This window comes from Pipistrellus hanaki (genome assembly GCF_964339955.1).
Source record: "Pipistrellus hanaki genome assembly, chromosome: 1".
NCBI lineage: Eukaryota > Metazoa > Chordata > Mammalia > Chiroptera > Vespertilionidae > Pipistrellus > Pipistrellus hanaki.
In genome coordinates, this window is record NC_140503.1 from 33439092 (window position 1) to 33583270 (window position 144179).

The following is a 144179-nucleotide window of genomic DNA, read 5'->3' on the forward strand; positions in this document are numbered from 1 at the left end:
TATGTGGAGGGCATTCAGGCTAGAGAATGGCACAGGCTGGGAGATGGGTGATACAAGCTGCAGAAGTGAGTCAAGCCGGGAGCTCCATCCTGGGGAGATACAGGCTGGGAGATATCCTGGTGGAAGGAGGGGACACAAACCAGGGAGATGCAGGCTGGATGGGATTGTGTTCGTTTTCTATTGCTGTAACAAATGATCACAAATTTAGTGGCTCAAACAACACCCACTGATTAGCTCACAGTTCTGCAGGTCAGAGTCCAGGCATGATGCGGCCACGTTCTTTCTCCATTCAGGGTATCCAAGGCTAACATCGAGGTGTCTGCTGCTCTGTGTTCCTTTTTGGAGCTCAGGGACCCCCTTCAAGCCCACAGGGTTGTTGGGAGAATTCAGTTTCTTGTGGCAGCAGAACTGAGGCCCTGCGTTCCTGCTGGCTGTTGGCAGAGGCCACTCCCAGCAAATGGAGGTCACCTGCAGTTCCCAGCCATATGGCCCCCGCCATATGCCCTCTTCATGCTTCATCTCTCTCTGACTTCTCTGTCTGATCGCTAGGCCCAGATTTAAAGGGCTGTTGCGATTAGATCGGGTCTACCCAGATCATATCTGTTTTCAACTCACCGAATTTGGGAATCTCCATTACATTTGCAAAATCCCTTCACAGCAGCATCTAGATGAGAGCTTGATTGAGTAACTGGGAGATGGTGTTACACATCAGAGGCCAGGAATCTTTGTGACTGTCTTAGAATTTTCCTTTCACAGGGCTATACAGGCTGGAGGAATCCGGACTGGAAGACATAAGCAGAGGTGCATGTAGACAGGGGACACACAAATGAGATACAGGCTGGAGTGACTACTGGTTGGGAAAATAGAGGTTGATGAGGGAATATGTTGAGAGCATGTAGGTTGTGGGAGGATATAGGCTGAGAGGATAAAAACTGAGAGGGGCCGAAACCGGTTTGGCTCAGTGGATAGAGCGTCCCCCTGCAGACTGAAGGGTCCCAGGTTCGACTCCAGTCGGGGGCATGTACCTTGGTTGAGGGCTCGTCCCCAGTGGGGGGTGTGCAAGAGGCAGATGATCGATGATTCTCTCTCATTGATGTTTCTAGCTCTCTATCCCTCTCCCTTCCTCTCTGTAAAAATTCAATAAAATATATTTTAAAAAAACAAAACCCACTGATACAGGTTGGGGAGTGGAACAAACTGAGGAGGAATACAGGCAGATGCATGATGCAGGCTAAGCAGAGAATGCAAGCTAGAAAGTGACAGAAGCTGGAGTGAGATGCAGGAGACGGACTTAGCAGGGCGCCAACGTAGAGACCGGGTGCCTGAGATGTAGCTATTCTGAACCTCAGTGCTTCAACACAGGTATGCCAGGTGGGGTGGGGGCCTGAAGGGTGGCACTCAGCCCAGTCTAGGTAATCAGGGAGGGGATGGGCAAGTTGAGTCCTGAAGATAGGTAAGCATCCCTAGCTAGCCAAAAAAGAAAGGTGAAACGAGTGTTCAAGTCAGATGAAGGAACATGGGCCCAGGCACAGAGCTGTTAATGTAACTTATGATGCTTAGCTGTAAAGCCAGTGAATCTGTTTCACTCCTGTGAAATAAGGCAATGCCATTGAAGACAATGTAGGTGAAGAAGTGCTCTGGAGTACAAATCCAAAGGCATGGGCTTTGGCCTGGCATTGGGCAATCTTCAGTTGCAGCATCACATCTATATATATGAAAGCCTAAGCGACTATTATGATAGAATGACCAGAACTACCAGTTGCTATGATGTGCACTGACCACTAGGGGACAGACGCTCAATGCAGAAGCTGCCCCCTAGTGGTCAGTGCACTCCCACAGCCAATCTCCTGCAGCCTGCTGCCAGCCAACCTCCCGTGGTCCCTCTCCCTACCAGGCAGGCCCAGATTCCTTGATCAGGGCCTGCCGGCCAACCTCCCCTAGTTCCTCCCCACAGCCAGCCAACCTCCTGTGGCCTCTCCCCCCAGCTGGCCCACCAGGCTGGCCAGGCTGAGGGACCCCACCAGTGCACGAATTTGTGCACTGGTCCTCTAGTTTGGTAAATAAGGAAATGGAGCAGAAATATACATCCATAACTATAGGGTGTTGTGAGATCCTTCAATAAGATAAATATATTGAATGTCTGTAATAGGCTAGACCCTTTTACAGTTTGAACCTATTTTCAGCTATGTAAGTGATAGAATTGGTTCTATCTTCCCAATAATCCTAAAACATCAGAATTATGTTCTATTAATTGTAATTAATAGAACATAATTCTGATTATGCTTATTAACCGCCATCCTATTTTGAAGCTAAATGCACACTCCTGGTTCCTAGGCAGTACTTCTACTTAATTCTAGAATACTTGTTCACTCTCTTATCCTAAAGGGCCAACCTACTCAGTAGTTAAGTGGATTTTTATAAAATGCTAAATCACTTAAATAATAGCATAATCTCAGCAAATTTGAAAATGTTTTCTGCCTATTTAAGAATATTTCTGTTTGGGGGAAAATAGTGTTAATGAAGTCTCTGGTGGACATCATCCAAATTACTTAAATTCAAGAGCCTTATTGATTAAAGTTGTTTGGTGAAATTCCAAAAATTTTAGAATTATGTCCAAACTACTACTTTCTTAAATCCCCAGATTATTCTTTCCATTATAATTTGAAATTTAAATAGGGGAATATTAATAGATTCCATTCTGCTCTCAGAAGTTCCTCAAGGAAAAAGCATCCATTAGTCGTCAAATCAGGAAATACCTGCTTTTATACCTGGAAATCAAAATCTCATCAATTGGTTCTGCAATCTGTTTTAAGTAATAGTATTTACTGAACATGTAATGGGTATTATGCACACTGCTAAGTACTTTCTACATTATCTCATTTAATCCTCTCAACAACCTAGGATATCAGAACTATTGTTATCCCATTTTATTTTATTTTTGTTTAATCCTCACCCAAGGATATTTTTCCATTGATTTTTAGAGAATAGAAAGGAGGGAGGGAAGAAAAAGAAATATTGAGGCGAGAGAGATACCTTGATTGGTAGCTTCCAGCAAGCATCCCTTCTGGGGCTGAGCCTGCAACACAGGTATGTCCTTGACTGAAATCGAACCTGGGACCCTTCAGTGCACAGGTTGATACTCCATTAGGGCTGTCATACTATTTTGAAGCTAAATGCACACTCTTGGTTCCTGAGCAGTACTTCTACTTAAATTCTACTTGTTTGCTTTCTTGTCCTAGAAGGCCATAGGCATACGGATTGCCTTCCAGGCAAGGTATGCAGCAAGTTCTACTTCCTCTACAAGGCACAGACTCAAAGACATGGCCAGAGTCTACCATTATGGGGAGCCACTTTGTAAAAAAGGTCCCATCTGTGGACTCAGATCTGAAAATGGGCTTTTTATGGGGAGAGGGGAGGAGAAGGTCTCTCTCACACTTCCTCTCTAAATATGTCACAGTTCTGCTTTAACCAGGGAGACTATTAAAAATACTTGGATGCTCCAGCACTACACTAACAAATCAGAAGAGATTCCGGTCTGTGGCAGGCACCACTCACCTCCCCTTTACTTGGGGATGGTGGGAAGGTAGTGGAGGAATTGAGCCTGGGATGGGGAGGGAATTAGAGGAACAGCTTGGAAACATGACTTTTCATCAACTAATATGGAAGTGCTTAATTATACAGTACTAGAAACCGGTGCACAGGATTTGTGCACTGGTGGTAGCATGGCCTGTGAGAATCAGCCCACTGGTCAGCCAAGTGGCAGTGGACCCGCCCTCTGAGTGACTGTCCCCACAGCGGGAGCAGCCACTCATCCCAGTCAGCCACTGTGGGAGCGCAGACCACCAGGGGGCAGCTCCTGCATCGAGTGTCTGCCCCCTGGTGGTCAGTGTGCGTCACAACAACTGGTCGACCAGTCATTCTGGTCGTTCTGACATTTGGTGACTGGGCTTTTATTATGTAGGATCAGTAACCAGCGTGAGTGTGCCACTGTGTATAAAGTAAAACTCCATCCTGCCCTGACCCCACTGAGCTTTCTAGAAGGAAGGGCACCTCTCAGGCCTATCATCTCCTCAGAGTTTCTACCCTATGGCTGCTCCTGAAGAAGGCTAGGAATGGAAAGACGGAATCTAAGTGTCTCCTGTCTCTCAACTCAAGTGCCTTATTCTTTGCTTTCCCAGTCAGAAGTCCTCCTCTTGGGCCTGGAGGCAGAAATGGAAAAGGAGGAAACCATCTTTGCCTTGGCTTCTTGCTCTGTGACAGGGAAAATGTTTATATCTTCTAATATTTTTATTTCTTCCATTACATCTGCTTTAGATGCCCTTCACATCTGCCACATTTGCTCTGCCTAGGGAGAGGGAGAAAGAGAGGAAACGGAAAAGGAAAAAAGATGAGAAGAGAGGAAGGGAGAGGAGAGGAGAGGAGAAGGGAAATCAGTTGCTTATATTTAAGCTTTGGGCAAAAGAATGGGCCTGTAAAATTGTTCATGAATGAATAATGCATTGCACCACGTGGGGTTTGGTTATAGCTATCAAGGCTGTCTCAAACACAGTAGCACACTGGAGTTCAAGGCTCTAAAATCAAAATGGATCAGACCAAAATGCTCATGCTTGCATCTATGAAACGAAGAGCAGTGTACACACTAGAGAAGGCATGAGATTTCCAGAGCAGCAATAGAGAATCTAGGAAACACGGAGAAGTATAAAAAAAAAAGAAAACCAGAGAAATAGAATTTACAGAAGTGGAGTCTAACAAAGGGGGGGTGGGATTTTGACTTTTTTGATGAACCAAGCAGAATACGATCTGAGTGACAAGTGCTCATCCATGTAGGAGAACTGCCAAGAGCAATGTCATAAAGTGAACATTAGCGGGCAATGGAAAGTGCCTTAAAATGCCTTTTACAAAGAGGAAAATGGAAGGAAAACAAAACCTGTCACTACGCCACTATGTCACTAAAACCACTCATAGAAAGCTCCTAAAAGCCAAAAGAGAAAAGAAAGACCACCACGTGACCATCCTATTTATCTTCACTGGGAATCTTTCGGAGACAAATTCATTTTTCTTTTGTGGTGATGCCTGGAGCTTTAGAGGGTCCAAAAGTAAATAATTTCCTCTGTATGAGAGTCATTCAGATTCTGAAGGAAAAAAATTTTTTCCCCTCTGGCTATTTTTGTAAACAAGTTATGGGGGAATTGCTTTGAACTGATTCTGCCAAATGCACCTTTTATGTTTACTTTATATTGTAGGTCTTAACAAAAATAAATAAAACAAAACATATTGCTGAGGCTGTTTCTAAGGATTTGAACCCGGATGGAATGTAGATTTTGGATTCCACTTGGAACAGCTTTCCCCTGCCTTTTTTGAAATCTTACACACAAGGTATTTCTTGTTCATGTGCAACTTCTCTTTAAATGAATGTGAACTTTACCCTTACAAAGGTTGAAGATTTGTGTTTAGAAAGGGATTTGAAACATGAATATCAACTGGCCCAGTTCTCTGGTTTCAGACAGGCCATATACATGTAAATATTTTTACACCCCTTTTCATAAGATATACAAATATTTAAATTCCGAGTCTCAGAGCAACTTACATTGGAATATATTCTCTTAATTTGTGTGAGGGTAATATGTCTCATTCTGAAGCTGGTCCAATGTCCTTTCTAAGTGAGTAGCAATCAGTTTGTGCTTCATAGTAAAATGATGAGCATTACAGTGTTTATTTTGGTAATAAGCTTATGGCCATAATTAAATAGTCAACAAATTCTTTCTGAGCAGCTGCTAAGTCAGGCACTGCCGTAGGTGTAGTGGGAGATGTGAGACTACATAAAACACAGTCTTAATTCAGACAACTTGCAGTTTCTGCGGGGAAGGTGGTTACATAACCAACATGCCCTGACTATATTAAGACATGGAGTTCCCACATAGGCTCTAATAGATATTCCCTCTCTGTAGTAGTACTATGAAAAAAGATGATGACGTTCAGTACCACACTTATATCACTGAAGAAGTGTCTGAGGAAATTTTATATTAGGTACTGTCGGTAATGTGTATGTGTGTACAACCTTTTCCTCTCCACTACTTTTGAGATCTGGAAGAAAAGTTTGTTCAGTTAGGTATCTTCACCCATACCAATACTTTCCACAACACAAAAACACTTATTGATTGATTAATCATGCAGCTAAACTCAATGCCAAAAATAATAGCATTAAATAATGGACTGCTCATTGCTTAATGACTGTGAGTCACAAACTCAATTCTCCTGTCATCTAAGACAGTTTGGCCAGGAGAATTAGTCAAAATGTATAGGAATCAGGAATGTAACGGGAGGTTGAGTGTTACTCTGAAAGCAAAGTCTTTTTTTGGGGTACTGAGGTACTGATTTCCATGCCATATTTAAACCTTGGTAAGCCAGTGTTCAAGTTGTTGGTATTATTCTGATTATGAGCCCCAAGTATAGCTCATTACATGGTATTGATACTCTATTGATAATAATCTGTCCTCTGATTTTGCTGTCAATGTGCTGCAGATTGAATGTACACTATGTATCCTGAATATGATATTAATACCCAATCATATATTTATTTAAAAATTTTTTTTTAAATTAATTTTAGAAAGAGGGAGAGAGAAACATCAATGAAAGAGAGAAACATGGATCAGCTGCCTCCTACATACCTCCTACCTGGAAACCTGGGCATGTGCCCTGACCTGGAATCAAACCAGCGACCATCTGTGCATAGGACTATGTTCAACCAACTGATCCACACCCATCCCAGCCTGAATCATATTTTTAAAATATTTTTTTTATTGATTTCATAGAGGAAGGGAGAAGGAGAGAGAGATAGAAGCATCAATGATGAAAGAGAATCATTGATCAGCTGCCTCGAACACGCCCCCTCCTGAGGATAGAGCCTACAACCCCGGGCATGTACCTTGACTAGGAGTCAAACCATGACTTGGTTCATCAATCAACGCTGAACCACTGAGCCCTGCCAGTTGGGCTGAATCATATTTTAAAAAAGTAAAATAAAAAAAATTTTGTTGGAAGGCAGATAGTAAACAATAATACAGTTAGCCAGGTTAAATATATTTGCTAGTTTTCCCACATTTGCAACTATACTTATTATTTCCTTGTTAAGTGAACTAATGGTGTTTTATCAGAAACCCCAACCCAACCAGGATGAAATTTATCCTTTTTTATTTTATTTTATTATTTTAAAAAATCTTTATTGTTGAGATTATTGGCAATTTCAGTCAATGTATGCTTATATGCTTAATTTCTAACTAGTCCTTTTCCATTTTTTTGAGGTGTCTAGAAGATTCTTGAACTCTATATCCAGTAGTCTGCTCTTGTCTATTTCTTTAATTTTCGATATGCCTCCCTGACTCTGCATTTGGGCTGCTTCCCTGTGTTTGTTTCTATATACTGGGTAGAGCTGCTATGTGTCCTTGAGCTGGTAGAGTGGCCTTGTGTAGTAGGTGTCCTGTAGGGCCCAGTGACTAAGCCTCCCCAGTCACCTGAGTGGGAGCTCTAGGTGCACCCCTTTGTGGGCTCTGAGCACAGTCTTGTTGTAGTTGAGATTTGATTGCTGATGGTGTCACTGGGAGGAATTGACCTCCAAGCCAATTGGCTGTGAGGACCAGCTGAGACTACAGTGGGAAAGCTGCTGTGCAGGAGACACTCTTATGGAGCAAAACTTGCTTCAGGGGGGTTTTGGTACTCAGTGAGTCTGCCCCTGAGTGTGTCCCTTTTGGATGAGTAGAGTTGTAATCTGATATGGTCTGACACTGACCACTGGGTACACTGGCTCTTGGGTCTCCAAGGAAGTGCAAAGTCAGCCACTGCCTGGGGCTACCCAGCAGGAGCTACAGAGAGATCTGCAGATTCTTCCTCTTTGTATTGGGTTTGGAAATGCCCAAATGAGGCTCAGCTATAAAGCAAGGCAGGCTGGTGTTGGTGCCTGGTCTTGGGACTTATGATAGGTTTGGGGCTCCCTGACCCAGATGCAGCTTGTTTGAGCGATTTTACCCTAAGCAAGGAAAGGCCATTCATATGCAAAAGCCGCTGCCAGCAGCTTGGGTGGGGTTATCAATTGGCTGTGGCAGGGTCTTAGGGAATCACAAGGGTGGAACAAACAGAAATGGCTGCCAGTTAACCCTGTGAGTGGGAAGTCCCAGCTTAGGAACAATGATCTCTGCAAACTTCTCTGCTTGGGAGAAAGCTGCCCCTGAGTTCCTGCCCCAATGCCAGACAATCCTGTTCCTCCCCGTCTGTGTCTATGTCCCCCAGAGCCTTGCCCAGCACTGGAGCTCAGAGGAAATAGGACCTTGTAAGTTCAGTTCATGGTTCTGGCCTTTTAAGAGGAATAGTTGTGTCTCCAGTAGCTTTTGTGTCACTGAGTCCCAATCCGCATTGGTTTTTATAGCCCATAGTTCTTACTGCTTGTAGGGAATTCTTTTCCCAGCTCTGGGACCCTGGGCTAGGCCTCTGGTGTGGGGCTGGGACCCTGTGCTCCTCAGGGTGGCCTCTACAGAGATGATCTCCTTCCTGGTTAAAAAGCGGCACACGCGGGTGCTGGAGCAGCCAGTTCAGTGCCTCCACACCTCCTACCAGTGTCAATATGCTTTCTTCTTTTTCTTTTTAAAAAATATTTTTATTGATTTCAGAGAGGAAGGGAGGGAGAAAGAGATAGAATCAACAATAATGAGAGAGAATCATTGATTGGCTGCCTCCTGCATGCCCCACATTGGGGACTGAACCTGCAACCTGCGCATGTGCCCTGACCAGGAATTGAACTGTGACCTCCCAGGTCACAAGTTGACGCTCAATCACTGAGCACACTGGCCAGGCGGTGTGCTTTCTTCTTTACTTCTCTAGTTTAGGACTTCCATTCAAACAGCTTTCTAGTGATTCTGGATGATGGTTGTTCTGTATTTTAGTTGTAATATTGATGTGGCTGTGGGAGGTAGGGAGTACAGGCATTTACTTATGCTGCCATCTTCCAAAATTTATCCTTTTTTAAAAACTTAGAACAAAAGAGAATACAGTGGTGCCTCACACAACGAACTTAATTCGTTCCAGGAGCAAGCTTGTTATGTGAAAAGTTCGTTATGTGAAACGCGTTTTCCCATAACAATACATGTTAAAAAAAAAATAATTCGTTCTGTAGCATAAAATATGCTAAGATGACATAAAAAAATATGCTAAGATGACATATTTTTATTTAGATACATCTAAAAACATGATTTTTTTAAAAAAAACACACACTTTTTTTAATTTTAAGACAGACTAAGTAGAGTCTACCGAATCTTGCACATCTTCATCCATTTTCTGCTTTTTGGCCGATGGTTTCATGAAAAACCTGTCCAAAGTTCGCTGTGCAAGGCGTTCGTTATGCGAGGCGGTGCCTCACACAACGAACTTAATTCGTTCCAGGAGCAAGTTTGTTATGCGAAAAGTTTGTTATGTGAAACGCGTTTTCCCATAACAATACATGTTAAAAAAAATAATTCGTTCTGTAGCATAAAATATGCTAAGATGACATAAAAAAGATAAATTTTTTGTTATTATTTTTATTTAGATACATCTAAAAACATAATTTTTTTAAAAAAAAACCGCACATTTTTTAAATTTTAAGACAGACTAAGTAGAGTCTACCGAATCTTGCACATCTTCATCCATTTTCTGCTTTTTTGGCCGATGGTTTTATGAAAAACCTGTCCAAAGTCGTTTGTTTTTCTCTTTTCTCCAACATCTGCCGGAAATAACGGACAAGAGTATCGGAGTAAAGATCGTTGATCCTGTTTGCTTCAGCTGAATCCGGATAGTGGGCATTGGTAAACTCCTGAACTGCTTTCCATTTGACCAGGATGTTCTTGATGTCAGCAGTTGGGATTGGTTGATTGTTTGATTGTTGCTCCTCGTTATCAGATGACGCTTCCCTTTGAGCATTGTCCTGTTGCTGGACCAGAAGTGCTTGGAGCTCTTCAGTTGTCAGCTCTTCTTCGTGTTCCTCAATAAGCTCCTCTACATCCTCTTCCTCTACCTCTAATTCCAACCTTTGGGCCACTGTGATGATGTCCTTTGCTCGGGCAAAGTGGTCGTGGAAGCTCGGGCGACTTCGTTGTGTGAAACGAAGTTCGTTGTATGAATCATGAAATGAAGTTCGTTGTGTGCAGCGTTCGCAGTGCGAGGCTTTCTTTATGCGAGGCACCACTGTATATAATGTCATTCACTAATCTATTCCAGACTTCAAGAACTCTTTCTTATAAGAATGATTCCTTGAGCTTGAGCTCTGCTATTCCTTAGTAAAGTAATTTTCTTTAATTCTATCCTTGGTAAAGGCATATATTTCTTGTAAGAGTAAATATTTCTTGGCACCATAGGCAGAAAATATGCATACCATTATGTTAATAATAAATACTTCATGCCCATTATTTAGGATAAGAAATCCATTAAAGTCATCAATTTATTTACCATTAGGCATAGAGAAAAAGAGACATGGGTGGAGATAAGACTCTTGTCTGACATAGTAAAGAGCAATTCATATATTTTCTATAGCTATAGACACCATTTTGAATATAGTTACTCATGATGACCAAATCATTTAGGATTAAAGAGTCTAATTCATAGGAGACATTAAACCTTTAATGTTCAACTCTCTTTAAAAGAATTTTTACAAACAGTTTCACAAGGACTTTATTCATGACTGCCAAAAAAAGAAAAAGACAAGATTTCTTTTTTGTAAATGTTTTCACCCTTGGCTTTATATAAAAAGTATCTTTTCAAATAGATGTACTATTTAGAAAATTTGTTTGTGTATCTGCATTAGTTATTCCTTCCTCTCTTATCTTGCTTTGTTCAAGGCAACAGCATAAAAACTTTTGTTAGAACCGAATAAGAACATTTGGGGCTTAAAGAAATTTAACAGTTAATAAGGGAATATAGAAAGTAACAATTTTTTTAAAAATAAGGAAATGTAAAGCATGTAATATTCTGCTTTTACAATAATAATAGATTTCTTGGGGGAAGTAAGAGAATTCTGGGTATTTACATAATAAGAGTTGAATATTATAGGTTAATATAGTGAACTCATGTTGAGAGTTAAAAACAACTACCATGTATAAAAACTTGCTGTTCTAAGGCTTTGTTTAAGGAAAATAATTTGTTATTGGATTCCTCCTACCTACTTATCTTCCCAATAAATTGCATACTTAAGACAATTTAGTAGGAGGTAAAAATCTAAGCTCATTTTCACTGAAATAGTCACATCAAATGTTCTGAGGGTTTCAGATGCAATGAAAACATCTATCAGAATTACTGAAACGGATTCTAACAATATTACCATTATTTACATCATCATCACCATAACCATTGCCATTCAAATATTTATTGCATATCCAGAGTGAGTAGAGTATACTTAGCAATACTATTTTACACTAGACTTGGCTCCTGGGAATTTCAACTTAAAAAATTAAAAGCGATCAGGAAGTCTCCAAACAAGAATGAGAGTCAGGGAGCAGTTGGGCAGAGACCATTGGGAGATGCTGAAAAGCTCATGTTCATAAAAGTGAAGGCCAGAAAGGAAAGACAATTTTGTGGTGAAGAACATCCAATTTGTAGAAGACCCCTATTGTACCTAAGAAGCTGCCTGGACCTCCTTGTTGGGTGCCTTGGGAGCCTATAGGAACAATGGAAGCCAAGAAGGAGTTTTAGAGGCTCAAAAATAAAGGGAGGGGGAAATCACGGGATGACAGGAAAGGTTTTGAGGCTATTCTAGGTAAACTCAGCCTTCCAGGAAGATTTTTTCCTCATGGGTCTCTTTCATTTCATTTTGTTCTGTTGCCTCATGTATTTGTCTCTCATGTAATTTCAAATGAAAACAAAACTGAACAAACTAAAACAAAATACATGCCCAGGAAACAGTGGTGCCGAGTCTGGGGAGGTCCTGTAGGCTGCTTGTCAAGAGCTCTTGTGTGAGCTGTTAAGTGGCACTTACCTTGGTAATGTTAGCTCCACTCACGGTCTTGTTCTCACTTTTGTGAGACCAGAAACCCATTCTTTTGTGGGCATCAGAAGTAGGTTTGTTCCAAACACACACACACACACACACACACACACACACACACAATCCAGCTCACATATCTCATTTCAGCAGTGCCTTACGGGCATTATACATGGGAAATCAAAGTGTCAGTTACTTGGTATCTGTGAAGTAGAATAAAGAGAATTAGCTGATATCCTGTGAAGGATTTCTACTCAATTTAGTGATAGCTTTACCAAGGACACCCTAATGCTCAAGCCTGCATTGCCAAAACTCTCCCCTCTGGGTGGCATTTGAATGGGCATTGTCCACTCCTGGCTCTTGGGACTGATTGTCCTGTCCTTTGCTATATGTGACCAATTCTTTTCTGACATAAAGTGAACTTCTTCCAGCACCGTGGAGGTGAACCTGAGAAGAGGCGGTGAAGGATTAAAGAAGACAGACAAGAGAATACAGTTGGGACCAGGTGGATCACTGCCTGGATGAGGAAACAGTGACCCAGCCTATAAGCCAAAGCTTTATTTTATAGTCAGAGCACACAAAGCTCTGACTATAAAATAAAGGGGAGCAGTCAACATGTTTACAATGTTCTTGTGAATTTCAAGTCTATTTCCTTACTCAAGACTTGTTTTGGCAGCACTTGCTGTGCCTCATACAGCCCATTAGCTACCTAGGAACAAGGGAGGACTTGCTAGGAGGGCTCTGACCTCTAAGCTGGGACTTGTATGTGGCTCTGTCATGGCTCAGTCCGAGCATGACAGCTCCCTACTAAAGGTTTTTACCAACCAGAACAAAGAAATCACCTAATACTGCAAAGTAAACCAGATAAAATACAGAATGCCCCGTTAAATTTGAATTTCAGACACAAAATAAATAATTTTTTTTTTGCAAAAGTATGTCCCAAATACTGAATCAAAATTCTATATTTTTACTTACTAACTATGGCAACCCCAAAACTGCCTTCCTGAACTTCCTTGCTTACTTACCCTGATTGTAATTTTGAATGTTCCCAAACTCTTTGATGCACACATACAATTTCTTGCTTCACCTATAAAAGGTTAACAACATCCATTACCTGTGGATCTACTGATTTGACTTTTAGAGAACACGTCTCCTGATTTACAGTTTGTGTGTTGCTGGGCAGAAGAGCGGATCTTATTATCACTGCCATGTACCAGTGTTGTAAGGGGTGGGGAAGGGGTTAGGGAAAGGCATTGAATACACATAAAAAACATAGCTTATAGAGTCAATTCAATATTCCATTTAGCAACTTTGTTGACCACCTTTCTAGAAATACAAAGATAATATCTTCTAAAGAGGGGTGGAATAGATAAGATAACAGCACACAGATGTGCCTTGTGTTAGGTGTGGGGGTCAAAGGTGAAGGAGCTCTTACTCTGATTTCAAGGAGTTTACAAATAACTGAATCAGAACTAAGACAGCTATTTAAAAGAAGGTAGTCATAAGTACAAGAGAGAAGGCACGTGGAAGGTGCTTTGCAAATAGAAAGTATTGTGAGGATTGTTCTAGAATGGACCCCTCGTTCCTGACACCTTTTTTTTTTTTTTTTTTTTTTTTTTTTTTTTTTTTTTTTTTTTTACCTACAGCTAGGAGTAATAGAAAAATAAAACAGTCCCTGAGATACTAAGGAAGGAGGTAATGAATAACCCGCCATTAGCCATAAGACCTTGGGCAAGTTCTATAGCTTTCAGCCTCAACCTGCTCCCCTAACGAATGGGGATTACCCAAATCGCCCTTTCAGGGTTATTGGGCAGATCAAGCCGGTGATGAGGGAAGGAAACATACAGCATTGTGCCCGACAGGAGCAAAGGGCTCAACAAACCGAGACCCCTTAGTAGCACTTATTTTCAACTTCTCTGAATGACTGAGAAAAGGAACACTCTGTGTAGGGCTAGTTTACGGGGTCCTGTTTAGGGGCAGGGCTGCGCGGCACCATTTCCCTAAGGAACGTCCTCCAGCCCCCTCCTCGCGCCCTTTGCCCTAACCAAGGGCCGGAGAAATTCGAGCTCTTAGAGCGAAAAGACGGAGCCTGGTTTCTCCTCCCCGCACACACAGAGGGAAAGCTGCCGCAGAAGCCCAGGCTTCCAAGAAGGGCAGCCCGGTGGGGGGTCGCGGGAAAGGGGGGGACTCCGGCGCCCCGCCCCGAGCGGGACTCGCCCCCGCCGCTCCGTCCCCAGCGCCAAAGCAGAGGCGGGTGTGCGGGCTCCGAGGGGCGTGGGGCGACCGCATCGCATCGGGTGTCGGGGCAGCGGAGCCGGGGCGGGCACGTCGTCCGTCCAATCCCTAGCCGAAAGGGCGGCCTCATGAATAAGCAACAAAGCGGAGCGCCCTCCCCCTTGGCATCGCAGAGCGAGGAGCGGGCCGCCAGCGCTGCAGGGGCCGCCGCGGGGATGCCGAGCGCGGGCGCCGCTCTCCGCGCGCTGCTGGGCTGAAGGCGCACAGGTGAGGACAGCCCGGCGCCTGCCCCTCGGGCGGCCGTGGCTGCGGACCCAGGGCCGAGGAGAGACGGAGCCCCAGCCCCGGGCAGCGGGGGGTCGCCCGGGAGCTGCGCTGTCCGGGGAGCGCGGCCGTCCGGGGCGGTGCGCCCTGCGCCCCAGTCGGACCGCGGTGCGTGGCGCGGGGTGCGCGGGGGCCGCTCCGCCAGCGCTGGGCGCGGCGCAGGCCTCGGAGGACCCGCCGCCCGCTTCGCCCCAGCGCAGCCCAGCCCAGCCTCCCCGCTCCGCACCGGCAGGCAAGCGGGCCTTTGTGCTGGCGGAGCTTGCAGGACTAGCTGCTTTTGTGTGGGCTTCTCTTTCCTCCCTTCCTCCCATCCCGATCTCGCAGCGGTGATAGAGAAGTTCCCGAAGGCTGCGATCTGCTCTTTTCAAAGCATCGATCGCAGGGTCCCCGCTGCCAAGCGGTGCCCAGCGGCCGGGGAGCCAATGAGGGCTGGCCGCGGTGGCCCCCGAAATGTGTTGTTTGTTACTTTGCAGAAAACAAACAGTTGAGTGCTTAGCGCGGAGGTGTCACTGAACCTCCTAGCTCAGACACTGGCCGGTCCCCTGGCTGGAGGATGCTCCTTAGAAAAAAGGGCACTGAATTGGAGGGAGGGCCTGCGGATTAGACGCGGAGGTCAGGCTCTGCCTGAGATTCCAGGAGGGCTGTTGGGGGTGCCGCCTGGAGGTGCCCAGATGTCTCGGGTACGTCCTGGGCACTGACAGAACCCGACCTGTGCAGATTCTGAACATGGGGAGCCCTGGCTGCTGAGGAAGCAGCCGAGGACTTTTAAGTGCTGGAGTTCTTAAAAGATGAGAATCCTGCCGTCCCAAGCTGATCCCAAGGGTCTGCCAGGATCCTGGCACCTCGTTTCAGGGCAGAGCTGCGGTGGAGGAGAGGAGAGAGGCTGCTTTCAAGTGTCTGCCTTCCTCGTTTGGAAGTTTTAGTTTGAAACTTAAAGGGGAGAGGGAGTGGTTCACAAATCCACCCATAGACCTCTGAAGGATTTCTTTTATAGGGAGCAAAACGTGTGGCCAGAATGTGCCTGCCTCCCTCCCCCCCCCCCTTTTTGTGTATTTTCCTGGTCACAAGGGATGCTGCTGGGCTCCAAGGCATCTCATGTAAGCCAAGAGCCTACAGAGTCACACACCGACTTGCTCCCTGGCCCGCAGAACCTCACTAGCATCTATTGAAAGAAACTCAAAGCTGGGGTAAGGTCTCACAGCATCAGAACATTGGTACTTATTTTTTACACACAGTAGAGATTTTAGGGTAGGCTTACTTTTATGAACAAGGCAGAGTCGTTACATTTGTCCTAAGGATGAGCCAGACACTTATGCGGCAGACTTGATAGGGATTGTGTTTATTCACAAAACTCCCAAGGCTGAGGGAGTCTAGTGTAGCTACAGCAACAGCTAACCAGGGTGATGCGGATTTGTCTTTGTTTTCATAGGAAGTTTCTTATCATTATGTTCTGGCATTTTGTGCTACATTTTTCAAGGTCATAATTTGGTTCTACTGATACGGTTTGATGCTAAATCCAAGTATGGCATCCATAGGAGGAAGCTGGGCTTACCCAGTTCCACGCTTTGACTAACGGTGTCTGCACTGTGTATTCAGCAGTTTGTCTGAAAAATTTGTGTATGGAATTGTATTTTTGTTCACCGAATGTTGTTGATTCTCACAATAGGGAAGCTGGTGTTCTAAGAGAACCTGGGTTTAATCTCCGTAAAATGAAACCCATTTCCTACCAAGATGCGTGGTCATTCCTGTTTTTTTTCTTGTTGGGTATACTTGGTGATTATAAGGAGAGTGTCTGAATCAAATTTCTGTTTGAAATGTTGCCTACGATGTTTATTCCTTGAAATGTCTACCTGGGGATTTGAATTACCTTCTCCTTAATTGCAGCTACTACTTAGAGACCTTGTAGAGCCAGTGAGGTTTGTGAAGCACAAAGAGCAGAAATGAAGTGTCAGATTGGGTCATTGAAAATAATTGTATGATGGATGGACAGGAGCTTGCTGATCAAGATTGATTAGGGCGGGATTCTGCAAACATGAGATGATTCCCTGGCCACTTTGTATGAGAAGCTGAAAGGCGAGGTTCCAGGGACATAGCGAGGAGGAAAAAGAATGTTAAGGATGCTTCAAATTGCTTACATTTCTGTAGTTGGAGGGCAGTGCATGTCAGGACCAAGCTGATATGACTACATTCTTCAAACCATTTTCATATCTATTTTCACTTTCTTGGGTTTTCTTTCGCTTTTTGAAGAAAACAGAAGAAACATTCTTGTCTCCATTTTGCAACGAGGAAACCGAGTTTCAGTGATTTTGTTGCCTAAGGTAGAGCTGGAACTTCAAGCCAGTGTTTAAGTCTTCAAATCTAGCTTCTTTTAACTCGGAATAAGACGATGTGGGCGGGGTGAAAAGCACAGACATCTTCCCTTGTCTCCAGTGCTACAGTGCAGAGGATGGAGCTGTGGGCTCAGCGTGTGGAACTTAGTGGAGACCTGCAGGAACGGGAAGCCCTGAGCAGGGAGTTGCCAGAGTAACCGTCTTGCCCAGCCCACTTACCCTGCTCCTGGGGGACCATGCTTTTCCTTGTGGTTACTCTATTCTCCCTCCTTCCTCTGTGGTCAGACATGCTGCTGAAAGGATCATCAGTCATTCCAGCTACTTAATTTATAGTGAAAAATGACTGGGGACTGATGATCTTAAAGCCACAGTATCAGGCCACTGATGGTTGTCAAAAACACAATGAATTGGAAGGTACCTTAATGCCGTGTGCCACCGTTGGGATAATGGGGTCAGAGTCTTGATAGCTTTGCTCTAGTCTAGACAAAGGAAAAAGCTTTGGCAGTGAGGACCTTCAGGATTACAAGAAAAGGTAAGGCAATGACACATTCATCATTGAGTCAGGAAAAACACACAAAAGAAAGATGATCAAGACACAGACAAGGAAGGGAAAGGGTTTCCTGTTCCCTCATCAATCACAGAATCAGTAATTGGGTTTTTAAAGGTGAGATGGTAACTGGGAAGAAAGTTGACCTGAAGCTCTGACACTTGTCACTTGTTACTGTTGATCTAGTATTTAAAATGAAATAAACACTGAAAACCTAAAATATAACAGAGATGATAACACGGAAGTTATTACTATTATTAAAATAATATGTTGTCAACGTAGCCAAAATTGACTACGTGAAGAACATGACATACAGTTATATATGGACTAGAGGCCTGGTGCACAAAATTTGTGCACTTAGGGTTTGGGGTCCCTCAGCCTGGATTGCAAGAAGGCACAGGCCAGGCTGAGGGACTCCACTGGTGCATGATCAGGACAGGAAGGGACCTGAGAGGTTGGCCAGTTGGAAAGGGACTGCTGGAGGGCTCCAGGGCATGTCTGGCCCATCTCACTCAGTCCCGATCAGCCGGACCCCAGCAGCAAGCTAACCTACCGGTTGGAGTGTCTGCCCCCTGGTGGTTGGTGCACATCATAGTGACTGGTCAACTGTCTGCCCCCCGCTGGTCAGTGTGCATCATAGCAATTGGTTGATCAGTCAACTGTTTGCCCCCTGGTAGTCAGTGCAGGTCATAGCGAGTGGTTGGGTAGCCTTAGCATATCATTAGCATATCATGCTTTGATTGGTTGAACAGCTGGACGAACGGACACTTAACATATTAGGCTTTTATTATTGTTGTGGGGTCGAACCCTGGAGTCAAAATAAGACCACTGGAGGCTGCTAATTGATTAAAAAAAGCAGGCAAGGATTTATTGAACTGGCCAGGATGGCTGCGAGAGCACCACACGCAGGTGGAGTCCACCCTCACTATCCTGCCGTTCCAGATGTAGGCAGTCCTTTTAAAGGTCTAAACCACAAAAATGTTCCTTTGTTCTAAATTCTAAATTCTAAATGCTGGGAACAGCCCACAGGGTCGTTCCCAGCCACATCCTGCTGGACATTGGAATGTGGCCTTATCTTGCGAAAGCAGATAGTATAGAAGCAAAACTGAGCAAAGTTAATCTCTAAAGGTTATCTGCAGTTTCAACTTCTGGAACTACCGAGTCAATGGGAATCGATCTCCTGTGGTCCTGGTCCACAGGCACAGGAAAATTGCCTTAGCTTCCAGGTCTCAATCTGGAAGCTGAGGTAACTACCCTATTGTTTAAGCAAGTGAGTGAGTGCAGAAGCCAGAATAGCAGGGTTAAAATTCAGACAGCAGTTTTCACCTAAGTATGGTTGCTACCATACTTCAGTTATATAGAATAGACCATGAAATGTCATTGAAAATTTTACAATATAAAATGGAGACTCTGGTCACATTCATTTTCACATTCTTGAGTGGTTATTTATATTCACTTCATGCCAGCAAATGTTTATTGAACACCTCCTCTATGTGCCTAGCAATTATATGGCAAGCAGAGGAAGCTAAAAGATCAGTGTTTGTATGGAAGGAACATTACCTTATTTGAGGTGATCAGATTACAGACATAATTATTTGTGCTAGAGAAGGTGGGAGAAGGGTGGGAAGAGAATGGGTGAGGCAATTTTGTGACAAAAGTTAGTACACAGGATGTGACCTGGGGGTGGGTGGGTTGTGGGGGGGGGAGGGTGTGGTGATCTAGGGTCGGGGAGAAGGAAGGAACGCCGACTAGTGTGGTGCTGTGAGCAAAACTTAGGAACCTGAAAGGAGTATGGCACAGAAGAGGGCAATATACCCACTTGGCGATGGTGTCTGCACTGGGCACTAGTGCTGTGGGGTTGCATTACAGATATGGAGTTTGGCAGTTGTATGATTGGGGACCTTATGTACTTTGGGAAGGCAGAGAGTTGTAGTGGCAAAGGCAGGGAACTGGAAGTCTGAAAGAATTCACAAGTTTAGAAACAGACATGATCACATAGGCAAGTTAATTCTCCTTGACCAGCCTGCAGTTTTCTCATCCAACAAAGAATGGAGATGGATGGTGGTACCTATCGCATTAGGTTATTGTTAGGATTAAATAAGATAATTTATACAAGGCACTTACAACACTTGATTTATAGCATCGCCAAATGCTAGTCATTTTTTATTGGCTATTGTCATTTTTATCCTTAAGAATAAACCACTGGATTGTATGAAATGGATTGGAGAGGAGAGTCTGAAAAACGGTAATTAGGAGGCAATTAAAATAATAACACTTCAGTGATGTGACAGAAGGGGCAATTCCAAGAGATACTGTGAGGAAGGATCCATAGGAGTTGTGAATCTAAAATATAAAGGAGAGAAGAGTTCAAGATGACACCGAGGATTTTTGATTGAGTTTATTTTAAGATAATTGAGACACACAATCCTATGAAGCAATGAAATGTCTCCCCTCTTCTCCCCCCAGCAAAGCATCGTGTAGGTGAAGTGTAGGTGAAGAAGATGGTGTGTTTTAGGTGACCTCCAAGTAACTTCCAGTAGAGGAGGAGAATCTGAGGTTAGGCAGCTTTCTTCCTGAAACCCCAAACCAGCTATTTATGGTATTCATCCCCAGAAAATAAAAATATCAAGCAGATTGTCGCCATTTTCCCTCCCCCCCCCCAAAACTCCGCAGCCCTCTTATGTCTTGAGTACTCTTAGGGTAACACTCATGTTCCTTATGAATTACACCTGCAGTGCACTTACCTTTGAAAAAAGTAGCATTGTCACTGCTGCGGATGTTTCTCATGCTGGTCCCCTTTGTGTGTGTTTGGGTAATACACCAAACAACGCAAGTATAAATTCTAATTGGAAAAATAGTGGCGGAGTGTTTTAGAAAACTGGTGATTAAGTCTAACAAGATGGCTAAGGCCTTATTTTTTTATGTTGTCTTTCATGTGTCTTTGAAACTCGAGTATGCCTAGACCTGACACAGATCGGGATTCTGGACAGTATCCATTTAAGATCGGCAGAGATAATGCTTGACAGGACAGCTTATCTGCCCGCAGGACCGCTGGGCCATTAGCATACCTTGATAGCGAGTGATGGACAAGGTGCTCCTGACTTGCTTTGGCAGGGATGCTTTTTAAGCTGTTAGAAGCTAATATCCACCATCAGTTAGCAGTTGGGTTAGAGCCATGGTGGACAAACTGCGGCTCTCGAGCCACATGCGGCTCTTTGGCTCCTGGAGTGTGGCTCTTTCACAAAAGACCACGGCCTGGGTGAGTCTATTGTGAAGAAGTGGCATTAGAAGAAGTTTAAGTTTAAAAAATTTGGCTCTCAAAAGAAATTTCAATCGTTGTACTGTTGATATTTGGCTCTGTTGACTAATGAGTTTGACGACCACTGGGTTAGAGTTTCTTTATGTGAATTCATTTGCCCTGATGGATACAATGAAGAGAAAGCAGCATCCAAAGTTACAGTGTGAAGGAAACGTTAGAGAAATCTTTTGTTTGTTTACTAAATATTCGTATCACTGAGACAAATGATTCTAATAGGCAATGAAGTCCCCCTTCCCTTTTTCTCCCCCAGCGCAGCGAGCCATAGACATTCATCTGTTTGTTCAGCCAGTGTTTACTGAGCATTTCCTCTGTGCCCGGGAGAGGATACCATGCCGAGGACAAAAGACAAGGCCTTCAAAATATGGTAGCAGGTGGTTATGTAGGTTTAGAAATATTGTCATTGAATTGACAATGGTCAGTCTTTTTAAATTTATTCTCTAATGTCCTGCAACTCCCAGTGGGGGACACCAGGCTCATGGGAGTGACTGCGTGAAGCTGTTCCGTGTTTGAAAGATGGAGGAAGGCCTGAAACTTGAAGGTCATCTACCAATTTATCTGAGTCACAGCGTGTTCCCTGCTGCCATTTCTGCAGGCTGTCTTTCCTGCTTCTTTGAGAGTTCAGGCGGCCTTGTGAATAGCGGAGAGAAGGAGCATATGGCCACAATACACAGGCATAGAGTAGGCTAGCAGTGCACCCCACTTTCCCGCTGTAATTGGATTTAGAAAGCAGGTGGCCAACACTTAATTACAGAAGTAAAGTCTTTTAGGGCAATGGCAGAATTCCTTCCACACAAATACTCTAAAGCTCAAGAGCTAGGCGAAAATAAAACCTTGAAGGAAGTCTTGGTTTCGGGAAGGCAGTTGAGGTTATACTAAATCTTAATTCTTTGCCTCTCCCCTGCCCAGGCTGATTTGATCACAAAATTCTCCTCTGGGTCCACATGACTCCAGAACATATTAAATAAAATTCGTTCAATCATTTGGGTGCCTTTGCCCGCTCAGTGGCAAAATTGTGGGGATATAAAGATATTGTGTTTTTTATTTTATGTCATATAGATAAAATGTGAAAATGAGAGGTAGAAGGAATTTCAAAGATTATTTTAACTCCTTGTTTTGTCAAAGGAGAAACTGAAGCCATTTGGCCAATAGCACATAGCAAGTTTTTTAAAACTTATTTTTCTTTTTGTATTGATTTCAGAGAGGAAGGGAGAGGGAAGAGAGAGAGAGAGAGAGAGAGAGAGAGAGAGAGAGAGAGAGAGAGAGAGAGAGAGAGACATCAATGATGAGAGAGAATAATTGGTCCGCTGCCTCCTGTAAGCCCCCTACTAGGGGTTGAGCCCAAACCCAGGCATGTGCCCTTGACTTGGAATCAAACCCAGGACTTTTCAGTCTGCAGGCCAACACTCTATCCACTGAGCCAAACCAGTCAGGGCTCACATAGCAAGTTTTAACAACAGTGAAGCTAGGAGTCAGGAATAATTTTTCTGATGCTATTCCATGACCCTCTAAACCTGACTGCTACCATTATGTCCCCCCACCTCCCAACCCAGGTTTAAAAAAAAAATTCAGATTTATTTATTTAGTATTTTTTAAATTCTCACCAGAGGATATTTTCCCATTAATTTTTTTAGAGAGAGTGGAAGAGAGAGGAAAAGACAGAGAGAAATATCGATGTGAGAGAAACAGATTGATTGTGCCAAGAGCAGGGCCTGGCCTGGAGAGGAGCCTGCAACCAAGGTATACGCCCTTGATCAGAATCCAACCCGGGCCCTTTGGCCCACAGTCCGGGGCTCTATCCACTAAGCCAAACCGTCTAGGGCTCCTCTGCCACCCCCACTCCCAGGTTTTTATCCAGAAGCATGGGAGCTTGTAGACTAAGCTTTTAGGCCACACCTTTCCTCTTTTGGGACGTTTAGTAAGATTTCATGGAATGGGAAAAATATTTGTTTAGAAAAGGGCAGCTCTCTGAACAGATCAGAAATGAACCAGAGTCTTGTAGCTTTTTCATGTCTTCCACTATATAGGGTTTCATAGTTCAACTTGTTTGCACAGAAATATGAAGGTGTGATGTCATCAACTATGAGCACTCATGCTTTACAGCTCTCATGTATTTTTGTTTTAAGGAAGGAAAATAGAGGCGGCAGGCCAAGTACTGTTACCAAATCTGTTACCTGGGTACGAACTGGGATTTTTTTGGCTCATCTAAAGTGATAACTAATAGCCCATGCCATTCCCTCTCTGTTAAATATCTTTTCCATATTCTCTCCTTTTAAAACAATGCTAACTATATGACATTGCAATTCAATATTTAAATAAAATTGGTTCAAGCCTTGATCCTACCTACAGGGAAATTTAACATTTCACTATCTCTGAGGATTCTTGGCAGGGGCTGGGCAGTGGCTTATATTTCTCCTAGTCACCTCTGGCTTTGATGTTTTACTGCTGCTAAATTTATGTTCCCTGACATGCTGTTGTGTTTCTGCACTTGGCACCAGGACGCCTCATGACATCAGCCCATTCCTGTATTCTCCCACAGTACTGTGGATTCAAGCTTTTTGTGTAACAGATTAGCTCCAAACTTGGTGGCAATAAATGTTTATTTATTATCCCATCCCATTTCTGTGCAGAAGGAATTTGGGAATAGCTTAACTCTGTGGTTCTTGCTCAAGGTCTCTTAAGAAGTTGTAGTTGAGATGTCAGATGGGGCTGTAGTCATCTGAAGGCTTGACTGGGGCCAGAGGATCCGCTTCCAAGATGACTCATTGATGTGGTGCTGGGAGTTCGGCAAGATGCCTCAGCTCTGCATCCAGGGGTTCCTCTTTCCTCATCTAGAAAAGTTCAGCCAAAGTGAGCACTCATTTATGTTTTTTTAAAAACTCATGAATGTAACTGGTATTCTGTATTTTGTGAAGACATCTATCTACACAAATAAAAGAGAAAGATGCAAATTGACAGTACCTTTGTGACGCCCACCAGACAATCAGGAGTGAATATGCAAATTAACCCAACAAAGATGGAAGGTTAATTTGCATACACTGGTGCAGAGTGGCTGGGGGAAGGATGCTTGTGTCATCGTCATGGCGACGACACAGGCGTTCTGTACCATCACAGCCACTCTGAGCCTCTGGGCAGCGTGGGAAGGCGGAAAGATGGCTCCAGGCAGAGTGAAGGCAGAAAGGCAGCTCCAGGCCAGAGCAAAGGCAGTGCCAGCAGCCAGGGGAAGGAAGGCCCATTCTTGCACGAATTTTTGTGCACTGAGTCTCTAGTATATATAAAAGCCTAAGTGACTGGTTGGTTGGTTGACTGGTCACTATGATGCGCACTGACCACCAGGGGGCAGACGCTCAATGCAGGAGCTGCTCCCTGGTGGTCAGTGCACTCCCACAGCCAACCTCCTGCAGCCAGCTAAACTCTGGCTGTCCCTCCCCTAGGCCGGCTGGCCAACCTCTCACAGTCCCTCTGGCCCCAGTCTGCCCTGATCACCAGCCAGGCTGAGCGACCCCCACCTGTGTGCTAATTCGTGCACCAGGCCTCTAAGTTTTAAAATATACTTAAAACATTCTTCGAATGTAATGTAAGTAAATGTAAGATTTACTTTTTATATCCTGGACATTTCTACAGTCACTTGACTACATGATTAATAGAGGAGTTTGCAGAGAATAATGTGACTCCAAAGGTAGTTTATTTCAAGTAGGTATTTAGGAAACAATGAACTGAGTATTTGAACTATGTGTACCTTTTTCCAGAGAGCATCACATTAAATCAGCTGCAGAATTCAGAAGGGAAAAATGAACTGGGTTATCCACGTCTCAAAGGTACAAAGAAATAGAACAGTCCTCTCTTACACACCATCTCTGAGCATAAAGTCAAGGGGGTTATTTAACTCATCGTTTCAAAGGGGCTTGTTTACAAAATATATTTGTGTGACAGTTGGATATGCTTTGTTTTTCTGCAGGACTCAATCACTGCAGTTGTCAACTCTGCCGCTTTATGTGCACATTTCTCTTCCACTATGAGAAGACCAAGAATATTGTACATCTGCCTGGCTTTCTGTAGCCATCTGCTCCTCAACAGTGCCACACAATGTTTGGCCTTCCCCACAATGGAAAGAGGGGAGATAGCACATGCTCATGAAAAAAGAGGGCAGCCTGAGAGGATAAACACGGATGACCTAGAAAATAGCTCCATTGCTTCCAAGGGCATTCCCCAACCCGTGGTCTCCGAAGATCCAATGATAGCATTAGCCGGACCATCAGCAATGCCATTAAATAAAGTTCCCCCACTTAGCAAAGAGGCCCCTCCTACAGGAGCTGGGCTCATGCAGCCTAACAGCCCTGGTGTCCACACTGCTACTGAGCCAGGGGTCCCACCAGGGGAAGAAGTGGTTGGTTCCAGCCGGCCAGAGAGAACGTCTCCCGAAAGCCTGCTTCCCAAGGCCATGGTGAACAGCCCTGTCGTGGCAACTGGTTCTTGGGATGTGGATGAGAAAGAGGAACTCTTTAGTAGTACCAACACTGAGCCCATTGTAGAAGGGACTGCCGGAGCAACAACACAAGGTTTTCTGAATTCTGTGGACAATCAGTTGTTTACAACTGAAAGTCAGGGAGACGCTAGTCTGGGACATTCACCTTCATCCTATGTGAATACCAGCAAAATACTAACCACCAGTCCAAGGACTGACAAATCTGAAGCAGACACAGATCAAAGGATAACTTCTCTTCCTGGTGCAGAGCCCATAGCGGGCACTGAGCCCGGAAGCCTCATGTCTGATAGGGAGAAGCCCTCACAGATGACAGCTGGTAATACCGAGGCGACTGCCACCACGCACGGGCTTGCAACCCCCGAGTACAGCCCGAGTGTTGAGGCAGAAACTGACAGCCTGCTGGGAGCCCCAGAAGTCCCAGTGAGTGTCAGCACAGCTGTTCCAGCCACCTCTGTCACAGGCGATGAGTGGGATGACACCAAATTAGAGAGTGTGAGCCAGATAAAGACCCCAAGGCTTGGAGACAACACAAAGACTCCGATGAGAATGGAAACGTCCCCGACAGCCCAAGTAAGCCCTAATGGGGTGGAAGGCGTGGAAGGGGACGAAGCTCGGACAGAGGCTGCACAGATGGGTCTGGGGCTGCCTGAAGGGGAGCCACACTCGGAGCCGGCCCTGCTAATGGCACACGGGGAGGGGAGATCATCTGCCGTCACGGATCGGATTGCCTTCACTCCCACAAGCCCGATGGAAGACACAGAAGTCTCTGTTGTGAACCTGTTTCCAAACACTGCAGACTCCGTGGAGCCCACCATGGAAGACGATGCCATGTTTTTCTCAGAGACCACTGTTCCCATCTCAGACTATGAGTCTGAGGCTTATCAACCACAGAGAAATGCATTTGAAGGTAAAAGAAACAAAAAACAAGCTTTGTTTAGTTTGGTGTGCTTCAGTTTGGTTTTATCATTTTAAAAAATGTATATACTTTATTGATTTTTCACAGAGAGGAAGGAAGAGGGATAGAGAGCCAGAAACATTGATGAGAGAGAATCATCGACTAGTTGCCTCCCGCACAACCCCCACCAGGGATGTGCCCACAACCAATGCACATGCCCCTGACCAGAATCGAACCTGGAACCCTTCAGTCCACAGGCTGATGCTCTATCCACTGAGCCAAACCGGTTTCGGCTGGTTTTATAATTTTTTAAAATGGAAATATAATTGTCATTTAGGATTGTACTAGTTTTAGGTGTTTTATTTTTTAAAAAGTGATGATTTAGAAGTAACTTCTCTATGCCACCTCCTACCTCCATGGGAAACTCATTAGGCGGGAGTGAGGGTCACACCCTGGGTGTGCAGGATGCTCTATGAGCCTCTGGAGTGCCCCTAGCTTTCTACCCGGGTGGATTGCCTATAGCTTCCTGGTGGCCACAGTGTAAACAAACCACCCTCAGAACCAGAAATCTGGGAAGCCTAGTTTCCAAGCAATGCATGAAGTTTCTTTCCTAAAATTTCAAGGATTCGCGAGAATCTGAAAAGACCCCATGGATTTTCCTGGCTGGATGCTACAGCTGTGTAGCATTCATTGCCCACATCCGTCTGTTATGCAAGGTTTTGTGCAACTTGAGAGCCGTCCCCTCCCTCCCCCACCTCTCTGAGGGGTAATATTCACTGGGGAGGTGAGAAAGAGGTGATGGTATGAGATAAAATATCTAATCTTTTTACCTGTAGGCAGAATCAGCCCTCACTTGGTGCTTATTATTAGTTATCCAAGGACACCCAACGACAAAGAAAATTAGCTGAGACACCCATGAAGCAAATATTAGAACTGGCAGCAACTGAATTTAAAGGAACTGTATTTTGTGCATTTTAGGATATTTAAGTACTGTAATTCTTTCACTGAGGGGTTATAGATGGAGACAGACGAACTCATTTTGTTATTTGCCTTAAAATGACTTCGAATCTCTGTTAAAAAGAAAAAGTAAGTTATTGCCCTAATTGGTTTGGCTCAGTGGATAGAGTGTCAGTCTGTGAACTCAAGGGTCCCAGGTTCGATTCCAGTCAAGGGCATGTACCCTTCATTTTCAGTATTTGTTTAACAAATATTTATTGAGTGTCCACTATGGGCCACACTCTGACACCCTACATATATTAATAAAAAACCAAAACAAGAAAAAAAAAAAAAAAAAAGCATGTACCTTGGTTGTGGGCACATCCCCAGTAGGGGGTGTGCAGGAGGCAGCTGATTGATGTTTCTAATTCTCTATCCCTCTCTTTTCCTCTCTGTAAAAAATATTTTTTAAAATATTTATTTAAAAAAGTTATCTCAGCCCTAACTGGTTTGGCTCAGTGGATAGAGCGTATGCCTGCAGACTGAAGGGTCACAGGTTTGATTCTGGTGAATGGCATGTACCTTGGTTGCAGGCACATCCCCAGTAGGGGAAGTGCAGGAGGCAGCTGATTGATGTTTCTCATCTATCAATATGTTTCAACTCTCTATCACTCAACCTTCCTCTCTGTAAAAAATCAGTAAAATATATTTAAAAAAGTAATCTAAGTTTTAATAAAAAACAAAAGTATACAAAAATACATAAAAATTACGCCTAAATAGGTATATATAGACCAGTGGTATTTAAATGGGGACAGTTTGTCTCTCTCCACCCTATCATTTGGCAATGTTTGGAGACATTTTTGGTTGTCCCAGCAGAGAGGTTCTGCTGACCACTGGCACTAGTGGGTAGAGGCCACGGATGTTGCTACATACCCTACAGAGCACAGGACAGCTCCCCAACAACACAGATTTAACTGAGCCAAAATGTCAACGGTCCTGGGAAGCCCTGATACAGACTTAATATTCTTCCAACACTTCATTTCAAAAATGTATAAATATATAGGAAAATGTGAAGGAATTAGGTATATGTTTAAGTGGTATAATAAACAATGTAAGATACTAATTTATAGATGGATGTAAAAATACTCCTATCCTTGATATATATTTATTTTATTTTTTATTTTTTGCCAAAAAGCTTTAGGTAAATATTTATCTCTTAGTATTAACCATATAGTTTTTTATTTTTTTTATTTTTTTTATTCTCCAAAAGAAGTTCTTCTAGAAATAAGGGGAAGAAAAAACCAATACAGATAAGTCTTCTCTGCTGCCTCTGTTCTGCACTGCCTATGGCTCTTGGCCTTTACATGCGAGAGTGTTACCATCTGACAAGCCTTAACATTTGTTGCTGATGGATAATATTTTTCTTTTATTATGTGTGGTTGGTTAGATAACAGCATGGACAAGGAAAGACAGTGTAACTTGCATATGCTCCTTCCGATTTGTTTTGGAATATGTACAGCTTGTTACTTCTGCTAAGTAGACTAATTAGTGGAAAGTATCAAATTAGTAACATGTTTTATAAAGTGTTATTTGGATTGAATTAAAATGATAGAAGATTGAATTTTACATGTCCAATTCATTTTTTTTTAAAAGGCTGAAAGATTTCCCTAGCCAGTTTGGCTCAGTGGATAGAGCGTCGGACTGCGACTGGAAGGTCCCGGGTTTGAGTCTGGCCAAGGGCACATGCTCAGGTTGTGGGCTCAATCCCCAGGAGGAGGCATGCAGGGGGCAACGGGTCAATGATACTCTCTTATCATTGATGTTTCTATTTCTCTCTCCCTCTCCCTTCCTCTCTGAAATCAACAAAAACATATTAAAAAAATAAAATATATAAAAGACTGAAAGACCCAGTATAATGGAAGTTTTCATAGAAGCTTCCAGAAAATGTTTTGTAAGTTGGTTTTTAAGTTCATGAAGAGAGTTGAGTTCACATGACCAGGATGATATTAGATATGACAGAACAAGAAGTTTACTTAAATTCTCTGTAACACTTGAAGGTATTCCTAGAGCATTGAGTCATATAGTTCCAGATTATTCATTGCACAATTTAATCCATGATTCTTATGTACTAGACTTGCATTAGTTTCTAATAATGCAGCCTAAAAAGTAAAATGAGTTTGGTAATTGTCTGATTATTATTTTGAGTATTGAGTGTAGTCCTTACTTAGTTGTGACTACCTCACTTTTAATGGGCAACTTCTTTTTATTTCTAAAACGAACACAGTGCCTGGTGCCTAGTAGGTGCTCAATAAATACAGGGCCAGTGAATGAGTAAATGAGAAATAAGAACTTTTCAGACTGAAGTTATCCAATTTGACTGTCTGCATTGTCCAAATTAATCTATCAACTTCTCAATGGTCTTCATAGAGAAGCAATCAAATAATTCCATTTGCTTACATTTTTTTTTTTTTTGTCCCATAGAGTTAAAAAGAATGTCTGAAAAATTGAGATTGTTGGCAACAGTAGTTAAGGAATAGCCAAAAAGCATTCTACCCATTTTCTGGTGATTATAAGAATTTTTCAAAATTAAGCCATTCAATCGCCAATCATTTTGGTTCTTGGGACTACTTAGGACATTATCTTTTCAGGATATGCAATGATTTCTTGGTGTTTGGGCATTATGAATGGATGAGTACCCTGAGATTATCAGTCTTCAGATTCAGCCTGTTCTTCAGCCGGTTCTGTTGAAGATCAGGTTTTAAAAGTAATTATGATAATTACTATATTTTATTTCTATAGGAAGTAGAAAGAATGAGAAATGTGGAGAATTTTTTTCAATTTTTATTTAGAAAATTTTATATTTTTTCAACACCATTTATCTCCCCTATACTCTCTTCCACTTCCACCTCTCCCCCTCCCCTATCCACACAATCCCCACACTGTTGTCAATGTCCATGCCTTCTTTCTCTTTTTAAATATTTTTGCTCACTCCCTTCCAGTTGTCAGCCTGCTCTCTATCTATGCATTTGTCTCTATTTTGCTTGGTAGAGAAACTTTGGATGTTATTTTTAAATTTAAAAATTTAATTTGAAAAAATATTTCTATTTTTATTGATTTCAGAGAGGAAGAGAGAGGGAAAGAGTGATAGAAAAATCAATGATGAAAGGGAATCATTGATGGGCTGCCTCCTGCAAGCTCCCCACTGGGGATCGAACCTGTAACTGGGGTATGTGCCCTGACTGGGAATCGAACGATGATCTCTTGGTTCACAGGTTGATACGCAACCACTGAGCCACACCAGCCTGGCTGGATTTTATTTTTAAAATTCTCATTACTATTTGTAGTTCTCACTCTTTTTTCTCTAACAGTAGTCATGTATTCCAAAGTACTATGTCATTTTGATTTCTTGCTATTTCATGAAACTATAACAATAGACTGTAAATTTATTTTTATATATTTGTTTTCAAAAGTGTTCATTATGCTTTCAAAAATGAGGGCAACATAAAGAATGCTTACTGCTTAAAATGATAAAACTATACATTATCATCTTTTTATGGTGGAACATTGTCTTAGGCGCTAGAAGTACAAAAAGGGCAATGAATCCTGGCTCTCAAGAGATTTACAGTCTCATTGGAGAAAGGAAGAGGGAAGCAAAACTTAAACAATGGTACAAAGTGCACATATGAAGTCTGTGTAAGAACCTTACTGTATCTCACGTTACCCTTTCACAGGTATGTCAGTACATCAAATATAAACATCTCTTCACTTCAAAGGAAAAAATAGTCTAAACTGGATGGGGAAAAGAAAAGGAATTGTGTTTGTATTGAAAAACCTACAAACCCTATTTTAAAACACATAAATTGTTTCCAAAGAAAAGTATTTTAGCCCTGGCTGGTTGGGCTCAGTGGATAGAGTGTCAGCCTGTGGACTCAAGGGTCCCAGGTTTGATTCCGGTCAAGGGCGTGTACCTTGGTTCCAGGCGCATCCTCAGTGGCAAGTGTGCAGGAGTCAGCTGATCGATGTTTCTAGCTCTCTATCCCTCTCCCTTCTTCTCTGTAAAGAAATCAATAAAATATATCTAAGAAGAAAAGTATTTTAAGTAATAGGAAGTACCATGATCTCATTAATAAATATTAGAGGAAATCTTTTCAGCTGTTCCTAGAATGCTATATATTTTTTAATTTATCACTTATTGGACTTGCTAATATGCTATATATCTAGAATTAGTATTTAAAAAAGAGATGGTCTTCTAGAAATTAAATTTTAATAGTGGCTCAGTATTGGAAATTTACAGCACAGTTCCTCCCTATGAAGGGGGCAAATATTGACCCTTATAAATAATCTGTAATAATTTATTTTAGGGGATTAGAACATAAAGGGGTGTTGGACAGATACATATATCCCACAGGTCTGTTTCATTCTCTTTTATGATCTAAAAGCAAAGGCAGATCTACAGATTGTTACTCAGACAGCAGCAGGATGTCCATGCTCATGGCTGAAGAATGTCCCATTGTGTATATACACTGAGTGGCCAATTATTATGATCTCTGAACACATAATAATTTGGCCACTTAATGTATATCCTATATAATAAAAGGCTAACATGCAAATTGTCCCCTCGACCAGGAATTCGACCAGCAGGTAGGCCGGCCAACTGTCCATGTCCCCTCCCCTTGGCCAGGCTGGCCGGACCCCCCCATGCACGAATTCATGCACCAGTCCTCTACTACATACACACACACACACACACACACACACACATTCTGAGTGGCTAGATTATTTTGTGTTCAGAGATCATAATAATCTGGCTGCTCAGTGTATGTACTACAACTTCTTTATTCATTCATCCGTTGACAGGCATAGTTAGCACAGTGGTTAAGAGCACTGCCTATGTAATCTTAGGCAAGTTCCTTAGCTTCTTTAAACCTAAGCTGTTTATAAAACAAGTAATAATAGCTGATATTTATTAAATACTAATCAAGTACTGGGCATGCTCCAGAGGTTTTACATGTGTCATGTAATCTTTATAACAATTCTATGAAATGGATACTATTCTTTCCATTTTCTAGCTAAGGAAACTCAAGTCCCAGAAATGTTAAGTAATTGGTTCAAGGTCATACAGCTGGTAAGTGGCCGAGTCAGAATTCATACCCAGGTGAATTGGCTCTTGAACCTGCTTTCTTGATCACTATGATAAATGGCTTCAATGGAATGATATTACTACCGTGTTTCCCCAAAAATAAGACATCCTCCGAAAATAAGACCTAGTGCATGGAAAGAGAAGACATCCCCTGAAAATTAGACCTAGCGCATGGAAAGATAATACATCCCCTGAAAATAAGACCTAGCGCAACTTTGGGAGAAAAAATATAAGACACTGACTTACTTTCAGGGAAACAGGGTACTTTCCTCCCCTTAATACATGTGGGAAGATGAAATAAGATAATGTCTACCATGCACTTAGCTTTTTGTGTGTTTGGCCTTAATAGAAAGTCAGGAAACATGAATTGTTGGAATTACTATCCCTTTAATAATAATGCTAACTTTCAAAATTGCTAACTTCCAAAATTGTCAGTGTGAAAATTAATTTAAACAAATGCTTCTGAGGATTTTTTTTGCGAATAACTTAGTTCTTAAGAAATTGATTATGTTGAAAATCATAAAAGAGAGCTCAGTGGATCTTCTTATTTTGTTTTAGATTTTATGTCTTTTTAAAAAAATATATTTTTTTTGATTTTTTACAGAGAGGAAGAGAGAGGGATAGTTAGAAACATTGATGAGAGAGAAACATTAATCAGCTGCCTCTTGCACACCCCCTACTGGGTATGTGCCTGCAACCAAGGTACATGCCCTTGACTGGAATCCAACCTGAGACCTTTCAGTCCGCAGGCCGACTCTCTATCCACTGAGCCAAACCGGTTTCAGCCTATGTCTTTTTTTTTGACATGAACTTCTCTATCTCTGTCTTAGATTGACTCACTACTCCTGACAGCAGCAACACCAAGAGCATATATATTTACTAACATTTTATTCCTGAGCGATCCCTTTGCCTTCCCATCTCCTGAAATAGCTACCCGACTGTTTTTTCAATGTGTCAATTATATAGTGAGTTGTATAGAAGCTCGATCTATTTTAAAATGTCGTTTTCCCTCTTTTAAGACACCCTCAGTCCAGAGCCGCCGACGGCTGTTGCAGAGGCGGCAGCCACTTTCTCCTGGGTGACACAGGAGCCGCAGGTGTCTCCCCTCCAAGTGGGCAGAGGAGATGGTGAGACCGAGGAAGGAAAAGAGGTCCCCTCTGCGGCGTCTGATGTCCCCGGCGTTACCCAGCTGTCGAGAAGATGGGAGCCTCTGGCCACTGCAGTTTCAACTACAGCTGCGCCTCTGTCTGTGGAAGTCACTCCTGTGGCGGAAGGTCTGTAAGGGAGGGAGGGGGGACTCAGGGTTAAGGGGGTGGATCTTCCCTGTGGGTGGATGAGCAGTAGAATGAGCGAGGCAGATGGTGGCCCTGTCACCAGGGTGTGCGCACACCCCTGGAGAGGGAACAGGAAGGTGGGTGAACGCTAATTTGGAGAGATGTCACACAGACTCAAAGAATGAGGTGCTAGTTCCCAAGAAAAACCTTCTGGCGGCATATCTTAGGGACTGAAGGAAGGCCTCACTTTCCGAGACCGCGCTCCTAGTCGGACAACTCCGGCTGCTTGGAGTTGTTAAGAGGGAGAGAGAAGAGAGCCAGCATGTGGGTTTGAATCCCAGCTGTGGCCCTCATTAGTCCTGTGGCCTCAAGTAAGTTTCTTCATGTCTTCAAGCCTCGGTTTATTCCTCTTTAAAGAATGCCTATCTATCTTAAAGGTTATTTTAAGGGTTTGAAATAATGTCTACACACTGCTTTCTACATAGGAGGGCCTCACATGCTCTGATATCTTAAAGACAGTGAAGTTTTCAAGTTTGGGTGATTATCAGGATGACAAAAATTATTGTCAATAATTCTACATTTGTAATTTTTAACAATTACAAAATTATTATTATTTAATTATTTTTTTGGGGGGCCTCATATGTTTGTCTCATCATTGGTTCAAGGAAAGCCCTCTTTTATTTATTAACTGAGTTATTATTGTTTTTGAAAATATATTTTATTGATTTTTCACAGAGAGTAAGAGAGAGGGATAGAGAGTTAGAAACATCGATGAGAATCACCAATCAGCCGCCTCTTGCACAATCCCTACTGGGGATGTGCCCCCAACCAAGGTACATGCCCTTGACCAGAATCGAACTCGGGACCTTTCAGTCCACAGGCTGATGCTCTATCCACTGAGCCAAACTGGTTTCAGCAACTGAGTTATTTTTAACAATGTAATAAATGCCTTCTAATCCTATTATTCTCCCCTCTCCCCCAGAAATCCCCCAGGGCCTTGTCAGTAATCTACATGTAACTCCATGACCCTTCCCCCTCTGACGGTTACCATCATCCTGAATCTGGTGTTCATCATTTCCTTGACTTCCTCTTCTTTCTTTTTTAATTATGTTTTTATTGACTTCAGAGAGGAAGGGAGAAGGAGAAAGAGATAGAAACATCAATGATGAGAATCACTAATGGGCTGACTCCTGCACAACCCTCACAGGGGATGGAGCACACAACCGGGGCATGTGCCCTGACCAGGAATGGGACCTTGACCTCTCCTGGTTCATGACTCAACCACTGCGTCATGCTGGCTGGGCTTGACTTCCTTTTCTTTTAGTTTTATTGCATATATATTTATTCCTAAAATTATACATTTAAAAATTTAAGTTTTTTTTTTTTAACTTTATAAAATCAGTATTGTCCTGTAGGTAGTTTTTTTGGACTTTTTCCTCCCTTAATGTGGCAAAGATTTAATTACTCTAGCTCTTTTGTTTTGACTGCTTTTAATAAACTCCATTATGAAAATATATCACAGTTTATTTATTCAGTCTTCCTCCAGACTCTCCTAGTGATTTACATTTGAGTTATTTCCAGGTTTAGCTATAGCGAGCCTTGCTGCCATGAGTATTCTTTTTCATATTCACTATTGTGCATGTGTAGGAGTTTCTCTTGGGCATATACTTATGAACGGAATTGCTGCGCCATAAGGTATATGACTGTCTGGCTTTTGGAGGAATAGCTCACTGTTTTCCAAAGTGATTGCACCAATTTATACCCCCAACAACAATATATGTGAGACTGTCTTGGGAGCCTTGAAGAATATTTTCTCAGGCTTTACCACTAAGGAGATTCTAATTCAGTAAGTTGGAATATGTGGAAAGCATGAAATTGACATTAAAAAAATTATCTCAATAGATTCTGGTGTCCAATCAGGCTTGCAAAATACTACTATCATAGGATTTCTAGATTTGGGAAGACCTGGAGCTAAATTTGGCTGCTTTGAACTTGAGCAGATTCCAGACACAGATCTAGGCTCTTACTCTTGATTATTTTTTTTTCCCTTTGACTTGATTTTTAAAATAGTCTTTGGTATACCATTTAATACATTTTTGTTAAAATTTTCTATCTTTGGTAATACATTAAATCCATAACATTGTCAATAGAATAAATGGGAGACTGAAATTTAAAAACAAAGCTCTGGTTTGAGACAGTATATTTTCCTGCAAGATGACCTTTTTGTCTTGGAAAGGGGGAGCTGGTTTAAGTGTCATTAATTACTGGTCGCGCATTAAGTAAAAACACATGTGTACATTTCCCAACATGATCATCTTTGGGTCAAGTGCTATCTCTTGTGTTTGGCAGACCTAGTGGACACAGTCACGGGGCCAAAAGAGGAGCTGTTCACACCCGTTTTGGGCTCTCCAGTGACACCCCCCGGAATCATGGAGGAGGCCCCCAGTGTCTCCCCAGCACTTTCTGATTCTGAGGCATCCTCTGAGAGAAGAACTGGCGTTCCACCCGTTAGCGATGTTAATACAGCTGCCCCATACGGCCTGGACCAACTTGAATCTGAAGGTACCATGCTTTGAAGGGAATCTTTCCTGGGACAGATTGAATGAGTCACTGAGCAATGGTGCTTTCAGAAAAGAGTAAGACGTGGATTCAACCTGCAGTGTAGATCAGGGGTCAGTAAACTATGGCCCAGCCAAATGTGGCCTGCCATCTGTTTTTTTTTTTTGTTTTTTTTTTGTGTGGCCTACAAGCTGAGAATGGTCTTTGCATTTTAATATTTATTTATTTAAAACATTGATCTTTATTGTTGAATTTATTACAGATGTCCCCTGTTGTCCCCCATTAACCCCCTCCTTCTCATCACCCCCTTCTTAGGCCTTGGCTGCACTATTATCTGTGTCCATGGTTTATGCATACATGCATGTAAGTTCTTTGGTTAATCTCTTCCCCACCCACCTTCCCTCTGAGAATCACCAGTCCGTTGCATGCTTCCATGTCTCTGGAGCTATTTCATTTGCCAGTTTATTTTGTTCAATAGGTTCTACATATGAACCAGATCATGTGATACTTACCTTTCACTTACTGGCTCATTTGGCTTATCATATACTCTTCAGGTCCCTTCATGGTATCTCAAAGGGTAAGAGATTCCTCCTCCTCTTCTTCTTCTCCTTCTTCTTTCCCTCCTCCTCCTCCTCCTCCTCCTCCTCCTCCTCCTCCTCCTCCTCCTCCTTTTCCTCCTCCTCCTTCCTTCTTCCTTCTTCCTTCTTCATCCTCCCCCCCCCTCCTCCTCTTCCTCCTCCTCCTCCTTCTTCTTCTTCTCTACTGTTACATAGTATTCCATTGTGTATATCAACTCATCTACTGATAGGAACTTGGACTGTTTCCAGATCTTTGCTATTGTAAATACAAACAAAAGAAGAATAGTATTTTGTGACATGGAAAAGTTATATGAAATTTACATTTCAGTGTTCCTAAAGAGAGTTGCATTGGAACACAGCCACACGTGTTCATTTATGTAGTGTCTGTGGCTACTTTGGTGCCATAGCAGCAGAGGGTAGTTGGGACAGAGTGAATGCCCACATATAGCCTAAAGTATTTACCATAGGCCCTTTTCTGAAAAGCTTGCTGACCCCTGGTCTAGATCAGTAATTCTCCACTCCATTTGAACATTAGCATCACCTTGGGGAACTTTTAAAAAACCCCAATGCCTGAGTCCTTCTCCCAGTGATTCTGATTTGGTGGTGTGAATGGGATGGGGCATCCCCATTTTATTATTATTTTTCTTTTAAAGAAATTAAAAAAAAATTTATTTCAGAGAGGAAGGGAGAAGGAGAGAGAGATAGAAACATCAATAATAGGAGAGAATCATTGATTGGCTGCCTCCTATATACCCCACAATGGGGACTGAGGCTGCAACCTGGGCTCTGACTGGGAATTGAACCATGACCTTTTGGTTCATAGATTGACACTCAACCACTGAGCCACGCCAGACATTTTAAAAGAGTGCTTGAGGTGAGTTAAACATGCAGTTGTATCGAGAATACTGGTTTGCATGGAAAACTTGAGTTTTCCCACCTGATTTTCTTGGATAGAAGTTTTAATGTGGATTGTATTTTCATTACACTGCTCTGGTTGTTCATGTTGGGCTATTCTGTTTTATTCATAACATCTCCTGGTTAAGACTGTTTGGAAAGAGACAGTCTTCCCCCCTGTTAAGACTGAGAAATTCATGCCAGATTATACTTTCCAAGACACTGGCGTTGAGCATGAAATAGATGCTTGGAGCACAGCTGCCCAAACAGGAAGCCTGGGAATATGATGAAAGGCTGTTTCATTCATCAGCATTTTGGCAGGTAAACAGCTCCTGGCTGGAGGTGCAGAATATCCAGAGATTTGCAGTGCTGAGTTTCTTTCTTTTTTAAAAAGAGTATATTTTTATTGATTTTAGAGAAGAAGGGAGAGAGAGAGAAAGATAGAAATATCAATGATGAGAGAGAATCATTGATTGGCTGCCTCTTGCACACCCCTCACTGGGGATAGAGTCTACAACCTGGGCATGTGCCCTGACCAGGAATCGAACCATGACCTTCTGGTTCTTAGGTTGATGCTCAACCACTGAGCCACATTGGCTGGACCCGAGTTTGTCTTATTTATTTATTTATTTATTTATTTATTTATATTTATATATTTTTATTAATTTTTTACAGAGAGGAAGGGAGAGGGATAGAGAGTTAGAAACATTGATGAGAGAGAAACATCGATCAGCTGCCTCCTGCACACCTCCTACTGGGGATGTGCCTGCAACCAAGGTACATGCCCTTGACCGGAATTGAACCTGGGACCTTTCAGTCCACAGGCCGATGCTCTATCCACTGCACCAAACCCGTTAGGGCTGGACCCAAGTTTCTTAAACTAATCGGGAAGGCAGGTAACCTTTAGGCACTAAGTTAGCCATGTGGTTGATGCGGTGAAGACAGGCTGTGCTGATATCTTGTATTTTGTCTGCTCTACAGCAGAGAAGGCGGTTCAGCCAGGTTGCAGCAGACTCTGCTGCAGACGTTCAGGGTTACACAGTAGTTTTCTGACAGCGAGACGTGACATTTTAGGAGTGATGTGGAGAATTCCACAGTAGAGTGCTGCTTTAAGAAATGGATCAAAGCGAGCTCAGAGGCTAGCAGCTCTTGCACTTCCCATTAAGATAAAAATCGTGTGACTTTGAGTTCAGTCTTCTGCTAGCTCTCTGCTCACAATGCCATCTGGAAACAGCCATTTCCCCCAAATTAACCTGAATTAGAGATGACAGCTTTACCCAGCAGGGCTCATTAAATCAGAGAAGAAAATTTATATTTGTGAATAATCTATACTTGCAAAACTGCAATAATTTTCTAAATTTAGTAGATGTTGGCAGTTGTATTGAAGTGTGTGAGAATTTTCTTAATTTGTGGAAGGTGTCCTGGAGTTTTAGGTTTTCTACACAACTCAATTCCAACTTCTTTTTGAGAATATATCTTGTCAGCTTTTTATCTAAATTATGATCCTTGTCAAGGCTTAAAAATGACATTTTTGGTTTGAAATTTCAGGAGAAATTATTGTTTGAAAAACATACCTTCATTCAAATGACTGCATAATATCTTTGGCTGTGGGGTGCCTCATAGTTGGTATTGAAGTCAAGGTGTTTTGTCTCTTTCTCTTATTGGTCAATTAGAAATGAATTGGGAAATGCATTTTTTAAACTGAATTATGGAGAAGCTTCAGAGATGTTTTTCTTATTAATAGCTCCACTGAGGATACTTAACTCATGTAATTTTTATGAGAGAAATGGTTGCTTTTCACCTGCTCTTTAATTCAAAATATCAATTTTTGGGATCTTCCCAGTATTCATTTTCAGAGAGCATTTATATCGTATTTCTCAGTTCTCATGTAACTTCTCAATTCAGAAGGCAGCTGAAAGGATGAATGAAAAGGAACATTCAAAATCTCATCTTGAGGTCACGTTTATGTGATTTACCTCTGGGTGCTGCTATGTAGAATATGATATTAAAAATCAAGCAGAGTGTGGTGAATTTGAACTGTCACTACTACTACTATGAAGTTAAGGATGTTCACTCTAATTATATTAAGAATGGGCACAAGTTTGGCCTTTGCTCTTGGAAATGCTTTGGATTAAATTTTGTCTCAATATCTGAGCCACTAAAATGACATACGAATGAGGAAGATGTGGAAAAGAGTACTCAGTTCAATCTTTGCCTTATTTTCAAGTGTATTATGTGACAGACTATGAAACCCAGAATTGCTGGTGATTTCAGTTATTGATTGCCTTTATTGTCTTGTCCTGAATTCATCATACTTTCTCTGTCATTTATGATAGATCTGTTCTTAACTTCCCCCATCCTCTGTAAGGATAATTTCGTAGCACTCAGCATGGTCATCACATGTTTGCTCACATAGCCCGTGGTATTGTAAAAGTTTTTAGATAATACAAAGAAGAAATGGGGGTAGATCTTGCTTTTAGGGAGAGTAAATTTTAGTAGAAGTAAGTCAGATACATAAATAACAGAAATGCAAGGTAGGAAGTAGGAAAATAATCTGCTTATAGAAATAAGGAATTGATATTTATGCTTGTGAGTCTTTTGTATTGTGTTTATGTGTATAGACTTGTGTGTGTGCATATATATATATATATATATATATATATATATATATAAATATATATTTAAATATATATTTCTATTGATAATAAAAAGAAAATAAATGATGATGAATCCAAAACTATGGAAAGCATTCTGGACACTAGCAATCAATTATTTTATACATGTAATCGAGTAGCTTTTTCTGATTTAGCTTATTGGGTAGATAAGTTACTTCTTAAGAATAGTTTTTAGTAACAGAAGTGGCTGTTTTTCAATATAGCAGAGTCAACCAGGTACCTAGCCTTGGATTCATAAATACTTCATTTATAGGAAACCGCCACATCTGTCTTGAGGGAAATGCTCAGAATCCCAGGCCAAAGATCGGTTCTGAGGGGTCCAGCTGGCTCAGACCCAGAGTCGAGAATCCTTGTGAGCCCTGGTCCAAGCGGGGTTCCCCTTGTGGGAGCTTTTATGCAGCTGTCGAGGCAAACATGTAGCTTGCAGCTGCATCCTGGGCTGTGGAGATTTAAAGACATTTTAGATGTTTGCATAAAATTAAGGCTTTTCTTAAAGACCTGATTTGTTTCAATATAATGATAGACATAACTCTCCTTTTACTAGTGTAAAACTAGTGAGAATTGTATTGCCTTGGAGTATAAACAATTAGAAATCTTAACCATGCATGAAATAATGTGGGAATCATCAACTGCACTTTCCCAGGCTGTATTCATAACATGAGGTTATTTTGGCATTAGAAGACACCTCACCATGGAAATGCATACACATTCCCAAAGGAAAACATTGGAAGGAAAATGTAACGTATTAATGTGAATGGCCATATGAGATTTTCACATGTTCACACTCGGAGACATCCAGTTTGTCCTGAAAGATTTACATTGGTTCTGTCTGCATTTATCCCCAGTGCCATTCCTTCTTCAGCCATTCTACCTCCACTCTACATGGTTTGATGCCTGAAAACAAAATATTCTACGTAAATTTCTTTTATAAAAACAGTATAAAGAGCTTCCACGGTTTTAGTGTGAGAAGGAGGTTCCCCAGGTACGCAGAGGGCCTGACCCTGCTCCCTCTGGATTTTCTCAAGGTATCTGCTGCTCACGCCCTCTGAGAACCCTTTCCTCATAAAACTCTAACGCAGGTGAAAACTCATTTTTTTTCCAACTGAAATTTGTAGGAAATTTAAAACTATTTGGCTCCAACCAAAGTAATAAAATCAGAAAAAGAAAAGAAACATAAAATGAATTAGGCTCAAAAGGTACACAGCCCCCTCTGATCTTACCTTAGCTCCCAGGGCTCATTCCGTGCCCCCGTCCCACGCTCTGCCTGAGGGAGTCTTGTATGTTCTATACCCAGAGCACTGGAACAGCTTTTTCAGGCACTTCGTCGGGCTTTCTCGGTGCCTCATTGTTTCCTCCTCCCCATCCCTGCCTCCACATAGAAGAGCCAAGATCAAGATGTAAATTCCATCCCGGGTCCATCACTGAGTAGGGACCCTCCAACCCCATATACGTATATTTGGAAAATATATGGAAACTGTGGAAAGCAGTCTATAAACACTAGCAATCACTTATTACGCATATTGTCTGTCCCGACTTCCCTGCTTGAAGGACGCACCTTCAGTGCCTGGGCAGTTGACAGCCGGACCACTTCATGATTGACGCCATGTCCCTTCCAGCTTTCAGAGGAAATCCCATTCCGGTTAAAAGCAGGGCAGGATTCACGTCCAGGCAATAGCACAGTGTTCCCACCAGACAAGAGATACGCCTGTATGCTAATAGGGTCCTTTGGTTACAGTCTATGGCAAATAATACTTACAGCTATGTTGGTACTACTCCATAAACAGAGGGCTGGGAAGTTCAAGTTCAAACGATGGAAACAGTTCAGCTCAAACTTCTCCTCTGTTATGAAGCCTCTCAGACCCGCCCGCAGCGATGAGCAGAGTGGTGGCACTAGCTCTGGTGCTGGTCGCAAATGGGCATAAGCAGGTTTGTCCTGGCATCATTGTGCATAAGCACCACGGTCTTGATCCCGTTATGTGCTTTCCTTAGACTTCAGTTTTTCCTTGTGAGTAAAGCAGGGATATTGGTGTGAGAATAACGTGAAATCTTGCATGTGTAGTAAGTCCATGCATGATCTGGGCAAATACATTTTAAATACTAAATACATAATAAATATTGCATCATTTACCAATTATAACTATAACTATAACTATAAGTATAAGTATAACTATAACTGTGTGTGTGTGTATATATATATATATATATATAACTTATTATGTACTACTATGTATTAATTTTTTTAAAAAAAATTACCACTTACCAACCTTTCCTTTCTGGGCAAAAGCAAAAGGGAAAGAAATGGTTGGATTTTTCGTTTTCCCGAGAGAAAGGAATAAAACAATAGTTGTCTGCTGAGGGCTTGTTCTTTTCCAAACAGCGATAGAGTTTAATTCTCACTTTCCACGCCTCCAGCCTCTGCTGGCTCCACTGGAGTTTTTCATCCTCTAACTTCTTCTTCTTCTCTGCTTTTTTGTTCTACATTAAACTGAACGATCTCTTCATTTTTCTCTGTGATGTATTTAAGCAGCAAATTACTGCTCTTGGCTCAGAGCTTCCCACCTTCCGTGTTCAATGTGTTCATAAGAGAATCGCTGCTGCTCCTTGGCCCCCTCCTCCTACCCCTCTCCAACTTCCCCCTTCCCTTCCTTTTCCTCTTCCTCTCCTCCTTCACAGCGATCCAGGCAGGGGTGCAGCGCCTAGAGAGGGCCACCAGGGTTAATTGTTATAATGAAATATTCACATTCTCTCCTTGCAACCCTGGGTCCGGGGCCAGGTAGATGATGTACGTGAGCAAAAAGGAAGGCGCCTCAGACAGCAGGGAGCGGTGGGTGTGGTGCAGTAGGGAGCACACCCTCCCTCCCATCCAGGCAGCTGCTCCTGCATGGTTACCAGGAGGAGAGTATGAGCCCAGGGATGCCAGATCTCAGAATTTTTCCAAGATAAGCTGACTTTTATGTGAAATATTCTGATTTTTAAAAAACGTGTTGGAGATGAATCCAAGCGTCTGCCTATCGTTTCTTTTTATGAATGCACACACACCCAAAGTGGATGTCTTCAGCCATTGACCAGCAGTTGTGCTCTCAGCTGGATTTTCCAAAACCTCCTCAAGGGCAGAGTCAGATCTTTCTGCCTTGTGTCCTCCGTGGCCTGGGGGCACCTGATTAGTAAAGGATGATCAGTGGGTGGTGTTAGGAGCATTACTCTGTTTACTTGATGTGCTTCCTATTTGACTTGCCCTCTATGTTGTTGTTACTATGCTAAATCCAGTGCTTTCTAAGGGCCTCAACTTGAGCCCTTTTAATGTGAATGAAGCAGTAGTTCCTAGTCACATTTTGCTAGAAAGTTTTTAGGAATTCGCTTAGATTGTTTGCATCCCGTGATGGGGTTGAACATTACTTTATTTCTTTCTTGTTGGAATCCAGGCCAACCTCTGCACTCAGGCAGGTAAATAAACAAGTGAGTCAACCCACTTCGGAAAGCCAGAGTGGAAGGAGGGAAAGAAAGGAAAGGTGAGAAGAGAGAGATCTTTTACTGAAAACATTATTGGAGCTCATCTGTACAAAGGTCATTTTTTCCCGGTAGGGCCAGCCCTCCACCCTAGTGTGACTAAAACATGTAGATGGATTCTCCTTAAAAAGTTGATATCTACTCATTGGAAGCATATGCAGAATATATATTAAAAAAATTATATCAGAGTCCTTAAAAGAACTATTACCTATTTTGAAGATGAAGATTATTAAAGTACTGCTCATTTTATTTCTGTTCAATCAACTTACATTGAGGACTTGTTTTGTGCTAGGCACAGTGCTTGATCCTGGGAGGTGGGGCACAAAAAGAGAAGACAAGATCTTTGGTTTCCAGGAGCTAAATGCACCGAGCTATGATAAAACACACGTTTCCACAGATTAATATGTAAATCTCATTTTAGATTAGTTGAGTCAGGTTTTGAAGTTTGAAGGGGAAATTACTTTCATAAACAGTTTTGAAAAATTGACAGTCAACCCAACCAACCTATAATTTATCTTTTGAGTATATGTGGATTTGAGTATATAAGTTCTGTATATGTTTGCTTTAAGCAAACATTCCTTTAAGACTACTAAATTACTGAAGAGAAAGGTTTATTCTGTATGGTTCAGAATTTATAGATATAATATTAGTATAGCTTTTATGTTTCTCTCTATAGCTCCCTTGAGAACTAGAGTAGTATTGCTGTAGTCTTACTTTCTGAAGGCGAATAGATGAAAGGCTGTCATCTGAATCCAAAGTGAGTTGTTTAATGAACAGGAGTTAGACCCTAAAACTTACAATTATTGCTCTAGGGCTGAATCCATTAAGAACTGAATTTGATTTGGGGTAGGATTTATAGAAGATATTGGAGAACACCAATTATATGGCATCAAAGGCTGACAAGGGATTCTGTCATGACCAGTAAATGTGAGGGTCGTTATGCACACCGCTCTTGTTCACTTGCTAACCAGATATAGGAGATGATGTTATCAAGAGCAGAGCCCTCTAATTTAAAGGAAGTTATATTAAAATAAGGAAAGATTTAAACATCTATCTGAAATGTGGGTTGAATCTAAAATATTTTGCAACTGGTGTTTAAAGTGAACAGATTATCTTGTCTGAAGTTTTTCTATTTTCTCATGCATGTACCTTTTAAATATTGTAAAGGTTAGAATGAAGGAAGTTTTTAGTTATTATGTGTAGTATAGAGCTCATAGGAAGTTTAAACTTTAATAAGAAGTTTTCACGAAATTTGTATATATTATTATAGGAAGTTTTAAAAAATCATTGTGGGGAGGCATTTGAAAAAGAGAACTGAATAAATTAACAGAAATGTCTAAAGCAGGATGTGTAGTGAACAGTAACACTTGAGATGCTATCTAATTTTAAAATGTACCCCAGATTACAGATGCTCTCATGAGTGTTTGAAGTTGGAGAATTTGAAAGTAGAGTTTGAAAAGCCAATAAGGGTTCTTACTCAGTTTGTTGGCTGCACTTCAAATGCAGAAGACACGAGTGCTTTGGAAAGCACATTATTTGGCCCAGTGGGTATAGCTCCATGGTTGAAACCAGGAGGTCACTGTTCGATTCTATAGTTCAGGCACATGACGGGACCTACCATAGCAAAATGAATAGATCTTGGGTAAAACATATGCTTTAATGAATGAGATTGCACTTTTCAGCTCTACCCATCTCAAAGGTGAGCTGAAACCCCAAAAATGAACTATAAGGAGTAAGCAAACTGGAAATGTAAAGGGATTCCAGGAGAAATGGAAATATCAGGAGTCTACCCTTGGGCGAGTAGCAGCAAGAGGGACCTGGATTGAAATTCCCACATTATGCCTGTGTCTCTAAAAGGGGAATAAAGAAGTTCCGAGTTTGTATCTCAGCTTGACTTCCTACAGAAGTAAATTAAATCCTCTTAGGAAAAAAATCATTCCCAATTGAGATCCATTGGTTTTCCACAGATAAAAACCAAGGAAATATAAGCTTGTAATGAAATATCAGAAACCAGGAAACAAAACAGCCACAACCGAGAGTCAGCAGAAAAGGCAAACAATTGATTGGCCTACTCTCTACCTAAGACCTTAGATACGAATGCTATCAGAATAGAATATAAAATAGTCGTGTATACAAGGTTTAAAGAAATACAAAATGAAATCATAAAAATTAGCAAGTCCTAAGAGTCTAGCAAAAATTATCCAGTAGATTTTTAAAAAGAACCAAACAAAACAAATCAAAAAATAGAATCGTTTGGGGTGGGGGGAGGCTCTCAGTGATTAAATGGTTAAGTACGCAATAAGAGAATTGGTGACCTGGAAGATAAATTTGAAGACATCATAGAGGGTGCAGCTTAAAGAAACTATTGGGATGGCATGAAAGAAAAGCACAGAAAAGGCAGGACAAATAAAAGAACAAATTCATATATCAGTTGTGACAGTAAATGCAAGGGGACTAAGTCTGATGCTGGATGTGGGTTTTTTTAATAGATGTCTTTGTCTGCTTGAGGGAGTTTTCTCTTTTTCCTAGTTTGCTAGAACTTTTTTTTTTTTTTTCTTCAAAATTGCTCTTTGGTCCTAAGTTGATACTGGATTTTTTCAAATGCTTTTTATTGCATCTCTTTTTCCGCACCTATTGAGAAGATGATATGGTTTTTCTGTAAACATGGAATTTCACTGTTTGAGTTTTAAATGCTAAAGCAGCTTTGTGTTTCTGGGATAAACCCAATTGGTCATAATGCATAGTCCTTTTTAGGTATTGAATTCGATTTGCTAAAATTTTCAAACAAAATAAAATTTAAGACAAAGTGCATTAATGGGCATTTATAAAATACTGTAGCCAACCTTTACAGAATACACATTATCTCCAAGCACACATTAAATACTTAGAAAAACTATGTACTTGTCCATAAAGCAATACATTTCAAAGAATTGATACATGCAGGCCACATTGCCTGAATGCTGTTCTATTCAGTTAGAGAGAGAGAGAGAAAAAAAAAGATAAATTGTCACATACCTTTTAAAAAAAGTTATGGTTCAAAGCAAAAATCATAGTAGAAAATAAAAATAATTAGGACTGAATCAGAGTGAACTATTATATCAAAAATTGTAAGATGAAGGTAAAGGGATGTCTAAACAGAGATCTTTAGCCTTCAAAAAAATTTTTTTAATAATAATATATTTTACTGATTTTTTTACAGAGAGGAAGGGAGAGGAATAGAGAGTTAGAAACATTGATCAGCTGCCTTCTGCACAACCTCAACTGGGACTTGCCGGCAACCAACGTACATGCTCTTGACCGGAATCGAACCTGGGACCTTTCAGTCCGCAGGCCAACTCTCTGTCCACTGAGCCAAACCAGTTTCAGCTAACCTTCAACGTTTTTAGTAGAAAATAATAAAACCTGGGAATTAATGAGCTAAATAGCTTCCAACTAAAGCTGTAAAAGCAAAAAAGCCCCAAAGAAAACAGAAGGACTGACATAATAAAAATAAGATTTTATATTTCCATTTCATTATTTCATAACAGGTTGACTAACTTTTTGTAAAATGTGTATGGAAGAGCAAAAGCCCCCCAAATAGCCAGTGCACTGCTAAGAAAGAATAAATTGGAGGAGTGGGGAGCTTGCCCTCCCAGATAGTAAGACTTAGAAAACTCTCATTATTTCTGTGTATATTCAGACAATGTGGTGATGGACAGAAGTAACTAAAATGATTAGTGGAACAGAATAGAAAGCATTGAAACAGACACTCCTGTAGGTGTCCTTGACATACGATAGGGCTGGCACTGCAGAGCTGAGGGGAAAGCATTCTTTTTTCCCCTGTAAAAGTCTGGGACGGTTGTCCATATGGGAAAAAAATCAGATTGAATGTAACATGATACATGAAAACCAATTCCATACGGCTTAAAAACAGATGTGAAAGACAAAACTTAGAAATCGGAGAAAATTATAACATACATTTCTGAACTAATAATACAGAAGAAATTTTAAAATTTCTGATACAAAAATTGCTAACCATAAAAGGAAATATTCACAAATTCAGCTCTGTTAGACACTTCTAAAACTAGAGAAGATGCTTGTATTACATTTAACTAATAAAGGATCTGTGTCTAGAATAGAAAGAAAAAAAAAAAAAAAAAAAAAAAAGCCAGGTCAGTATGGCTCAGTGGTTGAGCATGGATCTATCAACCAGGAGGTCACGGTTAGATTCCCAGACCTGGGTTGCAAGCTGGATCCCTAGTAGAGGGTGTACAAGAGGCAGTTGATCAATGATTCTCTCATCATTGATGTTTCTATCCCTCTCCCCCTCTCCCTTCCTCTTTAAATCTATCTATCTATCTATCTATCTATCTATCTATCTATCTATCTATCTATATTTGAAATATATTTTATTGTTTTTTACAGAGAATTAGAGACATCGATGAGAGAGAAACATCAACCAACTGCCTCCTGTACACCCCCTACTGGGGATGTGCCCACAACCAAGGTACATGCCCTTGACTGGAATCGAATTGGGATCCTTGAGTCCACAGGCCGACGTTCTATCCACTGAGCCAAACCAGTGAGGGCTAAAAATACATTTTTATTTTTATTTAAAAAATATATATTTTATTGATTTGTTACAGAGGAGGGGAGAGGGATAGAAAGCTAGAAACATTGATGAGAGAGAAACATCAACCAGCTGCCTGCTGCACACCCCCTACTGGGAATGTGCCTGCAACCAACGTACATGCCCTTGACCGGAATTGAACCTGGAACCTTTCAGTCCGCAGACCGACGCTCTGTCCACTGAGCCAAACTGGTTTTGGCTAAAAATATATTTTTAAAAAATTCAAAAATAAAATCAATAGGAGATGATAGACAACCCAAAAGAAAAAGGAGAGAGAAAAAAAAAAAGAGCAAACATGAATAGGCATATTACTGAGTGACACAAACGTATGATTAAAATACACGACTCGACTTCAAAGTATTAGAGAAATGGAAATTACATCTACAGCAACATATTTTATACACACTGTACTAAAAAATTGATGTTTGACCAGACCAAAGGTTGGTGAGGATGAGGAGATATGGAAATTTATCTAGACATTATTTAGAGCATTGGACACTTGCCCCAGCAGTTACACTTTAGGAACACACTCTGGAGAAGCCCTCGAGTCCACACTAGAGATCATCTGTAAGAGTTCAGAGCAGTACTCTACATCACACGAAAAGATTGACAACAACTAAATAGCCCAAATGTTTACTGACCTGAGGATAAAGAAATAGTGACAAATGGGCATAATGGAACGCCATAAATGTGCAATAAACAAGCCAGTGTTTTGTTCAAGATGTGCAAAACTTAAAACCACAAACCCAAGTGGAAAAAAAAAGTCCTAGAAAAGAACATCCAGTAATTTTTTATGGCATTAAGGGGAAGAAGTTGGTTAAGATGATGGGAGGACAGGCAAAGACAGGCGACAGCATTAGTAATATTCCAATTCTGAAGTTAAATGGTGAGTTCTCGGGGGTTTATTTCAGTATTAAGTTTAATGACATAAAAATTGTATATCTTTCCTTTTGTATATATTTAATACTACTTGGTAAAAATGGAAAAACACTTAGCTGGCAGGAATATTTAAGACGTTGGAAACATAATAAAAGCCTGTAAATTCTAAGTCAGCTTAACTGGGGGCTGCTGAACTTCGTCATTCATTCTTCAGCAGCTTCCAAGGTTCCTCAACCCCTTGCGATCCCAGAGCGCCATCTGCTGGAGAGTCACTGTATGTCCTCAAAATAGGTTTCTGGCTTTTAAGTTTTATGCCCAATTTGATGCCCAAGTTTAAAAAAAAAAATTGGAGACTAAAAGCAGTGCTATTTCTAGTGCTTTAGTCACTATTTATGTGAAACCTTGGTACGGTGGCTTTGGTTATGTGGGTATAAGGGTTCCCAGGAAAACACATCGCAACTTCTTTTAGAAATGTCACAGCCATTTCCTTTTGAGGGATAGTGCGAGAGAGGCTAATGCATGCTCAGCCTCTGCCCAGTAAAACCACCCCATCTCTTTTCATGCCATCCTTCCTCTTCTTCCTGTGCTCCAATTTGTTTTCCTTAGAATGAGTTTGAGATGTTGTCAAGGAAAGAAAAGTGCCACTCAGAGGAGAGGTTTGGCGCTTAAAACTAGTGAATGAACAGGTTCAGATGAGTCGTTGCAGTTCCACAGAGGCAGAAAGTACAGGAGAGATCCTGCTCTTCTTGTCGGTCCAGTTACGTTGGGGTTCCTGTATTGCTCCTGGGATTCCTCCAGCTCCCATTATTGAGACGACATGGTCTCAACCAAGGGTTCCCCTCTGACCCTTTGGTAATATGGTGGGAATGCTAGCTAGCTATTTCTGTCTCTTCTGGAAATCTAAAAATATCGAAATCATATGTAGAGAGTGGAATGAGAAAACCGAACACCTTTGGTGGGAACTGCCTTTTAAATGGCGTCTAGACTTGGTGAGATCACTCAGGCCGGGACCATAGGGCAAATTTCCTCCCTTCTACTGATTTTTTGGGAGTTAACCAATGGCCCTGGACCTGAACAAAATTTAAATTCTGGGGTTTGGTACCTCAGGCAGAAATGTTTGCACTAAATAGAGAAAAAAGGCTTGACCTAGAGTCACGCGTTTTTCAGGATGACTATTTCACACTTTTCTCGCCTAAATCACCAGCATTTCTCTTTCCCCTTCTAGCTGTTTTATTTGACAGAAAATAAAGCAATATGAAGATCATGTTCACACACTCCCCTCACCAGACCTGTCCCGCTGGCCGCTGCGCCGCTGCCGGGGAGCAGCCCGAGCACTGGCCCCCGTCCCCTCGCAGGAATAGCAAAGCGGCCGCCAGCTTTACAGACTGGCCACCGTGTGGCAGGCTTAGTGTTAAATACCTTGTGTATCCACCAATGCCATCCTCACCGCAGCCCTGTGAGGTCAGAATCCGTTTTATAGACGAAGCAGCTGAGGCACACCAACCTTCAGTAACCTTTCAGAATGACACAGTAAGTGTGCGTGGCCCCAAGTTCCCGTGTATAACCACCTTCTCCCCGATGTCTCACCCCTAGGACATTCCTCCCGAGGCTGACTCCTCAGTCCTCAGCACCATCAGTCCCCCTCTCTACCAGATCTTCCCCATCAACTTACATTCAAATTCTGTGAGCTCTTATCTCAAGCACCTACCCTTGACCTCCTATCTCCCTTCAGCGGCCCCTGAGCATCCCTCTCCTTTTCTCATTTCTTATAAGAGTTATATTTATTGTACTATCTTTTCTAATACCCTTTTCAAATCCAGTCCTCCTGTTGTTCCTACGATTGCATGGAAACAACTTTTGTCAAGGTCACGAACGACCTACAAAATGTCAAAGACAGAGGCAATGTCAAAGCCAGATGGACGTTCTCCGTGTCTTACTCGGCCTCTCAGAGGTGTTTTATTCACTTGGCTTCCCTGACACCACTATCTCTTGGTTTTCCTCCCACACAGCCGTCACTTCTCTGTCTCCTTTGCTGGATCGCCCTCTGCTGGCCAACTTCCTAATGTTTGATAATCCAATGACCCCATTTTTCTCTATCAACCTCCCTGTCTCCCAACACTCATTCTCTAGGTCAGTGTTTCCCAACCTTCTCTCATGATGAGAATCACCTGGTGGAGTTGTTAAAACACAGATTCCTGAATCCCAACTAAGAAGTGCTAAACTAGAATTTTTGGGAACATATAGGTAAAATTGCATACCTAACTTAGTGCTCTGTATATAAAATCTGTCTTAGAGCACTAGTTAAGTATACAATTTTACCTATATGTTCCCAAAAATTCTAGTTTAGCACTTCTTAGTTGGGATTCAGGAATCTGTGGTTTAACAACTCCACCAGGTGATTCTCATCATGAGAGAAGGTTGGGAAACACTGCTCTAGGTGATATCAGCCAGTCTTAAGGCTTTAAATAGTATTTATTAATTGATGACTCCTAAATTTTTATCTCTAGCTTTGATTTTTTTCCTGGGCTTCCACTTGGAGGTCATAGGTGTAGCCATCACACAGTTATTGTCTCAACTAGAATTCTTTTAAAAAATTATGTTTTTATTGATTTCAGAGAGGAAGAAAGAGGGAGAGATAGAAACATCAATGATGAGAGCGAATCAGCTGACTCCTGCACATCCCATACTCATGCCAAGCCCACAACTGATGCCCTGACTAGGAATCAAAGTTGGAATGGAACCGTGACCTCCTGGTACATTGGTCAATGTTCAACCATTGAGCCACGCTGGCTGGGCTCAAAAAAAAATTCTCGATTTTGTTCTTTATCCTTTAGTCCCTACTTTTGGTTAAGTGGGATCTTCCTCCCACGGTCCACATTGTCATTATTAGCAGGCTCTACCTTCAAACTGCATCCCAGATCAGACCACCTCTCCCCACATCCAGGACTACACGCTTGTCCAGAGCACCTTCCCCTGTTCTTGGGGTTTTGGGGTTTTGGAATAGCCTCCTAATGGGTCACCTGCTTTGTCTCTTGCTCTGATATAGCTTGTTCTCTACCCTGCAGCCAGAGTCATGCATTATAAACACATGTCAGACCTGGCCCCTACCTTCCCCTTCCCCCTCATTCCCTAGATTCTCTCTGCCCCTCCCTGCCCCTCAGTAATGGCCATTCTCTGAATACAAGCACGCATCTGTCTCAAGGCTTTTGTCCTTGCTGTTGTCTCTGCTGGGGATGTGCTTCTTAAATTAACATAAATTAACAAGAGAATTCATTATTTTTGTATGATTTCTGTCTAGACTTTCCCTTATCAGAAAAGCTTTCCTTGATGTGTGCCAGTTTTAATCAGGGTGTAATTATGCCACATGTCTGTCTGTTTGCTGTATGTCCCCTGTGGGTGTCAGATCGGCTCCACGAAGGCAGAGACATTCTTGCTCTATTCCTAGTACCTGGGACCAGGTGCTTGACAAATATATGTTGAATTTTTGAAACAATGACAGGCCTATTTTCTTTATAATTGTTACAAGAAATTTGAAAAGGAGAGGGACACTTGGGGGCCCTGGAAGGGAGATATAAAGTCAAGGGTAGGTGGTTATGATAGGAACTGTTAGAATTTGCTTGTAGGTTGATGGGGAAGATCTGGTGGAAGTGGGGGAGGGAGATGGTGCAGGAGAGAGAGGAGATAGCTGCTAGAGGAATGTCCCGAGGGATAAGGCATGAGAGAGAGAGAGAGAGAGAGAGAGAGAGAGAGAGAGAGCGAGCGAGCGCGCGGTTAATGGATAGGAATGAAAAATATTAGATGCAAAGTTTTTTTTAAAACTACAACAACAACAACAACAACAACAACAAACCAAATCCTGGAAATGATGAATGAGAAGGGATATGTGTGGGAAAGATTGCCTTGAAGCAGCAAAGGAGAGTCTCGGCATTCCTTGGTGGCTCCAGGGTTGAACCATGGGGCCCACAGTATTCCTAGAACATTAAAATTAGTGAAACACAATGGAATGGAGATCTTATGTCCCCTAAACCTACTCCATTTGAAGCACTGAAAATGACAAATCGTGAATGTAGCTCTTACGATAATAGTAATGAAAATGCTTTTTTAACCATGTTGCTTTTCTGCGTGTCTTTAATCAATATCCCATCTCCCAGTTCCTTCTGGGTTGGACTGGAGCATGGAGGTAATTGTTTCCATTTTGAGGGTCACTCCTCCGTAGAGAGAGCAGTTTCAGGAGTGGATCTAGGTGTCTCTCCCTTAATATGATTATGCATTCTGCTCACTGATACCAAAGAAGAATGAAAAGAGAATATTGCCAAAATAATGAATTCTCTTGTTTAGTATCTATAGTAATAAAAACATAATATGCTAATTAGACCGGACAGCTGAACAACCTCTGGACGTCCTTCTGGATGACCTTCTAAAGCTGGGGCTGCGAGGGCCAAGGCAACCACTGCGGCTGCAAGGGCAAGCCCCTTGCAGGAATTTTGTGCATCAGGCCTCTAGTTATAAGATATAAAGGGATTGGGATGCTCCCTTTAAATTCTGTTAGCATTTTAGTGTGTTTTCCGATGGATAAATCTTTATCCCCCCCCCCCCATGAATAAATCTTTCCCAATGGATAAATCTTTTGACCTCCAGAAAACAGGAAGATGTTGTTTCTTACCCTAGTAAATATAAGTATAACTAATAAAAAATCATGTTACCTGAACTTTGACTAAAAATAACCATGATGCATAATAATTATCTGACAAAACTGTGATATAAAGAGTTTAAAATGTAGGTAAATGATGGGCACACATCAGTAGATGAGTAGACAGAAAAGCTGTGGTACATTTATACAATGGAATACCACTTAGTTGTAAAAAAGAGGGACATCTTACCGTTTGTAACAGCATGGATGGATCTGGAGAGTATTATGCTAAGTGAAATAAGCCAGTCAGAGAAAGACAAATACCATATGATTTCACTTATATGTGGAATCTAATGAACAAAATATACTAATGATCAAAATAGAGACTCATAGATACAAAGAACAGATTGGAGGAGGTGAGTTGGGGGGGCTCAGTGAAAAAGTGAAGAGATTAAGCCAAAAAACAGAGAAAACCATCATAAACACAGACAGCAGTGTGGTGATTACCAGAGGGAAAGAGGGATAGGGGATGTATAAGAGAGTAAAGGGGGGATAAATGGTGATGGAAGGAGACTTGACTTTGGGTGGTGAACACACAATGAGGTATACAGATGTTGCATTATAGAATTATATGCTTGAAACCTATATAATGTTAGTAAAAACGTTACACCAATAAATTCAATATAACAAATTTAAAAAATGGCCACAAAAGTCCACAAAACTACATTGCTCCATTTGGCTGTAAAATTTGTTTTGAAAGGCCAAGCAGGCTTATTTTGTAGTGTTTGGGTCATTTAAGAGATTCATTTGCAGTCACTTTGTCATTAATTTCTTTTCATCCAGAGGGAGAAGAGGATGAGGATGAAGAGGACGAGGAGGAGGAGGAGGATGAAGAAGACGAAGACGAGGAGGAGGATGAAGAAGAGAAAGATGCAGACGCCCTGGATGAGAGCTTGGGTGGTGACACGGAGCTGCGTGGGTTCACGCTCCCTGGCGTCACCTCCCAGGAGCCTGACTTAGAGCAGGAGAGCAGGGACCTTCTGGAGGGAGTCACCTACCAGGTGCCAGATGCCCTCGAGTGGGAGCAGCAGAACCAGGGCCTGGGTAAGCGTCCTGAGTGTCTCCCTTTCCCTGCCCCCTCCCCTCCTTTTACTTTTCCAAGGTGACATTGATTATGGAGCAAAGGGAACTTTCTGTTTACGTTGATGGGTGGTTCATTTGGAGAAAAGGGGTCAGTTTTTTTCCCCTTCAACATGTTTCTGTTGAATGCTCTTAAATAACCAGGCCCCACACGGTCTCCATCTGCTCTCTGAGAGCGTGGCTCCCTAATCTCCGGAAGGAATTCCGTCTTTCCTTCCCAGCGGGAGGACAGTTCCCGGCTTTGGTAGGATTTGCAAAGGGGGAGGAAAGTGTGTGTAATGGGAACACTTAACAAGCAGCGTGAATGGCCTGCGGTCAGAGAACATGTACTTAATCCCCCTTTGTCCTTGTAGAATACACTCCCCAGGCGATTGAGTCCAGTGGCTTTTCTGTTCACTCTTGTGGTGGCGTTCCCTTGTCAGCCACAGTCTCATCTTAGCAGCCAGTGTCTGAACAAACAACCTCTTGTCTGTGGCTGTGGCCACATTTTATGTGAGAGACTGGATGTAGGCTACCCCCACTTGGCGCTCTCATCCCTGTCATCAGGGAATCTCTTCTCTTGTTTTTTTTTTTTTTTTTTTTTTTTAAGAGACACTATTAAGGTTTGGGTAACTCCATGAGGCCTCACTCTCTTGACCTGAGGCAGAGACTTCTCCAAAGAAATCCCCTTTGTCCTAACAGCCAGTTCCATTGACCGTCTTCAGTGTAGCAGGAGTTAGGTTGGAGAGTCATATAACTACTTTTGGGGGATTTCATTGAAAAAGTGGATGTTGGTCAGGATGTTACTCTGAATATCATACTAGTGTGTCTTGGTGCCTGGTTGAAACTTCTAATTTAGAAACCTATTACATCTTATTTCTTAAAGATTGTTTTTCTCACCTCCCATGAAAACTCTGTCAGATCAGTGGTGAGAAAGGGCGAGTGCATTCAAATGAGTATGGAATGGGAAAGTCCCAGCGTCTGTTTATTACAGGATGGGGTTGCTTAAAATAAGCTCTTTTTTTTTTTTTTTTTTTTTTTTTTTTAAGCTCAAACTGGAATTGGTAAAAACTTTAAAGGTTTGCAATCTCAGAAGCAATCCTTTTCATAATCGCTAGAACTATAGAAACATGCATGAGGATGTTTACAGTCATCTTTCCTTCTTTATAGAAGTCTTCGAGGAGCTGTCTTTTAGATTTGGTTGATTAATTTTTCTAACAAACCTAATTGAGCACCTACTATGTTCCTGGAACTTTGCATGGCATTTGGAACACAGAGAAAAACAAGGCTATGCCTTTTCTTGATTAGAGCAGAGCCCATTTTATAAAGGTTTCGATGCAGGGAGGGTTTCTATAGGAAAAGGAGGTTATAAGAGGGCAGAGCAGAAATGTAGAAGCGGGTTATTTATATGAGTTTGGAGGGAGCAGAGCTGTCACTTTAGGATGGGTAGATAAGAGAGAGTGTGCAGGGGAAGGAGGCCAAAGAAAGACTATGCACAGAGGCACTGGAGGGTTGAAAGAGCAGGTGCATACACATGGGTTGACAAAGACATTTGTTTTATATCAGACTTTTTCATATTATAATAAGTTACCATTTTCCTAATTTTTTTTTTTTTTTTACCTTTTGCTGTCTCTTTTCCTGACAAATTCATTTTGTCCACATGTTTTTAGTATTGTTTCCAGGAACCAAAACTAGGAACAAAATTTTCAAGCTGTTTTGTTTTGTTTTTCTCCATTGTGGGAAGAAGACTGTTTGAGTAGTGTCTGGGACTGAAATTTTACTAGTGCAATAACTTGTCTTTGGAGTGTCAGGAGTATCCCCTCATAACTCAAAACCAGTAAAAACTTCTGGATCAATATTAATTGATACAGTATCCTAAACACTCTCAGATTAGATGAGATAAAGGGAAACCTCCCCTACTTGTGATGAATTTTGTGGTAGACTCCCCAAAGATGTCTATGGCCTAGTCTTTGGACTCTGTGATTATGTTACCTTATCTGGCCAAAAGAACTATACTGATGTGATTAAATTAAGGGCCTTGAGATGGGGATGTTATTCTGGATGATCTGAGAGGGCCCAGTATATCATAAGTGTTTCTATAAGGGGGAGTTGGGAGGGTCAGAGTCAGAGAAGGAGATGTGATGACAGAAAGAAGTCAGAGTGATGTGGCCAGGAGCCAAGGAATGCTGGCTGCCTCCAGAAGCTGAAAAAGGCAGGGGATGGATTCTCCCCTTGAGCCTCCAGCAGGAACACAACCCTGCTGACACCTTGATTTCAGCCCCTTGAGACCTATTTCAGGTTTTGTCTTGCACAACTGTAAGGTAATGAATTTATTGTCTTGAGCCACTAAGTTTGTGGTAATCTGTTTCAGTAGAAATTAGAAACTGATAGAGATTCAGTGAGTATTTCATAAGCAGTATCATTTTAGAAAGTAGAGTTGCATGACAGCTGTAGTCAGTGTTGTCAACATAGTAAAATTCAGTAGTTTTTCCTTAATGTATCATTAAAAATGCAAGCATCCAGACCCTTTAGAAAGTAAACCTATTTAGCATAATAACACTTTAATTGGCCATCATCTTTATTCCTATTTTTAAGTGTTTTTAAATAGATTTTCACATTTTTATTTTACGGTATGAATGGTATTCTAAAGCAAGTGCTAAAACCCACATAAACATGGAAAAATGAACAGATTGAAGTGGGTAGCTGGGATTGGCTAAAAATAATGCAAAGTCTTTGAGTACAGTATAGTCTCATTTCCTGAGAAAAGTAGAAAACTTGGCTGACTTTTTAAGGTGATGCAGTAGATTCATGGCTTCAAATACTCACTGTAGCAGATATATTGCCTCTAAAGCTTTGGAAAGAGAGAGCTCAGTTTTTGATTGTGGAATGAACTGACTTGTCAAGTTAGAGAGGATCAAGAGACAAAGTTCCATGTTATAGGTGAGGCGAATGGATTGATTGGTAAAATGCTAGTATATAGTATATAAAAGCTCTTTATTCACATGTACAGAATCAATTTCTTTTCTAATATAATAAGTTCATTTTCAAATGTATTGATAAGAGCAGATGCTTGACTGACACCACTTCTTATCCTGTTACCATGATATATCACACAATTATCCTTTCTTTTTAGAGAGAGAGAGAAGAAAGGAGAGGTAGGAAGGGTGAGAGAGAGGGAAAAAAAAAGAGAGAGAGAGAGAAAGAGAGAGAGAGACAGAGACAGAGACAGAGACAGAGACAGACATAGACATGGATTGGTTGCCTTTAGTATGCACCCTGACCAGGGATTGAACCTGCACCTGGGCATGTGCTCGGACCAGGAATTGAACCTGAGACATTTTGGTGCATGAAACAATGCTTTAAACAACTGAGCCACACCATCCAGGGCATATATTTTGGGGGGTATAAAATCAATAGGACCAGGGTTGATTCAACATATCCATTTTAATGTTGAAACATTTTCAATGTGATTAATACCTGGAGATTCTTTACTTTTTTGTATTCTATCTCTGTTAGGATTCCTTGAGCTACAAGTAGCAGAAACCTTAAAATCAATTGGTTTAAAGAGTAAGGAAATATATTTTCTCTCAAAACAGAAAGTCCAGAGAGAGAGCTCTTGAGTCAGTTGAGTCAGTAGCTAAATGGTCATCAACTGATATAAGCTTTCTCCATTTTGCTGTACTGTCCCCCCTGGTGTGTTGACTTTGCCCCCAGGCTGCCCACTTTATACAGTATTGAACAAAAGTAGGTTTACAGTTGATCGTATGAAAAACAAGATAATAATGAATAAATAATAATTCAAGAATAAACTGTTGCTGAAGCCGGTTTGGCTCAGTGGTGGAGCGTCGGTCTGCGGACTGAAAGGTCCCAGGTTCGATTCCGGTCAAGGGCATGTACATTGGTTGCGGGCACATCCCCGGTAGGGGGTGTGCAAGAAGCAGCTGGTCGATGTTTCTCTCTCATCGACGTTTCTAGCTCTCTACTCTCTGCCTTCCTCCTCTCTGTGAAATACCAATAAAATATATTAAAAAAAAAAAAAAGAATAAACTGTTTCCAGTAGTCACAACTGTAAACCTACTTTTGCCCACCTGGTGGTTGCAATGGCTAGAGTAGTTTCAGGTGTCACGCCCAGACAAGACATTGTCCAGGGAAAGAAGATTGTCATTGTCTTTTCACTGTCTTTCTTTTTTTTAAAAAAAAAATACTTTAATTGATTTTTAGAGAGAGAGGGATATAGAGAGATAGAAACATCAATGAGGGTGAAACATTGATCAGCTGCCTCCTGCATGTCCCTGCTGGTGATTGAGCCTACAACCCAGGCATGTGTCTTGACCAGGAATTAAACCAGTGACCTCTTGCTTTATGGGTTGACATTCAACCCTGACCACACTTTCTTAGAGAGGAAGCCTTTCTAAGAATCCTTTAGTAGAATTCTTCTTGCTTCTAATTCCCTAAGATTAGGTCACATTGAAATGACATTAGGTCATTTCTAAACAATCATTGGCAAAGGGAATTTGATCATGTGAATGGATGGTGGTGGGTTTCAATCATCATCCCCATCACCCATGATTTCTGTGTGTATTTTTTCCCCTCTTATAGCTAATACTTATCCATGCTCTCTCATCCTCCAGGAATCCTGTGAACAATCTTATAAAATTAATGTCCCTTTTTAAGTATGTTTGAGTTCACGAGTTTGGATGAGGGTCTGAGGGTGGCATTGCTACATTTTCTTCCTGAGGAAGAGATCACATTCGGATGCTTTACAGTTTGGTTGATGTTCTGGAGAGATAAGTCTTGCAAAAGCCATCAGTTAGTTAGGTACAGAATTATTATAGCTGTCTTCATTTTTTTTTCCACATAGGAATGGGCTCTTGATTTAGGAAATGGAATATTTTTCTCAGGAGGTTTTTAAAAAAGCTTGATATCTTATTAACGGTCTAAGGCTGGGAAAGCAAAAAGAATGAAGAGCCCTCGTATTTCTTTCTTTATTTTTTTTTACCATTCATTCACTGGGTACCTGCCAAGTGTGTGTTATATGTAGTAGAAATACTGTAAGGCTGACTTATAAAGAGGTAAAATACCATGGGACAGACAGTGGTCCCATAGATGTGAGGTCAGGGGCTGAGCAGTTCCAGTAGGGAACTGAGTCATCACTTATGACCAGGGATTGCTGAGTGGGCAGCCATCTGTGAGGTGCGACTTCAGGAGTGCTTTGCCCAATCCCTTAACTTATATCACCCTTTGTGCCTTAACTTGGTGCTAATTTTCAGTGGTAGAGCCTTCCTTTGGATTGAGATAAAGTATCTTGAGAAGGCTTTAGAAAATGCAGATCTGCTATTTGGGCAGATAATCCATTAAGATAGTGTCATATATTTATCATTATTATTAATTTATCAAGCTCATTAGCTGGTGATTGAGCATGATTTTAAGATTAAAGAGAGAGGAACACAAGACAAATGTGTGTTTTTTTGAACTGGTAGGAAGGTAGGATAGGATGAGCTGCAGGCAAAGGGTGTGGTATCTAGACCTTATAGAAACCAGCTCTTGATTGTGAGAAAGTCAGACGCTTGCTTCTAAAACATGTCAGCTCTTTTCTTTCTTCTCTTGACCTCCTTCTTCTTATTCTTTTAAAACACTATGTAGCTAAGACTGAACACTTAAATATAGTGCAACGTGGGCTGTGGCAGGAAAAAAAAAAAGAAAAAGACAAAAAAGACAAAAAAGATGCTCAGCAAAAAGATAGTGGGAAGTGTGAGATTTCAAAGAATTCTTCATTGCAACAAATGTCAGTGTATGTTGATGTATAGCATATTAAGCTATGGATTAAACGGTTGCTGGGGAAGCCTCGGTGCTAACGAATTGAATATGAGTATAGAGGAGAGTGGGGAATGAAACCTTAATCCAGTGTAACCAGCACAAAGTGAGTGGTTGATTGGCCAAAGCCTTCAGACCGGTGGCTCTCAGTCTTGGTGGCACATCGGAGAGCTATAAAATGCTGATGCCTGGGTTCTACCTAGAGGACAGCTAATCTGGACTGAACACACTGGCTGTTGCCTTGGGGTGAGGCAGCGTCTGTGAATGCAGAGGGGATGGAGAAAGAGAATTTTAAGAAGTGTTTATATTTTCTATGAATGGAATCCCTGTTAGCAAAGATTTACATTGCTTTTCATGATCTATTGTGTATTGGAATAGTGTGTTTTAAATTTTTTTTAGTTTTTTTTTTCACAGTCACACAGAGATAAAACTTAAATTTAATATTCGTGCTTTAGTTTTCCCAGAAAGCCCACAGTCACATTACACACTCCTAAATCTGGCCATGGAGGTCGGTGCCAAGACTCCTGCATCTGGGATGACTGAGCATCTCCCAGGATGAGTGGGCATCTTGTTAATTACCTGGGTGGGTTCCTTCCCTTCCTGAGGTAGTCCCCATGGTTTCTGGATTTGAGAGTGATACCATGCACTCTTTCTTTGGAAAGAACTGAATTATTTTTTTTCCTAGATGGGGAAAGCAGAAGACTTGGGTGCAGACATCCTTTTTCATATAGGCAAGACCCTCTGGTATCAGAGTTTAAGTAGAGATTGTGGTTTCTGCCTCTCCCTGCCTCATGAGGATGAGGGCGTAAGGGAAATTAGGTCTGCAGAGGAGGATGTGTTCTAAGTCCAAGATATTATCTCCTCAGAGGTCTTTCCATTTTGCTGTTGCTGGCTTGCAGATTAGTAGGGGACTTCTGGAGGAGAAAAACCTGTCCCTATGCTTGTAGTGAAATACTTTCATCCTGTTATTTTGTTGTTATTTCTGTCAGAAGCCTTAAATCCTCTTTACAGCATGAGGTAGGCTATAAATAGGTTACATACATAGAAATGAATAGACTTCCTTCCTGCAGCCCATTTCCAACTGTGCTCGCAGGTGTGTCCTGAGGACCACAAATACAGAAATTTACGTGGACCAAAAATCAAAACGAGAGCTGGCCATGCCTAAAGAAATTCAGGTGCTGGACTAAAAACACTTTAGTGTACTCTGTTATTTTTTCCCCTCCTCCTCCTCCTCCTCCTCCTCCTCCTCCTCCTCCTCCTCCTCCTCTTTCTGTTCTTCTTCTTCTTTTCTTCTTAATCCCTTCACCCTTTTCACCAATGCCTCCAATTCCCCTCCTCTCTGACAGCTGTCAGCCCACTCTCTATCCATGAATCTATCCTGATTTTGCTTGTTAGTTCATTTTGTTCATTAGATTCCAATATAAGTGAGATCATATGGTACTTGTCTTTCTCTGACTTGACTTACTTCAGTTAGCATAATGTTCTCCAAGCCCATCCATGCTGTCACAAAAGGTAAGATTTCCTTTTTTTATGGCCTTGTAGATAACAGCTTTTTTATCCACTCATTTACTGACTGGCACTTGGGCTGTTTCCAGATCTTGCCTATCGATATAATAAAAGCCTAAGCAACAGTTATGTCAGAATGATCAGAACGACTGGTCACTACGATGCGTACTGACCACCATGGGGCAGATGCTCAACACAGGAGCTGCCTCTTGGTGGTCAGAGCACTCCCACAGGGGGAGCACTGCTCAGCTAGAAGCTGGGCTTACAGCTGGCGAGCACAGTGGCGGTGGAGGGAGCCTCTCTCACCTCTGCAGCAGAGATAAGGATCAGCGAGCCAAGTGTAAGGAGCAGGGAGCAAGTGGGAGGTAAGGAGTGAGCGGTCCTGGACTGTGAGAGGGCACAGGCTGGGTTTAGGGCCACCCCTTACACCAGTGCACAGATTTTGTGCATCGGGCCTCTAGTTATAAATAATGCTGCAGTGAACTTACGGGGTGCATATATTCTCTTTCTGTTTTTGCCTTTCATTTTGATGTTTATGACACCACTGATGGACAGTTTTGTATATTGGCTACAGTCACACTTTTGTGTTCCTTTAACATAAGAAATGTTAGCTGTTGAGAAAGAGGAAAGCATTGATGGCATGGAGAATTTTGTGTGTTGTGCTAAATTGTATTAAAGATTTACACGTACTTATTTTCCACAGCTTTTTGTTGGACCTTTGTACCAAAATTCTCAGGCAGACCTGAAGCTTCAGAAATTCATTAATTTTAAGAGTCATAGGTAGAATTCAAGTCATATTCCTCCCTACTCTCTCTTTTTCCCCTCCTTCCTTCCCTCCATCTCTCTCTAACTTCCTCCCCTTCTCCCCCCCCCCCCACCATACATACCATTTACACATACCATTTACTTTTGCCTAAGTAAGTTCTAGAACACTGCAAATTTCCTTTTTCTTTTTGTCAGTTTTCTTCTGAGAAAATTAGAAGTCAATTTTAAGTCTTAAATGCTAATGAGGGAAATACCGTACAAAAAATAGTAGAGAGTGTGTCTATAGCATAGCGGCAGCCACACTTTTGTATGATTTTGTATGTCCAGAGCATTCAACCAATGCCCTTCTGTACAAAGCCTCCTTGGGCAGTTCCTGTGTTGAGGGAGGGAAATCAGCCTTGGGTGTTAAAATAAAGCTCTGCACCAGCTGGGTGCCCCCAGTACGGAAGCAGTGGATTCTGTGTGACTGAAAAGAGCTGCCAACCTCTCAAGCTGGCCCCAGGAAGCCAGAGGATTTGAAATTTTAAAGACGGGTGGTGAAAAGCAAAAATACAATGCAGCAAAAGTGGAGGAGGGATTAAATGTTAAAACAAGGAATCAGAGATTTAGATCAGGTAACTCTGGGATTTGATAATTTTTGGATAGGAAGAATTTCTTTAAAATGTATTTGTCTCTTTTATACTCACACCCCTGATTAATTAGGTGGGTTAATAGAGACAAGGCCTTGCGTAGCTTTTATTAAAGAATAAAACAGCCGCAGCATCACTTAGAGGCAAGTGAGAACTTTATTCATCCTGATTCTCTCTGCCACTGGTTCATTGCTTCCCCCATCAGAGAATTGTATCTCACTTTTGGCTAAAGCAAAAATTATAACTATAATATAGCATTTTAAATGCTTTAGAGTCTTGGTTTGAAAAATATTTTCTCTTTTCATGTCTTTAATGCCATGTAGCAGATCCAATGGGTTCTTGTATTAAAGATTCCTTAAAAATAAACTTGGACTTGTTGATCAGGAATATTCCTTATCGAAACCTAAACCCAAATATCTCAGCTCCAGGTGATTCATTTTTATTTCTTTTAATGATCTGTATGAGATAATGCACCTAATGCTTTTCAGAAGCTGGCACCCTTATCTGTATTTTCATAATTAGATTATGTTGAATTAGGGAACTGGAAAAAAAAATCTCATTTCTTTCGCTAGGAATGAATTTCTTATGTGAAAATTCAGCAGTCACTTCTCCTTTGGAGAGCTAGAAAAGGAGTCTTGGAACAAAGCCAGGAAATAATCTCTTTGTCAGCTACAGTTAATAAAAACATTAATAAGGCACATTACGTCTGAGGAGAGTGCTGCGAACCAATTTCTTTGTAATCAGAATGCACTCGTAGGCTCAGCTGGGGGATTATTATCATGTGAAAACATCTAGTAGGCTCTCTGAGAATTAAACCAGGAGAAGCACTGTGAGAACTGGGACATTTTTCATAAAGGAAGAAACTAAAATTGTCCTCTGAAAAATGCAGAGGAAAGTAAGCAAAGAGGATGTTAAAAGGCTTTCTAATTATGTTAAAACAAAATTGAGAACGCAGTGTCCTTACCTTGTGATTTGAAAGTAGATGATGCTAAATTCAGGGTACTTAATTTGATTACTTAAATGTCTGAAACTATTAAGAATCTGGAACGTTTGGAGTCTCCCAAATTTTATCTGTCTTTCTTAATCTGGACCAAAGGAAGAATGCAGTAAACTTTTGCATTTCAGAAATGAGAGTAATTAAGTAATTGTTCCCCTTCTTCAGCTGAGACCATAGAAGGATGCTAAAGCCTCAATGAGTGAGCAGGTGAAGTTGCAATCAAGTTAGTGAACTTGATTATTTCATTTCAGCACATGAGAATTAATAACCAAAGAGTTCTGCTTTTTTTATTTTTATTTTATTGATTTTAGAGAGGAAGGGAGAGGGATAGAAAGATAGAAACATCAGTGATGAGAGGGAATCATTGATAGGTTGTCTTCTGCATACCCCTACTGGGGATGAAGCCCACAACCAGGCATGTGCCGCTGGCCAGAATCGAACCTGGGACCCTTCAGCTCGCAGGCCGACCCTCTGTCTACTTAGCCAAGCGGTCAGGGCCGAGTTTTGCTTTTCTAACTGAACTTCCCACTTTTCTGTTGGACAGAAAGATTCTTTCATAGAACCTGGCACCAAATAATAGATACATGGTCAACAAGGGGTCCTGGTTTCAATTCATGTGAAAAACCTTCAAAATAAACGTGACAACCATACTCATCCTCAAGGCCCAGGGAAGGAACTTAAAACGGAGGAGTGCTCAGAGCTCAGGGAATTCTCATTTACACCTTCCTTCTCTAAGTTTTCCTGCAGGGTTGAAATCTTTCTGAAAAAAAATGGGATTTGAGTTTCACGCTGCGTCTCTTGAAAGGAGACAGCAACTGTTTGGAACAGGATGGGTTTGATGGCTCCTTGGGGATAAATACCCCAAGTAATGTTGGTGACTTCCAGCTGCCTCAAGTGTGGTGTGAGATCAGCCGCAGGCACTGGGTGAACTTCCACCTGCTTTGTTTATCACGGGCCTGATAAGCTATTGCACATCCTGCAGAACCAAGGCCTTACTTCCGAGCCTGCTGTGTGGGAGCAGATGGGTAATGGAGGTCGAGCTCTCAGATTTAGGTGGAGGTTGTTGCCAGGTAGGCCTTGCTATTTAAGGCCGAGCCTTAGAAACCACAGAGTGATATAAAGACAGCTCATGATCAGAAGGAGGTGTGGGCACACTCAGGGAAAATCATGATGCAGGGAGGTTTGTCTTCAGTGGAATCTTTCCTTCCACCATCTCCCTGGTCACCATCCTCATCATCCTCACCTTGCCTGCTTCTTTGGAGCATGAGTGGTACCCACCCTGGTTTCCAAGTAGGCTTTATTCTTCTCTTAATCCCTCTTTCTCTATCAGTACACTCTTTCTTTAAGACATTGGTTTAAAGATTTCTTGAGGGACCATAAATAACTCATAGTTGCTAAAAGGTAAATCTTCAAAGAAGATAGCATCATGATTCTCAGATACAAAATGAATGTGTGTTAGAGATGTTTAAACACTCACTAATTAATAAAGGAACCAGGCAGATGCCACCACTAGTGCAAAAGAGAGATCAGAGGATCACACATTTCCCTGGAGTCAAGGCCTGTTCAAGTGAATTTACAAATGGATGCAGGACTCACTTTTTTCAAGGGGGAAGGCTCTCCTTCCACTGAACAGTTTGCTTGTCTAGAAAAGAATCAGTTATCTACAATGTAAAGGGTTGTAAAATAGTATAAATGTGGTAGAGAGCTCTGATAGAATCAGATAATTATAGCACATCCTTAAAAGGATATCCAATCATCTCATTTTTTATCCCAAAGTTTAATTTTTTTTTTTTTTTTTTTTTTTTTTATATATTAACTAGAGACCTGGTGCATGAAAATTTGTGCACTTGGGGGTGGGGGGTAGTCCCTCAGACCAACCTGCGCCCTCTCGCAGTCTGGGACTCCTTGGGGGATGTCCATCTGCCAGCTTAGGTCTGCTCCATGGGGGATGGGGCCTAAGCTGGCAGTCAGATGTCCCTCTGAAAGCCCTCAGGGGATGATCAACTGACCGCTTAGGCCTGCTTCCCATGGGGAGTAGTCAGACATCTTTAGCACTGCTGAATTGGCCAGAGAGGCTCCCGCCACTGCGCTCACAGCTGTCAGTCCAGCTTGTGGCTGAACTGAGCTGAGCTACCTCTATGGGAGTGCACTGATCACTGGGGTCAGCTCCTGTGTTGAGCGTCTGCCCTCTAGTGGTCAGTGCATGTCACAGCAGGTGGTCATTCCCGGTCATGCGGCTGTTAGGGTCATTTTGCATATTATTACCCTTTTATTATGTAGGATGTAAGGATACCTAGGAACCCTAATTTGTTTGAAAGCGTTTATATTGTGAAAGAATACTTGTTTACTAAAAGAACCAACTGGGGAAGTGGACTGTATCTGTCAGGGAAGGTCAGTTGCTGTAACAAATAGCTCCAGTGTCAGAGGCTTAACACAGTTGGCTTATACTTGCCGTCTTCATAGTTCCCATGGTCACTCGGTTACACTTCATCCAAGTGTCTCTACCACCTTTGTGGGCCGAAGCAACTTCACCAGATCCTCTGCATCCAGCCAGAAGGCATGGAAAACAGAGAACTTAGGGAAGGCTGCTTGGAACCCCTCAGCCTGGCATGGACTTATTTTCCTTGCATTGGTGAGAACTAGTTACAAGACCCCTCCTGGGTGGAGGTGGGACAGGGGGTGGTAAATTCAGCTTAGCTGAAGCAAATCCAGCTTGGAGAGCACTTTGCATTTTCAGGGGTCTGCTCCCAGGGGTGCACTTACCCTAAGAAGAAGGCAAGGCCCAGGGAATAGTTTGCTGCTTATAAATCACTGCTAGGTCATTCGTGAGGAGCAGAACACAGTGTCTGCTCTCCGGGAGCATGAGTCATGGAAGAAAAAGATCTACAGTGTGAGGCAGGATGTGTCAGATGCTGTGGGAGAAAATAAAACAACCCAAAACTCTGAAAGTACCCAAGGGGGAATAATAATTTCAACCAAGGGGAACTAAGGAAAGCATTGGAGACAACATGCAGGATGGCAGTGGAGAGCCTAGAATTTGGAGTCAGGAAATCCAAGCCTTCGCTTGACCTCCATTGACCCTGGGTGAACTTTTACCTTCCCTGAGCCTCAGTTTTCCTAACTCTAAACAGGGCGTGATAACTCTTAGCTCACAGGGTTGCTGTCACATTGCATGAGGATATATATATATATATATATATATATATATATATATATATATATATCAAGTGAAGCAGAAGCTCATTTCTATGAGACCTTAAGGGTTAGGTTGATTTCACCAGGCAGAGAAGGGCGAGGGGCCTGGTACCAAAGGCCCCTAGATGCTGTTCCTTTCCTCAGGGCTTTCCCAGGGAGCTTGGCTCACACGTTGGGAGTTTCCAGTAAGACTGTATTCGAGAAAAGGGAATCCACTTCCACAAATCAATTGGAAAACTTAGAGCATAATAGGTGAATTATTTAATAATTGAACAAAGATTTCCAGCAGCCTTTGCTGGTTCATTCTTTTCAATAGAACCCAGCAATGGTCTGCACAACACACAGTTAGCTGTTAGGCTTAACCAGTATAGTGGGAGATTTAAAGTGATTGCCGTAGAAACAGCATAAATGATTGATTAGAGTTTTTTTTACTTTTCAGAAATTACTTCTTAAGCTATCGAGATTTCTTTTTCTTCTCTACATTTTTGCCTTTAAGGTTTCTCCTCTTCCCACATTAATTATTTATTTTAATGTTCAGAACATGTAGGATGATTATAGGATTCTGTTAAGAAAGAAAAAACTTATAATGTGGATACTTAGTATAAAGGCACTAGCCTTAAGCTATGAACTTGAATATTGAATGTTATGTTCTACTTGGTAGCCTCGTAGCAAGATTATATTCAACTTCTTTGCATGAATGTCTTAATAATTTTATACAGATGAACACAATCCTTAGGAAAAAAGCAAGTGAGGTGCTTCTTGAAGAGCAACATACAAAGGAATCTTCTGGAAAGTCTGACAAAATGTGGGTTCTGACTCAGTAGGTCTGGGGAGGGGCATTTGCAGCGATTGGACACACTTTGCAGAAGGTGCCGATGCTACCAGTCTGTGGACCCCACTGTTGGGGGCCAGGGGCCAGGGGACACACTTTTTCTCTGGGAAATCGAGGAAGCCTCACTTGGGAGATTAAGGGGTCCAGAAGGTGGTTTTTAAAGAGGAAATTTTACAGTGTCTGCTTTTATTAAAGCTGTGCTTGGTTGGCCCTCCCATTCTTCCATTAAAGACAGAATTGGTTAGACCTTAGACTGGCTAGTTTTGGCCCTGTTAACAATTTTTATTTGTGTTATTAGAGGCCCGGTGCACGAAATTTGTTCAATTGGAGTTTGGGGGAGTCCCCTCAGTCTGGCCTGCATCCTCTTGCAGTCTGGGAGCCCTCGGGGAATATCCGACTGCTGGCTTAGGCCCGCCATCAGACATCCTTAGTGCTGCTGTGAAGGTGGGAGAGCTCCTACCACCGCTGCTGCACTCACCAGCCATGAGCCAGGCTTCTGGCTGAGCGGTGCTCCCCTGTTGGGAGTGCACTGACCACCAGGGGTGGCTCCTGCCTTGAGCATCTGCCCCCTGGTGGTCAGTGTGCATCATGGTGACTGGCCGTTCTGCTGTTTGGTCGTTCTGCATATTAGCCTTTTTTGTATATTCTTTTTTTTTTAAAAAATATATATTTTATTGATTTTTTACAGAGAAGAAGAGAGAGGGATAGAGAGTTAGAAACATCGATGAGAGAAAATCATCGACCAGCAGCCTCTTGCACACTCCCTACTGGGGATGTGCCCGCAACCGGAATCAAACCCGGGACCTTTCAGTCCGCAGGCCGACGCTCTATCCACTGAGCCAAACCGGTTTCGGCCTTTTTTGTATATTCTTAATGATAGTGACAAGGGCATTTCATCTGTCTCTGCCTTCATGTCTGCAAAAGTAAAACTGGCCGTTCCCTACTGCACAGAAGCAATGGGGATGAACTATGCCATCTCAACTACTGTGTAATCTTTTTACCATGAACCCAGCTTTTCAGACTGGTCATTCCTATGATTATTATTTTTGCTTATATGAATAAATTGAAGATCAAGTTCATATATCTGTCCAGTAAGTGACAGAGCCAAAAATTAAATCCACATCTATTTGGTTGTAAAGATGCTCCTCTTAACATGTACATGAACCCAAGTTTCTCTCATAGTCTTGTGAGCTTTTCCAGTGCCTTGCTGGATGGAGCCAGTTTGTATTGAATTGCAAGAGCCGATTGTTAAAGTTCCAGGAATTTTTATAAGCCAATTGTTAGACATAGCCATTAAAAAATCAAATTACATAAACTTAAGTGAATTATTTGAAAAAATGCAGGTAAGCATACTGAAAACGTTCACTTCCCAATTACCGTATTTTCCGGCGTATAAGACGACCCCCTAATTTTACGGTTAAAACATAGGTTTAGGCCTATATTCGCTGTATAAGACTACCCCCCACTTCCGAGGCAACACCAGTTCTTTTTTTAATAGACCGCCTCTCTGACTCTGGCCAATCTGAGCAGGCTTTTTACTAGAACACAATCTGGCCAGAGTCAGAGAGGTGGTCTATTAAAAAAAGAACTGGTGTTGCCTCGGAAGTGGGGGGTAGTCTTATACAGCGAATATAGGCCTAAACCTATGTTTTAACCGTAAAATTAGGGAGTCGTCTTATACGCCGGAAAATACGGTATTTTACTATATTTTACTTCTGTCCATGCACTTGAGTTTGCTTGCATTGACTGTGTGTGTATGCTTCTGGGCATCTTTCCCATCTGCATTCAGTGATGGCATATTGGTAGCTTGAAATTGGCTGTGGTGGAACTATTTACACCATAGGAATGGGTGAACGCTACAAATGTGGGCTCAGTTTATTGTTTCATTGGTTGTCTGGACTTACACTGATGGAGAAAATCTTAACAATGCAGGTTAAACTTTTAAAAAAGTGTGTTGTGTCTAGTGCCAAAGTCAAGAGCGGCTTCAGTTTAATAAATATAATTCGTATAGGAATGAGTAGAGCTGGTTGTTAAGCATTTACTGGTATAACACCACCATCCATATTTGTTAGGGCCTCTGTAGAACCAAAGACCATTTGCAAATATGCTACAATGGAGTTCTTCCAAGGCATATGTCTTCTAAGCCCAAGGTGAAAAGTAAGTCTGTCTAAAGTTAGATTGAAGCTTTGGAAAGATGATTGTTTTTTCCTGATGAAATCAACAAGTCCATTCTCTCTCAGATCACGCAAAGGAGTGAAGAGAAGTGACAGTTATTTGCTTTAAAACTCAAGGCAGTGAGCATGAATGTGCACACACCACAGTGGGCTTCTGTCAACAGAACCGCCTGCTGAGGAGACAGCAGCATGGGGTGGGTAGTGCTCGACTTTTTATTTCATTTCAGGCAATAAACGTAGTCCTGTGTAAAATCTGAAATCTTGTAGGCATTTGGGTGTACAGCCTGGGATATATGTTCATCTGTGATCACAAGCAACGCTGTCTCTCATGTTGTTTAGCTTCTTAGAGCCTAACGAGTAGATTGGCTTCGGTGATGAGCTAACACAGAGCGACTTCTTACGTGAACGTGAGGCACTAGAATAATAAGAGTAGATTATTTTTGCAAAATGGCATAAGGATGCTTCATTCAATATACTCTTCTAAGTCTCCTGATTGTCACCCTCTCCCCCCCACTCGTTTAGTTAGGAGCTGCCACATTTTATGGGGCAAATTCCTAAAGAGGTCAGGATTTCTCAAAGCCAAATACAGTAGAGACCTAGAGGTGGCATTCAGAGGAAGAGGAGCTGCGCTAGTGATGCATTTCCTCCAGCGAGGCATTTCCTACGCTGCAGCCATTCCTTCTCACTCGGCAGGGCTCCCACGAGGAGCTTTGTGGCCAGGAGTTGCCAGTGAGGGCTCTCACCCTAATTTGCTGTGGGACACATTAATGAAACATGCAGCTAAGTTTTCTCTGTGAAATGGAGAATAATGGTCTCAGAGACTTATTATACAGGTTGACAGGGTGGCTCCTGAGTGTCTCTAGCGCCACCTGCAACCAGCAAGTGGAAAGATGGATCTTCCTCCAACTCAGCAGTAGATGTCGCTGCAGTCAACTAAAACCCAGGAAAGCTCTGGCCAAACATTCCGTTAGAGGAAAAAGGAACATAGTAGTAGCTATTAAGCTTCACTGAGCACCTAGCTTTCTTTCCCACCCCAAACTCAAACCCTTTACATTATGCTACTATTTATTATTTAAAGTAAACTTTGTTATTATATGGACAAGTCTCTTTCTGGAAAAACAAAAAAAAAGGTTGATTCAACAAATCGTTCCATTTCATCTTTCATTCATTTAGCCATTTGTTCATTTAAGAAATACTTATTGGGCACCTACTACATGTGAGGCACTTGCCAGGCTCTGGGCTTACAATTATGAACAGTATAGATAGTCTGGCTTTATGGAGCTTCCTGTCTGGTCAGAAAGACATGTTATTAAAGATATAATAGCAAAAGGAAGTAATTACAGTACAGAGGTTAGTGTAATTGTAGAGCATGTGCTAGATGAAATAGAAGCGGATGATCAGGGGACGTGGTTGAGTGAAGGGGTCAGGGGTGAGATAAATGATGCTTCAGCCCAGCTGGCATGGCTCAGCAGTTGAGTGATGACCTATTAACGAGGAGGTCATGGTTGATTCCCAGTCAGGGCATATCCCCAGGTTACCGGCCCCATCCCCAGCGAGGGGCATGCAGGAGGGAGACGATCAATGATTCTCTCTCATCATTGGTATTTTTTCTCTCCTCGACTTCCTCTCTAAAATCAATAAAAATATAAAAAATGTTTTCAAAACTATTTCAGAAGGTGCCCATATAGTGTGCCAAGTCATCAGTGAGGAAGCCAGCTTCTGGATTCCTTCACTCTTTAATATTCTCACAGGTACTTTTGGGGCTCAATTTATTTTATTATTATTATTATTTTTTAATTCAATTATTATCTGTGTACATATTTTAACATTGCCCCCCCCCTCATACATACCCTCCTCCCCAGAGTTTTGTGTCCCTTGGTTGTACTTATATGCATGTATACAAGTCCTTCGGTTGATCTATTGTATTATCTCCCCCAGATCTCCCTACCCCACCTGCTGTAATTTAACAGTCTACTTGTTGCTTTACTGTCTCTATATCTATCTTTTGGTTCATCAGTTTATAATGTTCTTTATTATCCATAAATGAGTGAGGTCATGTGGTATTTCTCTTTCATTGACTGGCTTATTTCACTCAGCATGATGTTCTCCAATTCCATCCAGGTTGCTGCAAATGATGAGAATTCCTTCTTTTTTATGGCAGCATAGTATTCCATTGTGTAGATGTACCATGGTTTTTTGATCCAATCATCTGCTGACGGGCACCTAGGCTGTTTCCAAATTCTAGCTATTGTAGATTGTGCCGCTATGAACATAGGGGTGCATATATCCTTTCTAATTGGTGTTTCTAGTTTCTTGGGATATATTCCTAGGAGTGGGATTACTGGGTCAAATGGGAGTTCCATTTTCAGTTTTTTGAGGAAACTCCACACTGTTCTCCATAGTGGTTGCACCAGTCTGCATTCCCACCAGCAGTGCACGAGGGTTCCTTTTTCTCCGCAACCTCGCCAACACTTGTCATTTGTTGATTTGTTGATGTTGGCAGTTCTGACAGGTGCGAGATGGTACTGCATTGTTGTTTTGATTTGCATCTCTCAGATAATTAGTGACTTTGAGCATGTTTTCATGTGCCTTTTGGCCTTCCTTCTGTCTTCTTTTGAAAATATTCTATTTAGGTCCATTGCCCATTTTTTAATTGGATCATTCATCTTCCTTTTATTTAGTTGTATAAACCAGCGTTTTTCAACCGCTGTTCCGCGGCACACTAGTGTGCCGCGAGATGTTGCCTGGTGTGCCGTAGGTGCAGACAAGACAAGAATTTTATAATTTTTCACTATTTTGTTTACTTAATATTTCATAATAAAGTAATTATAAAATACTTTCTTTGTGTTTATTTGATTCCTATTCAAGAGAATTACTTTATATATAGTCAATATAGGCACAGAGTTAAATTTTTTAACATTTTCTAATGGTGGTGTGCCTCGTGATTTTTTTCATGAAACAAGTGTGCCTTTGCCCAAAAAAGGTTGAAAAACACTGGTATAAACTGTTTGTAGATGTTGGAGATTAAACTTTTATCAGTGGTAACATTTGCAAATATGTTCTCCCATTAAACTTTTATCAGTGGTAACATTTGCAAATATGTTTCTTGTTTTTTTTTTTTATAATATATTTTATTGATTTTGTACAGAGAGGAAGGGAGAGAGATAGAGAGTTAGAAACATCAGTGAGAGAGAGTCATTGATCAGCTGCTTCCTGCATACCCCCCACTGGGGATATTCCCGCAACCAAGGTACATGCCCTTGACCTGAATCGAACCTGGGACCTTTCAGTCCCCAAGCCGACGCTCTATCCATTGAGCCAAACCGGTTTCGGCTGTTTCTTGTTGTTTTGTTGATGGTTTCTTTTGCTGTAAAAAAGCTTTTTATTTTGATGTAGTCCCATTTGTTTATGTTCTCTTTAGCTTCCATTGCCCTAGGGGCAGTATCAATGAAGAAGTTCTTTTTGCATATGTCTGAGATTTTGCTGCCTGTGGATGCTTCCAGTATTTTTATGGTTTCCCATCTGATGTTTAAGTCCTGTATCCATTTTGAGTTTATTTTTGTGTATGGTGTAAGTTGGTGATGTAGTTTCATTCTTTTGCATGTATCTGTCCAATTTTCCCAACACCATTTATTGAAGAGACTGTCTTGACTCCATTGTATATTTGTGCCTCCTTTGTCAAATATTAATTGAGCATAGTGATTTGGGTTGATATCTGGGTTCTTGATTCGATTCCATTGATCTATATGTCTGTTCTTGTGCCAGTACCAGGCTGTTTTGAGAACAGTGGCTTTGTAATACAGCTTGAAGTCTGGTATTGAGATCCCTCCTACTTTACTCTTCTTTCTCAGGATTGCTGTGGCTATTTGGGGTCTTTTATTGTTCCAAATGAACTTTTGGAGAGTTCTTTCTAGGTCAGTGAAATATGCCTTTGGTATTTTAATGGGGAGTGCATTGAATCTATAGATTGCTTTAGGAAGTATGGACATTTTGATGATGTTGATTCTACCAATCCATGAACATGGTATGTTCTTGCATCTCTTTACATCTTCCTCTATCTCTTTTTTCAGTGTCCTGTAGTAGTTTTCCGCAAATAGGTCCTTTACTTCCTTAGTTAAATTTATTCCTAGGTATCTTAATTTTTTTGGTGCGATGGTAAATGGAATTGCTTTTTTAGTCTCTCTTTCTGTAATTTCACTGTTGGTATATAGAAATGCCATGGATTTCTTGGTGTTAATTTTGTATCCTGCTACATTGCCAAATTCATTTATTAAGTCAATTAGTTTTTTAATGGAGTCTTTTGGGTTTTTTATGTACAATATCATGTCATCTGTAAATAAGGATAACTTTACTTTTTCTTTTCCAATTTGGATGCCTTTTATTTCCTCTTCTTGTCTAATTGCAATGGCTAGTACTTCCAGTACTATGTCAAACAGGTGTGGCGAAAGTGGGCATCCCTGTCTTGTTCCTGTTCTTAGAGGGAATGGTTTTAGTTTTTGCCCATTGAGTATGATGTTGGCTGTGGGTTTATCATATATAGCTTTTATTATGTTGAGGTATGATCCTTGTACTCCCACCTTGTTGAGAGTTTTTATCAGGAAAGGGTGTTGGATTTTATCAAATGCTTTTTCTGCATCAATTGATATGACTATATAATTTTTATCTTTCAATTTGTTTATGTGATGTATCACATTTATTGATTTGCGGATATTGTACCATCCTTGCATTCCTGGAATAAATCCTACTTGGTCGTGGTGTATGATCTTTGTGATGTTCTGCTGGAGCTGATTTGCTAGAATTTTGTTGAGGATTTTGGTATTTATGTTCATGAGGGATATTGGCCTGTAATTCTTTTTCATTGAGTTGTCTTTATCTGGTTTTGGTATTAGGGTGATGCTGGCTTCATAGAAAGAGTTTGGAAGTGTTTCTTCCTCTTGAATTTTTAGGAATAGTCTGAGGAGGATAGATTTTAGTTCTTTCTTGAATGTTTGGTAAAACTCTCCTGTGAAGCCCTCTGGCCCTGGGCTTTTGTTTACTGGAAGCGTTTTGATGACTATTTCAATTTCTTCCCAGGTCACTGGTCTATTGAGATTTTTAGATTCTTCCTGATTGAATTTTGGAAGTTTGTGTTTTTCTAGAAATATGTCCATTTCCTCCAGGTTGTTCAGTTTGTTGGAATAGAGTTGTTCGTAGTATTTAGTAACAATCCGCTGTATTTCGGTGGGGTCTGTTGTTATTTCACCTCTTTCATTTCTGATTTTGTTTATTTGAGTCCTCTCTCTTTGTTTCTTGGTTAGCCTGGCTAGAAGTTCATCTATCTTGTTTATCCTTTCAAAGAACCAGCTCTTGGTTTTGTTGATCTTATGTATTGTTTCTTTGGTCTCTATGTCATTTATCTGTGCTCTGATTTTTGTCATTTCCTTCCTTCTCCTTACACCGGGCTTTTCTTGTTGCTCTTTTTCTAACTCTTTGAGTTGTAGAGTTAGATAATTTGTTACCATTTTTTTCTTGTTTTTTGCAATAGGTTTGTAGTGATATGAACTTATCTGGGGCTCAATTTAGCTCCTTTGTCATTAGCACCATTTAAAAGAATACTTCCCTTCCTAATTTTACTTAGACAATTTGAAAGATCTAAGAAATTAACCATAATTGATATTGCCATCATTACTTTTCACTTGAGCTATTGAAAACTGCTAAAGTGTCTTTTATATGTCAGGTACTTTGACAAATACTCTGGAATAGTTTATTAGTGGATACAGTATGGAAGGTAAAACTGAGCGGTGAAGCAGTCTGTCTTTTCTTATTTCTACTTTCACTCCTCACTGGGGTTTTGGATTAAACGAGAAGCTTCATATTCCCTTGGGATGTTGAAGTTAGCCTAAAACACAATAGGGATCCACTTTGGCAACCGGTACGTGACCTGGCTGGAGGGAAGGACTGGCTATGCATTAGATCACAGACATTATAAGCAGATAATAAGGAATGAAATATTGATAAGGATAAGAATAAGAAAGTTATTCTGTTCAATATTTGCTTTAGCTCCTGCGACTCATGAATTGCATTTGGAAACCCTAAATTCAATTTATTAAGAGTCCCAAATATTGATTTTTGGATGAGTAAAAACAAGTTAGTAAATCTGAGTGCCTCCTTTTAAGAGACTTAAAATTGTATTGCAGAGACAGCAGAAATGTCTTCTGATGAATCAGTAGCAACTTTTTTTTTGCCTCCTTTTCAGTTAAGAAATTACAAAACTAGGTTGTTTTTTAAAACTTAACTCTGGGATTTGTACTCATCTTTATTTAATTAATTCAAAAACATTTATTTGTCACATTACAAAAATCATGGCTCCAAGTCTAGTATGACTGTCAATTGATCTTTCCAAATATTTCCCTTAGAATAAAGAAACTAGTATTCCAATATACCAGGTTATGAAACAAATTGCCAGGAAATGGACATTCAGAATAATGAAAGGGACAGTTGTATGCAATTTCTTTTAATTTGCATACATGTCCCCTCTTCCATTTCCATACCAGGAAGTGAAAGTGTATGATACTGTCTTATGTCTTAAATTGTGAAAGGAAATATTGTAATACCATGGGAGGAGCCTTGGAGAAATTTCTAATTCTGCTCTGGCTTTGCTTCTAATGTATGGTGTGGTCTTGGGCGACTCTCTTAATTGCTCTGAGCCTTTAGTTTTTTCATATATGTGAAGGGGCCTTATAGAGATCTGAGGTCACTATGTTATTTCCTCTGTGCTCACTTCCAGCCTATTTTATTTTTCACACTCAAAAGAAGAGATGACCCAGCCCCTGTCCAAGTCTAAACTTTCCACTGTTGACCTGGAATCTATCAATCTCTTCTTCTTTGAGCAAGTAGGGTCCCCGAGCCAGTTGGGAATATTCACTTGTCTAAGTTAAAATCTGGCTGTGATCCCAAATTCTTCTCTGTTTCACTCAGTTCCCACATCCAGGCAGAGCAAAGTCCCATTCATTCTCTCTCCTAAGTGACGGTTGAGTTCATCCTTCGTTGCCATTGCCATCCCATCCTCCTTAGGCCAGACTATTGTATGAGCCTCTGTACCGATTTCCTTTCTTGCAGTCGCTTCCATTTCCAGTCCATTCCCTACACTGTTTTCAGTGATACCTTTCTAAAGCACAACTCTGATGATGTTTGTTGAGCAGCAGCAACCCCACTGCGCAAATGCAGGGTGTCCCCCAAGATGTATACACACTTTGAATAATTATGTATTTCAATGGATTAAATCGGAAAAGCAAGAAATATCAATTGAGCTCTCAGCTGTTAAGTGTGTATACATACTTTTGGGACAACCTGCATTGATATTGTGAGAGGGTGTTATGCCAGGTTCTGAGAGAGAGTCAATTTGTATAAGGCAGCACAGTGCCATTTAAATCCAAACCGTGTTGTGCTGGCTCCCTCATTTACCTATGGGATAAAATGAGTTTCCTCTGGATGGCATTTGAGGCTGTGCACATTTGGGCCTCAACTCTGTCTTCCTAAGACATCATCTACCTCTTCTCTTGCTGTGTGTGTACTTCACATCCCAGCACACAGAACTCTTCTCAAACAGAGCATGCAATGTTCTTTAGTATTTATGAGGTTTTGCATGTCCAGTTTTTTTTTTTTTTTTTTTTTTTTTTTTTTTGTGTGGGATCTTCCTTTCCCCTGTCTCCCTTGTCTGTCATTCTGCAATACCGGATGCAAACGTCGTCTTACTTGGGAGAATTCTCCTGGTTGATTGCTTCCTTGTCTATACTTCCATAGCTCTTAAACATTGTGTTTAATGTCTGTCTTCCTTATAAGATTGTGAGCTACTTGAAGGCAGGGAGTCATGCCTTATCAATCTTTGTATTCCATGTAACCTATCCTAGTTATAGCACCTTTTAGCTACCCAGTAAGGGGTTGTTGATGGACTAAACGAGTGAATTGTATGTGCATACATGAATGGATGGAAGTGGTTACTGCTGTATAACGGTGGAAAGAAGAAACTTGGAAGATACAACTGGCTTGCTGATCTTCCAGGCAAGGCTTTGACATCTGCAGGTACATTCTGAGATGATGTCCAGAGAACCTTTGGACTTGATCTTTAGAGTCCTCTTTAAGCTGTAAGAGTTGATAACTTTATTTTGGCTATTCCACCTCAAATCCAAGAATTGGAACATTTTTGCCTGCTGGATGAGTTGACAAGGGTGCTTTTGTTCAACTTGTCACTGGCTCTTAGTTCCCTGAAATTGACTTCTGTGTCCCTCTATGACAAATCATTAGGCTCATTCCCAAATGAGTTGGTTGTCAGGTAGGCATCAGTAAGGCTAGAGAAAGATCTGTTTCAGCTGAGCAGGGCAGAGATGATGCTGTCTCCTCATGACAGGCATAGTGGTGTGTTCGGAGGAGCAAAGAACATCTTTCAAAACTACAACATACCTCAAGTGTAGGCAGTTATGCTAGTCAGTGAGTGGTAATCAATATATAAAGCTTAAGGTGGGAACATTAATGCTTCATTTAATGGAAAAGCATCAACAACTAAGGGTTTTTTTTTGTTGTTGTTGTTTTTTTTTTGTGTGTGTGTGTGTGTTGAGCAGGGAGGAGAATGAACTAATCTATCACTTCATTTCCAAAGGTGATTTTTATAATCAATTGGCAGATATATCCATTTTCAGGATGTGAAACATAAAAAGAACTAAAAGCTTTTATAAGATCTTTTTTTGGTATCTGCCTGCCTTATATTCTTACTTCCTTTTAGTCCTCCAGCACTGTCACATCCCTTATTATCCTGACAAGAAAAATCATTCAGGCCACTAAAATGATATTTCAGTGACATAGAGTCTGTTAGAATTCAGAAAAAGCCAGCACTTTCCAAAAAGAAGTGCGATACTCTTTTAGTTATTATTTCTCTCTTTCTCAAAACTTACTTTATTTTTTCCATCCCCATTTATCCCCTCTATGCCCTTTTCTACATCCACCCTGACCCCGACCCCCACCCCCACAATCACCACACTGTGACCATTTCCATGAGTTCTCTCTCTTTTTTCTTTTTGGCTCAATGCCTCCACCAAACCCTTTCCCCATTATTTTTGCCCATTAAATTCCACATCTGAGTGAAATCATGTGGTACTCATCTTTCTCTGACTGGCTTATTTCACTTAACATAATGTTCTCCAGGTCCATCTATGCTATTGGCTAAGGGTAAACTTTTCTTCCTTTTTTTTTTTTGGCAGAGTAGTATTCCACTGTGTAAATGTACCACATCTCTCTTTTTTTCTTGACTTGAAGAGAAATTGCAGCTTCTCTTGGGAGTTCTTATATCTCACCCCCCCTAGTGTTTGTGTCCATTGGTAATGCTTATATGCATGGACACGGAGTCCTTTGGTTAATCCTCAGTAAGTTTTTATTGACTAAACGAAGTTGTGACTGGGAAGTATCAACCTAGACAAATAAACCTCTCTATTGCCATTGTGTTCCCTTCTTATTGCATAATGTTGGTGCCTGAGGCCTGAGACCCTTTTCCAAGGGGAGAAGGTGGGAAGGCAAAAAGGAGGTGAAAGGAAAGGAACCCCTGACTGATCTTTATCATAGTGTTCTGGTAATCCACCTTTATTACATATATTTGCATTATAAACACTGAAAGTGTTCATTATAGAAACTTTGAAGTTGCAGAAATGTAGAAGAGAGACTCACTCTTGCTTCCACCCTCCAAAGACAGATTAACTCCACATATTTTTTCATCTTGCTGCTTGTTTGGCGTGTTAATGTGGTTGAGGTTGTTCTATCTGTAATACTGTCAATAATAAAAATAAAGTAGAAAGAAAGGAAAGAAAGAAAGAAAGAAAGAAAGAAAGAAAAAAGAAGGAAAACCTGTCCTGCCATATTGCAAAAGCGTTTGAAGGAGATGGGAAAATTCACCCACAACCCCTCTACTCAGGAAACAAATGATCTATTTATTACCTTCCAAACTTTTTTCTATGCATTTTTTCCATAGTTCGACATTATGTTTTTTTATTTTATATCACTGCATTATAAGATACATTGTAGATTAGTCAAGTAAACGATATCCACTTTATTGTGATAGTATTTTCCTTTGATTCTAATAGCAGTGATTTTTGCATTTTAATGCTTCTATAATCATGCATGACTATTACAGTCAATGTGTATTTTTTAATGGCAATGGTAAATTTTATAATCCGTGACCTCTTAGGGTCCATGAATCTAGTACGTATATGGAAACAGTATGCAGTACACTTACTTTTGATTTTTCTTCATAGGAAAGTGACCAAATTGACTTTCCTTTATGGTTCAAAAGGTATTTCTCTGAACCCTTTAAAGCAGCGGTCGGCAGCCTTTTGGACCTCATGGACCATGGGTAGCCACCCGTTGGCGACCGCTGCTTTAAAGCTTCCTGGATCTCCACTACTCTCTATTTACTCTTTAAAAAAATTTTTTTTTTACATTAAATTTTTTTATTGTGGTAAAATTCACATAATATAAGATAACCATTTTAAAGCATACAACTCAATAGCACTTTCTATTAGTCACAGTGTTGTACCAGCATTACCTCTACTTAGTTCAAAGACATCCTCATCACTCTGACAGGAAACCCTGAACCCAGTAAGCTGTCATTCCTCATTCCTCTCTTCCGCTAGCCCTGCAAACCAGTAGGTTGCTTTCTGTCTCTGGATTTACCTATTTTTGATTTCTGGTTTACTCTTCTTCTTCTTCTTTTTTTAAAAATAACATTTTTATTGATTTCAGAGAGGAAGGGAGAGGGAGAGAGTGATAGAAACATCAATGGTGATACAGAATCATTGATTGGCTGCCTCCTGCACTGGGAATCAAGCCTGCAACCCAGGTATGTGCCCTGACTGGGAATTGAACTCTAATCTCCAGGTTCTTAGGTCAATGCTCAACCACTGAGCCACGCTGGCCAGGCCTAGTTTACTCTTGAAGGTAACTGTGAAGAAAATGTTTAGCTTTCTCAGGTGGAGGCAGAGAATGCACAGGCATGACTGTGACATTTATAACACATTTATTATACATGCTGAGATACTACGGTAGTATCAAAGTTGGCCACTAAAATATATATATCTGCTGTTGGCAGTTGTAGAATTGTCCTTGGAATTTCTAAAAACTGGGAGTCATTTTATGTAGTTAAATAAACAAGCAAGACTACCACTGTGGTAAGAGAATCTTATGCATGCCCTAACTGGTTTGGCTCAGTGGATAGAGCATTGGCCTTCGGACTCAAGGATCCCAGATTCGATTCCTTGGTTGCGGACACATACCCAGTAGGGAGTGTGCAGGAGGCAGCTGATTGATATTTCTCTCTCATCGATGTTTCTAACTCTCTATCCCTTCCCCTTCCTCATTCTAAAAAAGATCAATAAAAATATATTAAAAAAAGAGAAAAGCTTATGCAATGAAGTAGTGTTAAGAGTAAGGTGCAGCTTGGCTATGTCTTCTGCCTTAGGATCTGTGCTTTCAGGTCTCAGCCGAGGCTCTGGTCTCATCTCAAGGCTGCACTGGAGGAACATCTGCCACAAAGCTCACCTGGTTGATAACACAGTTCAGTTTCTTGCTGGTAGTAGGACTGAGGGCTTCGGGACTTGTTGGCTGTTGGCTTAAGGCTGCCCTCAATTTTTCCCCACATGGGCCTCACCATGGGAAGCTCACAACATAACAGTGTGCTTCTTCGAATCTAACGAGAGAGAAAGTCTGTGGGCAAGAAAGACATTGTAGTCTTATGTACTATGGACATTTATTTCATCTGCTTTGCCATATTTGATTAATTAGAAACAATCCACAGGTTTTCAAGATGAGTATCAGGACACTCAAGGACGTGGTCTTAGGTGGTGAGGATGACACGGAGCCATATTGCTGTATAAATGGGTCATCCAGTCACTCACATCTGCCTGTGGAGCTGGCCCATTTCCATCCTCTGTTGAAGAGTCAACTAGGGAAGGAAACAGGCTCATTCTAAAGGACACGTGGGCATGAGGAGAAGCCCTGTGGAAAGATGCACAGAAACCACGACTCACCATTAATTTTGATCTTTCAAGGGAAACTGGAAAAAATTAGACCGTCTCTGAGGAAGATAATAAATAGTGATGATGTCTGGCCGGTTCAGCCTAAGTGTCTGATTTGGGGTGTTTCCTGGAGCCTTGAGGTTTAAGGAAACAAAATGGCTGCAACCACACAATAAAACAAAGCAAGTAGATTCTCTTAAATCAATGCCATTTTATTTATTTATTTATTTATTTATTTATTTTTACTAAGAATTCATCCTCCAAGGTCCCGTGTCAGCTAGACTTATTCTGAAGAGATTCTGAAGAGATTCTGAAACCACTAAAGGGCTGTATTTGATACATATAGAGTGAACTATACTTTGACCAGCAGCATTATTTTTTGTGTGAAACTTTTTTTTGATTCCCAAACAGCATTACCTTGCTTAATTAACAATGTTACTCATCTGATTTTGCTCTGAAGTATTCTTGAATCTCTCAAAAATCCATGACACCCAGCACAACATGGCTGGCACTAAATAATCATTTGCTAAATCAATGAATGCAAAATATTTTACACAATCTGGTGGTAATCATGGGAAAGGGGTCTTTTAAAAGTTTTAAGTAATAATAGATATTATTGGAATAAATGGTAGCTTCTGAGTTGGTTGAATAGAACAGCATCCCTTTGTATAAGTAGTTTTTTTAAAAAAACTATATTTTCTTGATTTTCTTACAGAGAGGAAGGGAGAGAGATAGAGAGCTAGATCGACCAGCTGCCTCTTGCACACCCCCCACCGGGGATGTGCCCGCAACCAATGTACATGCCCTTGACCGGAATCGAACCCGGGACCTTTCAGTCCGCAGACCGACGCTCTATCCACTGAGCCAAACCGGTTTCGGCCCTTTGTATAAGTAGTTCTTGCGTGTTGATAATATTGCTGTCTCTGTCTCAGCTGGGAGTTGTCATTCTTGGTTTTCCAATACTGTGGCAACTACAGTGGTTGTGAATTTAAAGAACAAAGATGGTGAGATTCAGAGGTGTGTCAAGGCATCAGAAACTGTTTGACAGCTACTACCTGCTCATTCTTTCTAGGCATTTTTAATTAGAGTTTTGCTAAATTTCCATGCTTAGTATACTATTCTAATCTAGTCAGGGAGGAGTGGATAATAAACAAGCATTTTTTTGGGGGAAAGTTAATGAATGCATAAATATTATGACTGGCAATTTATGTAATATCTAATTCTGTGCTGGAATTAAGGCAAAAATTTTAATGCTGATATTTTGGGAGTTGGGTCAGCCTTATTATTGATATTGTAAGTATAGCTAATTCTTGGTGAGACACGTGTGGATTATCTGCATTGACTGTCTACTCTCAAGCAGGCTTCCTTTTTGCTCACCTAAGTATTTCTAGGCTACTTCTTGGACTCCTACTTGCATTTGATATAAATGCAGGAGTTTCAAACTATGTTTTTATTTTCACTTGTTTATTTAAAACGTTTTTTATTGCTTTCAGAGAGCAAGAGAGAGGGGGAGTGAGAGAGAGAGAGACATCAAAGATGAGAGGAATCATTGATTGGCTGCCTCATGCACGCCTCCTGCTGGAGACAGAGCACTAAACCTGGGCATGTGCCCTGCCTGGGAATCAAACAGTGACCTCCTGGTTCATAGGTCAATGCTCAACCATGGAGCCATGCTGGCCAGGCTCAAACTATGTTTCTAAATCACCTAATAAAATATCAATAAAACACCAACCAGTTCCTTTCAGGTGGCAAGTCTCTGTTAGTTTTAGTGTTTGCACAACAGCTGCCTTTTCTGGGCCCTTTGATTGAGAGTTAACTGGGCAACTTGACATGAGCATTGACTACTTCCTTATTGATCAGGGGAGATGTGAGCTGGGGAGGATGTGATGGATGGGTAGTATCAGAATGTTCTTGGCAAATGCTATGAGGCTGTGTCCCTCTTCAACTCATCGAATCAAAGCAGAATATTAAAAATGATATGCCAAGCATGGCAAGCCTTTCTTGGGATGCAGATAATCAGATTTTTTGCTTATTTATAAAGAACCAGGACCTGCCTACCATTGTTAATGAAGTGTTATTTTAAAAGAACAAGTAGATCATCTTTCTCTTTGAAACCCCCCCCCCCCCTTTTTTTTTGAACCCATAGCTTCTTATCCCCAAATATGTTTAAGTCCTAACCCCCAGGACCTGTGAATCTGGCCTTTTTGGAAATACAATCTATTTATTTCTTTAAAAAATAATTTATTGATATTTTACAGAGAAGAAGAGAGAGGGATAGAGAGTTAGAAATATCGATGAGAGAGAATCATCGATCAGCTGCCTCTTGCACACCCCCTATTGGGGATGAGCCCGCAACCAAGGTACGTGCCCTTGACCGGAATCGAACCTGGGACCTTTCAGTCCGCAGGCCTACGCTCTATCCACTGAGCCAAACCGGTTTTGGCACAATCTGTTTATTTCATCAGATTAAGGTGATCTCATTAGAATGATGAGCCTTAATCCAATCACTGATGTCCCTTTAAGAAGAGGGACAATTTGGACTCAGACACAGACTCACAAGGAGAATGCCATATGGAGGCACAGAGATACACAGGCACAGCAGTAAGGAGTCCTTTGAAGACTGAGACAGAGGTTGGAGTGTTGCTGCCACAAGTCAGGGAATATCTGGGGTTACCAGAAACTGGAAGAGGCAAGGAAGGAGTCTCTGGAGAGAGCACAGCTCTGTCAACACCTTGATTTTGGACGTAGCCTCCAGAACTGAGAGAATAAATTCCTGTTGGTTAAGCCACCCAGTTTGTGGGCCTCTCTTTGGCAGCCCCAAGAAACCAACACACCCCCCTTTGAATTCCTGCTTTCTTTTTCCTCTAACCTTCACAGCCCCAGCTGCAAGTTGGCTGGATCACCCCACCCACTGAAACTATTCTTGCTGAGGCCTTCAGCGGCTGGCCTCCCAGAGGCTAAGCCTGCAGACCCTGGGGCCCACTTGCTTGGGTTTAAGTCCAGACTCCACTCCCTGCTAGCTGTATAAACGTAGGTAAAATATTTAACCTTTTTGTGTCTTAGTTTGTTTTTTAGTAATTAAATGAGCCTACCCTTGGGGACTGTTGTAAGGCTTAAAAGAATTGATACAGCTAAGTAATTAGCATAGTTCTTGGCACAGAGCTAATACTTAATGTCCACTTATTCCCATTAATATCATATATGTCATCCCTTTTCTGTTCCTGTGCGGCCTTTCTGTAGTATTGGGCTCTGCTGGCCAGTTCCTCCCTGCCTCTGGCTGGTTATCCGCCCTGCCTCTGGCTGCTCTGTGAGGAAGCCTGTCCAGGAAAACATTGTAGCTGGTGGATAGAGCTCAGGTGGTGGAATCTAACAGATCTGGGCTCCATTCTCAGTTGGTACTTAAGTGAGTTACTTTGGACGAGGTCAGGCTTTTTTTGGATAAAATGAAAGATAATTTGACCTCACTGGGCTTGCATAATGAGAAAATGAGATGATACAAACATAGGGTTCAATATAAGCTGATGCTGACTTTCGATGCCACCTCTGACCACCTAGTCTGGTGGTCGGCAAACTCATTAGTCAACTTCAGTTATATTTGATATTTGACCTTACTAGTCTCTATGTTCAAGGTTGCCAGGTCTCATGATGTTGATTCCTCCTATTGTTTTTAGAAACATCCTCTCTTTAAAGAAAACAGACTCTAGCTTTGGAGGGTACAGTAGGGGGACCAGGCATGATGCCTCATAGAAATCAAGTTTCAGTCCTGATTTCAACAATGACTGATTCTAACCCACGGGGGTGGGCGCGGGTTGGGGGGTAGGGTTGGTAGGGAGGTGATAAGGCGGCTGAGCAAGGCAGAGGAAAATCCAGGGGTGGTTCAGGTGAGATGTTCTACAGAGATGGTTGTCACCAGTAGGAAGTGGATTAGAGGTATGAGAATTGGATTTGGTGGGTGGGTGCCAGGATTAAGCCTTGGAGGAGGGACTAGCACAAACCAGGCAGGATTTCAGTGAGCTGGGGCTTAGGGAAGGTTTCTGGTCCTTGATGGGGCAGTTGGTTGAATTGAGGATCTGGATGTTTTGGAGTGAGCCTTCACAGGGCTAGGGAGTAAGGACTGTAGGGATGGCCACACTCCTCTCAAGTTCATCGTAGGCCAGGCTAGACATTCCGGAACCTTGTGGGGTGGAGCGTAAGGTGGGATCTGGAGTGTGAATAACTGTAAACCTCATGTGGGAGGAGAGGGCTGAAGTAGGGGCTGTTGGTGCAGGCTAACTCTGTCGCCATTCCCTCGGGAACCAGGGTAGTCCAGGCTGCTTCAGTGGTCCCAGCAGGGAAGACCGGGAGAAGGAGAGACATGGGAAATAAATCTGACAGATACTCACAGAGAAAGTTTGGGAGTCTGGACACTCAGAAAACATCTTCCTTTTGTGCATTTACTCTCTATATTCTGTGAAAAGCTTCATGCCAGCCCAAACACCCTGGAGATACCTTCCCTCTGGTTTCAATTGCTGCGAACAGCAGCGGCCTCTTGCAGCCAGAGAAGTATTTTGTAAGTGATATTCTGACTCAGAAAGGCTCTTTGTGGTGGTTTTATTTTTACAGCTCTTGCTACAGATGCACTGCACAGTCCTATTGGGGTAATCTACAAAATCAGTTATTCCTTGTTTGCACTATCTGGATCTCAGGCTCCCAAATGCTGCCGTTTCTAGGGATCACGATACCAGGGTTTGGAGGGCCATCGGTTATTAAGGGGTATAGATATTTTCAAAACCTCTATAACCCTACCAGACCATCACCAGTCATTTTATCTATTAGAATTAGGGCCAGATTGCCTTCCACAAGTTCTTGGGGTGAGAATAACGAGGCAAATGAGTGCAGCGGGAGTCCAAAGCCAAGAACAAGCTCTTCCCTATTATAACAAGGAGTTATGAGAAATAGCAGTAAAGCTGGCTCGTTCACGCTGATATTACTCCCCTGTTCAGAAGACCCTGGAGATGAATGACTCAGGCTTTCCCGTGTAGGCAGACAGGTGGAAGAGTGAATAAAATACAGCTCAGGAGAAGTTGCAGATGCAATTGTATAAAAATAAGATTTAAAAGATGAATCCAGTATGGATTCACAGGGACTATCCTATGAAGACATTGAAAACATTTTTCCTTTTTGCAGAGTCTAGGACACCTTTGTTTTAGTTTGTCTGAATTCTCACTTTGTTGACTGTGTGTTGACAACATGGCTTAACACTGTAGACGTCCTCTTGACACATCTCATTACTTAGCTTTCCGATTGTTTGAAATCTGGAGCTGCGGTCACAAGGGAGCCCACCAGTCTGTATAAAAATACCAGAAAACTCACTTATTATGCAGTATCCAGGGTTTCATATTCTGCACACACCAAAGGATGCTGCTACCTTTGGAAAAATGAAACCATATAAATTTCCCCCTGCACATTAATAACTGCTGGCTGTCATCGTAGTGCATAGACTCCAGTTGGTCATTAATTCCCCATAAATGCCATACGTGGAGAGGGTTATTGCTTCAGAGGGTTTTCAGTGGTATATTTTTGGTGAGTGATGTGGTGCGAGTGTGTGTTTGCAGGGTACTTTGGAGATGATCAGTGTTCCAAACATGAATTGAGTCATTTCCAAGAGTCCATTTGGAACCTTATCCATAAGCAGCAGCTAAAGAGATGGTTTGATCCACATTCCCTAGATCTTGGGTATGCAGACGTCATGTAAAAGGCTGGTAATAAATATTGACCTTAGAATTATTGCTGACTCTGTGATGAGCTTTAGCATCCTGGCCAGGAATCTCCTGAAATCTTGCTCCTCTTTCTCGCTGTCCGGATTTGGACACAGTGTTTGGCAAAGTGACTTAGTATCTGACAGTCAGCAGGTCCATTGAGAATATGACCTTCTGGATTACATGTGTCATGGGAAACAGGAAGCATCAGAAAGGCTATTTAAATATTTTACACAGCTTCTCTGTTCATGAAGAATCTTGTCCTTACTTTGTGCGAATGCAGCTCTTTTCTGATGCCCATTTATGCCCCACAGACCTTTCTCTTTGTGTCTCTAGGATGGGTCATGTGTTTCACTTTAAACTGTCCGGTCTTTCTATCTTTCTCCACCACATCACACAGCATTTACAGATTCCTGCTAGGCGAATCGGTCACCTCGTTCATCAGCCCGTAGGGCTTATTTCTAACACTCTTCGTAATTCTTCTCTTTCCTTCTATGGACCCTTCTATACAGTGTTCCTATGCTTCTTTAATTTTATTGCTCTATAAGCAAGCCTGCAATGAAAAACAGTGATGGAAAAGAACCAACTTTTCTATCTTTTCATTCTGGGACAGTTATTAGTACTGTCTTCCTTTGTTAAAGAAAAGTAAAGAACCAGATTTGAACAGAAAGAAGGGTCATAATCTGTGACACTCTAAAACTCCATGCATTTGAGTTTGTGGGAGTATTGTGGTTGTTTTATACAGTTTGTTCAAATGTTCTTGCTAGGCTGTTCCTTCAGAGCAACACAACCCTTACTTCTCTTGCAAGGTCTTCTGCTTGGCTTGGATTTGGAGTAAAAGTGGTTGCATCGATGGGAGTGTGTAAGTGACAACTGGGCCTTTGCATGTTTGCTGAAGACTGTTAGAGCTGTTTCTTCTTTTAAAAAAAAATCTTTATTGTTGAAAGTATTACATACATATGTCCCCTTTTTCCCTATTGACCTATCCTTCAGCCTTCTCCCCCACCACCTTGTGTCCCCAGGCCTTCACCACCCTATCGTTGGGTTATGCATATACGTATATGAGTTCATTGATTGATATCTCATCCCAGTCCCTCCCTACTCATCTGCTGATGGGCACTTAGGCTGTTTCCAAATCTTAGCGATTGTAAATTGCGCTGCTGTGAACATTGGGTGCATATATTCTTTCTGATGAGTGTTTAGAGCTGTTTCTTCAAAGATCATCTGGCTCAGGTAACTTTACCACAGAGGACACTTAGGCCCTGAGAAGATAAATAACTTGGACAGAGTTATAATGTGCAAAAATCCCAGATCTCTCAGTTCAATGTTTTTGGTCACCACATTTAGCCACCACACTGATTTCATTCACTTGATCCCTGTCTGACACACACACCCACACACACACCCACACACACACACACACACACACGATTTCAGAAAAGTGCACTGGCTTTACAGTTAGTCATACTTACGGTAGGTTTGAATTCCACTCAACACTAGTTATGGACTTAATTAGCTCATGGCTCTAAGTCTCTTTTTTCTCATGTGTAAATAAGAGTACCAAGCTCATGCGGTTGTTCTGAGGATTAATTAATCTAGTGTGTATGTAAGTTGTTTAACAAATGATCTGGCACTTGATCAGTGCCGAATAACATGTCTGTCTGTCTGTCTGTCCATTAAAATATCCACTTTTATCTTCATCCATGTATACAAGCACCGAGCCTGGAACAAGGAGTTAATGCAAATTGCTACTTCTCATTAAAGTAGGAAAGCACAAGACTTCTTAACAACAGCTGTTATACAATTCATTTAACCTCACTTTGGTTTTATGATATTGGTTATAAGCTCTATTGGTTCGGGTAAGGCTGGGCTGTTATAACAAAGGGACTCCAAAATAAATTCAGTGGCTTAATGAAGAGGGGAGTTTATTTCTTTTTCACATAAAAGCCCGAGGTAAGCAGTCCAGGCTGGTAGGTGGCTCTGCTCCACGGATGGTTCAGGGATGAGAGTTCTGCTCTGACACACACTAGGTTATTGTTGATGTTGGGGTTGCTGTTGGTGGGAAAGGAACAGAAAGGGTGAAGGAGGCACATCGGGACCTCAAAGTCATATATGCCACTTTCTCTACTTTTCACTGGCCACAACTTAGTCCCAGGGCCACCCTTTTAACTGCAAAAGAATGAAAAACTAGGGCAGCCGGGCAACACGTGCCCAGAAATGGTTCTGTTACTGTATACAGAATGGATGTTGGTGGGCATTGTCTTAGAGCCCAGTTTCAGGAAGCCAACACTGAGGAGGGGCTGTGTGGTGTGGTAGAAGGAGTTATTCAGGAGCCTGGTTCCTCACTCTAGTTCATCAAGGGACTTGCAGTATGACTTTGGCCAAAGCACCCGACCCCTTGCTCCTCAGTATCCTTACTATGATGAGCTCCAGGTGTCCTCCTAGCTATGGGAAGTTCCCCTGGCCACCTTATCTCAAGGATTCTCTTTCTTCTCTTAAAGCAGCTTCTGTCCATCTCCGGCACACAACTCATACAGCTTTGTTACGTGCTTTTATTCCATTTCATGAAACTATGAGCTCTCTTAAGGAGCAAGTATATATTTCTGCCCCCGACAGCCCTCTGCAGGTGTCAAAAGAGAAAAATGTTTACGGGTTAGCTGATTGGTTTGTTGATAAATGGGAATCATTTGGAGCTCATTGGAAAAAGAAACTATAGAACCAAAACACTGCAGAATGGTGTTCTTGGGAGTGAAGCAGAGCTGAGGGAGCAGCCTCTAAGGTCTTTTCTGATGCTGTGACTTTTATGATGTTGTGACTCAGCAGCTCCAATTGGGAGGAATTCCATTTTTGTTTCCTTTGGTGATGTTCCCTCTAAAAGTTTTTCATCATCAAGTTGAACTTCCGGATAAAAGTTTTCATATCTTCTAGTGGCTTTTGCGAGGTCAACTTAATACATATTAAGCTTTAAAAGAAATTATTCTCACTTCTATGACTAGAGCTATAGATCCCTTAGCATTTCAGGTAAGGGTCTGAGTATCACAGATCATTGAAATGTAGGGCTGTGTCGTTTGCTGAGCTTTTGAATCACATTTTCTACACTTAAATTCTAAAACAAATTTCTCGGAGGTTCACTTTAAAACAGTGTATTAAGCGTTTGTTCTATAAAAATCGGAGTCGCTGTCTCGAAGTAGGCTTCCACCAGATTTGTTACTGGTGGCAGTGACTGGGGCCCAGAAATGTAAAGCAGTGCTTCTCTAAACTTCCCTGAGCGTTTGACTCATCCTCCTGACACATCTCGATACTATGAATTATACCCAGATAAGGTTTTCAAAAAGCAGGCTATTCATTGGAGTAGCACAGCCATTTAATCTCCATGCTTCATCTTTGATTGAGCCCATGACAATGATGTAGCTTGCTGTCTTTATAGCTTTAGAATGTGAGAAATAAGTATTAGTTAGCAAGGTTCAGATGACAAGACAAAAGATACAATTGTCTCCGAGGATGGATCTGATTAAAGTGCAGATAAAGTTGTCTCTGAGGATGGTTCTAGTTAAAGTGCAGATTCTGAGTCAGTAGGTGTGGTAGTGCCTGAGATTGTGCATTTTTTACATACCGCCAGGTGATGCTGTGATGCTGCTGACTCAGGGACCAGGCTTTTTTATTTATTTATTTTATTTTTTTAACAGTGTTTTCATTTAAAAAAATTTACTGAATTTATTGGAGTGATATTGACTAATAAAATTATATAGGTTTCCATTGTACAATTCTATAATATATCACCGTATATTGTATTGTGTGTTCACCATCCAAAGTAAAATCTCCTTTCATCACCCTCTTCTACCTCTGCCACCACCTTTCCCTCTGATAATCACCATACTGTTATCTTTATCTGTGAGTTTTTTTCTTAATCCCTTCACCTTTTTCACCCAGCTCCACAAACCCCCTGCTGTCAGTCTGTCCTCTATCCAAGTCTGTTTCTATTTTGTTTGTTGGTTTGTTTTGTTTATTAGATTCCATATATAAGTGAAATCATGTATATATATATATATATTCCATATATAAGTGAAATCATTTGTCTTTCTCTGGTTGGCTTATTTCATTTAGCTTACTACTATCCAGGTCCATTCATGCTGTTGTAAAGGATAAGATTTCCTTCTTTTTTATGGCTAAGTAGTATTCCATTATGTAAATGTACCACAGCTTGTTTATCCACTCATCTACTGATGGACATTTGGGTTACTTCCAAACCTTGGCTATTATAAATAACACTGAAATGGACATATTCTTCTGAATTGGTGTTCCAGGTTTCTTCAGGTATGTAATCAGAAGTGGAATCATTGGGTTATAAAGCAATCCATTTTTAATATTTTGAAGACTCTTCATATTGTTTTTCACAGTGGCTGCACCAGTCTGCATTCCCTGCAACAGTGCATGAGTGTTCCCTTTCTCCACAGCCTTGCCAGCCCTTGTTTGTTGATTTGTTGATGATGGTCATTCTGACAGGTGTGAGGTGATATCTCATCATGGTTTCAGTTTTCATTTCTCTGATGAATTGAGCATTTTTTCATATGTCTATTGACCATCTGTATGTCCTCTTTGCAGAAAGCTCTATTCAGGTCCTTTGCTCTGAAGATCAAATATTTTTATTGAATTCAGAGAGGAAGGGAGAGGGAGAGAGAGATAGAAACATCAATGATGAGAGAGAATAATTGATCGGCTGCCTCTTGCATACCCCACACTGGGCATAGAGCCCGAAACCCTGGGCACATGCCCTGACCAGGAATCGAACCATGACCTCCTAGTTCATAGGTCCATCCCCAGCCACTGAGCCATACCAGCTGGGCCTTTGCCCATTTTAAAATTGGATTGTGTGTGTGTGTTTTTTTGGTGTTGAGTTGTATACATTCTTTATAAATTTTGGATATTTACTCCTTATACATCTCATTGGTAAATATATTCTGCCATTCAGGGGTTGTCTTTTCATTTTGTTGATGGTTTCCTTTACTGTGCAAAACTTTTAGTGTGATGTAGTCCCATTTGTTTATTTATTTTTTCATTTTATTTTCATTTTCATATTTTTTAATATATTTTATTGATTTTTTTGCCTCCCCCCCCCATACATACCCTCCCTCCCCAGAGTTTTATGTCCATTGGTTGTACTTATATGGATGTATACAAGTCCTTTGGTTGATCTATTATCTCCCCAGATCTCCCTACCCTACCTGCAATTTGACAGTCTACTTGTTGCTTTACTGTCTCTATATCTATCTTTTGGTTCATCAGTTTATAATGTTCTTTATTATCCATAAATGAGTGAGGTCATATGGTGTTTCTCTTTCATTGATTGGCTTATTTCACTCAGCATGATGTTCTCCAATTCCATCCAGGTTGCTGCAAATGATGAGAATTCCTTCTTTTTTATGGCAGCATAGTATTCCATTGTGTAGATGTACCATGGTTTTTTGATCCAATCATCTGCTGACGAGCACCTAGGCTGTTTCCAAATTCTAGCTATTGTAAATTGTGCTGCTATGAACATAGGGGTGCATATATCCTTTCTGATTGGTGTTTCCAGCTTCTTGGGAAATATTCCTAGGAGTGGGATTACTGGGTCAAATGGGAGTTCCATTTTCAGTTTTTTGAGGAAACTCCACACTGTTCTCCACAGTGGTTGCACCAGTCTGCATTCCCACCAGCAGTGCACGAGGGTTCCTTTTTCTCCGCAACCTCGCCAACACTTGTTGTTTGTTGATTTGTTGATGTTGGCCGTTCTGACAGGTGTGAGATGGTACCGCATTGTTGTTTTGATTTGCATCTCTCCCATTTGTTTATTTTTCTTTGTTTCCTTTTCCTAAGGAGATACATCAGGAAAAAGATTTATATGATAAATGTCTGAGATGTTACTGCCTATGTTTTCTTCTGGGATTTTTATAGTTTCACGTCTTACATTTCAGTCTTTAATCCATTTTGAATTTATTCTTATGTATGGTGTAAGAAGGTAGTCTAGTTTCATGTTTTTGCATGTATCTATTGAATTTTCCCAATATCATTCACCTCCTTTTTCAAATATTAATTGACCATAAAGGCATTTATTTCTGGCCTCTCTATTCTGTTCAAATGATCTATATGTCTGTTTTTTGCCAGTACCATGCTGTTTTTATTACTATGGTCTTGTAATACAGTCTGATATCAGGTAGCATGATTCCTCCAACTTTGTTCTTCTTTCTCAAGACTTCTGTGTTTATTTGGGGTCTTTTGTGTTTCCATATAAATTTTTGGAATATTTGTTCTACTTTCTGTGAAATACAGATATCTTGATAGGAATTATCTTGACTCTATAGATGGCTTTGGGTAATATGGACCTTTAAATGATGTTAATTCTTCCTATCAATGAACACAGAATATGCTTCCACTTATTTGTATCTTCTTCAATTTCTTTTTAAAGTGTCTTATAGTTTTCTGAGTCCAGCTCTTTTCAATTATTGGTTAAATTTATTCCGAGGTATTTTTTTTTATGCAATTGTAAATGACATTGTTTTTTTTTTTTTTAGTTTCCCTTTCTGATAGTTCATTATTGATTTATAAAAATGCAACTGATTTCTGAGTGTTTATTTTGTATTTTGCTACTTTACTGAATTCTTTTATCATTTCAAGCAGTTATTTGGTGGGATCTTTAGGGTTCTCTATATACAGTATTATGTCATCTGCAAATAATGACAGTTTTACTTCTTCCTTTCCAGTTGGGATACCTTTTATTTCTTCTTGTCTGATTGCTGTGGCCAGGAATTCTAGTTCGTTGTTGAATAAGAGTGGTGAAAGTGGATATCCCTATCTTGTTCCTGATCTTAAGGGAAGTGCTTTTAATTTTTGCATGTTGAGTATGAGGTTGGCTGTGGGTTTGTCATGTATGGCTTCTATTATGATCTTGGGAGGGAGTGAAAGTAAGAGTTAAAAGTGATTCATAGTGTTCTGGTTGATATAGTTGAGTGGATAGTGGTGTCATTACTGAGATGGGTAAGACCAGGGTAGGATGTGAATTAGGGGAAATTCAAAGGTGGGGAGGAGGAGAGATCCTGACTTAAGTTTTGGGTACACGAGAGACACTTGCAAGAGAGATATGTTTTAGAGAAGAGGCTGAGTTGGAGCTATACATTTTGCAGTCATCAGCATTGAATGGTACTGATGCCATGGGAGTAGATGAAATGCCAACGGAGTGAGTGTAGAGGGAGAAGGCCTGGAAGGGGACTCTGGGAAACTTTAATAATTCAAAGGGAAGATACAGTAGTAGATAAGACCTCCCAAAGAAGCCTGAGGAGGAGATGAGAAGCATGATGTCACAGAAGATAGAGGAAAGGACTGTTTCACAATAGAGAGAGTGGTTGACTGAGGGAACGCAGCAGAGAGGCAAACAAACAACAGTTCTGAATATGCTTTGACAAAAGGCTCTGAAGGCAAGAGACAGTTTCAGTCAAGCCTTTGTAGAATGGCCCCAGGAGACCTGTACTTCCCCAGCTTCCTCCTTTGTAAAATGGGATGGCGGTAGAGTTGTTTTGAGAGCTTGCTGAGATGTTTGCCAAACACTCAGCAGAGCACTGGTGCCCAGGAAGCGTATAGTAAACGTTAGCTGGTATAATAATGAGCAAAGCAGTATGGCCCCCACTGGACTTGCTTGGACTGAACTGGATGCGAGTTAAGCAGCCAAGAGCTTTACTCTAGCCTCTGCGGACTTGGAGTAGGTCTGTTCATCCACTCCCCTTCCCACATCACTGCCTCTGCAGGGTCAGGCAGTGTTGTACTAAAGGCGTTTGCCTCACCATTAGAAAATCAAAGCACAGAGGTGAAGCCAGCTGAAAAGGGCTACACTGGCCCTGGCCAGTTTGGCTCAGTGAATAGAGCGTCAGCCTGCGGACTGAAGGGTCCCGGGTTCAATTCTGGTCAAGGGCACATGCCTGGGTTGTGGGCTCAACGCCCAGTAGGGGGCGTGCAGAAGGACCAATCAGTGGTCCTCTCTCATCATTGATGTTTCTATCTCTCTCTCCCTCTCCCTTCCTCTCTGAAATCAATAAAAATATATTTATTAAAAAGAAAAAGAAGAACAAAAGTGCTCCACTGGAAGGCTGCCATTAGAAGGTGAACCTCATGCGGTGGGAGCTGAGCGGACACTGCAGACTGACGAGTGTGAAATCAGGTCTGAGTCTCTCTGTGAGAACCTAGGTGGACACATATCCTTCACCAGAGAGGATTCTGGATAGAATCATTCACTCTTTAAGCCATAGGAACAAGAAATCATAAGGGGAACCAACTAGGGATTCAGGATCAGAATTCGATGGTTGAGACTTAAAGAAAACAAGGGCTGCTCTTTTCTGAGCGTAGTCGAAGAGCCTGTGCTGTTGGAAAGGATGAGCTTAGTGTATGACACTCTCTTGTCACTATCATTAGCTTTGAAAATCCTCAGAGGGAAGCGAGTTTCTCCCTGAGTTCCCATAGAAGTAAACACACTCCTTAATTAGTGTCTTTATTCATCATTTGTGACAGACATCTTTGCCATCATGGGGACTTAGCCACGTGCCTGATATTAATTCTTGTAGGGTCTTTCCTGTGAGACATAAAGCTCATTCAAGGCAGGGACTGCGTCTTGATCATCTCTGTACCGAACCTCCAGCTAGTGTCATGTTATAGAAGAAGCTTAATAAGGCGTCGAATTGAGCTAGCACAGAGAACCTATGTAGGCTCATCAGGTTCAAAACATTCGGCTCTTCTGTATCTACATCTTTGCTTTTACTTTGTAACCTAAAATAGATGCTACCTTTGGTGCCAAACCAGCATACATAAAATTTAGTGCTGACATAGACTGGGAAAGACACCCTCTGGAAAAAAAAAAAAAAAGAACTGTGAGTATCTGTGTTAATGACAACTTTTTATAGTTCGGAAACAAGTGTATCTTGCAACAGTGAAAGATCACCTATTTTCTATGGCACAGTTTTCCTTTGATTTTGCTTACGTTTTTTTTTTTTTCTTCTTCTCTCATCAGTGAAGCTTAGTGCTATAGTGATCAAAAATCCAGTAGTTTGATTTTCTTATCTCTGAAGTAAAAGATTTAACTATGGGCACAAAGCCCAATTACTTTTTCTCTTCTTACTTAATGCCAGTCACTTAAAAATATTCTTTTCCCCTCCCGCCACCCCTTCTCTAGCTTTCCTACATCATAAGTCTCATGTTGCTCCTCTTGCTTTTACTCTCATATTTTTTTCAGTCTTCCTCATTTCCCATATTTTTCTTGTGATTTTGTTGTGGCTGTTCCCTTAAAAAAAATTGCCCTTCTATTAGAAAAAGCGGCAAGATTTCTCCAGAAGCAGACAGGCATAAAGTGCTGACTGCCAAGGTGAATGTCAGCTAATTTGAAGGGGAGAGGAAAGCCATGTTGGTCAGTATTGCAAGTATATTTTATCCTCGCCACACAAATCCAGTTTTCCTTTTAGCTAGCTTCCTATGAATTATATCCAGATAAGGTTTTCAAAAAAGCAGACTATTCATTGGAGTAGCACAGCCATTTAATCTCCATGCTTCATCTTTGATTGAGCCCATGACAATGATGTAGCTTGCTGTCTTTATAGCTTTAGAATGTGAGATTGGTTAGCACGGTTCAGATGACAAGACAAAAGATACAATTGTCTCTGAGGATGGAGCCTTGGGTTATTCCTATTTTGAGCTTTTATGATTAAAAAAAGTCCTCACCCTAGGATATATTTTTATTGATTTTAGAGAGTGGAAGGGAGAAAGAAACATCAATTGGTTGATTCCAGTAAGTGCTTGACAGGGAATTAAACACATAACCAAGGTATGTGCTCTGACCAGGAACCGAATCTGCAACCTTTTGGTGTACAGGACGATGTTCCAACCAACTGAGCCACCCAGCCAGCGCAGCTTTTATGATTTTCACTCTCCAGGGAATCTAGTGTCACCTTTATCCATCTTGTGAGGACTGGGGTTCCTTTTTTGCAGAATTCAATTGGAGCTAAGTTGGCAACTTTAACAGCTTCCTCCCTGTCACTCTCAAGGCTGCAGGCACTTTTCTTTTCTGCTTAGAGAATATTTCTAAGCTCTGTTTCACCGGCTTCAGACCTGCTCACTCATCTGGTTTCCTTGGTTTCTGTCCTATTGATATTTACCTGAATTTTTCCACTTTGCCTAGCTTTTTTGGTTGGGTGCCTATTTGGGTGGTTTGCCTGGCTTTTGACTTGGCGAATCCCTAAGGCCCTTTCCCCCCTAGCTCTATGCAGCACAGCCTCACACCCCTCACCCAAGCTTCTAATTACTGCAACTCATGCTGGTCTGGATCCATTGCCTCACTGTCCCACTTGGGAGCAGAGAGAAGCCAGATTCTACCATTAATCTTGGGATGTGAATCCATCACTTGAAGAGTGTTTGTATTTAGTGGTGAAGAGCACGACTCTGCAGCTAGACTCCCTTGGCTCAACTCCCAAGTTTGCCACTTGAGAGTTGTGTGATCTTGGGGCGAATTACTTACCCTCTCTTGCTCAGTTCTCTCATTTGCACAATAGAGCTAATGGTTGAACCTGCCTTTCATAGCTGCTATGAGGAATAAACATCATTTGTATACCATACAATGGGCTTAGAACAGTTTATTTGCTATACAGTAAGCACAGTATAGGGTTAACTCTACTAAGAAATTGAATTGCACATTTACTGAATTCTGACACTACCCACAAGAAGTCAGATGGATTAGATCAAGGTTTATCAAAGGGAGTTCCACAAATTTACTCTGAGAAGCTTTAAATCTTGTGCACACATTTGGATGGAAATGTGGACACATGAGGATAAGCATGTTTTAGATGATTTGGATGACTCCCCATAGCTGAGCACGCCATGTGATTGGAAAGCCTGTGTGTGTGTTGTCTTGATGATCACGTTCTCGTGCATCAAAGGCCATGACATTGAGATGGGCTGTGGGAAGGCAGTCCTGGCTGTGGCTGATGGAGGGAAGAGCTGTGGGAATGGAGTTTCCAGAAGCACAGGTGGCCTGAGCCTGCCGTTGGTCTTGCAGCAGTGAAAGATCATCTAAAGTTCCATAGCACCCACATAATACCTGGTGGTTTCAATTTAGATTTTATTGAGTTCTATTTAATTTTTAAAGTGGTTCTGGTTTTATGGTCATATAAAAGAGCTATCATAATTAGGTGATTTAAAAAAAAATCTAGGTATAGGGTTTAAAAAAAATCTTTATTGTTGAGAGTATTCTCCCCCCTCCTATTGCTCCCCTCCACCTGGATCCCACCCTGCACCAGGCCTTTACCACCCTATTGTCTGTGTCCATGGGTAATGTATGTATGCATAGAAGTTCTTTGGTTCATTGCTCCCCTCCCCCGTCTTCCCTTTCCTTTGAGATTCATCAGTCTGTCCCATGTTTTCATGCCTCTGGTTCTATTTCATTTTACGGTTGTATTTTTAAAGTAAAATTATAATAAAATAATTGATTAGTACTGGAGGATCATAGGAAATTTAATCGTGTAAAAGGGATCTGTTCATACACAGTAATGTGTCACTTATGATGAGGATTTAATCTGAGAAATGCATCATTAGGTGATTTCTTCATTCTGCAATCATAGCATCCACTCTCACAAACCTAGACGGTATAGCCTACTACACACCCAGGCTACACGCTGTAGCCTATTGCTCTTAGGCTACAACCTGCACAACATATTACTGTACTGAAGACTGTAGCCAATAATAACACAGCGGCAAGCATTTGTGTTCCCCACATATCTAAACAGAGAAAAGGTACAGTAAAATACAGTATAAAAGGTAAAAAATGATACATCTGTACCGGGCATTTAGTATAAGTGGAGTTTGCAGGACAGGGAACTGCTCTGGGTGAGTCAGTGAGTGAGTGCTGAGTGAATGTGAAGGCCTGGGATCTTACTGTACATGACTGTAGACTTTATAACCTCTGTACGCTTAGGCTACACTAAGTTTATTAAAAACATTCAGTAATAAATTAAACTTAGCTACTGTGACTTTTTAGTTAATAAACTTTTAAATTGTTTAAGCTTTTAAACTTTTTTTTTTATAGTAACACAGCTTAAAACACAAACACATTGTACAGCTGTTACAAAAACTTTTTTTCTTTATATTCTTATTCTATAAGTTTTTTTTTATTTTAAAAACTTTTTTTTTTTAACTTTTATATTTTTTTTGTTAAAAACTAAGACACAAACACACACATTAGCCTGAGTGTTCACAGGGCCAGGATATCAGTATCCTTGTCTCCCGCCTGTGTGTCTTGTCCCACTGGGAGGTCTTCAGGGACAGTCACACGCATGGAGCTGTCATCTCCCCTGATAACAGTGCCTTCATCGGGAAAGCCTCCTGTAGGACCTGCCTGAGACTCTTCTTGCGGAGGTTTCAGTCAGTTTCAGAAATATGTCCATGGTGGTTTACTTGGTTTGTTTTTTCTTTTCAACCATAGACTTGCTTGTAAGCAGATAAAGCACCACGAACATTTCTATTAATGGCAGCTATGACGTTGCTAGGTGATAGGAATTCCCCAGCTTCATTATAACCCGATGGGACCATTGTCATATATGTGGTCCATTGTTGACAAATGTCATAATCTTCCTAAAACTTGAGAAAGACTAGATCTCTCTGTGATTCCCAAATAATAGTTCGCAAATTGTGTTAGTCAGGTTATTAAAAAAAAAAAAAAATTCCTTGGGGAACTTGTTAGAAATACATGTTCCTGGGCTGTGTCCTGGGGCTGCTGAGCCGAGCCTGTGAATCGGTGCTTCTGCTGTGTTGCTCAGGTAATTCTGCTAAACAACAGGTTTGGGCCTCTTTGGAGTGGGTGACTTCTCAATTTTTTCATAGTCCTGGGATCTTAGGATTCAGTGTCTTCATCTTCAAAGTTGCGATAATGATACTTGTCCCTTTCTTTCAGTACGGGGAAGCCATGAGAATTAATGAGGCAATTTTCATAAGTGTTCTTGGAATAAAAGTACAATTTCAGTGTAATATATTGGGGTCAGGACTGAACTGGATGATCTCGGCATGCAGACTGTTCCCGAGGAACGAAGAGGTGACTCAGGTCCTTAGAGAGCATCAGCAGGCTGATTTTTGCTACCAGGGACCCAGTTCCCAAAAGTGTTGTCCATCTCTGGCATGGAATCCAGCCCCGTGAAACCTGGTACATGACTGTGAGATTTACAAATCAGTAACTCAATGGTAACAAAGGCAGGAAGGTTTGTGGTGGGGAGCCCTGTCCATAGTATATTAGCTTCCTTGGGCTGTCATTGAACAAAGTGCCATAAACTGGGTGGCTTAAAACAAGAGAAATATACACTCTCACGGTTCTGGGGTCTAGAGGTCAAAATCAAGGTTTCAACAGGGTTGTTTCCTGCCAGAGGCTCTAAGGCAGTGGTTCTCAACCTTCCTAATGCCGCGACCCTTTAATACAGTTCCTCATGTGGTGGTGACCCCCAACCATAAAATTATTTTCGTTGCTACTTCATAACTGTAATTTTGCTACTGTTACGAATCATAATGTAAATATCTGTGTTTTCCGATGGTCTTAGGCTCCACAGCAGCAGTTCTCAACCTGTAAGACACCGCTAGCAGGGTCGCCTAAGACGATCGGAAAACGCAGATATTTACATTACGATTCATAACAGTTGCAAAATTACAGTTATGAAGTAGCAACGAAAATAATTTTATGGTTGGGCATCACCACAACATGAGGAACTGCATTAAAGGGTCACGGCATGAAGAAGGTAGAGAACCACTGCTCTAAGGGGTAGTCTGTTTGATACTTCTTTCCTAGCTTCTAGCGTCATGGGGAAGCCTTGGTGTTCTTGCATTGTAAATGCATCACATTAGTCTCAGCCCCTGTCATCACATGGCATTCTCCCTAAGTCTGTCTGTTTCACATGGCAGTCTCTTTTCTGTGTCTCTCTCTTCTCTTCTTATATTGGATCAGGGCCTGTCCTACTTCAGTATGTCCTCCCTTTTTTTTTTTTTAAATATATTTTATTGATATTTTACAGAGAGGAGGAAGGGAAAGAGATAGAGAGCTAGAAACGTCAATGAGAGAGAAACATCGACCAGCTGCCTCTTGCACACCCCCTACCGGGGATGTGCCCGCAACCAAAGTACATGCCCTTGACCGGAATCGAACCTGGGACCTTTCAGTCCCCAGACCGACGCTCTACCGCTGAGCCAAACCGGTTTTGGCATGACCTCCTTTTAATTAAACTAATGACATCAAGCATCCTATTTCTAATTAAGTCACATTCTGAAGTACTGGAGGTTAGGACAGTAACATGTCTTTTTGGGAGACAATTCAACCCATCACACCATGTTTCTTCCTACGCAGGGAAACACGGGATGTTGTGTATTTCTGAGTGAATTCTTTCCCCCAAATGGATTGAAATGCAAAGGACACTGCCCCTTAGAAACCACGTTATATGTCGTGGTAAGGTCCCTGGGGCAGCCCATAACAGCTCTTTAGCTCACAATGTACCAGAAGTAGAATTTCTTCTAAGGAGCCGAGAAAATCTAACCAATGCACCAGAAGAGGTCTCGGTGGAAAAATATGTTCCAAGTTTCAAGTTGGGATGTTAAGAACACATTTCTCCCCATCAGCTCTTAGGAACTTCATATTTATCGTTACTTCTCTCATCTTGATATTTCTGTGCTTATCCCAGTCCCCCTTTCTGGTGTGTTTGTGTTCCCTATTTTGGTTCCAGTATTACTTTTTAGGTTGTTGTCATTTCTGCAGTCCTGTGTGGAACCAGTGTGCTCTCAACAGCCTTTGTCCCTCTTCCTGATTAAAATGTACTTGTTCTAACCCTGTTTTCTCAGTATCTTTTCTCCAATGCTGTTACCCCTACCCATCCAGTATTTTGACTTCTTTATTGTGTATGAGGAATCCTATCCCATAGTACTGAGTCAGAAGGATTCTCAAGAATGAGAAGCAGGTCCTAAACAGTTTGGCTCAGTGGATAGAGCATCGGCCTGCGGACTGAAAGGTCCAAGGTTCGATTCCTGTCAAGGGCATGTACAGTGGTGTGGGCACCTCCCCAGTGGGAGGTGTGCAGGAGGCAGCTGATCGATGTTTCTCTCTCATCGGTGTTTCTAGCTCTCTATCCCTGTCCCTTCCTCTCTGTAAAAAAAAAAAAAATCAATAAAATATGTTTTTTAAAAAAGAATGAGAAGCAGGGTGTCCTGAAGGGCTGACATTGTGTCTCCTTTAAATTATAGCATTTAAACCGTCTTTGTGTTGGCTGCAGGTCCTCAGCCCTCTTCTTTCTGTTCCTTAAGGAGCAATTTTCATCTGTGTAGGGAGGTTAGTCCTTGGTCTTAACCCTATAGGACCCTTCCTTTAGCCGACAAAGAGCTAATGGGAAAGCTCTTTAAAAAAATTCTTTGTAAAACTCTTTTCTGAAATCAAGGAGTAGACATTGGGAAAGTATTGTAAATGCAGTGTGTCCAACAATTTTCAGAATAACCAGGTTTGAATCAACTCAGCCAAATAGAATTTTCTTTTCCTTATTAAAAGGAATTGTGTTCAGATTCTCTAAGAAGCAGAATGAAGATGGGATTATGTGTGCAGGAGACTTACTGGGAGGAACACCTGGAGGAGCAGGGGAAGGGAGCAGGAGGAGTTTGGGAGAGCTTTGACTGCAGCACAGGTTTGGCTCCAGTGAAAGGAGAGGGGGGAAGGAAGAAAGACTGAGTAGGAAAAGACCCAGATGACAGCTCAGTTCTGAGAATGATTTGGCCAGGCTGACTGAATTTTTTAACCAAAACTCTTCACTAGAGGACCCCCTGGCCTACAGGAATGGGCTGCACTGGCACTCCACCATGCTTAGGCAGTCTATGTCGGCGAGCAGGGAACACACAGACACTGCACAGATGTGGTTATGGATCCGGGAATTGGTGAAGAGAAGTCTAGTCCTTGTTCTTAACCCTATATGGCCATCTGTGTAGGGATAATAAATTTTCTTCTCAATGTAAAACAAACTTATCCCTACCCATACTGCTCCACAGCAGGAGAGCTAACCAGTGCAATTCCTCGGATGGTCACTTGAATGGTTAAAATTACATTCTTATTTTCACTAACTTCTCACTGAATTTTAATGTTTTGTCTAATAACTGTAGCCAGTATCCACAGTAGTAATAGCAGTGCATCTTTCTCACAACAAGTATTACAGATAGTTTTAGATTACATTATAGTTATCACAGATATCTCAATGTCACTCATGCTCATTACTTTGGAGTTAGGGTAGTAATTAGACCTGCCACTAGACCTTCTTATTTAATGAGAGAGTAAAAAGGCTTATTTACTATAGTATTGCTAATTTAAAAATAACTTGATAATGGAGTTAAATCCTTACCCAAGGATATTTTTTCCATTTATTTCTAGAGAGAATAGAAGGGAGGGAGGAAGGAGGGCATGCAGAGTGAGAGTGAGAGAGAGAGAGAAACATGGATGTGAGAGAGACATATCAATTGGTTGCTTCCATCACAATGAGCCAGATTGGCCAGGGCTTGATAGTGGAATTTAAATATAATGGTTTCTTTCTCATTTTGTATTTTTTATTTTATGCTTCTTTATAAACATTACTCCAAGAAGGAGTCCATAGTCTTTATTGACAGAGGGGTCCATTGCACAAAAATGGTTAAGAAACCTTCCTATAGATAATATTCAGTAGGACCATATTAGATATATTAGCTGGATTGTCAATTGTCCTTTACCTGGCTCCAAACGTGTATGCTCTGCCCCATTCCTTGCAAGAATGTACTATAATGGAAGATGAGTCATTAATTCAACAGAGACTTTCTCTACCCTGGGACAGGCTTTGTGTTGCTGGAGCTGCATCAGTGAGCAAGACAGACATATTCTCTGCCTTGGAGTTGAATTGGCTAATAGGCAAGATACTCATTTAATAAGGACAATTATGGTTATATTACATTTGGCATGTGATATTAACTATATAAGAACAACATGACGCTCTGGGTGCTCCAGGAGAGGGAGCTAGTCCAGGGGTCAGAGTAGATCTCCCTGAATAGTACCCTAGAGAGTGACTAGGAGTGAGTTGGGAGAAGAGGAGGTGGAGACAGAAGTTAGAATAAGTGTGAATATCTGGAGGAGAGGTACGCTGAGTTGTTGTGAGAGCTGAAATAATGCAGACCCTGTAAGCCATGTGAAGGAGTTTAGAGCCTCCTTCTCCTCCTCCTCCCCCTCCACCCCTTCTCCCCCCTGCAATAGGAAGCTTTAAAGGAGTTTTAAACAGAGAGTCATGTGATCAGATTGCCTTTCAAAAATATTTCTTGGAAAGAAACAAAAGGGGCCTCTTTAGTACTAAGATGAAACCATCATGGCAGCTTCCTATGAAGTATGTGGTGGGAGAAAACAGTGATAAGGAGTGATAAGGAGGACTATTCAAATTATTTTTGTTTGATTTCTTTTTGGCTCTGCATAAATGACTGGGTCTTGAATTTCATTTTGTTAGTCTATCATAAACTGCATTAAAATTTTGGAAGCATCTCTGTTAGAGTTCAGATGCTCACTGTAGCTGTAGTTCTCTGTGAATTCTATTGAAGATGCTCTGTGTGAACATAAGATGTCACACACATCTTGGGTCACTATTTCTCTGTAATGCTGGGCCATGGAGAAAGTGGATGTTGTTTGCATAGGCTCTCTTGGTGTACATTTGTCACATAGCATGATGGCCTTTTGATTTCTACATTAAAAAGAAAATAAACTTATTAATAATGTAGATGGTTATCTTTTGATTAAATGAAAGCTCTCTGGCTGCTTCTTCAAAAGTAACTCATAAGTGGGAATCAAGGTTTGTAACTAGATAAAAACAAATCCATTTTGGTTGATGGCTAATTCACGGCCATGCGCAGTTAGATAACTCATAAGTGTTTGCATGGAAATGAGTCTCTGAGATAATCAGATTTTATTTCTAGTGTCTAATCGATGCTCAGAGCTTTGGGGTTTAATTATGTCTGATGAAAAAAAAAACACAATTCAATTTCTCCTCCTCTCTTTTAAGCATAACTGCAGTTCTAATTTTAATTTATAAATATACAAGGCTTCATAGATATTTCCTGACACAATACTTGGTACCTATTAAATACTAAAATATGTTAGAATCTTCTTCTAATTAAATAAAAACTTATCAAATAAGAAATCTAAGTAAGACTGCTCCCGGTTCCTCTGTTTCTTGCTGGCAGTAGATATTACACATTTTATGATTACTCCAGAGAAATAATCTAAGTGTGAAATGTTATATTCTGCATGTTTCAGTGAGGAAAAAAAATCCTGTTTTCTAGTCAGCAAGGCAGGCTGACCTGGGTGTTTTCTCTGACAGGGAGTATAGCGGGTGGCTGTCACGTGGGGCCTGAGGCACAATGAGTTGAGTATGTGTGGATGGAATATGAATACCATCCTTTACCTTGTCTATGGCTATACCCAGCATCCAGGAGGGTTTACATAGTATCCCATCTTCTTTCACTCAGCATAGTGTTTTCAAGATTCATTTATGTTGTAGTAAGCGTTAGTACTTCATTCCTTTTTAAAGCTTAGTAATATTCCAATGTATGTAATTATATGTATACTAGAGGCCTGGTGCACAAAATTTGTACTTGGGTGTGTGTGTGTGTGTGTGTGTGTCCCTCAGCCCAGCCTGCACCCTTCCAATCTGAGACCTCTCAAGGGATGTCCGACTGCCAGTTTAGGCCTGATCCCAGTAGGACATCCTCTCACAATCCAGGATAATTGGCTCCCAACTGCTTGTCTGCCTTCCTGATTGCCCCTAACTGCTTTTGCCTGCCTGCCTGATCACCCCCTAACCACTCCCCTGCCAGCCTGATTGATGCCTAACTGCTCCCCTGCCAAGCTGTTTGCCCCTAACTGCCCTCCCCTGCAGGCCTGGTCCCACCCAACTGCCCTTCCCTGCAGGCCCGGTCATCCCCAACTTCCCTCCTTTGTCGGCCTGTTCACCCCTAACCGCCCTCCCTTGCAGGCTTGATTGCCCCCAACTGTCCTCCCTTGCAGGCCTGGTCACTCCCAACTGCCCTTCCCTGCTGGCCATCTTGTGTTCACATGGGGGCAACCATCTTGTGTGTTGGAGTGATGGTCAATTTGCATATTACTCTTTTATTAGATAAAATACATTTTAAAAATCCATTCATTAGTTGATGGACATTTGGTTTGTTTCCACCTTTTGGCTATTGTGAGTAGTGTTGTTAAAAACATAATGGGGCAAATATTTGTTTAAGGATCTGCTTTCAATATTTGGGATATATATACCTAAGAGTGGAATTGTGGAGTTATATGGTAATTTTATAGTTACTTTTTTGAGGAACTGACAAGTTGTTTTCTACAGTGGTGCACATTTTATTTTTTAAAAAGATATGTTTTTATTGATTTCAGAGAAAGGAAGGGAGAGGGAGAAAGAGAAACACCAATAATGAGAGAGTTATTGACTGGCTGCCTTCTGCATGTCTCACACTGGGCATATGCCCTGACCAGGAATCAAACTGTCTATTTTAAAAAAATATTTTCCCATCACCATTTATACCCTCTTCTACCTTCACCCTTCTCTGTCAATATTAGTGCAGAGCCTCCACCCCACAATCACCACACTCTTGTCTGTATCCATGAGTTCGTTCGTTCTCTCTCTCTCTCTCTCTCTCTCTCTCTCTCTCTCTCTCTCTCTCTCTCTCTCCCTCCCTCCCTCCCTCCCTCCCTCTCTCTGTCTCCCTCTCTCTCTCCCTCTCTCTCTCTCTCTCTTTCCTGAATTCCCCCCTCCAACAATTTCCACCCCACCAGAGCAATACATGCTCTCTAACTTGCCTTTGATAGCAGAAAAGCTCTGTCTTTGAGTGTTAATTGCAATGCTCAGGTGCTCTTAACTAAAGATTTGCCCTAATTTCTCTTGAGAGTGCATGCCGCTTGCTGTTTTCCCATTATTTATTATGAGGAGTGACACATTATAAACTGGTAATTTGAACTTTGGGAAGCAAACCCTGAAATTGCCTTGGAAACCACTCTAAGACTCATTCAGCTCTTCACTTCTAATTGATTCATCAAATGGTGGAGCTATGACACTGGGGAAGTAGGAGCTTCATGTATATTACGTAGAAACATGTCAGAAAGCTTAGATAAAGGTCATCAGTGAACACGAGATTTCAAACTTACCTAGTTAATAACCAGGTTTCTCTTGGTCTCATCCTGCAATCAAACCATGACTTTTATCAGTGAAAAAATTTATATAAAGAAGAGGGGTGTGTGGGGACCTGACTTAAAGCTGTAGTGGTCTATAACTTTATATAAAATTGATAATGGAAGACAGAAGCTAGGGCTGATGGACTTTATGGGCTGTTAAAGCCTCACATGAGATGGCAAGATGTAGATTCAATGGATCTGGCTAGCAACTCACAGATTTGACCTTGCCCCGGAAGCCTGATGATAGGCATTTCAGGAAACATTAAACTTCCTTTTAACAATAAAGCCTGAATACCAAACTTCTTTCTTTTCACCAGCCAGTTAAAAATTGGGTAGTGCAAATGTCACGGTGAGTTGGGACGAATTTCAGGTCCCCTGGGTGTGGGTTTGATGCTGTGGAGTGTAAAAGCAGAGATCAGAAACCTCAGTGCCCAACCGAATTTTCAAGGATGTCTTGTGCAAAGCACAGTGACTTTTTGTTTTCATTTTTCCCCTCATCATCAGGTAAAGAGGAGGAACACAGACAAGTTCTTTTCCCCCCAGTGGATATCATGGTTCTCTTTTGGGGAAGAGAAAAAAACACACACTTCTTCCCTTATGCACCCTGTATTGCCATTTGATAACTAGATACCTACTGGGAAAATGCAAAGAGAATCTCTTATACTCAACCGCATCTTTTCAGTAGGTATCTAGTATCATTCTTAGCTTGCAGTTAACTAAATATATACTTAATATTACTTGAAAGTTGAGATTAAGGTATCGGCTTTTCGCACCCTTCTCTGTGAATATTAGTGCAGAGCCTTCAGAATTAATTGCTTCTTAGATGCACGATTACTGCTACTTAGCCCTATACAGAGAAGTAGGTCATTCTCTTCCTCGGGATCCTGCTGTTCTGTAATTATGTGAAGAACAAATGATGATAGATAGGGTTTCTGTGTGATTTTAAAGCAGGTAAATTTAGCATCATTAGAGACTAATCCAAAGCTGGAAAAAATCAAGTTCCTTTAAAAAACATGCAAACAGTATTTAAAACTTGGTAAGTTTTATTATTCTTAAGTGTAGTTATGTAAATTGGAAAGTAGCTTTGTTTCTTGGGCTAGAAGAGGCACTTATGATTATAAATAACAAGGAAGAATAAGAGCTGGTCTCCATTTATTTATTGGTACTGTAGAAATACTATAATTGAAATGTAGTTATGTTTCAGCAAAAGACTATGCTCTGATATTTTATTACTTATTTAGGTGGAACATACATTTCCCTTTTCACTGATTAAGATAAAAAGAAAGTTTCCTACATTATTAAAGGTATAAATGCTGTTGAAAATTTGATTATTAAAGAAACTGTATTTATAACCTTTACAAAATTGAATGTGAGCTAAGTAGAACCACCTATGAAATACATCTCATACAATGCTATATGGAAAGGGTATAGTTTATAAATTCACATAGCCCTTAGTCCTTCAGTTAAAATTAACTTAGATAAATAGAGATGGCATCTGCCCTGAGCTTGGCCAGCTTGCCTATCTTCCTTGCTCCTTCTGCTCCTTCTAAGAGTTTTTTTTTTTTTTTTTAATGTACAAGATAAATAAAATTGGCATGGCAAAGGGGATACCTGCCTATGGTTGCAGAATTAGACTAGTGTCTTAGTTTGACTTTTCCCTAAAAGCAAACTGAGAGGAAGTGATTGATAATATTAACTTCCTCCCACGTTCATATCTTTTATTTTCTTTTGGTTTTCAACGCTGTCCAAGAGTTCAGTGAGACAGGGGTCAGTGGATAGCCAGGGAAGGGGGTACCCCATTCCTGAGTGGATTATTCCTGGGGCTCCTTGCTGCTGGGAATTCTCTGAGATGCCGTGTGGAACTCGCCTCCGGTTGGGGAAACTGGGGAATTTACCTGGTATGGTGAGGAGAATAATACTCCCCGCAAAGATGTCCGGCTGTTAATTGCCAGAGTTTGTGAATATGTAAAATGAGGATGTATTTGTCTGTTTTTTCCTTTTTGAGGCTTCTTAAAAATGAATTTTCATTCAGTTTTATAGCTTTAAAAGTCAGTGAGGATGAAAAATCCCACCACTAACTTTAAACTACTCTTTACATGATCATTCTAACACATTTTCATTTTGATCAATGCTTTCTTCTATTCTTGGTACATGTAATTCCAAATGGTTGTAAGAATGGTCTGTGAAACATTTTGTAGTGGATGTAATCCCTTCTAGTTGCCTTTTATAAATATTACTTGACTATTGTTTTTATTTTTTTCATCATGGTTATGCTACGATGCAATGGCACACTTTGCAAGCTAGAGAGATTTCAGAAGTACTTTCTGTTCTCTCACCTTTGGTCAAGTTTTCCTTCAAATGGGAAAGCCAATGCTTTTCTTTGGAGCCAGTGCTGGGCCAGCATGCTCTGCCCATTGCTACTTCCGACCTTACTCTGCTCTGACATTGATTCAAGTATAACATTCCCAGTGAACTTAAAAACGGAAAACAATGAAGAATACAACTCAGGAGGAAATGTCAGATAAGAAATGAACTTGATATTTTAAAAGTTATTTCTTCTCTCCTTCCCCAGACCTCCCTTCAAGGCATTTTATAATAATAAAAAATACATTTAGCAAAGAAAATATTCTCTGTTCATATTGTATCAAGTTAACTTATTGCTATTCAAATGTTATAGAATTAACACAATGACATATAAGTAAAATGATGGCTGTTTACATTTTATTCTCTTATTTTCCCTAGTGAGAAGCTGGATGGAAAAACTAAAAGACAAGGTAAGAGAAGTATTTTCTTCCTTCGATGTCATGGCTTTGGCAGATATAAATACTTCAAAGTAATGGAGTTTAATTCATTATTCTGATTCTGGTAACCTATGCAAAGATTCAGGACAAAGGAAAAAAGATCTTTTTTATAAGTTTCTTCTTGCAGCACCATTCATTCTTTTTTCCTCTTTGTTAATCCTTACCCTAGGATATTTTTCAATTGATTTTTAGAGAGAGTGGAAAGAAGGGGGAGAAAGAGAGAGAGAGAGAGAGATCAATTGATTGCCTCTCGAATGCGCACTGACAGGGGCCCAGGATTCAGCTTGCAACTGAGGTATGTGCCCTTGACCAGAATCAAACCCGAGACCCTTCAGTCTGCGGGCTGACACTCTATCCACTAAGCCAAACCAGTTAGAGCCAGCATTTATTCTTAAAGCAACATCTGATGATTGAGCATACCAGATGTTGCCTTAAGAAATGAATGGTGCTCTAGAGAGTAAATGTTATATAAGAGGCATGTTCTACTCAACACCATTGTCAACATATCAAAGTGGAGTTCCTTCTAGAGAATTTCAGGACTGTAATCCCATGCTATTGGGCATTTCTTGTCCCAATTCAAGGCTCTTTTAAGCTTGATCTTCCTTTGTGAGGAAGAAATATCTTGGCTTTGGAAGGCACTGATTCTTCTGACCCACGGGCAGACTTGATTTAAGAATAAAAGTTTGAGATGGAATGGGCACCTTTAAACTATAGTGGGGGTGGCACAAAAACATTCAATACCTGACCACTCTCTTTATACCCCATTTTATGTAGTCCATCACAGTGCCGCTACTTACTATATGATAATGAGCTGATTTGTCTGGAATGGCCAATATTGAAAAATATTTCCCTCTCTTGCACTAATTCTTCTATCCACTTTGTGGTTGACAATATTAAAACTTCCTTCCAGGTTCATATTTTTCATTTTCTTTTGGTTCTCCACATGGCCCAAGTTTTCATTTTTGGCTACCTTGTAATTTTAAATTGGAATTTCCTGTGAAAATACTGATGGCATCTTGAATTCGTTGCTGTAGCCTGTGTCAAATCCCATTACCAGAGCCTAGCTCAGATTTAACTGGGGGTTAGTTCAAGGAAAATATTATCAACTGCCAGGTATTGATTTACCTATAATTTGCTTACCTTAGAATATACTTCTGTTGATGGTATTCCATATCTTTTTTTAATTATTTGTTGTCAATTTCCTCCATATTTGAATGGTTAATATTTATTTTGCTGTAGCTCAATGTTAAAGAATGAAAGAATAAAACTAAGTGGGATTATCATGATAAATTATGTTAATTCTCCTCACTATTATTTTTCTGCCTCTCAGTAAAATTTAGCAAATATAGTTTTTGAGAATGAGACTATTTGTGTGTCTGATCAGGTAAGATGAACAAGATTTTGGGGGAAGAAAAGTTCACCAGCTTAGAGCTGTATGTATTTACACTGGTAGTGCTTCTTGTTATTTTTCAGGGGAAAATATACAATGAGAAGTGAACAGGCGTTGGTAGTTTAATTTAGGAATTCATATGTCATTGTTTCTATAGAGAGTATGCTGAGTTACAGGAATGGACAAAAATAGACTTAAGAAAACAAATTTTGGCATGCAGCCTGTTTTGAAGTTGGATATTGCAACATTTCTTACCTGTATGTATAAATAGCTTTGCTACTCGAGTTAAAAATCTGTGCAGCTGTAGACAAAGACCATATGTTTTATTCTTGTGGGCACTTCCTTCTGATCTTATCTCAAAGGCCTGGTACCTTCCCTGGTCCTTTTCACCAAGAGAAATAATTTTATGTATGGATTTTAGTATCCTGGGTTATTTTGAAAAAATTTAACCCTCTATTCATTTTTATAGTAATTGTTTCAACTATGTCTTAATTTTAAAAAAATTGGAAGAAAAATAGTTGAGACTCCCACCATGGTTTACTTATTTAATGTCTTATATCTTCATATTTTGAAGGGACTCACTCTAATCTTTTCCATATATCTCAACCTCCATGAGAAATATTATGCACTTACTTGACACATACATTCATGTGTATACATATATATATGTAGCTCTTCTTCCTTCCTTCCCTTTCTCTCTCTCTTCATCTAGCTACCCTGTTTCCCCAAAAATAAGACAGTGTCATATTAATTTTTGCTCCCAAAGATGTGCTAGGTCTTATTTTCAGGGGATGTCTTATTTTTCCATGAAGAAGAATACGGTACACATTTATTGTTAAATGAAAATAAAGGAAATTTATTACCTGTATACGGTATAGTAGTACGGTAGTTGTCAACACAAACCAGACAAACTGTGAATCCTACAGTATCAAGAATTTACTCATTTATTCAATGACAATCATGTCATCATCTTCTGGAACATCATCATAACAATCCAATTCCTGAATTTCCTGGTGAATTTCTTGTGACTCCATTTCTTTCAGAACCAGTGGACCAAATCTCTCATGTTTAGCAATAGCACTGTCTTTAAATGAGTACTTCTTGTCAAGGTAGCCTGCTCGCAGTGCATTTGCAATGCAACTGTCAGTGATTTTCTCCCATGAGTTCTTCACCCAAGTCACAACTTCTTGCAGTTTAGGTTTCACAAAGTTTTCACACTGATTTCTCTCCATTCTATTTTCAATGTAGTCATTAATTTCCATGCGCAAATTGTCTTTGAATGGCTTGTTTATTGCAATATCAAGAGTCTGGAGATAGACCGTCATTCCCGCGGGAATCATTATCTGATCTATTTTTCTTTCATGAAGAAATGTCTTCATGTCTTTAGCGTGGTGAGTGCTGGCTGCATCCCAGACTAGCAGACCTCTTTGGCTCCCTCACATAACAAGCAGCAGCATCAAATCGACCCACTTCCTTATAACTGCTTGTGTGGCCCAGGCTTTTTCAGTTTCAAGAATAAAAATGCCAAAAACACATTCAATCTTTTCCTTCTTGCCCTTAGAAATGATTAAAGGTGGGATTTTAGTGCCATCCAGACGAATTGCCAAAATACAGGAAACACGTGCACTTTCGTAAGCAGTGGAGGGAATGTACACTAAGGAGGCACCCCGCTGTTTAATTGTTGTTTGAGATGATTGGCCCATAAACACTGCAGTTTCATTCATAGCAATCATGTTGGAAAGATTGTATTTAGAGAAGTCAGCATCATCAATAAATGACTTGAATGCAAGTGCTCTCTTAATAACTTGAGTATCTTCCAACCTAAACAACGTTGTAGATCTTCTTAAAGACAGTTCACTTTGCTGAAGGAAATTATCCAGCCAGTGTTGTGATGCTTTGAAGTCTTTGGGGGTTATGTCAAACTGTGGTGCCATTGCAAGGGCAAATTCTTGAATCTGAGCCCTTTTCTCAACTAAAGCCTTTGCTCTCCTGTCTACAACCCATTCACAGATCAGGTCTTCCAGCTCTGAAAATAATGGTTGCTGACCTGATCCACACTTGTGCTTTTTAGCATTTCCCTTGTCCACTTGTTCAATGAGGTACCATACTCTGCTCGCCATTTTCGGACCAATCAGATACTCAACATCTTCTCTTTGCAGAAAGCAGTAAGATTTTGGCCCCAAGAGTCTTCCACGATTCCTTTCTTGTACTACTCCACGGAGTAGCTTTTTCTTTTTGCGCTCATTTCTAGGGGTAAAAAAAAGGAATTGGGGTATCAAGGTGGGGGGAGGGGGGTCACTTAAAATGACACAGGGGGGATCAGAGGGGGGGAATCAAAATGGCACTGGAGAAGCAGAGGGGGGGGGTGTTACCATTTTAGTAACCCCTTTTGATCCTCCTGTGTCATTTTGATTGCCCCCTCTGATCCTCCGGTGTCATTTTAAGTGATCCCCCTCCCCCCACCCCTGTGCCACTGAACACCTTCACCAAACATCCCCCTTACCCCTTTATCAGACATTTACCCCCCTGGGTCCTGCCTGGGGACTGTCACTGGGCTTGCTGGGGCCTGGATCTGGGCTGGAGCAGAGTCTGCCACTGACTGAGAACCTTCAGTCATCATGAGGGCAGCCGCGAGCATCAGGTAGTGTCACCAGAGACAGACCAGCACTCACCACCTTCACTGCGTCCCGTCCACTCTAATCCTCCTGTTCTTCTACACGCATTTGTGAAAGTCTTCTCCTCTCTCCCGCCCTGTGCTCACCGCTCACTCAGACCTCTGCTCTGCCTCCACACAGCAGTGACGTCAGGACTCAGTGTAACGTCACTGGTTGCTAGACGCCAGTCAGGGCAGCCCTAGTGACCAGTTTAGGGCAGCCCTAGCGACCAGTTTACGGTAAATTAATTTTCATTCTGAGACAGAGCCTAGGAGGGGCCTTATTTTCGGGGGGATGCCTTATATTTCACTCAGAAGGAAACCTGTAAGTAGGTCTTATTTTCGGAGGATGTTTTATTTTTGGGGAAACACGGTAGTTATCATCTATACAAGTCTTATTAGTCATTATCTTCAGAAACTATTTGAGAACAAAACCATTGCCTCTTTGAAGAAAATCACAGAATGTCTTAGGATGGAAAACTAAACTACATATTTAATAGGCTCTTCAGCCAATCCAGACTAAACTTCTCAGTTTTGCTTCATTTAATTGTTTTCAAAATTGGTTTCCCTGTTAGTTAGCTGGGCTCTAAAAAGGGCATGCACGTTCAGTGTGATTAAAACTTCATGGCCCATGCGCAGAAGTCAGTTTTCGGCCCGGGTGAGTCTATTTTGAAGAAGTGGCATTAGAACACTCAAGGGGCCAAAGAGCCGCATGTGGCTCGCGAGCCTCGGTTTGCCGACCACTGCTCTAGAAGAAAGGGCAAATGGATATTCAGGGACAGCTCTTCTTCTCTTTCCATCATTAACCTTCTTCCCAGTTAATGTCCAAGTTAGTGGTGCTTGTTAGGCAAATCCTAACTTGGCTACCTATTGATATATTTTTCAACATCCAATTTGCTTCTCAAAACTGAAGATACATAGTTATGTACTAAAGACCAGCTCTGTTGTTATGTATCCAAGACCATTCATTCTATTTCTTCTAGCTTTAGGAATTTGTCCAGAATAGGGAAGCTCCAGACTATACTTCACAGCCGTGCTTCTCATGAGTGGTCTGGAACAGCAGCAGTAGCATCACTGAGGAGCTTGTTAAAAATGCATAATCTCAGGCCCCATGAGTCGCAAACTCTGGGAATGGAGCCCAACAATCTTGTGTTTGAACAAATCTTGAAGTTGACTGATGCATGCTCAAGTTGACAACCACTGTTGCAGAGAAATCCTAAGAGCATTGTCTGTACAGTGTATCATTTGGTTTTTTCATGGCTTTCTTGAAGACAGTTGTTTCTGAGCACATACATTATCCTAAGGAAGGGTACCTTTCTCATAAATGTAAAACAAAACGAATACAAACCAACTGTATCTACTACTATTTTGGCTTACAGTCTATTTAAAAATGTAAAACTTTATTGGGAAATAATGTCAAGATACAAGAAAAGGATATTACAAAGAATTTCTGCTTTTTACCCGGATGTGCTTGTTTTTAACATTTTACCTCATTTGCTTTATCATTTGCTGGTACAATGTAGATGTTGAAAATATATCAATATATAGCCAAGTTAAAATCTATCTCCCCATTCTGAACCATTTGAGGAAAACATGCATACATCAAGGTGCTTGTATCTCGAGTACATCAGTATGTATTTCTTATGAACAGGAACATTCTGATGCCCACATGTACAGTTATCAGCATGAGTACATTTAACACCAACGAAGTACTTTTATCTAATCTGGCATCCATATTTCAGTTTCTTCAATAAGTCTAAAATGTTCTCTATAAAAACAGTTTTCTCCTTCAGTACAGAATCTAGTGTAGGGTCATGTAACACATTTAGTTGTCATGATTCTTGTTTCCTTTAATCTGAAACATTTTTTTATAGCCGTCTTTTGTCCTTCATGACACTGACATGTTTTAAGAATATAGTCCTTTCTGCCCTGGCTAGGGAGCTTAGTTGGTTGGAGTATCGTCCCGATGCACCAGGGCTGTGGGTTTGATCCCCAAACAGAGCACATACAGTGAATGCGTGAATGAATGGGACAACAAATCGATGTTCTCTCTCTCTCTCTCCTTTTTTCCCCCTCTCTCTCTTGCTCTCATTCTCCCCCTCCCTCTCTCTTTAAAATTAATAAAAAAAATATATCTAAACTTAAAGAAAAAGAATACAGTCCTTTTAAAAAAATAGAATCCCTTCCATTTTGGGTGTTTTTTTTTTTAAATTTAATTAATTAATTAATTAATTATTTGTTTATTTATTTTTACTATTTCCTTGTGATTAGATTCAAGTTATGTGTTCAGCTGGAACATACACAGTGCTGTTGTGTTTTCAGGGTGTTACGTGTGCAGCCAAATATAAAAGTAATAATTTTGAACAGAGAAAAGGAACTGGGCAGAATTGATCACTTAGAAATCATGTGCATTTGTCATATTTGTCTTCATTTCTGCAGGAAACAAGTTATGGACAATTCTAAAAGGAGAGCTTATTTTCAATTAGCCAGGTTTGGGAAGGGATAGGCTGCTTTGTTCCCATCTTGTAACTGGGGATAACTTGCGGAGTATAAGGCAACCCACACAGAGCAGTTAATCAAGCTGAACTTCCAAAAGCTCCGATATCATCCTCTGAATGTAAAGTCTAATTTCTTGTGTGTAAAGTTGATCAAGTTTCAACACGTACATATGTTTCCATGCACTGGGAATGGTAATTAAAAAAAAAAAGTCACAATTGTGGTGAGAGTACCAAAATTTTCAGTATTTTCCTGCATGGGAAATTATAAAGTTTTTAAAGTCGATCTGGAAGAACTTTAAAAAAAGTTTGGGTTCATGCAAAGCATAGTGATTTGTTGCAAAACGACTGGGCTTTGTTTCTCTAAGAAAAAACTTTTAGTATGCGGGTGAACAATGCTATTGTTCTCAAATCAATGGAAATGTTTTTTATATTCTGCCCTAAGTCAAGACTGTGGGAAGCAGAGCCAGTAAGCTGGCCAGCTGTGCAGAAGAGGGTGCACTTTTGCAAAGCCTTGTCTAGCCCTTTCACTTATTTCTAAAAATGTTGGGGAGACATCACAGACTGCATACTTCAGCACTTTTTAGAAAACTTTTGTTCTCTGTCTCTCTCTGTTCTTGGCTCATTCTGAAATATACTGAAAATTGTGCTCTATTAGAAACTTGAGAAATAAATTAATGAGTAGACTCATAGTTTCCCCCTTACAATAATGCCTATCTAATGTACTTATTACAGCTTCAAGATTTTGAATTGTTCATGTATTTTGTCTGGGCAGGCTTCTAGAAAGGGCCTTCGTGGAAGGCAGGCTAGTGTCATGTTCCCTCCTCTAGCCCACAGATGTCTTATTGGCCAAGTGCAGGGAGCACCCTTACTGTGACGGCCTTACCCTGAGCTTGGGTAGGTCTGGAGCTACTTACTCAAGCCCAGGGATGTGTGGAGATCACGTTGCTATCTTAGGGCCGACCTATCCACAGAGACACCATGGGGACATTGGAGACATGCATAGGTTTGACACCTGCAGGCCCTTTTGGAGGCACCATTGTTATCGGCAGAGATCTTTATGCCCTTCTCTGCCACTTTCTTTGGGGCTGGGGACACTCAGAATTCCCTCCCAGCCAAAACTGGTTTGGCTCAGTGGATAGAGCGTCGGCCTGCAGACTGAAAGGTCCCAGGTTCGATTCTGGTCAAGGGCATGTACCTTGGTTGCGGGCACATCTCCAATAGGCGGTGTGCAAGAGGCAGCTGATTGATGATTCTCTCTCATCTATGTTTCTAACTCTCTATCCCTCTCTCTTCCTCTCTGTGAAAAATCAATAAAATATATTAAAAAGAATTCCCTCCCAACCCCAACTTGTCCACTGGGCAGATTGTCCCTTTCATAGAGGTTAACCCACCCACTCTCTGTGCACACTTCCTCCTCATCCCTGTCATTTCTCCCTGTGCTCCAACACCTAACCCCCTTCCTCTTTCCTCTGCGGATCCTTCTCTTCCTGCTTGTTTCCAGGAGCCCTCACCTTGCATTCAAGCACATTTCTCTCTCCTTTCTGCTGTAATGCTGCTAGGATTGTGGGAGAGCAGCCCACCAATGGCAAGGCTCTCCTCCTACCCTCCAAGATACAGCATCCCAGAGGGCACTCCACCCCCGCCTCGCCCCAAAGCTTGACTCAGGTTGACATTTCCAATTTATAGAATTTTAATAGTCCTGGCATTCTGAGAAGCTTACTTCATCCATCTTTAATACAAATTATACTAGTATTTCTGTCACCCAAACCTGATGTTGACAAATGTGCATAATCAGAAGCTGGAGGTGCCAGGAGGTCTGGCTGATTTATGGTAATACTTCTAAGTATTGGAAATATCCCAAAATAGCCACCACACCTCTCTCCCTGTGCCTTCTCCCCCCAAAAAGCAACTGTATTCTAAACGCTGTTTTATTTTATAATGAAGCAGATGGGAGAATTCAAGGTGTCTAAAAACCTGCCGCCATCCAGTAGAAATGAGGAACCCAGGGCTGGGGTCTGTGGAGCGTCCTAACGTGGTTTCCTTCTCCCTGCAGGCTGGCTACATGTCCGGGATGCTGGTGCCTGTAGGGGTGGGGATCGCGGGAGCCTTGTTCATCCTGGGAGCGCTCTACAGCATTAAGGTGATGAACCGCAGAAGGCGAAATGGCTTCAAAAGGCACAAAAGAAAGGTATGGAACCAACAACAGCAAAACCTCTTCCATTTCAGAGCATTCTTTGCTGTTCTCATTTGCTTATTAAAGCACATGGGGCTAATGAGGCAGGGCCGTCTGGATGTGCCCAGTGGTTTGGGATTAGCTGGGAGAGTTGCGGCCGTGGCTTTGTGCACTCGTGAGTGTGTCTTTTCAAGGGGGCCCGTCTCTCACTGCTGCTCTGCAGCAGAGCGGGTTTTAATGCTTTTCTGTTTTCTTTCTCCAGCAGAGAGAATTCAACAGCATGCAAGACCGAGTCATGCTCTTAGCTGACAGCTCCGAAGATGAGTTTTGAATTGGACTGGAATTTAATCGAGTTTTGAATTGGACTGGAATTTAATCGGGATCGTCAACCATGTTATTATTATTATTATTATTATTTTTCATTTGGGGGCTAAAAAAAGAACAACATCCCGCCACATTGCTGCTGTCAGGCCATCAGTCTCCCGATCTGCTGGGTAGCAGATTTGTCTTGCTCTGAGCAGGAAAGGCATGCTATGCTGTATACTAAATGTATCACGCAGTGTTGGTTTTAATTCTGTAGTGAATTGTCCACAACCACGGGCCACAACTCGTAAACATGCAGGGTACATGTTGTTCGGTAGGAATTGCTAGGTTAGGTAGAGTAAATCTTTTGTATTTTTCCACAGTGTCTTTTCCTTGGTGTGGGTTCCTTGCCCTAAGTATACCCGTTATTGCTACCAAGGCATGCTTAACTCTGAAATAGAAATCTTGAACAAAGAATAACTTGTGATGACTGTACTCTACCTACTTGAAGCCATAGGCTTGTGGGCCATGGTACATATTACGTTTGCATCAAAACTAGCAGCAACTTGGAATGCAACCTTTTTGTTAAGAAAATCTTTCAGCACACGAGGATTATATGTAGATTTGTATGTGTCTTGCGTTATGTATTTCAGTCTCCCAGTTTTATTATTTTTCCTCTTTCTGGTTTATTCTTATTCTTGGCAAGGAAAAAAAATACACCATAAGTAATACATTAAATTGACTATCAGTCTTCATGTGTGCTTTCTTAAATATATAATGGAGTCCAACAAAGTTATCAATAGATTTTTATGTGTTTGTCATTAAGAGATGGAAGATTTTTTTTGTGTGTGTACCAGGGGACCTTGTCAAAAAGAAATGAGGAAGAAATAAAAAAGAACACAAGGGACCCGCTGGTATGGCTCAGTGGTTAAACAACCATGAACCAGTTCAGTTCCCCATTAGGGCTCATGCTCTGGTTGCAGGCTCAATCCCCAGTAGGGGGCATGCAGGAGGCAGCCAATCAGTTCTCTCTCATCACTGATATCTCTCTCTATCTCTCTGAAATAAATAAAAAACATATTGAAAAAAGTAGGTAAGCTCCCAGATCATTTCTCTTTACCATTTTGCTCTGTGCCTGCACAGCTACTGTTCTGAATTATTCAGAGTGTTGCTTTTCTGCAGTCTTGGTCATGGGAAGATTGGGCCCCTGTTGCTCCTTATTTGGCTTTATTAGGAAAACAGACATTTTTGGGTAGAAATAGGCTCAGTGGCCAGAGTCCTGGTATATGACCAAGCTTATGAAAATCAGCCTCTATCAGGCTTCAGGGATGTTGGGCTATGTTAGATAATTTCTTATTCCCCTTTGAATGCAATTCTTGCGCTTTCTCTTTTGAATCTGGGTATTTGGGACTTTCAGTAATATGAGTGTTTAATAAAGCGTAGGCTCATTTCCATGGAAGGAACAGTGTTACTAACAACACTGTTCTTAGTGCTTTACACTCTATAGGACTTGTTCACATTTATTAGAGCCTGTTCTACCATATTTAAGGCAAGTTACACAGGCCTCATAGCTACTGTGTGAAGTAGTATATTTTTATTTTCCCATTCAATTGAAGACAGAGCTGAAGCAGTGCATGAAATGATTATGCAGAGTTATATCCAGGAAGAATCAGGACTAGAACCCACTTGGACTCAAAACCATGCACCCATATCTTCAGTTCAGTGCCCTTTCTACTCACTGGGGAGGAAGCAGTGACATTTCAGAGTCCTAAGGAAATAGCTGGTTAGTCAGGGAACATTTCATATGAGTGTCTTCCTTAGTTAAATGAATGACATTATATTAAGTTCTCACACAAGTTCTCTCTTCTCCCACCTCAGCTATTTTCTTTACAACCACTTAAGTGTAAGTATGACCTCTACGGAACTAATAGATCTTTCCAGCACTCATTCTTGAATAATAGCTGGCTTACAAGAATGTTTTCATCAAATAATTTAAATTCTTTTACCTAAAAGATGTCAAGAAATGTGTGAAATTGATCAAGAGAAAGAAAATCTCTGTAAGGCAAGTAGAAATCAACTCAAGGTCAGGTTTAAAAATAGAATCCAGAACCATGACACTCATACGTAATTAGTAATTTCATGAGTGGAGGCATCCCGATACTGCAGAAGGTATGTTTTCCTTTTCTAAGAGCAGCCCTTTGCTGTAAATATTCCTAAATGTAGGAAGAGGCAAGCATGATGTGACAATACTGTCTTTTATTCTTGATAATCTGTTTATAGGGACACACAATAGGCCGCTTCATTTAGCAACACATGGATGATAGTAATGCCCCAGGCTACTCTTCAGTCTTTTTTTTTTTTTTCTTATTGATTTTTCACAGAGAGGAAGAGAGGAATAGAGAGTTAGAAACATCGATGAGAGAGAATCATCGATCAGCTGCCTCTTGCACACCCCCCACTGGGGATGTGCCTGCAACCAAGGTACACGCCCTTGACCGGAATTGAACCCGGGACCCTTCAGTTCCCAGACCGACGCTCTATCCACTGAGCCAAACCAGTTTCGGCGACACTTTCCTTCTGAACTGTAATTATTCTGACATGACTGCAGGGGCCCCACTTCAGGCCCAGGGACTGTGTATTCTCAGAGGGAATGTCATTCCCCAAACTCATAAGGAGGACTTGGGACACTTGTTAAACATACAGATTCCCAGGCTCTGTTCCAGACCCTCTGAATCAGAATCTCTAGGGGAGAAGCTGGGATGCTTATGCCCAGGCAAGGTTAGACACCAGGGAGCAAAGCATCTACCCAACAACTTCCATATTCAGGAGAAAAGGGAGAGCAGGTGCCAGGTGGGGAGAGCCTTTCTCTGGTCAGCTTTCCAGGAAATTACACAGAGTGAAGAAAAGGAAAATAGGTAAAAGGGTTTGGGTAGCATGGCTCAGTGGTTGATTGTGGACCTATAAATCAGGAGGCCAGGGTTCAATTCTTGGTCAGGGTGCATGCCCAGGTGGGCTCAATCCCCAGTGGAGGACATGCAGGAGGCAGCCTATCAATAATTCTTATCATTGACTAGAGGCCTGGTGTATGAATTCATGCACAAGTGGGATGGGGGTGTGTGGAAAGAGAGGGGCTGAGGGTGGTTGGCTGCCCAGCCCTGGACCCTGGTTAAACTCCCTGTTGAACTCCCAGTGGAACTCTCAGTCAAGAGGACCCTATGAATAAAAAATATTTTTCTTTAAAGAAAAAAGGATGGAAGAAACAAAAAATGCTGGGATGGAGAGAAAAAGTTTCCTCCTCTGCCCCTGATATCTTTTTTTCTCCAATTAGAGTACTTTTCTTTTAAACCTCTTTAGTCTTTCCTCTCCCAATAAGCTGCTTCTCTCAGTAGCTGATGGCTTAGTTTATATGCAATATTAAAAGTTAATTAGTATCCCAGGATACAGATTCCATTAGCCTTCGTTTAGCCTTGGCTTCTGCCCATACACTGCCTCAGAGCCAGTCTTCCAGAAACATTTTCTTAAAGTGCCTGAAACATATAGTAAAAAATGGTGTGGGACATTTTTAAGGTACAATTTTAGAATATTTAAATATTTAGAATATTTTGCATGGTCAATCAAAGCGGATGCTTTCATTTATTTTTTAAAGCTAGGATTTAAGAGTCAAACATTATAGAGATATCAGAAAATAATACAGAGTATTGAATGCCCACTGCTTCTCTCCATGTGTCTTCATATAATTCCTCCTGTGGAGGTACAAGAAATCCTTATTGGAATCACATCCATGGCTTGGACTCGAAGCGTCAAGTCTTCCACAAACATTTGGGTTTCTGTAGATACGTATAATCTATGTTCCTACCAGCTGCTCAAAACGCCAGCTTTTTTGAAGATATATGGGGTGTGAAAGAGTAGGTTTATAGCTGTTTCAATACCTGTAAGCCTACTTTGGCCCCTCTCTGTATTACTTGGTACAAGGTTTAGCCACGTGGCTTTGGCATGATAAGCTTTGTTATGATTGCAGGATTACCACTTGAAAATAATACCTACTTCACTCATATGTGGGATATAATGATCAACATAATTTCTGAATAAGAATAGATCCAGCCAAAACTGGTTTGGCTCAGTGGATAGAGCGTTGGCCTGTGGACTGAAAAGTCCTGGGTTTGATTCTGGTCAAGGACATGTACCTTGGTTGCGGGCACATCCCCAGTACGGGGTGTGCAAGAGGCAGCTGATCTATGTTTCTCTCTCATTGATGTTTCTAACTCTCTATCTCTCTCTCTTCCTCTCTGTAAAAAATCAATAAAATATATATATATTTTTAAAAAGAATAGATCCAGAGGCAAATGGCAGGGGAAGGAGGTGGTTAGAGAGCAACCAAAGGACTTGTATGCATGCATATCAGCATAACCAATGGGTACAGACACTGGGGAGGTGGGGGCTTGCCCAGGGTGGGAATTTCAGGGGGTGGGGGGGGGTAGTCAATTGGGGAAAAAGGAGACATATGTAAAACTTTATACAATAAAAAAATAAAACGAAAAACTACTTTTTAGGGTATATGAAGGTCTGGTTACAAGATCAGAAATATGAGTAGAAGATGGAAAAAAAGTCATAATACAAGACCTATGTGAAAATGGCACCAAATATTAGAAAGTGCCAGAGGAAGCCAAAGTTCTGAATGGACCGATGCTTGGAAAAATGATAGAGAAAGTGAGAGAAGAACGCAAATGAGGTAGACCATTAGCTGGGGAAGGGATCATGAAGCGACACAAGTCTACACGTGTCCAACCTCTTCATCAAAGAAAATTATCTACTCTAGGCAGAGTGAACATGAGTGGAAGGGGAATGAAGCTCGGTTACTTTAAATGAAATTAAGCTCAGTTAAGTGCTTAATTTCATTTTTTAATTATGCAGAGTTCAGATGACAATATGCATTGTAGAAATAGGAAATAATTTGAAAACAAAATAATATGCCCTTATTTGTATGTTTAGCACCTCCTCCCCATAGGACACTCCTCCTTTTGGTGAGGAAGCTATTACACTGATAAGCTGGGTGGGGGTAACTGAGGAGGGACATCTAGTTATTTCCTTTGATGATTACCAACGTTGGCTGTCAGCAGAGCTGGCAATATAGTACATGCAGAAAAAATAATCAGCAATTGTTTTGTAAGCCACTGTTGGCTGAAAATGCATTGGGATTATCCCATGTTGGGCAATAGATATATCCAACTTCCTATTAATTAGTCTACATTTCCATTAAGTGTATGTAGGATAAAAGAGAGGAAGCAAGGAAAGAAGGAAGGAAAAATATTTCCCCAGGAAACAGCAGTGAAGGTGCAAAGATAAATCATATGCTCCCTTTTTCTAGTTTGCTTAAAAACAAAATAATCTTGGGTTAAAAAAAAACTCTCCTAAATCTTTCACTTAGTAAAGCAAAGATCTATTTCCTTCCTCAAGAGGCAGCAGGAGCAGTAATACAAATGATAATCATTAATAATTTGTCATATAAATTCTCACCCTAAGATTTGCAATCTCCAGGTCTGGATAGAGTTCAAGACTGATTTTGCTGAGAGGTGTAACCTTTTGTGGGATGAGGATGGAGGAATGGGGGAATAGAAACAGAAGAATGTACTGCAGGGGGAAAGATCTTTTCCTTTTGAGAATTCATAGGTTCAGGAAAAGAGTGCAAGCAGAAGAGAAGGGGAGGGGAGAACTCACTTGGACTATTTTATTATCTTTAAGGTGGAGAGGACATTTGTTCTGGTCTTAAAAGACTGAGCCTGGTGTCAGACCAGGAAACAGGGTTTTTTATTAACCAGTGTCCTGCGCCTATCAATATTTTCTTCCTCGTTCAGAGAAATTCAGGAGGGGACCAATAACATGTGAAACTTTTGTGCCCTGCAGCACAACTATGGAGTTTATGCAGTTTCAGACTTTCTCATGAGCAGACCAAATATACACCTAAGAAAGTCTAAGTGCAGTCTCCCAGACACACAGAGATGTTTGAGTACCAGATGATGTAAAGCTTTTCTCTTCCAAAAAGGAATTTTAATACAGAACCTCCAGTGATCAGCTTCCTCTATTTTCCTATTTGTGTAAGAGATAAAGGAAAGGAGAAGGAATCTGAAATGGTTCTGTAATTGTACTGATCAAATCCCATCGGTCTGTGTCAAGGGGAGCGAGGATGACTAGAGATTGTACCTTTGGTAAACCAAGAGCTCTGTGATGTTATCGCTTCCAATTGAATCAGTACTTATTGAATGTCTTTCAAGTATTTGGCAGTGTTCTTGTCAAGACATAGTCCATGGCCAGAAGGAGCTTATGGACTAGTGGGGAAGGATTAAAAGGGCCATTTCATCACGGGGACATGATGAGATCCAGAAAAGGAACATTTAACCTTGCCACGATCTGGGATGTTTCTCCGCAGCCAGTAACATCCAACCCGTGTCCAGAAGGATGAGTAGAGATTAATCAGATAGAGGGGAGAATGGGATAAGTGTTTCAGCCAGGGGATCCACGTGCCAAAGCCAGTAGTGAAAGATGAGGGAAAATTCAATAGTTAAGAATGCATGGAGTGCTGGGTATCCTAGGGGACTGAGGGTTGGAGGTGTGGTTGGTGAAAGCATGCAGTGTGAAATCTGAGAAGTCTGAAGGGTCTTCTAGGTCATGGTAAGGAATTAGGACTTTATTTTGAGGACAACTAGGAATTTTGGGAGTACTATGCTGAGAATTGATCTGATCAGAGCTGAGTTCATGAGAAAACTGGATGGCACAGGTAAAGTCGAGTCAGGGGTACCAGTCAAAGGTGAGTGCAGCGATGCAGATGAGAGAGGACCATGGCCTGAGTCAGGGCTGCAGAAGTGAGTGTGGAGGGGGAGGATGGGACCCAGAGGTGTTCAGGGCAAAGGAGCAATAGGACTTGGGGGTTGGTTAGATGTGGAGATGAGGGAAAAGATAGTGGTTTAAACTGACCAGGGTCATGACACTTTTGAGACCCTCCAGATATCATAGAGCAGTGGTTCTCAACCTTCCTAATGCTGCGACCCTTTAATACAGTTCCTCATGTTGTGGTGACCCCCAACCATAAAATTATTTTCATTGCTACTTATTAACTGTAATTTTGCTACTGTTAATGAATCGTAATGTAAATATCTGTGTTTTCCGATGGTCTTAGGTGACCCTGCTAGTGGTTCTCAACCTGTGAGTCTAATACTACAATAAGTTTAGTTATCATCCATCTCCTCATACAGTTACAAAACATTTTTTTTCCTTGAGATGAGAATTTTTAGGGTCTCTCTTAGCAATTTTCAAATATATCACACTGCAGTTTAACTATAATTAAATAGTTGTATATTACATCTCCAGTACTTATTTATCTTGTAGCTGGAAATTTGTGCCTTTTAACTACCTTCATCCAACCTCCCTTCCCCCATTCCCCAAGATCTTGTTTTTCTTGAAAATAAACTCAAGAAGCTTCTTCAAGGCTGGTCCTTATGAGGTTGAGGTTGGGATTTGGGTGCAGCCTGAAGACTCATGAGGAATGCATGTCCCATGTCCCAGTGCTGAGTGGTTTTTGTGGCTTTTTAATGGTTGTCAAGGGTGATCATAAAGTAGTTTATCTTCCTTAGCATATAAAATAAAAAGCAAGTTTTCCATGGTTGCCATGCCAACACAAGACTGGATTCTGGAGGGCTTAGGGCAACAATATATGATTGAGGAAATGCAGAAAAACATAAGAAGAAAATAATTATCATTTCAGTCCCACCCCTAGAGATAACCACTGTTAACATTTTGCTCTATATTTTTCTAATCACTTTTTCTGCATATTTATGATACATCACATACACACACACACACACACATATATCTATCTCTATCCTATCTATCTGTCTATCTTTCTATCTATCTATCTATCTATCTATCTATGTGTCCCAAAAATGTATACACACACTTTGCATAATTATAAAGGCAGTGTTTATTTAAAAACTTTTCATTTTCAAAATTGAGCTATCAGCTGTTAAAGTATGTATATATTTTTGGGGCACCATATATATATATATATATATATATATATATATATATATATATAAATTTTCATGCTATCTTGTTATCTTCCTGTAGCTACTATTTTTCATGGTTGTTTTAAAAAGAAGAAAAAAAAGAAAAAGAGCCTGTAAAAATCCTGAAGTTTTATTTAAATACACAATCTGTTTTATTCTCATTAAGATTTATTTGCTATTTGATTGCCTATGACAGCCCAGTTACCTCAAGATGCTTCCAAATGATGTAAGTGAAAACATAGCTGAAAGAAGAAAAAGGTCCATAAACACAATGCCAGTGAGCATGTCATATTCTTGTGCTCTCAGGGGTTGGAGAATAACTTATTGCTTTTATAATTAGACTAAAGGCCTGGTGCACGAAATTTGTGCATGGGGGGGGGTGGGGTAGGGTGGGTGCAGTCCCTCAACCTGGCCTGCCCCCTCTCTTGACCCAGGACCACTGGCTCCTAACTGCCGGCCTGCCTGCCTGCCTGATCACCCCTAACCATTCTGCCTGCCTGTCTCATTGTCCCTAACCACTCTGCCTGCCTGCCTGATCACCCCTAACTGCCTCTGCCTCAGCCCCACCACTATGGTTTTGTCCAGAAGGTCATTCAGCTGTCTGGTCTAATTAGCATATTATGATTTTATTATAGATAGTATGATTGTATAACTCTGAGTGTAGATAATATGTAGTACTGTGAGGAATATTGGAAAAAATACACTTATAATAGTCATCTAAATTGATTAGAGGTCTGTTTAGGTCAATTCCTTTAAGTCTAATTAGTATCTTTGTGCCATTTATTATGATAGCACATGCATCTTTTCTATATTTGACTGCACTTGGCTAAAAATAAATAAGCAACTGTTCTGTGTAATGTCCATTGTTTTCTTCTCTGTGTCACTGTTAAAAAGAGGAATCACAGCTTTTCACACTCCCCCCCTCCCCCAGGCCTTTTTCACTGGACCATTTTCATTCAACCTCTCTTCATCCTTCTTATCTTTGACGGGTCTGCAAATGAAAGCAAGTACAGCTGATGGAACAGGATTTGTCTCACTAAATAATGTTTTATTGGAGTAATGTTAGACTAAAAGATAGAGAGAAAAATAATCCCATCTTTTATTCCAACCATTGCAGCAGCAATAGGTTCTGCACAGGTTTCCACCAGATTACGCAGGTACAACCTGAAGCACTTCATTTCTGGCATGCACTGCCCACCTCTACCTCCTGCCTAGTTTGCTCTGGTGTCCTGGTGTGGGTTGATGTAGGGCCTTGCTGAGCACTTGTGTATGTGCAGCCTGGAAATGCAGGGGAGCTACCCTGGTGGACCTTAGCCAATGGGGATAGAAGCTGGTGGGTAAATGTCCCCACCAGGTGTAGCTCATGTGGCCAGTTCTCACGTTCATTACATGAGGCTCCTCAGAATATTTCTGAGGATGGAGCGCTGTCTGTCTGTTGCAGTGCACCTTGAAAACTCATCCTTATCTTGTCTTTTTTCTTCCTTCCCTGTTTCATGTTCCCCTGGATGGAAGACTTTGGTTCAGGCTCTGATTTCAGGAAAGCCAGACTGCAATAGGTGGGACTGGAATTTTGGAGGGGGATGACTGGTCGCTGATCAGAGGTAATAGGACCCTATTATTGGTGGTAGGTGGAGTGGTGATACCTGGCCAGCAGCAGCTCAGTTACTTTTGTCTGTGGTGGATGGGGATAAGGTACAGGCAGAAGGCAAAGTATTGGGTTGTGTGATAGCTCTGGCCTTAAACAGTATGGGTGCTATGTAATTTTAAGGATTGAGTTGTTGTTGGTTTTAGATTGTTCTGTAAACTGAAAGAAGAAAATGACAGGCTCAGTCCATTTGAACACCAGGAATGTGAAAACACCTATGGCGATGTTTTGGAGGCTCTCAGCTACATGTTGTGATGAAATTCTGGTTCTCAAGGTCACTTTCCAGGAGAAAACCCAGATCAGCCAAGAGGCCAGCCAAAGGCAAATAAACCTAAATGGGTGATGGAGGAGGGATATGAGCATATCATATGGACTTGGGGTCAGCTGCAAGAGCAGCAATGGATTTTGCAGAAGTTATGGGTGGCCACCAGCTTGAAGGGGACTATGATAAGACAAATTTAAAGGAATTCATAACAAGGGCAAGACATGGATTGCACCGTTCACCTCTCGTGCAACACCCGAATCCTCTTGCTCACGCCACTTCAGTGGACAAAGGCTTCAGTCAGCTTTGCACAGGTGCAGCCTGACTGAGACGAGCCTTGTGCTGTTGCCCTCTCATTAGTCGGAGGTTGGAGTGCCCTGACACCGCAGCACGGTCACCAGCTCAGTGCGCAGGACATGCGGCTCTCAAGTCTGAGCGAGTTGACATCTGTAGGGCCACCCTTGACCGGCGGGATGAAGATTGACAGGTAAATGCGTTCCTCTCTCAGGCAGACAGTTTTGAGTTGCAATTTAGAAGGCTTTTCAGAAATCCGGTGGGCATGGGAGCTATTCACCTGTAACAGGGGCACCTTGATGAATCCATCCTCGATCATCTTTTCCCCCCTTCCTCTTCCCTCCTCCCTCCTACACTCCTGTTCCCTGAGACCACATTTTCAAACAAACTGTTGCATGTAAGCCTTTGTCTCAGATTCTGTTTTTGGGAGAACCCAGACTAAGGCAGTGAGAGGGAGGGAGAGAAGACAAATTGGGGGTTACAGAGCAAGGGAAGTAACTGATCTGGTATTAAACCGCAGGAGTATTTCAGGACATCAGAGTCCAATTTAGTGCTATCAAATCTCTAATAATGAAGATGACACATTTAGGCTATAGACTTGCTTGTTAGAAACTCTGGAACCAGAGGATATAGCATTTTTAGAGCTGAAAGCGTCCCTGGACCTATTGGCCTCTCTTTTCCTGTCATTGGTGGCTTTATTTGATGTTTTCCCCAAAGTAGGTAGCAATTTAAAATGCAGCTTGTGGGGTCAGACTGCCAAGATTCCTAATCCTAGCTTTGACATCGTTAGCGATGCAAACTTGACCAAGAAATTCAGTTTCTGCCTCAGCCAGGGTCCTGGCGAGAAAGAGATGGTGCACTCAAAGAATTTAGCTGAAGAGAGTTTGACAAAAGGAATCATTTTCAGAGGTGTGGGAAGGTTATGGTAACCAGTGAGGGATAGTGAACAACCCCACCCCCCACCCCCCCCACCCCCCCCACCCCCGGGGCACGAAGAGCAGGGAAAGCCATCATCACCTGAAAGGAAAAGAGGAAAAACAGAGTGACCTGAATCCCATCCCCTGGTTTCCCATCTGAAGCCGGACCCTCCCACCTGGCCCAAATCAACTGAACTGTCCTGTTGATGCAATCACAGAGGCCCGTCTCCCAGAGACTGAGAAGGGAGCAGAACATACATGGAGAGTCAAACTCAGCATTACCAGCCCAGCTTCAAAATGACTTAATGTTCTCACCTGGCCAGAGTGGCTCAGGTATTGAGCATTATCCTGTGCAATTAAAGGTTGCAGGTTCAATTCCCTGTAAAGGCACATACCTGGGTTGTGGGTTTGATCCTTGGTTGGGGCACATGCAGAGGCAACCGATGGATGTTTCTCACCTCTCTCCCTCTCTCTCTCTCTCTCTCTCTCTCTCTCTCTCTCTCTCTCTCTCTCTCTCTCTCTCTCTCTCTCTCTCTCTCTCTCTCTCCTTCCCTTTCTCCTCCACTCCCTCCTTCTTCCTTTCCTCTATATAAGTAAGTTTTCTGGTGAGGATTAAAAAAAATCCTTAATGTTCTGATCTGTAAAATGGGATGTCAACAATAATGGCACTTACCTCATTGTGTGGTTGTGCATATTAGATGAAATGGTGCATGTAAAGCTCAAAGCGCAGTGTACATGCTCCGTGTTGTTAGCTATCACTGTCATGATAAAGGCATTCACTGGGCTGCAGGAGAGGACACTTCTTATGTGGATTGCAACCCTGATTCCAGGAGGCCCCACCCTCTAGGTCAAGAAGGCTCCTTGTTGCAGAACAACCCAGGCAGGCTTGTGTCTGGCGGCAGATGTAGACGCCTAGTTGCCTAGCCCTGGCTGGTGAGTAATGCGCTGAGTCAGAGGAGGGGCAGCAGCTCTCTCCTCCTCACTCCTCTTTTGAGCCTCGTTGACACGCAATATGTCAAACTACATGAAGGCTTAGGCTGTCTGATGGCAGTGACCAGCTTTATTTATAAACTCAAATTCTCTGAGGTGAGCAGTCCCAGGGGTGGGGATAGATAATCTCTTTCCTTCCCGGATGGATAACAAATTGGTGTGTTCGCGGAGAGTCTGAGCTAGGCCATGTCCACAGATCCAGGCAGCTGTGGCTTTGAGCTGCCAGTTTTTCTCACATGCCCTTTGTGTTGATAAGGGAATTTCCCCTACCCCCACCTTCCCTGGAACCTGGCTGGCCAATCATAATACCTTACTCTTGGGCCTGAATTAATATATGGGGACCAGAGATGACAGCTTCCTCTTTAAAGATAGGTGATGTATAAAAGTAATCTCTCAGTCCATTCCAGATCTAGAGATTCTGGAAGTTAGAGTAAACAACTAAAAAAGAAACTCTTAGCTTAAACTCCGCAACGATTTACCATAGGTCTTGTATTTCACTAGAAGCAATGCAAGCATCTTGGTTAAGAGGGCAAGTTTTGGAGTCCAAAGGCCTGTTGTCCAATCCTGGCTTCTCAGTGTTATTCTGGCAAGTTTCTTAGTTTCAGCTCCTCATTCCTCATCTGCAAAGTGGGCATAATGACTACCTTCTCCCTCAGAGCTCAGCCATGGGTAGAAGTGTAGGAGTTGGAGCAGACAGAGTGGGAAGGGCATGCTGCCCTGGGGAGCGAGTCCCTGAGATCATGTAAGGAGTTGCTTAGCACAGTCCCTGTACATGGTAAGCATTTAAAATGTTAACTAGCATTGTTCACCTCTGTATTTAAAGAACCTAAAATGCACAGGAACCCATGGAAGTATGCAAAGCCTTTCCCAGCCCACAAAGTTCTATGGGAGGTTACATGGCAAATGTCCCAGGGGTTTCTGCTTCTCATCTTCACCCCCAAAATAGGGTTGAGGCCAGCGCTCAGAGAGTGACTACAGCTTCACTCAGGATGTAGCATGAATCAAGAACTACCCTTACCCAGGTCAGTACGATTCAGCCAGAGAATGTTTTGCCTGATGAAACATGTCTCCTGGTATTAAGACAGAGGAATGACTCTGCCTGAGTCCCGAAAGGAAATAGATCAAGGGGAGCTCAGTCCTTCGGGCGCAGTGGCTTTGAGAGAGACATGGAAGTGGGTTTGGCTCTGATGGGCAGAGGTGGGTGAGGTCTGCGTCTGGTCACACACCGAGGAAGCTCTGGTCGTGTTACTATCACACGGTCCGCATGTCTCCTAGCCTCTGGCTTTCACTTGGAAAGGAAAGAAGCTCCGTAGCTGAGCCACGACCCAGGAGGGGCCACCAGCACCTGCTGAAAGGCCTAGCCTGCTGCATACATGCCATTCTTTTCTCTTCAAAATGCTTGATCTTTACAAGTGCATCATTCAGTTGAATTATTCCTAATGTATAGCTGCTATAATAGGAAAAAAGGGAATAGAGAAAGCCATGTTCACCACACCCCCACTGTTACAACCTGAATATTTCATTGTTTCTTGTCCCCTTCTGGTCTTTGTTCATATGACTATGGGGTTTTTATGTAGCAGAAACCACCTCAGAAATTCCATTTTGAATTTTTATTCATTAAGTGTTGGGAACAATACCTGTAGGCTTCTTATTATCCACATTAAGAATAATGCCCTTACCAGTTTGTCTCAGTGGATAGAGCATCGGCCTGTGGACTGAAGGGTCCCAGGTTTGATTCTGGTCAAGGGCATGTACATGGGTTGCGGACACATCCCCAGTAGGGGGTGTGCAGGAGGCAGCTGGTCAATGTTTCTAACTGTCTATCCCTCTCCCTTCCTCTCTGTAAAAAATCAATAAAATATATATTTTTAAAAAAGAATAATGTAAGGGCCACTGCTAGACCCCACGGTTATCCTCACTACCTCAGTTAGGAGAAACATATACTGGCGGTAGCCACAGTGGTACCAGGACAGGAAGAGTGGCATTTCTTCCCTCCTTCCTCGGGGAGCAGGGCCTGAGCGACAGGTTGTCTGGGGGCAGAGCCCCAGCATTTCAGGAAGCCAAGATGTTGGACAGAACCAGCAGCAGCTGGAATGAGGGTGGGTATCCACCTATTGCCCATAAATGGGGAGAGAAGGGGCTGGTTTGGGTTAGGGCTCCCAAAATACTTCATAGGACAAGGACCACACACACCTGGTGGTACCCAATGCTCTGACTCTTCCAGTACCCAAGGCGTCCGCCAGAAACAAGGGTATCTTATCATTCAGAGAGAGCAGACTACATCTGAGTCCCACTCCAAACCATTATCTCCCATCATCTGGCTATTCCCACCTGCCCTTTGCTTCCGTTCATATCCCGCCCTTGGCTCTCATTGGCTTTTCTGAATCAGAGGCTCCGTGCAACAATCCTTGCCCAAAACAAGAATGCTGCTTTGTCAGGGAAGCTGGGAAGCTGAGCAGCCCTAGACACAGCTGGTGCCTGGAAGCCCTTTCTGCAGTGCCCGGCTCTGGTTTTGCTGAGTGTAAGCTTTTCGGGAAGCAACACCTAGATCTTTTTAGCCACAGAGAATCATCGGAACGACACTTAGCTGCTGTTGGCTGGAGTGGGGTTCTGGAAGCCATTTAATCAGGCACAGCAAGTTCCTGCTGCTCTGCTTCCGGCGACTCAGCATTCCCAAAGCACACTCCATCTCCCCAACCACACGTTAAAAATATCTCCCCTAGAAGTAGCGAGTGCCTTTTTTGACCATGGCTGCTGACATGGGTTTTGATTTGGGAAAGAGGGTGAGGAGCTGCGTGGAAGCATCACTCTCTGGGATGTCAGAGTCTCCTTGGAAGAGCCTTAATTAAGGACTCAGAATGATTGACAGGTGGGGGAAGCTCATGAAAGTGCACTTGACATGCAGCAGAAGTCAATGTCTGAGTTGCAAATAAAATAAAATAAAATAAAATAAAATAAAATCATTGGGCAATTGGAGACCTTGAAAATCCTTTGCAGGAACTACTATAATTTTGTTCTTTAGTACACATTTATAAAAAGGCTCTGAAATGGCTGCCATGTGAACCCAGCATTGACATGCTTTCATTCTCTTAAGTGAGGTGTAATGTATCGTGGTAGTAAGGTTATTATTTAAAATTTAATGGAATTTATTTTCCATACTGTGCTGTCTTGCTGAAGTACTATCGTCTACGGTAGTATTTTTGGAGTTAGGAATCTGTGATCAGGGAAATCTGATTTACTGCTAAAGGTAAAAAAAGGTTAATGAGAAACCCTCAATCCCCATTCCCCCTGAACAAAAAGAGGAAGGGATGGAGAAAAAATGAGCACATACAGCATTCCTCCCGTGCTCTGTATATCCAGCCATTCCATTTAGGGGTAGGAATAAGGTCACGTTCTTTTTAATATTCAAACTGCACGACTATGAAACCCAATCTACCAGCACAAAAATAGTTTTCTTTCCAGCCTTACCACTGATGATCTCAGACTAATTAATCAGTCTCCCTGAGCCTCAGTTACCTAATCTCTAAAAGGGGGGCAATATTAATAGCATCCACTTGTTAAGGTGGTTGTTCTGTACAAATACACATGAACAACTTACACACTCACTGTAGCACGGGAAGATACAATAAATGTTATAATTCCTCTCTATCACAATGGACGGATTCTAGTTACATGTGTTCAGAGGACGGAAAACTAGAAACTCAGCTCAGGTCTTTAAGGAGAGGGGATCTTTTAACTGTTGTTGCTTTTGCTGCCACAAGGTGTCACTGGCGGTCCCAACCGCTAATGCAGTTCTCCCTGGCTTCAAGGGGAAGAAGGCAGCTCAGAGGTTTGGCAACACCATTCCAAGTGTAGGGAGTAGACACATTCAGCTATGGTTGTCCCAAGACACTCTAGACCTGGGTTCCAACTGCTACAGCTCTTTCACAGCACCATCCAAAAGAACTTTCTGTGCTAATGGAAGTATTCTACATTTGTGGGGTTCAATATGGCAGCTACTAGCCACATGTTGCTATTGAGCACTGATTACTTTTTTCTTTTTCCACAAGCTTTATTGAAATAAAATTGACATATAACGTTGTGTAAGTATAAATTGTACAATGACAATGTGATATTTTGATATGGGTATATATTGCAAATGATTAATTACTACAGTAAGGTTTATTAACATACCAGAGGCCTGATGCACGAAATCTATGCACTTGGAGGGGGATTTCCTCAGCTCAGATTGCAAGAGAGTGCAGGTCAGGCTAAGGGACCCCACTGGTGCACAATTGGAGCTGGGGAGGGATGCAGGAGGTTGGCCAGCCAGGGAGGGACTGTGGGAAGATTCCAGGGTGTGTCCGGCCCATCTCACTCAGTCACAATCGACCAGACACCAGCAGCAAGCTAACTTATCAGTCGGAACATCTACCCCCTGGTGGTCAGTGCATGTATAGCAAGTGATTGAGTGGCCTTAGCATATTAGCATATTATACTTTGATTGGTTGAACAGAAGACCAGATGACCAGACACTTAGCATATTAGATTTTTATTATATAGGATCCATCATCTCACATCACTCCAGTTTTGTCATTTTGATGATATCATTCCTATAATTACTTCCTACTGAGAAATTTAAATTTGGCTATGGAACCAAGAGCAACATTTTATTTCATTGTAACTAACTTAAATGGTCACAAGTGGCCAGTGGCTGCCATCTTGGACAGTGAAGCTTTCTCATCCTAAAAGACACATACATATACACATACACATCTAGCCATCTGGCTGAGGCATATGCCCATAAAGTTGGTGAAAGGAACAGAGGGTTTTCAAATTCAATCACATGCTATTCTTGTAATTAGCTTTCTATCAGTTCCAAGGAATCAGTTCAGATTCTTTGTGCTCCTCCTGGCTTGGGCTAGAGTTTAGGCTTCATAATATCTGAAGGAGGAACAAGGAGGATGGGACAATCTAGTCGGAGACCACTGGAACATTTGTCACCCTGTCCAGGAACAAGGCCCCTCTTGCCCTCACCCCACTTGTTTTCTGCTTCAGGATGCTGATTGTTGAATTCCAAAGTACTATGATCTCATGGTCCTTAAGAGATAGTAAGTTATTTAAAACCATTTCCAGTGGGTAAATTTTCCTATGTCTTGGCTGTTCAGTCTTGGAGATAGTTACAATACTACACTATGATCTCACTAAACCTTATGACACCACTGTGAGGTAAGTATGTTTCTTAACCAGGACTCTTGTAAAAGCAGAATCAGATACAAAGGCCAATGTGCAGGTAGTTTATCTGGTAATGGAACTGGAGTAAACAGGTATAAGGAGCAGAGGGAGTGAAGAAGGAAAGAAAAAAAAAAAAGCAGTAGTGTGTTGATAAATGTTTATTAACCAGGTCTCTGAAAAACCCCCAATAACACCAATTTGTGATTTTGTGATTTTTCAGGGCCAAATTCAATCCAAAATCACTGAATGTTGAGTTAGGAAGAGATGAACAAAATGAGCTTTCATGAGTCAGTATGAGGGAAAGCCAGTACAAAGATGTGTTCAAGAATTGACCGTTACTATTGGTGACTGTTGCTCAATCCCAAAGACACTTCTGAGGAATGCTTGAAAGTGCATCTCAGAATTGGCTTCTTAGAACAAAAGGAGGAAGTGTTTATCTATCTGCTTCCCTCCCATAAGAGTCAAGGACAGCCACATCGGCCTTAACATTCTTGCACTTCTGGGGTACACTTATATGAACACGGAGTAGATTTCTCTGCAGGTCCTAGGAGCTTCAGAGAATTCCTGGATCAGGGAATGAGATAAAATGATTTTGTGGCCCAAACAAAGGCATTACTGGGTTGTTCCTGCATGGGTTGTTCTTGGATTCTATGTGGGATCAGTCACTGTGACAGCAGCTGGAGTAAAAATCAGGGCTGAGAGAAAATAAAGTCTTCAAAACAATCTCTCTCTTGGATTACTCATATTGGCTTATCTTCTCCCCCATTAAACTCCCTCTATTAGAAAGCACCCCTCAAAGTGCCAGTCAGTGATAAAATCTGCTAAGAATTCAAGGGGTTAGTAGAACAAACTATGGTCTCTGCTGCTGCATTTGTTTCAGAGGTCATATTTGATACCTACCACATCCCTCTGTTATCTCCCATTCTACATTGCCCTCACTCAGCTAGCCTTCAGCTAGTGTAGGTTGCTTACCAGGTGGGATAATTAAGACAGATGTCCATTCCTGGGGAATTGAGCTCTCATCTTATTACCCTTGTCCAGCTATGGTTGTTGCAACAGACCATTCACAGTATCACAGTTAATAAAAGCAACAAGAGATGCACAGTGAATCCCCTGGGTTTCAGACATACTCCTCTATGTTCCATGGTATAGCAGTAACTCTTGCTCTTTATGGCATTCAAAGTTAGTTATCTCCCCAGTCCAGTTATCCCATTTCTTTGCCTGCTGTCTACAGGGAAGAGGAGCATAAGATGACCAGGAGGTAATCTCCACTTCACACTCTATGGAACCTTTGCCATGGCCCATGACTTCCATCCCAGGGGATCAGGATGCACATTTGGGAAGAGCCTAGGCTTACAGGAAACATAAAGAATAGAAGTGGTCCTGTGCAAACAAGTGGCTGGTAGGTCTCCTAAATGGATGGTGCTCCACAGAGGGCTCTCTGTCAGGCTTTTTTTTTTAGCAGGTTGACTTTCAATAGTGAAATAGATAAACCTTGATGAGGAAAACCATCTTAGAACTCTATCCCTGTCCGCATGAAACACATCTCCTCAGCAATTATGTTCTCTAATGGGCATTAATGTGAGAGACAAAGATTCATATACATTCATAGTTTATCTACATGCTTTTCCCCTGGACTTTCTTGCCTCTAACCTTTCATTCTTGTTCCTTCCTAGGTTCTGAACAACCAGTCAAACCATTTGCCATGGGCCATAAGTACAAGTATATCAAGTATATCCATACCTCAGACCACTTCTTCCTCAGTACACAGCGAATCACCAAGAGTTGTATTTCCAATTCTGCCAGTCTGGAAGTTTTCCTCTTACCACTGCTTTTCAAGTCCACCCCTGGGTGAAAGTTTAGGGCAGAGCAGCCCATTTATAGCTGGCACCCATATACTAGTACTGAGAAAACCAATCTGTGAAGGGGCCTGAGAATCCTCTCCTTCCATTGGTGTGAGTTAAGAGAGAGATGTTCGACAAACAGAGGTTGGATGTCATGTGTCAGCTATTCATACAATTTATTTCCTCCTTTGGGACCTACCTGATCCTGATTCTAAATGCATAGCTTCTACAGCAACTGCACTGCTGACCATATGATTTGATGGATCTAATCATACCCAGTTCATGATGGGCATCTTTAGTCACATACTCATTCCGATTCTACCAGTGCCAAGTAGTTCTTTAGAAATTGTTTTTCCCCCAAAAGGCAAATATTTATCTGGCATGGCATCACTCCAGAACTCTAGATTCTATCAAGTCTTGTCAGACTCTGGACACCATCCTTACCTTCTATAGATATTTATAGTTCATTGTATATATATGGCCCATTAGATCATATGGCCCAATGGAAAGACAGCTTACACCACACCCTTGATGCTTATCAGTCTTCTTTGAGTGCCGCTAAACACTGGCAGCTTTTTAATCACTTGATGTATCAGTTGGAACACTATTTCCAAGAACCATATATGTTGCCTCTAAAATCCAAAAAGGTCCACTATATATAGAAGCATTCTATCTTTTCCTTAGTGGTAGCAATTACAAAGAACTACAACATATCTTTCACCCTAGAGAGGATTTTCTACCATATCCCAGACCATTGTCCCTCTAAAAACTTCATCGATGTGGCAGGCTCCTTAATCTTTGCGGAGTTTTCCCTCCTACCTTCTGGCACACTTTTTTAAAAACTAGGGCATCTAAAGTAGTTTATTTCTTGCTCCATAGTTAAAATTGGCTTTGATATTATCAGTATGATGGACAAAAGTGATTTGTGCAGCATACCAGTCTCTGCATGCTATACCGCAAAGGAGAGCTCTTAGACAAGGAAGAGTGAATGTCTAGTGCTTCCCTCTGCATATTAAAAAGTGAACCTCTTTTGACCCTTCTTACTGATAAAGTTTGAGAAGAATATACTTGTCAGACCATTGGCCATATACCAAGTGCCAGAAGTTGTGCTGATTTGTTCTAGTGAAGATACTATATCTGACACAGCTGGTGAAATTTGGGTCATCACTTCCTTAAGTTTATGGTAGTTCACTGTCCTCTGTCATGGATTCATATGGTTTTCGCTGGGGACAGCCAAGTGACTCGATGGGGGATTGCCACTTATACATGATCTAAGTCTTTGATGATGGCTCTAAGTTCTGCAGTTCCACCTGGAATGTGGCATGACTCCTGATTTATTATCTTGACTAGATGTAGGAAGAGTTTCAAAGGTTCTATATAACTCTTCCTATTATTATGGCTCTTATTTCACAGTTCAGGGAATCAATGTGACAGTTCCACTAGTTATTAAGAATATCTATTCCAATTATACATTATAAACAGAATTTCGTTTGTCATCTGGCACACCTCCCCAGACTTCTGCACTAACTACAGGAATATTGTATTTCAGTGCACAGTATTCCTATTTCTGCAGGATAGTTACACTAGCAGGTAGACACATGTACTTTTAGGGGAGGCATTTATTATCCTTACAGAGTTGCTGAAGATTTCTTCCTCAAGCAGACTTATCTGCCCTTAAATCAATGGGTTTTGCACTTCTGTACTGACTTAGGTGTGGAAACAAGGGGAAGGACCATGCTTTTCCATTATTGTAGCTTGTGCTCCAGTTTTGTTTTTCATTTGATTAGTTTTACAAGCAATACCTGGTCTGCTTCCCATCTATCATCCCTCCTTGCAATAGTACGATTGCTACAGATACCTGTTGCTCAAGGCCTCCCGATTGCCACTCCAAGTCTTGCAGACCAAGAGATAACCACACCCACCTTGTCTCTGACAGTTCAACAATGCCATTTGCCATTCCAGAATCCTCTTAGTTTCACTCATTCTATGGCGCCCAGCTCAATGGCAGATCCTCCCATGTCCAATTCTGACCTTCAGAGGAAAGCTAACCCAAGCTTTTAAAATATTTTCAGAGTCCGTCTCAGCAATGCATCTTCATTGTCTTACTGAAGGGAGTTTCTCTGGGTCCTCCTGGTTTGTAGTCAGTTGGTGGGTGTTCCGGTCTCACTCAATATATCCTTTCTACCATTCCCACCTCACTCAGCCTTTTGATCCTGTTAACACTCTGCCAAGGCAGTTCCAGCATCTCTTCTGAATTTATTGGAGATCCTTGTTCTTTCCAAGTGTTAAGGAGCCATCTTAGAACCAGGTGTCCTGTCAGATCAGTGTACTCTGAGTTACAGAAAAGTGATGTATGAGCATTTCATATTGATGGTCTTTTTTTTTTTTTTTTTTTTTTTTTTTTAGAAATGAAGATTGAAACCATGGCATCTGGGAGTTTGTGGGACCTTGAAAATCTAATGATGGAACCCAGAAAATTCACTTTCTAACAAGCAGAAATGTCCTCCAGCTTACTAAAGGACATGAGGTTTGACATCAGGCTAGACTGAGCAGTTGATGGCTGTGGAGGCAAATCCCCTTGTTCCTACTACTTTGTCTTGTAGCAAGACTCCCTGGGACTCTGGGAATTGCAAGATAAATGGCTAGTATCACAAAATGGTCACCTCAATCACCATTTCTTTATGTAATGTAAACATTCCTGTGATTCATGTAGGGACAGGCACCTGAGGGCTTTTAAATGACATCATTGTTTTATTGTATAACACATTGAAGGGAAATTTATTTACTTTAAGAATCTTGAATAAATTACTAATGGTGATTTGCATGTAAACAAAGTTGAGTGGTTGTAAACCACATTTCTTTCTTCCTTTGTTTTCTATAGTCCTGAAAAATCAGCCCCTGAGAGCTAAATTTTGATGCCTACCTCAGAATGATAAAGATGATGATAATGATGAATTCTAATAGGGCACTTACTATGGGTCAAGCACTGTTCTAAGCGCTTTACACATCTAAAATATATTCAGTCCTCACAACCATTATGCCCTCTTTACAGATAATGTTTTTCTGTCGCTTCTTGAAACTAGGGCCCACCAATGAAATGAGCAGGATTGATGGGAGCCAGCTCTCCCACCTGAGCATGTACAGAAGTTCCATCTCTGCCCATCCGAGTCCCTCAAACCATTGGTCAGATATTTGTTTTCATTTCTCATTTATAACAAGGAGTACATATTTGAGTAGAGTGGACACTTGTCTAGCAACCTGGCTATGGAAGATTAAAGAGGGCCACAAATTAATTGATACTCCTCTTATGGAGAGGCAGAGTCCAATTCTCCTCCCCTTGAATCTGAGCTTGCTTCAGTGACTCGTTTCACTAGACAGTGTAGTGGAAGTGTTAATCTGAGACCTCTGAGCCTAGATCAAAAGAAGCCTTGAGCTGCCATGTAAGAAATTTGACTACTCTGCAGCAACCATGCTGGAGAGACCATGAGTAGATGCTCAGCTGGCAGTCTTAGCTGAACTCATCCTTCCAGCCAACCAAGGCACCAGACCTGGGAGTTAAGTCGTCTTGGGCTCCTGAATGATCTCATTCAATTGCTGGCTGTCATCAAGTGACCTCCAGCAAAACTACATGGGAAGGAAGAGCCACCCCTTGAGCCTTGCCTAAATTTCTGACCCACAGAAACCTTTAAATTTAATAAAATGATTGTTTTAATCAAGTAAATTTTAGGGTAGTTGTTACACAGCATTAGATAATCAGAACACTCTTCAGTTTTGAAGATTGACAGTGGTGATGGTAGGGGATGGTAAAGGGAGAAGGTGTGGGGGGACAGCGCGGTTTTTGGGGAGTATGTATGCACATAAGTTGGAGTTTGCTATTACCTTTGTGACTATGTTTATCACGGAGGTTCTGGCAAACTAGCAAGAGAATGCTGACAATTTTCAGTTCCAGGCATGAGTTTTACGTGACTTGTTTGAACTTCCTTTCTTGGAGACCTGAAATACCCCAACTCCTTTCTGCTTCAGGTGGTTTGAAGTAGGATTCTGTTACATGCAAGCAAAAGAGCCTGAATGAAGACTCTGGGAGGCCCTTCAAAGCCCCCATGTCTTATGACTCAGGGGGCTGTGATTAGATCATTCCATCGATGCTCCAGGAAATAGCATTTGCTGTCCATGCCTGATGAGAAAACTCGAGCAGGGAAATAGGACCACAGGATGTCTTTCCCTTTATCCTTAATCTTTCTCTAGAAAATTACTACTATAATTTTGAG

The 144179-nt window shown here is 41.4% G+C and overlaps 1 protein-coding gene and 1 long non-coding RNA gene across 3 annotated transcripts; both read left to right on the forward strand.

Moving 5' to 3' along the window:
- The first annotated feature begins 14249 nt into the window (after positions 1–14249).
- On the forward strand, positions 14250–121439 carry ARMH4 (armadillo like helical domain containing 4). 2 transcript variants are annotated; one of them, XM_084894828.1, is made up of 8 exons: positions 14250–14500; positions 24709–26143; positions 33227–33481; positions 35831–36043; positions 54656–54916; positions 111613–111644; positions 120266–120400; positions 120648–121439. In XM_084894828.1, exons 2-8 carry the CDS (start codon positions 24766–24768, stop codon positions 120714–120716), a joined length of 2343 nt encoding a protein of 780 aa, XP_084750954.1. In that variant the 5' UTR covers positions 14250–14500; positions 24709–24765; the 3' UTR covers positions 120717–121439. The 2 variants fall into 2 exon arrangements, with proteins under 2 accessions (XP_084750954.1, XP_084750953.1); XM_084894827.1 differs by lacking the exon at positions 14250–14500 and adding an exon at positions 23385–23600.
- A 15473-nt stretch (positions 121440–136912) lies between these two features.
- LOC311633056 lies at positions 136913–142506 on the forward strand. Its single transcript, XR_014796890.1, has 3 exons — positions 136913–136935; positions 137891–137943; positions 142318–142506. It is a non-coding gene; the product is annotated as an uncharacterized lncRNA (long non-coding RNA).
- The last annotated feature ends 1673 nt before the right edge of the window (positions 142507–144179 follow it).

What these genes read in the sequence shown, in the direction of transcription:
- ARMH4 (XM_084894828.1), top strand. Translation starts at nt 24,766, where the DNA reads ATGAGAAGACCAAGAATATTGTACATCTGCCTGGCTTTCTGTAGCCAT. An exon ending in AGTCACTCCTGTGGCGGAAG is followed by an intron (nt 33,482 to 35,830) that starts GTCTGTAAGGGA and finishes TGTGTTTGGCAG; the next exon opens with ACCTAGTGGACACAGTCACG. An exon ending in TCAAAAGGCACAAAAGAAAG is followed by an intron (nt 120,401 to 120,647) that starts GTATGGAACCAA and finishes TTCTTTCTCCAG; the next exon opens with CAGAGAGAATTCAACAGCAT.